Source organism: Hyperoodon ampullatus (genome assembly GCF_949752795.1).
Source record: "Hyperoodon ampullatus genome assembly, chromosome: 10".
In the NCBI taxonomy this organism is placed as follows: Eukaryota; Metazoa; Chordata; class Mammalia; order Artiodactyla; family Ziphiidae; genus Hyperoodon; species Hyperoodon ampullatus.
In genome coordinates this window covers 100532557-100676735 of record NC_136923.1, presented here as the reverse complement: position 1 = coordinate 100676735, position 144179 = coordinate 100532557, and the positions used below count along the sequence as shown (strand labels likewise).

At 43.3% G+C, this 144179-nt stretch overlaps 3 protein-coding genes across 3 annotated transcripts; 1 reads left to right on the top strand and 2 right to left on the bottom strand.

The window, feature by feature from the left end:
• Positions 1-17432: 17432 nt before the first annotated feature.
• Positions 17433-38090, bottom strand: SSR1 (signal sequence receptor subunit 1). The gene is made up of 8 exons (XM_079713533.1): positions 37980-38090; positions 35383-35495; positions 30214-30301; positions 28653-28915; positions 26657-26733; positions 25831-25909; positions 23871-23964; positions 17433-17822 (listed from the first exon to the last, which is right to left on the bottom strand). The coding sequence occupies exons 1-8, from the start codon at positions 38056-38058 to the stop codon at positions 17755-17757; spliced, it is 861 nt and encodes a 286-aa protein (XP_079569659.1). The 5' UTR covers positions 38059-38090; the 3' UTR covers positions 17433-17754.
• A 14141-nt stretch (positions 38091-52231) lies between these two features.
• Positions 52232-77577, bottom strand: CAGE1 (cancer antigen 1; the record flags this gene model as incomplete). Its single annotated transcript, XM_079712699.1, has 6 exons — positions 52232-52304; positions 53455-53525; positions 54126-54230; positions 70441-70548; positions 72975-73085; positions 77146-77577. The coding sequence occupies 6 exons, from the start codon at positions 77575-77577 to the stop codon at positions 52232-52234; spliced, it is 900 nt and encodes a 299-aa protein (XP_079568825.1).
• Positions 77578-97574: 19997 nt separating this feature from the next.
• Positions 97575-121719, top strand: RIOK1 (RIO kinase 1). Its single transcript, XM_079712194.1, has 17 exons — positions 97575-97713; positions 100718-100922; positions 103594-103684; positions 104573-104642; positions 105817-105859; positions 108684-108776; positions 110110-110222; positions 110330-110410; positions 111489-111575; positions 111990-112127; positions 112546-112649; positions 112867-112973; positions 116087-116152; positions 116942-117061; positions 117896-117949; positions 119974-120126; positions 121416-121719. The coding sequence occupies exons 1-17, from the start codon at positions 97643-97645 to the stop codon at positions 121524-121526; spliced, it is 1707 nt and encodes a 568-aa protein (XP_079568320.1). The 5' UTR covers positions 97575-97642; the 3' UTR covers positions 121527-121719.
• Positions 121720-144179: the final 22460 nt, after the last annotated feature.

Here is a 144179-nt window from a genome sequence, read left to right as displayed (position 1 = left end):
GGGCGTGCGGGGAGGGGCGTGCGTGCGGGGCGGGGAGGGCCCGGGAGGCACGTGGTGGGTGGGTCCCTCCTTCCTTCGCTCAGGCATCACCTGCGGGCGTCCGGGGCCTGCGGAGCCATGTAGGAAACCCAGGGTGAAGGAGGCGCAGACTCCGCTGACCCGGGGTCTGGGGGGCGGAGGCGCAGGCCAGTCGCCCTCGGAAGGGACGACGCCGTTGAGTGGCCCGGGCCGGGGCGCTGGCGGGGACAGCGAGAAGCGCACGTGAGCCCGGGGATTAGAGCTGTGGTCGAGAGCTCGGTCCTGGCGGCAGGAGGGGGTCGATGAAGGTCGATTGTCGGATCAGAGCTGGTTCCAGAAACATCCCACGGCGGAGCGCTGGGCGGAGCGGAGCCGGGAGGCCCAGGGAGGAAATGGCTGAAGTCGTCCGGGACCAGGTGAGGGGGTTGGAGGGGGATGGAGGGGGGCGGCGGGGTGCAGCGGGGCGCGGGCGCCGCGGGGGGACGAGGCGCCGGGGTGCGGGTCGGGGCGGCGGACTGGGTGACGCGGGCGGCGCTGCCACCAGGGCAGCCGGGGGGCCGGCCAGGAGCTGGTCGCTGGGCCTGGAGGCCGTGGGCTCATCTTGTTCGAGGAGCCTTTGATGGCAGAAGGACAGAAGCCAGCTCGGACCGGCTTATGCAGACATGGGACAGTGTTAGTGGCTGCACCGGGAGGCCGGGAGGGCGCCTGGCGCTCGGGCGGGTGCAGGCACCGCAGGGCCGGTGCTCGAGCCGCCTTCTCCGCGCTCTGCCTCCCCGGCCGCCCACCCTCCTGTTCCCCAGCTCAGCCACTCCGCTGCTCCTTCTCACCAGGAACCCGGGAGTGACCCGTTCTGGCCGGAGCCTCATGCCCACCTCTGGCTCACATGCCAGTCTTGGAGCAGAGGGCCAGTCGGCTGTCCCTGAGCTGCCCGGATGGAAAGTTCCGCAGAGGAGGACTTGGGGGTGGGGCTGTCGCCAGGAGGAGGGGGAGTTTGCGGGGCCCACTGCGGGCGTCCAGTGGGCAGGCATCCAGGTGGGGCGTCTGCAGCTCAGGGGACGGGTGAGCGCTGCAGCCGGATTTGAGTTGTGTAGGAGCTGAAGCTCTGGGGATCACTGAGGTCATCGGGGATGGGGAGGGGGAGAGAGAGAAGAAAGGGGGTTCCAAGCAGCTTTATGGGGTTACCCCTGGGGCAAAGAAACCACGCTCCCTGTGCCTGCAGAGCCCCCTGTAGCAGCAGGAAACGGCACTCTCTCTGCCCCTGCAGAAAGGTTAACCTACTTTGCGCTGAAGCCCGGGTGTGTGTGTGCACACGTGTGTGCGATCAGGCAGGGCTCACAATCAGCCGTCTCTCGATAGCAAACACCTGTCTCTTCCTCCCTGTGCCTCCCGTCGCTCGGGCCCACACACCCGATGGGGCACCACCCCCAGTTAGGCACTTGCTTGGTTCTTTTCATATGGTGAAATGTATTTGTCCTTTTTCCCCGTTTCTTTTGTTTAGCTGAGCTGTGTCTCCTCAGCTAGACTGGAGGACGCGTGGGGCAGTTATCCTGTGTCCCCTCCAAACCTCAGCCCGGCGCCTGCACGTTGCAGCGACTCGGGGTGTGCGTTTTGCAGATGCGGACAGAGCCCGGGTGGGCAGGCCCTGCGGGCCATGTGGTCTGGGACACAGTTTTGGGTCTCATCCGTCAAGCAGGTCAGCGTCAGGACTGGGGTTTCTGCCCGGGCCACGTGGACATGCGAGTTCTCAGTGAATGAGTCCACCCGCTGGCGGGGGGCAGGGGGCGTATGCTGTGGCTCCGACCTTCGCAGGTGCTGCGCGTGGCAGGCGGGGCTTCTCCCTGGGCGGCTCATTACGGTCACCTGGGGACTGTTCCATCCGGCGATGGGGCCTCACCTGAGGCCCATTAAACGGTCTCTCGGGGTGGGGCTCCACGCGGAGGGTTTTTAAAGCTCCCCGGAGCTTCCTACTGTGCTGAAGGCTGGACCTGCCCAGCCTAGGGTGTCCTGAGGGCGACACAGGAACAGCTGATGGGATTCAGAGCCAGACAGACCTGGGTTCAAATCCCAGCCCCACGGTGACTCGGCTTCTCTGGATTTGATGTCTTTATCTCCAGAATGGGTGTTAGTGCCCATTTCCCAGAACATCAAGTACGTACAGAGCCTCAAGTACATAGAAGCCGCCTAAAATAATAGTCCCCGGGCCTCCCTGAGACCGGAGGCCTTCACCGACTAGACCCTCAGCTTCTGTTCCAGGGACATGTGGGGAGAGGGAGGCCCCTTCAAGGGTGCCATGACCGGGAGGGTGGCAGCCGTAGTCACACGGAACTGGGGACAGAAAAGCCTTCCTTCTCCTTCTGATTATAGAGGAAAGGATTCATAGTCTCCCTGACGTGACCTCTGTGCGTGCTTCTACGTTACACAAAATTGTCATCTATCATCTATTCGTTTGGAGACCTTCCATTTTCTGAAAGGCAGCGGGGACCCTGAGTCGGGGAGGGTGCATTGCAGCTGGCACTGCCGCTGCCAAGCCTGCGCCGCGTCCCTCCCTCTGACGGTGGCTCCCCACCCGAGCGCTGGCCTGGCGGGGCCTGGGCTCCTCTGCGGTCCACGAGGGGCCATCGAGGGAGGCGGGAGACGCCAGAGGCCCAGTGCGTGGGTGAGGGACGCTTGCTGATGAGGGTCCTGGTTTGCCTTTGGAGTCCCAGGGTTGCTGGGCAAGGCCCTCTGCATTATGTCACACTGCAAGGTTGGCGTCGGCTGGGAAGCTCTGGACCCAGGGTTTAATTTTGTGTTGATACTAGAGATAGAGGCTCAGCAAAACGCTGCTTAGAAATCTAAAAGTTTCTGCAAATGTTACATGTTTATCTGAAGATAGAGCTAACTGGACCACGAGGAAAGTAAGGGCAGCTTCAACTTGAGAGATGGTACTTAGACGATCAAAGCCCTTAACCATGTACATTATCAAGGTCATAGCTAAGGAAATACTGCCTGTTATGGGCTGAATTGTGTCCCCCCAGATTCAACCCCCAGCACCTCGGAATGTGACCGTATTTGGAGAGGGGCCTTTCAAAGGGTGATTCAGTTAGGGTGACCCTAATCCGATCTGACTGGTCTTATAAGAAGGGGAAGTTTGGACCCAGACACCAGGGATGTGTGTGCACGGTCCGTGTGAGGATACGGGGAGAAGATGCCCATCTACGCGCCAAGGAGGGGGAGGCCTCGGGAGGAACCAACCCACCAGCGCCTGGATCTCAGACCTCCAGCCTGCCCGGCTGGGAACCCTGGGCAGCGCGGCTCGGGTGCCTCATTTTCAGATCTGGGAGCACCAGGCATTCCGTGATTGTATTAAGCACCGCGCTGCTGGGCCTGAAGCCTAGGATGGGTGTGGAGAGAAGGAAGGTGCCTCTGGTCAGATCCGAGTGCCCCAAAGATCACGACTGCTCCCCAGAGCCTGAGAAGAGCCGCGGGGCTTCCTTCGCTCTGGCTGGAATCTTCCAAACCCGTGTCCCAGCTGCAGCCTCACCCACCTGGGAGCTTATCAGCAAAGCAAACACCTAGACTCCAGGGCGGAGGCGTGGGGTGGGAGAGAGTCGGCAGCCCCTCAGGGGGCCGACGTGCTCTGCAGTGTCTCGGCTCGGGAATGGCCCCGACTCACCCACCCCCGAAAAGCACCGCCTGGCCCCTGTCACCCCCTCCCCTCAGCGAGTCTCAAACTTTGAATCCGCCTGTAGTTGGTTTGAAAATGCAGATTCCTGGGCCAGCTCCCCGAGGCTCTGATGTAGGTCTGGGGGATGTTCCAGGTGGTTCCACACGTGGGGTTCACGGGCCACCCCTGAGATGCGCTTCCTCTGCGCGAGTGTGTCTCTGCATGTCCCCCCTGCTCCGCACCTGCAGGCTCAGCTCAGAACATCTCCCCCCGCAGTCCGCCGCCTCTCGTGCCCCCTCCCAGACCGGGGGACGGTCCTGTGCATCCCTGACCCCCGGGGCCTGGCACTCAGCAACAGGTGGATGCTTGTCGGTAGGCTTTCAGTTGAATTTATTTCCATCCAATTCGATTCAGTGCAGTTCAACTCAATTCACGTCGGCATAAGAGCCTGTCGTGAGCCCAACACACAGGCGCGGGCCTCCGCTTGGGGGAAGGGCCCCGTCACCTGGACGCGCGCCCACACGAAGCATCACTCATCTCGGCACCAAGCCCTCCCTGCCCGGCTCGTCTCTGAACATCCCCTAAGTCGACACTGGCAGCCGCTAAGGTGTGTGTTCCAGCCACCACGTCACGGGCTGGCACCCTGCCCGGGTCACCGTCCGCGTGATGGGGAAGTACAGGCCAGATGGAGGACCCGGCGGCGTGGGTCCCCGGGTTCACGCGTCCTCGCTGGTGGGGACGGTGGCCCATCCTCCCGCGGGCAGAGGACGACACCGCACAGCAGCTGCTCCACGGAGGCCGCTGAGCCCCGCCACGCCGCCAGCCTGGCGGTGGCTCCTCCGCAGATCCCGCCGAGGGTGCAGGACGGTGCAGGAGGGAGGCCGGCGTCTTTCTGCAGCAAGCAGCCTCGGTGGCGGCGCCCTGCCCGCTTGGCGAGGGGTGGCAGCGCTGCAGGAGGGCCGGTGACATCAGTGCGCCTCCCCCCTCCTGCGTCTGAAACAACAAAGGGAGACGGTCAGCTCCTGGGCGGCCTCCGTGCGGGGTCGGGGGCGCGGGGAGGCCGGGGCGGAAGGACACTGCGTGCTGCTCTTTGGGGTCCAGATGCCTCTCAAGACAAAAGCCCCAGAGAATCCCATCCTCCCTCCCCGCCCCCCATGAAGAAACAAATGGAAAAGTCTCGGATTGGGTTCCACTTTCTAAAATTAGTCTATTCTGCGACTCCCAGAAGAAATCTTTATTGGGATTTAGTCAGACTTTCATGCTCTGAGTGAGAATCCGGCATGAAACGAAGCCCAAAGCGTAGCCATGCTCCAGGCGTAAAGCAGAAACGCACCCAGGCCCGTCCGCAGAGATCTGGAGGCTCTGCTCTGTAGCTAGAGCGGCTCCCGGAGAGTCTCACTCACTCTTCCATTCACTCAGCGGACGTTTGTGGAGCACCCGCTCTGTGCCAGGTCTGGACTGGGAGCCTCTGTGCCCGGAGCGTGATGGGCCAGGCCGCCGACCTAGCCCCGGTGCCGGACGTGGGGAAGCTTCCCTTGAGGAGGAGGCGCCGGGAAGGTACGCAGGGCCCCACCTTTGCCCGCGGTCCGCACCCACGTCCCAGGGACAGACCGGAAGGGCCGGGCGCCCTGCCGCGTGGCTTCTGCCGAAAGGGCTTAACTTGAGCCCAGTCACGAGGATGCAGCACACAAGGCCCGGCCGGGGACACGCGGAGCTACCGGCCCGCACTCCCTCAAGGCGCCCGTGTCCCGAAAGGCCAAGGAATCATCCAGACCCAAGGGGACCACGGACACGTGACAAGTGCACGGAACGCGTGAACCCGGACGGGCTCCCGAAGCAGGAGGAGGGGCCCGGGGCGGTGCTGGGCCAGGTGCTGAGCGCTGGCCGTGGCCTGTGGCTTGGCAGTCACTGCAGCAGTGTGGCTCATCCCCTGGTCAAGAGAGCGTGCCTGTTCCCGGGAGGGGTCAGGGACCGTGCGGGTCTCGTGCAGGTGTGTCTGTAGCGAAAGCCAGCAGTTGAGGATGTGGGTGAAGGCGGAGGGTGTGCGGAATTCCTTTGCAGTGTTTCGCAGCTTCTCTCCAAGTTCCAAACTGTATGAAAATTAAAGGCTGCTCCCAGACTCGGTGTGGACGGGCAGGTGAGGGCAAGGCACCGGCGCCCCCGTGTAGGCAGAGGGCGGGCGTGCGAGGCTGGGGGCGGAGACGGACCGAGCAGCTCAGCGGGGGCTGTGCGGGCTTGGGTTCAGAGGTCGCACGGAGACGTGCAACAGAGGTTTTGGTCTGGCTCCTGCAGGCCGTGGGAGGGACCGGGCCATCGCCGAGGGTCCCGGTGGTGCCTCGTGGCCGGGGCTGCGGGGACTGGTCCAGCGGTGGCACTGCAGGCACGGCCACCACGTGGGCGCCACGTGTGTCCCCTGCTCACCGACCGCGGGGAGCCCACCCACTGGGGACCAGGGCCGGGGCAGGGCCGTGTCCCACCACCATTTTCAGTTGGCCTCAGGCATCCAACACGAGAGGAGACAACGGCGGGGGGCAGTGAAGCAGCCCCATTTCTGTACAAGGACGGGGGGCCACTCAGGTCCAGGCTGACACCACTGGCTGTGGCTTGTGTGCTGTCCTGCCACAAGCTAGTCCAGGGCTTCCCGAGGGCAAGCAGGGCAGGCTGGCTCACTGCTCTGCAGCCAGCAGGACCGTCAGGCGAGACCCAGACTCTCCTGGCGACTGTTTTGCAGTGCAGTTGTGGGAGCACCGATGGCGGGCATTAAAATGCAGATTCCTGGGCGCCAGCCCGGAGTGGAAATCGGCAGCTCTGGCCACGGCGCCCTAAGCAAAACCTCCCCTCCGCCACCCCCAATCTTACGGGCAGCAAGGTTGGTGAATGCCGCCTAAGAGCAAGAAATACTTGTTGAAGTGATTCGTTTGGAGGCAGAAGGAATGGCAATTATTTTCCTCCTTTATCTCAAGCAATCACTTTGGACCCTTTAATTTAGGTAAAGATTTAACTGGGCAGACAATTCCCATCATTTTAATAAAGGCACTGTTTCCTTAGGAAAAAATGAGGTAGTTACTATTACTTTTTACTTGAGCCTGGATAAAAGATTTTTGACGAAGGAGTGAACACACACACACACACGCGCGCGCGCGCGCGCGCGCGACAGTTGTAAGGGAGAGAAAGCAGACTTCTTAAAGATGATCTGGAGAGCAGAACCAGCACACGGACCCTAGGGAAGTTGATCTGGGCCCTAGCAAGGACCGTCTACTGGCTGAGCTGTCCAGAGATGGGATAGGCCAGGTGGCCAGAAAGCTGGCCTAGATGACTCTGTGGATTCTTTCCGGCTCTTATATCATATGAGGCTCTATTAAGTACAGGAAAAATATCAGGACCACACCTTTTAAACAGAATTTCACAGTTCTGGGGAAAAAAAGTTGATAATGATGGTTTTCAGTTGGCTGACAAATGAACATTGTTTATGGAATGAGGAAAAAATACATTCCTAGTAGTGAAAATTAGGTTACTCTGGGCCAGGCCCTGGGACCAGCTTTCTTTTCACACGCAGTATCTTTAACAAATCCAACCAAACACTTGGCGTATAGTGAGGGCTTTACATTCATCGAATGTTAATAACTAATAATTTCAGTTACGATTATCCCCATTTTAGAGAAGAAGAAACAGGTGGGACCAATTAGGTGACTTGTGTAAGATTGCTAAGTGGGTGAGCCTGGATTCAAACAAGGGCTGTTAACCATCATACTCATGTCCAATGAGAGAAAGTATTTCACGAGTGCATCCAAAGTAAACACGTGTGTGTGTGTGGACGCGATGCAGGCAGAGCAGACGGGCAGTGGCTTTGTCTGAGACCAAGTTTCTCTTGGGAGACAAGGCTCCAGAGAGCACGTGCTGTGTGTGTTTGGCCAGCTCTCCAGGTGATGTGATCACTCAGCTGAATCCAAGTCACTTCACTGATGTCTTAGCAAAAGCAGTTTTCACTTTAGTCCCACGTTTGGTTTGGGGCGGAGGTGGAGCACAGGATGCCCAGGCCGGTGGGTTGCAGTGTCTGGAGTAGGTGGCTTGCTTTAGGGGAGGACAACTCCTAAGTCTTTCTGGCGATGCCTTGGGGTGGCCCTGGGAATGAACCGTCACGGCTGTACCACCCGTGAGCAGCAGAGGGCAGCAGAACACACCCGTGCAGACAGGCTTCAGGGGGCCTGGGAGTTGGGTTCTGCTTTAAAATGTTTCCCTGTCGTTTGGAGGATTCTTGCAGAGGAGGAATACTACTGATTTAAGGTTATGATGCAAATAGTGAACTATTCCCTCATAAGAAAATTAGCAACTTTTTTTTTTTAAGTCTTAATGTCACAGCTAGCCTCCTGACTTGAAACTCTCCTTTTGGAGCTGTCACCTCTGATAGCTTATCTCATTGTCTCAACTTGATATAATCTGCCAAGCTTGGATTATACATTTAACGAAAACTATTTAAGGTTACAGTTCGGTCATGATTCGGGAACCAACTTGATTGTGTGAAGCTCGGCTGTGACGCCCCTATTGTTTCACTTCCTTCTTCTGGAACTCACCCACGGGATTTCACTTGGGCCACCTTCCCGGCAGCTCCTGGGCACTCGCCTGCCAGTTTCCTTGGCTGTTTGGTAAATGCCTCCTGGTGGAGCTGCAGCTCCGGTCCCTCCCTAGAATCCTCACCGCGCACGTGAGGCCGGCAAGTGGACCTCGTTTCTCCAGGGTTTTCAGTGAATGGGGACCGGGCGGCCACCGGGAGAACCTCCGCATTACGAGGGAGGCAACAGGATTGTGTGAAGGCTCCAGACACAGACCAGCCTGCGTTCCAGCCTCAGCTTTGCCACTTCACAGTCAGCCGCGTCTCAGTACGTCACTGGACTCGTACATTCTGTTTTCTCCTCTGCAAGACGGGGGTGTTACCTACTTCACTGCAGGGCTGTGAGGTTAACTCGTATCTATTACACACCTACCACATGCCAGGTACCATTCCAAGACTTGGGGACCCGGTAACTGGAAATTCTTGCTGTCACGAAGCTTAAGCTTCGAAAAGGGGGTGACGGACGGGCAGCGGAAGGGCCAGGGAGCGGTGAGGGACGAGGCCGACACCCAGGGTGGTCGAGGCGTCGGGAGGCAGGCGCCCTTGACCAGGGAAGGCTGCAGGGGGCGCCGATGCAGGGGGGTGTCTGGGCAGAGGGAGTCACTGCCACGGCGGGGGGTGGGGCCGTGTGGGCACCAGGGCTGGGAGGGCCGGCAGTGCTGAGCACAGGCTGGCACAGGCCCAGATGGAGATGCAGGTGGTTTATTAACGTGAAGGCGTAACAGATGAGGAGCAAGCCTGGGTGCCATCCAAGGAAAAAGCTTTCGAGGCTTTTCTACCAATCTGTCTTGATTTTCTCTGAGTATGTAAAGCGACAGAAACATCTAAGTTTTCGAATGGGCTCACTTTCTTTCTGGGCTACAGCCAAGCTGCCCACAACCATCGCGATTATTATACTCATCGTAGGAGGCTCAAATAAATTTAACACTTATATTTATTTCTTCCATTCTAAAATATAAGTACAATACAAACACTTTGAAAAGGAAAAAGAAATCCACCACTCTGCCACAAAAACTGCTTTAGCATTTTGTGTATTTCTTTTCAGTCTTTGGACTAATCTGGAATTTACTTAGTACTGAGCATTTCAAGCATTGTAGAGAAGAAATTAAAATGCTGGTTCTCACTGCCCTAATATTTGATTCATTTCCTTTCAGCAGAGAAGGCTAAAAATATTACATAGTTACAAAGACTAAATCGCCAGAGTATGCACAGCTTCTAATCAAAAGTTACTTTTTCTATGAAGAATACATTAATTCAGCTCTACCACTTACAGCAAAATCATGAAAAGAAGGAAATTTTCAGTACTGACTCAGTGATATACTGATGAAGTTAAACCAAAGAGGCATCTCTGCTTACTTAAAAACGTTTAAACCGTCAGAGTATGCAGTCTCTAATTACTGGGAACCAAAACTTAATATGCGCACACATGTGTGTGTATATGTGTGTTAGGGGGAGGTGTCTTATGACCATCATTTGAAAAGTCAAAGAGCTCACAGCCAAACAGCACATGTAAAGCTCATCTTAAATCTTCTTCATTCTAGAACAAAACTTGTTACTTGAAATGTCTAAATTTTATATGTTGAAAATATGTAAAGCTTTTTACAAATTCCAGAGGGAAATTAAGATCAAGATCATAGCTTCCTCTCTTTGCTTAATATTTTAGATGCACTTTGTGCTTCTCAAAGATGAAGACCTAGCAGTAAAATGCCCTGGCACTTTACAAGTCATTTTGTATTGAACGCAAATCCTTTCAAGATCAGCTTTAATTAGGGATATGCAAATAAAGAGATGCGTTTAGGGGCTTCCCTGGTAGTGCAGTGGTTAGGAATCTGCCTGCCAATGCAGGGGACACGGGTTTGAGCCCTGGTTCAGGAAGATCCCACGTGCCGTGGAGCAGCTAAGCCCGTGCGCCACAGCTACTGAGCCTGTGCTCTAGAGCCCGCGCACCTAGAGCCGGTGCTCCAAGACGAGAGAGGCCACCGCAGTGAGAGGCCCGCGCACGGCAATGAAGAGTAGCCCCCACTCACCGCAACTAAAAAAGCCCACGCACAGCAACGAAGACCCAATGCAGCCAAAAATAAATTAATTTTTAAAAAGAGATGCGTTTGAAGACGAGTTTAGGCAGTAGCTTGGACCAATGGAAATAACCAAGAAAAAAGGGCGTTCTTGGGTTTACCAAACTGGAAAAACTGTGATTTCCAGATACTCACTGAGCAGGAACTTTTCTCACATGTTTCATTAACTAGTCAGTCCTAAAGGTGGCCAGATAACTTTCTCACAGTTACCAGTGTCATAAATAGCCTGATTAAAATACACTGCCCGCTAGAATTAAAATAGCAAACACACAAGACCTCTTGCAGTGCAGTAGGAAATGTAAAAAGAAGGAAGTGTTTTGAACCAGAGGTATTTTTGCCTATACTGAATAGATTCGGATTTCTTTAAAGTTCTTAAGTTGTTAAGATTTTGAAATGGAGAGAACTGAAATCTAATTTAATTCATAGCAGAGGTAAATTAGTAAGAATGTATCAAATACTTAAGGGCAAATCGCTGTACCTGGTGGGCCTCTTTAAGATTGAATGTTGGATGAACAGGAGTCATGTTACAGAAGAACAACAAGACAGGCCGAGAGGTTTATGGAGGGAAACAAACACCTGGGACCTGTTGGCTGGGGCTACAGTAAGACACTGAAGTGAAAGTGAGTCACAGGCCGTTAGAAGGGCAGGGGGAATCCAAGGGCCGCGTCCAGGGGCTAGACGCACAGGTCAAGGCCGGGGAGCGGACACGTACAGGCTGGCGAGGAGGGAGCGGAGATCCCAGGAGAGGCCTTTGGGGCAGAAGCTGGGTTGAAAAGCAGTTAGAAGACTGAGGCCCATGAAGACGGGGAAGCCCGAAGCCCAGGAGGACCGGAACCGGGACAGCCAGGGGGGCAAGAGAACACGCCAGACTCTGGACGGGAAGGTTGCCGCCCAGGGGCACGGGAGGACGAGGGGACGGAGGCCAGGCCGGGAGAGAAGTCTCCCGAGGATCTGGAGACGGGACTTGGTGCCAGGAACGGAGGCGCCCCGGGCAGCGGGCGCGGGAAAGCCCTCGAGGCACAGACACGGCGGGGCGGCCATGGCCTCTCACCGCTGGTCCCTGAAAGGAGTCTTCAGGCGCCACCAGGTGTGCTGTCCGGGAGGAATGCGACGAAGGCAGGTCCCCCACTGGAGCCACCCTCGCGCCACCGTGCGCCCTGCAGCTTCGGGACAGCAGCCTCAGCTGCTCCGGGTCACGCTTCCGCTCTGTGGGGACAGAGGTCACCCCTCACTGGGGTACATTTTAAAAACACGTAGCGGTGCTTTAACTGTGAGACGGTCACTCGGTCGTGAACAGGATGAGAAAGTCACGCAAGACCGGAAAGTACTGCACCTCTGACACTCACGTGCCCGGCGCCGCAGGGGCCGCAGGCCTGCTGCCCACTCTCCGGGGCGCCGAGGACCCCGCCCCGCGGGCGATGGCGGCGCGTCCTCGGGAGACCGGAGCCGGCGGCCGGGCGTTCCGGTACACTTGACAGGTACCCTGACTTCCACCGAAGGGGCCGACCTGAGAGAGAAACTACCAAGCAAATCCTACGTGGTGCGACCAGAACCCGGCAAGGTATCTTGCGCGTCCCCCGCGGCGCAGCCCACGTGCAGGATCCGGGCCGGAGCCGGTGGGCGGGGCGGATGAGCGAGAAGGCGTGCGGAAGCGCAGCCGCTCCCCACTAACACGCTCGCACACTCCTTCCTAATGCGCTCTTAGAGCTTGAGCACCTATTGTGACACATGTGACTCAGATGGATGATCGGACCAATGTGTTTCTGAAAAAACGTCAAGACCGATGCTCTTTGGGTGGCTCAGTCTGAGGCCGTAAGAAATTGGGAGGCGTTTCAGAAATGTTTTTTGAACGGCGGGCGATGGCATCCCTGCAACATGTGCGGCCTCCCCAAGTGTTCCGAGAGCTGCGTGTGCAGAGGCTCTAACGCCGCGGGCAGCCCCGTAACGCTGTTCATTAGTAGACCCATCGTTAGAGCTGGCCCCCTTACGTGTCCATCTTAAGGCGTTTACTCTTTCATTAAAAACCAATACTGTGGGCTTCCCTGGTGGCGCAGTGGTTCAGAGTCTGCTTGCCGATGCAGGGGACACGGGTTCGTGCCCCGGTCCGGGAAGATCCCACATGCCGCAGAGCGGCTGGGCCCATGAGCCATGGCTGCTGAGCCTGCACGTCCGGAGCCTGTGCTCCGAGGCACGAGAGGCCACAGCAGTGAGAGGCCCGCGTACCGCAAAAAAAAAAAAAAAAAAAAAAAAAAAACCAATACTGTTTCACTTTTCTATTCGGTAGAGTTTAACCATCACTCCACAACGAAGCCCAGAAAGCACTACCCGCACCTGCCCTGCGCGCGCTTCACAGGCTGTTCCTGCAGCACGGCGTTTGTGGCAGCTCTCACCCACGTGCCAGGCCGTGCCCTCGGCACCTCGTAACCCCGGGGGTCAGGCACCCCAGGCTGAAGCCCAGTGCCTCCAATGCAGAAGAGGGAGCTGGGATTTGAACCCAAGCAGACCAACACGAGTCCATTCTACACCTCAGTCCTATTTCTTTTTGCTAAGTAAAGTAGATTTAAGGAGAAAAATCACTTAACGTTGTATTAGGCAAAGGTACGAATCAAACTGGGACTTCCAGGTATTTCTCAATGTAAAAAACACACCGAGACACCAGAGATGAGCTGCCTTCTCACTGTCACCACTGGTTCCTGGCCAGGGCCGACTCCGTCCTAATCCCCAGGCCGGCACACCACACACGACCCCAGCTCTCTGTTCAACCTCACAGAACTGCCAACAGTAGATACTGGGTTATCAGCGGGACTCCTTCTGCACAGTCCTCTGGAAGGCAGCCAGTAAACACTGGCCCACATTTTCTTGTCTTCTTCAAACCCTTGTGTTAGGTTTCCACGTGAGGGCTGTGAACTAGAAGCCAGGGACAAAAGGCCAGCAAGACACAAAGATCACAGCCCAGCAGACAGGCCAATGAGACAGGAGGAGGTGATCAATCGTTCACAGGTACCGTAACAGAAACCTACGTGAGGGACAGCGGGGGATCCAGAAGGGCCTGGCCGAATCATCTCTGGCTGTGATTTCTGAACCTTAAATAAGGGCTGTCCTTCCTGTGTTCTCCAGGTGATGCTAGGTTTCCTTTTTAATGCTCCACTGTGCCCTACTGAGGGAAACCGCTGTCTGAACAGGAAGACACGACAGATGCCTAACCCGCTTCCCAGCTCCATCCCCCCGTGTGTGTGTAGCCCAAGAACAGGGAGATCATCACTCTCACCTCTCACACGAAGGTGAGTCTTTCAGTCCCTGAAAATTCAATCAAACTAGAAAAGCCACCTTGAAGAAAATGCTTTTAACCATGATTTTGAAATAACCATGAGGTTATTTGAACTTGCTAGCTGCTGGATTCTAGAAAACCAAGTGTTTAAGCTGCCCGAATGCCTGGTTTCATAGTCTCCATCTTAAGCCTGGTGCAGGGAGGAGAATGTGTAAGATCCAGAGTAAGACGGGTCTGAATCCAGCCAGCACGAAACCTCACACAAGCTTCTTAAAACTCGGAGGTTTCGGGTTTTCCCATGTGTGTAAAATGAACAGAATCACCTTCTTTCAGTGGGTTGTCGTGAAGGTTTATGAGATGATAAATGGAAAGGCCCAAAGGAACGCAGTACATGGCTGACGTTTAATAAATGAGTTCCTTTCCTACTGCCTTAAAAAAAAAAAAAAAGCAGCTAAATGGTACCCAAACCCTAATCATATTCCTATATGATTCCAAAATCTATAAGAAAAAAGACTCTAAAACTTCAGATTATGTAATTCACTACTGTCTAAGTCCAGCCTTTTGTGGAAATGAAAAAGGAGTAAGAGTCCTGAAGGAATTCTTTAGATGGTCACAAGTCAGTCCCCAAGGTTTGGTCTTCCCTCCTGTTCTCTTCTAAGGATGATGATCTTACGAACACAGACCAGCCTGACAACAGAGCCTACATCCCAGTCACTTGGATAACCAGGGGCTTGTTTATGTGTCAGGTTGCTCTTCACTAAGCTGGAGATAGTAGTTAAAAGAAAAGTAAGATTTTATTTAATAAAATTAGAGCAAATTTATTCATTTTACAGCTATAAATGATGCCATCCAAAACTGTGGTAAATTACTTCAAGTATATCTGGAAATGTCTTTAAATGCAAGGGTGTAATTCATCAAAATCTGGCAGAAATGTTGTGTACTACCAAGTTCATTGGTTAAAAAAAAACATTACGTTATTTAAATGCTCTAGCCAAATAAATTTTCCTTCATACCAAGGGTACGGATATCATTGTACCACAAAAGATGAATGCTATATAAGAGCCTCACATACTGTTGCATTTATCTACTCCTGTACCTCCAAAATAGCACCAGTCATTAAGGAAAGGCTTCAATATCACATCACCACCGTCTGCTTCTTCCCAACAAAGCCAAAACACAATTCCAGGCTCATGAACTGCAAATACACCTTTAAGGCAGTGGCTTTTTAATTTTTTTTTTTTTTAAGATCTAAATTTGCCTTTTCCTCCTATCAAAGTCACTGTATTTTCTGAAGCTTATTTAAAATGAAAAACTTCACTAGAGTCAAGTCAGTGATCCTTTCCTTCTGATTTCTATTCTCAGGCTTCTACCTTGGAGGTACCATTTCCCTCTTCAAGGGGGCAGGAACAGTCTTACAAGTCACTTACTACGTAAGACCATGAAATGAATGATGCAGCTGCACAACCAAGGTGAGATCCATGCTTTATGAACACATTATTCTCACACGTCCCAATGACAGGCTTAATACACAAGATTCTCAGTTCATTTTACAGACTCTGGAACCAAGTTGTTCAAAAGATGAATTCTGAAACCATAGTTGGTGTAGCAAATTAATATATCAAAACAAATAAAAACTTCAAATATTTACATTTAAAAAAGACATTTAAAAAACAGGCTACTTATTAAGTAAGTGTGCTTGAACAAACCATGTGTGGAATTGAATTCCATTCATTATGGAGTTAGTTTCTGTTAAACACTGACACTACAGAGAGACCCCTGGCGTCTGAGGACTCAAGAATTTAAGTGTTCCCAATCTATGCTAAAAAATACAACATGACAGATAATTTCCGTGCGCTAATTTGAACCTCAGATATGGAAGGTCTAGTGCATATAAGGCAGATTACTCAGGAGTCAGAGGCCTGGCACTTGTAACTCAGCGTGGCTTTGCCATTGCCTAAGTATCACCAGGAATTCAATAAAATGCTCTGTAGAGGTCATTTAAATTTCTTGATTACACCTTACTTCATTATGTCCTAGTAATTTCACAAATTTGGACAGTCACAAAAATGTTTTGAAATATATCAGTATTCCTTGAGAAGGTGGAGGGTCTCCTATATTACATCAAATAAAAACCATGCAGTTTCTTAGAGCTCACAGAGCTTTCCAAAATAAACTACTGATCATACAGCCCAATTAAAAACTCAAACACTTTATATTACAGGTATAGAAAGCTTTATAGCTCAGCAGTGCCAATATAGTTAATTTGACACCTTAGCCCTACTTGCAAAGCAGTTAACAGCTTTACAGTAACTTTTTTTTTTTTTTTTTTTTTGTACGCGGGCCTCTCACTATTGTGGCCTCTCCCGTTGCGGAGCACAGGCTCCGGACGTGCAGGCTCAGCGGCCATGGCTCACGGGCCCAGCCGCTCCGCGGCATGTGGGATCTTCCCGGACCGGGGCATGAACCCGTGTCCCCTGCATCGGCAGGCGGGCTCTCAACCACTGCGCCACCAGGTAAGCCCTACAGTAACTTGTTTTATTGTCATTGTCTTTGGCTCAGATGTTTAAGGACTTAAGCAACTTGGAAAGGTTTTTCACTTGTGTTGTTTCGTTGTTTTTTGTGTGGGCATGGGTGCAGGTGGGGATTATAGCAAAGAGGGATCAGTTCATTCTAATGAAGACAGATCAGGAATTAAGCAGCTACTAAAATTTCATTTACCATTCCCTTACAAGATGTATACGGGAGAATACGACTTGAAGACAGAGGGAAAAGCCTTGGATGTGTTCGTACTGTTTTACTCTGCTGCTTATCCAGCCTGACAATAACGCCAAACTTAATTTACTACCTAGGGCAAGGGCAACTAAGGGATTTTTATGAAGCCCAATTAATTTTGGTTCTGATATCTTAAGTGCCTAAAATCTTGGAGTTCTTCAGATTTAACTTGAAAAAAAAAAACAACAACCAAAATACCCCAAAGATTAGATCAAAAACAATTGGTTAACCATTAAAAATTATCCAACTCTTTAACAGGTTAGGATGAGTTGGAATTTTGCTTAGTCTGTAGACCAAGGCAACTTTTCTAAAGCAAGATGCTTCTATTTTTTTTTTTTGGCTTTACGCGGGCCCCTCACTGTTGTGGCCTCTCCCGTTGCGGAGCACAGGCTCCGGACGCACAGGCTCAGCGGCCATGGCTCACGGGCCCAGACGCTCCGCGGCATGTGGGATCTTCCCGGATTGGGGCACGAACCCGTGTCCCCTGCATCGGCAGGCGGACTCTCAACCACTGCGCCACCAGGGGAGCCCAAAGATGCTTCTATTAAGGAGAGAAGAATGCTCTCTTAAAAAAACAAAACAGAGTGGTCTAAAAATCATCCCAGAGCTATCTCTTGGGCCAGAAATAGAACAGTGGACAACTCAGTTTCCACATATGTACCTTTTTTCTTTTAAAAACAGAGAGTGAAGTTGGTTTTATATATCAAAACCAGAATTTTCATGTTTCACAATTTTGGTGCTAGAGCTCCCCAAATTCCTTGAACTTACTTGGGAAGGTCTGGGAAGGTCTCGGAAGGTATGCATTATAGTAAACAGCAGCAAAATACCAAAACAGTTCTGCTAAAAAGCAGCTACGCCTGCTCCTGCCTTTAGAATACTAGTTGTAAAACAGCAACAACATGCAAATTTGTGCCATCAAGCGGGATTTGTGCTATTCTAAAGAAGAAACATTGTTTTTTTAAAAAACAGTCCAAGGCAGGACATCTACAGTCATACCGGGCAAATGCTGAGTTTTGGGGGAAAATGCCAGAAAATGTCCAAAAGGAAGAGACAACAGCATTATATTTAGTATTCTAAAGGCATGCTTCAGATAGTTCAACAATGATTCTGGTAAGACCAACTGCTCACATACATACACACACACTCACATAGATTTTAATGGTTTTAAAAAAACCAAATTTGTTACTTTAGAAAAATAAATGCAGTGCATTTTCAGCAATGTTATCGCCACAGACTCTGATTGCTCAGTCCACACATAAGTAGTAGTTGCCTTCTATGGTGATATGGCTTCTCTGCACTAATTCCCATCAGGCCGAAAAACATTAGGGCGGGTTAAGTAAAGACCGAATTGTTGCACAAAGAACATTTACTCATCAGATCCCACCGATCTCTTCTGTGCCCGTTTCCTGGGCAACCTTCTTGGTGAAGCTTTATCTGGAAGAAAAGAGAAAAGTTCTGACTTGCCTGGCTATCATGTATGTGTTCAATTCAAAAGCATTTTCCTTCAACTTTATCATTAAGTTAAGAAAACAATGCACATGCAAGAAGACCATCTAATAATAAATGCCTCTTACCTAGCGTAGGTTTTTTTTAACTAACCTTTAAAATAATCCTTCAAGAGGTAACTCAAAATGAAACTCTACATACTTGTAAGTTGCTAAGTAAATCTTAACAGTTCTCATCACACACACAAAAAATTCTTTGGTAACGTTGTATGGTGACAGATGATGACTTACCATGGTGACCACTTTCCAATGTGTACAAGTTATCTATCATTATGTTGTATACCTGGAACTAATAGGTCATTCATTATATGTCAGTTAAATCTTTTTGCAATTAGGGTGGGAAAAGATCTAATCTTGATCACTGTAATGTTGAAGCTACCATACAAAATCTTCCTGAATTCTACAGCTCAGCATGTTTATACATGATATATGCATAAGTAAACTCTTTACAAATAGCATAAAAGTTTTATATTGGTTACAAATTAAAGACAAGTTTTATATTGGTTACAAATTAAAGACTTAATATTTATAAATGCAGCGCCATGTAGTTTGCATAATTTTTGGTAATTTCATAAATTTACCTGAAATGAGCAGCAGGTTAAAAGAAATTATACAGTACATCAATACTAAAAGCATCCTACACACGTAAGTAGTATCTTTTTACTTTTTTTCTCTTATGTTAGAGTCTTAGTGTGGTCTATTAAGCAAAAAATAAACTGGTGGTGAGTTTCTTCCACTTCTATCCAGTAAGGAGTCATCTAGAAGTTTCTTTAAAGTGAAAGACTGTCTTCTCTCTGACCATTGTCTTTTTCATATTTTCTAGGAGCACCTAACCTATTAGGAACGTAAGTTCCTTGCGGAGTAAGTTACACATTACAATTATTTTTCCAGCTTAAAAAAATATACAGTAAATGTTTACAAAGAATATTTAGAAGCTAAAAATTCTTTTTTAAAAACTGCTTAAGAATTAATGACTGGGGCTTCCCTGGTGGCGCAGTGGTTGAGAGTCCGCCTGCCGATGCAGGGGATACGGGTTCGTGCCCCGGTCTGGGAGGATCCCACGTGCCGCGGAGCGGCTGGGCCCGTGAGCCATGGCCGCTGAGCCTGTGCGTCCGGAGCCTGTGCTCCGCAACGGGAGAGGCCACAGCAGTGAGGGGCCTGCGTACCGCAAAAAAAAAAAAAAAAAAAAAAAAAGAATTAATGACTGAAATATCACGTGAGAGCTGGCCTCAGTGCTTTATTGAGTAGGTTGGTAATGATGTGTTTCGGGGGCTCCAGTGCCTAAAGCTGAGCACAGAAGCACTTTTCTGACAAAGAAAGCCTACAACTTTCATTAAATTTTCAGAAAGGTTAGACTACGAATTACTGCGTCTTCTACTCCTAAATAATTTTTAAATATAAGCAGCAGCTGAATTATCTTTTTTTTTTTTTTCAAAAAATGCTTCAGAATCTAACAAACAGCCACCTGTGTGGACACAGCTGTTACTATGGATGTGAAATGGTCATTACTGACTCCCAACAATGTCAACCCCCTGCAGCAGGGTTTTAAATACAGGAATACACAAAAAAGAGCCTCGGAGAACCTGCAAAGCCTGTTCGTCCAACACACATGAATTTCACTCCATCAGTAAGACAGCCGATCCAACTTACCTTAACAGTGAGTCTAAAACCTTCCCCTCCCACATGTCTAGCGCATCAGAGTTAAGCAGCAGACAAACGAGACAGACAGAGAGCAGCGTGGAGTCATCCAGCTTTGGGGAAAATGGCTCCAAACGCCTCAACAGCCTAGAAAGTGGCATTTCACTTCAGCAAAGAACAACGACATGTGTATAATGGTGCTTCTCAGTCATCAAAGGAGACCACCTCCTGACCCCCCCCAAAACCCTAAAAAACTTAAAAAACAACAACAGAAAACCTTAAACATGATGTCTCATGTTGAATAAATGGGGCCGATCCGAAAATGCCTCTCCTGCCCATTTAAAAAAAGACTAAATTGTAGTAAAATGGCAACTCACTGCAACTTTTTTCATATTAGAAAAGGGAAAGGCAAGATGTCAGAAAGTTACACTGGTCCCTTTCCACTTTCTCGGACTGCATAATCTAATTTCCTCCCTCACCTGTGGGGAAATACTATATAAATAACTTTCAGATGGATTTCTTTTCTTTTTACTTAATGAGATACATGTCACAGTCTTCTAACAGATCCCTGCGTTAAACTCACATTACACAGAAGACTTCATAGTTACAGCTTCTGATGAAGGTTTCCCTAGGTACACATATGAAACAGCATTTAGCAAAGATCTTATAATTTTTCTATTAAAATCAGCTAACCTGTCACTTACAGTTAAAAGACCTCAGGGAAGTTGAAGCACCCTACTCTAAAATGCCAAACATACAAGAAAAAACTTAGTAATGGGCTCAAATTGTTTCAAACCACCTTTCTTCCTTGACACTCTGAATGGGACTCATCACCCGAGACACGTGGTAGTCTCTCCTTCAACAAGAAAGACTTCCTTTGACTCTAAATATGATCCCCCTTTCCTAACTTCTAAGTTGTCCCCATTACTCATTCTAGCACATAATCACATACTATTTCACATATGTGCTTTATTTTCCTCAAGCAGAAATGTAAAGTCTGAAAAACAGTAATACATATATTCCTAGCTTCTTTTTAACACACCACTCAGAACCTAGCATAGTGTTACGACACTGTAGGTAATACTGAATGAAAATACAGTTATACATGATTGGAATTTTGCTCTGTAAGTGTAATGATTCTCAGCTTTTAAGTTCATGAATAACAGGTCAGGGAGAAAGATACTATGAAACCAATCTCCCAGTCTACACAAGCAATCCTGCTGCACTGTAGAGGCCATGGTCTACACTTCCGCCCAATTCCATTTCCCACCGCACGGAATGCCGGATGGTGTGGAAAGTCTGTCCTTGCAGAGACTCTCCTCAGCTGTCGCCTAGGCTCTGTGCGCCAGTGTCTCCACACCCTGGCCCGCCTGCACTCAGAACACGCTTCCACACGCTCAGTGGGGCTGCACGGGCTCCTCGCACCCAGCACATCCAGTGCGCACCCATCTCTCCTTGTGCACAGACACTCCGCCTCCTAGAGTCCCCGCTGTTAATGGGACCATCTTCCATCCAGCTGCCCAAACTCAGAGCACCCTGACTCCTCCCTTCCTGCAACTACCAAAAAGCCACTGAAAGCCCAACCAGCTCCACTTCTGAAATATCTTTCTCTTCCCTTTTATTCCCATTCACTACTGCCTTAGCTTAGGCCCTAATGGTTCCTCGTATGCTTGGCTGAAATCACCTAGCTGGTATCCCTGGGTCCACTAGCTCCCACTTGTTAGCCAGCCTCCATGAAACTATCACATAATTTTTTTAAAAAAAACATGAATTTGTTATTTCTCTGCTTTAAAGTATCTGATGGCTACCATTTGGCTAGAAGGAAAGTCAAGGCCGTAGCAGAGCACATAAAAGACTCCCCCTCACAGAACTCAAGAATCGGCAATGTCAACCCCTTCTGTGAATGATCTCCCTACTCTCCTACCTGGAGAAGGCCCCTCCTATGCTCTTACTAAAGCACCTACCAGACTGCACTTGCATTTCAACATAGAAAGACAAGTCAATTTATAAACCTGGAAAGAACCTGAACAGCCAATTCACAGGAAAAGAAATACTAAGTAGCCAATAAATATGCATAAAGAAGCCAAACCTCATTCTTAACTGTAAATGAAAATGAGATACCATTTTCTAACATACTGGCAGATTAAAACATTTTATTATACTTAACACATGAGAATGATTAGTGAGAGGAGGAGAAACAGGCAATATTATACATTACTGAGAACATAAATTGGCACCACCTTTCGGGAAGGAAATGGAACACTTTCCATAAAAATTAAAATGTGCATAATCTTAGACCTAGCTATTCTACTTTTAAGAAATTATTCTAGGGACTTCCCTGGTGGCGCAGTGGTTAAGAATCCGCCTGCCAGTGCAGGGGACACGGTTTCCAGCCCTGTTCCAGGAAGATCCCACGTGCCGCGGAGCAACTAAGCCCCTGGGCTACAACTACTAAGCCTGCGCTCTAGAGCCCGCGAGCCACAACTACTGAACCCACGCGCCACAACTACTGAAGCCCATACGCCTAGAGCCTGTGCTCCCCAACAAGAGAAGCCACCGCAATGAGAAGCCCACGCACCTCAATGAAGAGTAGCCCCCGCTCGCCACAACTAGAGAAAGCCCGCGCACAGCAACGAAGACCCAACGCAGCCAAAAGTAAATTAATTAATTTAAAAAAATTTATCCTGGGTAGGACAGTGGGCAAAGTAGGAGTAGGGGGTCAAAAGGTACAAACTTCTAGTTATAAGTCACAAATATTTAATATACAACATGGTGATTATAGTTAACAACACTGTATTGTATATCTGAAAGGTGCTAAGAGAACAGATCTTAAGAGTTCTCATCGCAAGAAAAATGAAATTTGTTAACTGTGTGGGATCTAAATTTGTTAGATGATGTGGTGATCATTTCACATTTTATACAAATATCAAATCATTATGTTGTACATGCAAAACTAATGTTATATGTCAATTACATCTTAATTTTTTAAATTAGCCCGTAATTTTATATATTAAGAATATTCATTAGAGTATTAATTTTAAGAGCAAAAAACCGGAAATAACAAACATCCTTCAATATAGAATAGGCTTAAACCTGACACATTTATATAAAAGAACTGTAAAAGAATACTATGTAGTTATTAAAAAGAATAAGGTAAACATATAAGTAATTATCAAAAAAAGACATCCAAGGCACAAGAACTCAGGTTGTAGAACTGTGTGCCACATGATGCCATCTGTGTAAACACACACGGACACAATGACATATGAGCTGGTACACGTATAGAAAACACTTAGACTAACACATAAGTACCAATTATTTATGGAAAATGGGACTAACGGAGCCAGGAGATTACCTCTGAACTTTTTTTCTTCCCCTCACCTCCCCCCCCCCCGCAAAAAAGGGCAGGATCTCCTGGTGGCGCAGTGGTTGAGAATGCATCTGCCAATGCAGGGGACACGGGTTTGAGCCCTGGACCGGGAAGATCCCGCATGCCACGGAGCAACTAAGCCCCTGGGGCACAACTACTGAGCCCATGTGCCACAACTACTGAAGCCCGTGTGCCTAGAGCCCATGCTCCGCAACAAGAGAAGCCACTGCAATGAGAAGCCCAAGCACCGCAACGAAGAGTAGCCCCCGCTCGCCGCAACTAGAGAGAAAGCCCGCGCGCAGCAACGAAGACCCAACGCAGCCAAAAATAAATAAATAAAAAATTTTAAGTTGTTTAAAAAAAAGCAATGAAGCCATACTGCTTTTATGGTAAATGTTAAAAAGTCCAATTACAACTGGAGAAAAAAAATCTATATTCTTCTATAAAGATTAATATTTAACCAACTGCATATATAATAAAAACTGAAATATACGTTAGGTAAACTATCAGGCAGTACTGTGGGTTATTCTTTCAAAAATAGTGGGTAGTTGGCAGTTTTTCTAATAAATATGGTGATAGAAAACTGTTCCCTTATTCCATAAACTTACTGTAAAGTATTCACAAACTATACAACAGCTCCCAATACCACAACAAACACCATTAAAAAGATGAATTGCCTCACCTCTCCTACTCTGCACTGAAGCAACAGGAAAGAAGAGAGACAGGAAAAAGGTTAGGAATATAGAGAATTCACACATTTGTATACAAACTGCAGATGTGGAAGCATTTCTAAATTAAAGCATAAATATAGTGCACAGAGTAAAAATGTGATGCATTCATTGCTCATCATATTAGATTCGTACAAGCCATGAAAAGATGAGTGTTGACCAAGCATTTTTTGCCAAATCTAAGATACTTAATTTCCATTTAAGAGAAAAGATTCCCAGGCAAGTCTGTAAGCATACTTACTGATCTGATTCAAAGTTTCCTGAGGAATCCAGCTCATGTCAACATCGCTCTGACTCGAGGTACCCGTCTCTACCTTCTGTATGGGTCTCTTGCGCTAAGAGAACATAAAAACATTATTGTAAAGGAGTTCCATTATATTATTTACTATAATTTTAGAACCGCCCATCAAGCTCCCCACTTAAATATATTAACAGATAAACATGTTCTCTTCTAGTCCTAAAACATATTCCTCAAATATTTATTTAACGAGACGGGAAAATCATGTCTACACCAATTATAAAGAATAAGGAATAAATCTGCACAATTACTTATTTTCAGTCTTTAACGACCTTTTCCTTTGCTATAAAGCTTCATATGTTATTATATAATTGGTAGACCAAGTAAGAACTTCTACTTTTACAATGATTTTCTTTCATTTTGGGAATCAAATCTTAAAGAATAAACTTATTTCCACATTAAACAAAAGCTGGGATAATTACTGAAATGTTGCATGCAGGCAGATCCCTGCATTATTAGCTAAATACACTTAAACAGCTGGCATAAATAAAACAAAACAAAAACATATAATCCCATTTAAGCTAACAACCTCAAACTTTGTTCCTTGAGTATTTACAGCAAAACTGCTAGAAAGTTAAGAAAGTAATTCAATTCCACTCTTTGGTCCTATTCTTTAAAAAAACAAAACAAAACAAAAAACCCACCTAATTATTTACATAAGAAACAGAATATTGATTTTACAGTCCAAAAATTGGACTCTGAATACAGAGATAACTGAAAAACTGGCTTATACCTAATACATAAACTTACAGCAAAAATGCTGACTATTATGAAAACAAGGTAAAGAAAGTTATGAAAATTAACATTCAAGCACTAAGTATTTTTCTTTTAAAAAGTAAGGATTTATTAATAACATTTACTACTAATTTTACATATATTTGATTGCCTGACTTACTGCTTAATAAATAAAGATTAACCAAAATGTCTAGCAACTGTTTAGGGTCTAGTTCATATCAGTGTATTTGACACAAATCATGTTATATACTGAAAGAAATAGTATGGGTTATTTTGTTTTGGGGTTGGTTTTTTGTTTTTTGGCAGGGTAGAGGAGAAGAGGGACATGAGGATACAGTGGCAGAATTAGTTACCATGTTCAGAGACAGGAAACCATGGTTACACCAGGTGCTTCAATGTTGCCACTCTACTACTCTAACACAAAACAGAATTCTGACTTAAATACAGCCAAATTCATTCGTTCTTTTTCAAATTAAGACTCATTTAATTGCTGATCAGAAGTCAGTCCTATAGTCAAGAGTATTAAAGCAAATATATAAAAGTTGCATTACTTATAGATAAAATACATATCCATGAAAGAGTATGATAAACAAAAGAATGAAATTTAATGTCTGAGTTTTAGGAATAAAAATTCTAGAATATAGAGTTACATAACAGTGAGAAGGTAAATATCATCCTAGAGAATGCAGATAAAGGACACCAACTGCACGTGGCAGTAGAGTCTAAACAAATCCAAATCATACACCCAAGGTCTCCTCTTCAGGCCTTATTTATTTTTATTGTTATCATCGTTTTTTTAAAATAGGTCTTCACTGGAGTGCAACCACTTCACAATAGCGTGCTAGTTTCTGCTGCACAACAAAGCGAATCAGCCACATGCACACACAGCCCCGACTCCCTGGGCCCCCCACCCTCCAGGTCATCGCAAAGCACAGAGCCCATCTCCCTGGGCTATGCTGACACCCCCCACCAGCCAACCACCGTGTGCTCGGTAGTGTATATATGTCCGTGCTACTCTCACTTCATTCAGGCTGTATTTTAAAAAGGTACAACAAACCTGTAATCTACAAACCCACAGTGAGAGCAAGAAGGCACAAATAACTCGACTGTACTCAGTACTGTAACCACTTTTGAAGTATGGCTATAAGAGCTGTTTATCTATATTTACCTTTCTAGATTCTAGGAGTTGATGAAGGCCAACCACCACCAAAAGCCCAAGACCAGCAAGGAACATATACATAAAGATTCTGATATAAAAGGAGAAAATATAAACTGGCTTTAGTTCATAAGAAATACCACAGCTAATTAAAACTATAATTGTGCTTTAACTCCTAAGAGGTATGAGTTAATTACAACAATAATTCTAACAAAATATAATTTTTCCAAATAATTTGTGGGGAAAAGGAACAAAATATTTTAAATTCAACGTAGATCCAGGTAACAGTTTTATAAATTTACCTTTAACAAGTCAGTCCCCACCCCCCAAAAAAGGCATATGATCTACAATGAATTACTTCATAATTTGTTATAGTCAAAGCTCAGTTAAAACAGCTGCATTAGGTGCTGTCTTCCTCAAATATTAGACTTCGCACAATTTTATTTAAAAGTTACTTTTAGTGAATTACGTAAGTATACAGTGAAAAATGATTCATCACTCGCAAAGGACACATTTTTCAAGATAAAATCTTCTGGTTTATGTTTTCAGTAGTAATTTTGGAGGCATGAAACTTAGATGAGGCTGATGACCAACTTAAGAGGACGGGGTGGAAAACAATTTAAAGATGGGAAGAACAAAAAGCAAACTATCTTTCTAAAACAATTTTTTGTTAGTTTTAACTATCTTTCCTAACTTGGTATTAACAGTTGTAAGAATCATCTAAAGTATGAATTTAAGTAGTCAGGATTTCACCCAATCTACACCTCATCTTTCAGCATTAAAAACTACAGTGACAGAAGCAAGCCTCCCAGCCCTACCTTCTGCGACTTTCACTTACGTTTCTCCATCGAGCCCATCTTCTCTCTCAATAACTGTAACTGTTTGATTGAAGACAGCATCTTGGAAAACATTGCCCTGTTAAAAAAAATAAATCACAAAAATCGGAAATGTGTTGAAAGAATGAAAGCTTACAAGATTTCTTAAAACTGTTATCCTACAGATACCCTACCGATACCATACCGCTTTCTCATCGCTTAGAAGGTCAGTAAGACTCAACAGAGTCGAACGTAAGTGCACCAATTCAATGTCAGGGACTCAACGTTATGATGTTACTTTCTCCTCAAAAATAGAAAAGGCCTCCAACTTTGCAAAAGTTGTCCCCACTTTCTTTGACGGGGAGGGGAGATGTGAGAAACCAGGGAAGTAAAGTAAAAACAGGGTAACTTGCAGAAAGAAACAGAGCCCACAGAACACTCTTCAGCTAGAAGCCCTGGCTTCTGTTGTAGGTGACCCTCCAAAGGAGAAAGGAAGAGCATGAACACGCACAGCAGGAGCTCCAGAGAACATCATTCTAAGAACGAGACTTGAACAAAAGTCAAATTCATGTTTTAAATTGACAATGGATTGGAAATCAGTTTATATTAAATGGGTTAATGACTTTCAGTATCAAAACCTTTTTCTGTGGTGGTCTCCAAATAATTGTCAGCTCAACACAATTTCAGTTTTCAAATACATGAGAATCACTGGGACAACACACAGCTGTGTTCAGTGTTTCATGTGAAACATAGAGGTGGTACTTTTTCAAAACAGCCACTGCTTATTGCTGAACTGTGACGATTTAAGTCTTATTCCAAGATCTTTCAATTAGCATTCCTCTAGTGACAATTCCAAGATGAAACAAACATTCAAAATGGAACTGAAGCTACATATATGCTTGTTGGATTAAGTTTAATTCCGCTTGAAAACTTGATGAAATACACAATCCTTCAAGCTACTAAACTATGAAGCTGAGGAGGCTTAATACATTGTTTTGAAAATAAGGATGGGGAATTCCCTGGTGGTCCAGTGGTTAGGACTCGGGGCTCTCAGTGCAGGGGCCTGGGTTCAACCCCTGGTCGGGGAACTAAGATCCCGCAAGCAGTGCAGTATGCACCGCCCCCCCAAAAAAGAGAAGAGATGAAAACTCTTTCCCACTTTCCACTAAGTAGTTTTAAAAAAAGACACAAAAGGAAAACTTAACTGCAGCATGAGAAATTTAACTCAGATGTAAATATGTTGATACTGGGGTGATGAAAAGGTTGAATAAGCTTCCAAGAGAGGATGACATTTCCTTCTCAGAAAACTTTTTCAAAAGGGAATGGTTTACATGTGCTTTCTATCTGAAGGACGACGTGACAGTTGGCATCTAGCGGTCGGCTCCCAGCAGGAACGTTCTAGCGGGCTTCTCTCATTCATTCACTGGATACATCTACACTATAGAAATATGGTAACATACCCTAAGAAAGACGGCGGAGCTTATATTAGGCTACTTGGTTCTCATAAACCATAAACCTTACTAGCATCCTAAAAATAATTTGGTTACATTCTCTATGAGTGTATAAAATGACAGAATAGTCACAGAAAGTCCTTAAAACTTACCAACAGAAGCAGTAAAATGGGCAAAATGCAAGCAACAAAAGGAGGTACAAAAATTACTTAATATATATTAACGTCTGAGGAAGTAGCAGATTCCACTGTGCGGCTTACTGTTCCTTTTCCTTCTAAGATCCAGCTGGAGTCACTTTCACTTTCCTACCGCTACACTTACTTGTCTCTAGTATGTATCACTTATCATGCTGTGATGTTGTCTGTCCAACCATCTGCCCCACTGGATTATAGACTTGAAGACAGAGGTGTACAATTTATCTTTGCCTCCCTGCTGCCTATTTTCAACCACAAAATAGGCACCTGAATGAATAAATATAAGAATATTCATTAGACAATGTCAACTGTCCTCATCCATTCTTAACTTAAAAAAAAAAAGAAGAGAAGAAGAAGGGTTTAGAGGGCCTTACGTTCAAATCTTTGTAGTTCAGATTGATGACTAGACCAAAGGGCCGGCCACCCATGGGCTCTGCGGGAATGAAGGAGTACTCAAAAGTTGCCTGCCTCTGGGGCGGCACTACAGTGTTGAGAGGAAGAGCCGTGAAATTCTGGATGTAAAACTGGTAGTCCTGAGGATAACGGAATGAGGCATCTAGAGATTCAACGACAAAATCTTCTGTACCCTTGTTTGTAAAGCCTACCAGGAACTTCACAATGTTATTTGCTGGAAAATCTAAGAAACAAAAAAAGAGACAGGAAGATTAGAAAACATTCAAAGGGTACAAAATAAGTAGACATTACAAATGGATTCTGGCACCCTTTCCTGCTATGTATGGGTTTGGTTTCAGAACCCTTTTCAGTAGAGCACAACAGCCATCCACTAACTAGCAACTTGGAGCTCGTGTGTAAGCTGAAACCCTTGTCCCCGTGGTAGCATTCCAACTGAAGAGCTGAACTCAGCACCTCACTTTCAGAGCAGATCACTTCCCAGTTGTATGTCTAAGAAGGAGCTGTACACTTTCAGGAGTAAGATTATCTTGCAGTGGGGCTACATGTCTTGGTGAAGTCACCTTCACCTCCAACTCTGCAATCTGCAATCTGTGCAGATAACGGAGAGAAAAATGACAGAAAGGTAAAGTCTAAGAGGTTCACCTGAAAACTGTAATATCTATTAAAACATAAAAAAGAAAAAATCAATCAGGCAATCCTTATTTGCAGTTAGTCAAAATGCAAACAAACGTGACCCAAGGAGGCAGCTACAAAAATAAATGGGAAAAACCACCAACAACAACAAAAACCTCTCAAATCATACTTTCTGTAGGCACAGAGCCAGAATGTACGTGGGAATAAAATAGAAAGCTTGAGAAGACCAAGAGAATGAATAACCTCAAATAATAAGTCTTCGATAATTATCCTGTGGTCTACAGAGCTGCTTCATCCAGTAAGCACAGGTTCTGGGGTCGGACACATCTGGGTCTGAATCCTGTCTTCAGAATCTGTTTACTGAGTAGCCCTGTTCAAGTCGTAACCTCTCTAAGCCTCAGTTCAACAACAATAACTCTCCTCTTAGGGTTCCTATTAGGATTGAATAATACATGCAAAATACTGAAAACGGTGCCGGCCACAGAGTCTCAATAAATAGAAGCCATTAGCTAATCTTCTTCTAATGCAACACAGGCTCTAATCAAGGCCTAACTGTAAAGATTTAATATTTCACTAATGTTTACACTCAAAATATGAATGTTATTTTACTGTGGCAGTTTGAAAAAAGTTTAAAAACAGTGTCTTTCAAAGGGACATTTGATTTCTAGTTAAAATGGACAGTATTTATTTCTTCCCTGTAGTTTAAATGCCAGAAATGCTACCTTACAGATATGGGTATTCATACATGTAAGTGGGTTTTTCCCCAAAATGTGTCTACACTATACTTGTAAAATAAAGACCTTAATCATTATTAATGCTTCCCCAAAAAGTGAGCTGGCCCTTTAAAAAACTCCTGTATCTGAATTACAACCAACATTCCCCTCTCACCTTCTCCTTTCACAAACAGGATGGTTGTATCTGCACTTGGTGAAGCTTCAGGTTCACCAGATACATCTTCTTCCTCTTTATCTTCAGCCTAAGAAAAATGTTAAAAGCAGATTACTATGGGGGAAAAACAACATCATTTAAGAATAATGACTTCACTAGATCTGGGACAATATATACATTGCTTCTCCAAGGCTGTGTTGGGATTAGTAGTGGAATGAATTTCGTTGTAACTCATCAGTGAAAATAGAACTTCAAGAGCAGTGCATCTCAAAGAATAATGTGCATGCGGATCCCCTGGGGATTCTGCAGCTATGACTCAGGTATAGGGTGAAGCCTGAGATTCTGTATGTATCTGAAATGCCCATGCCAGGAAATGCCCATGAAGCTGGTACTTAGATCACACGCTGAACTGCGAGGTCCTAGAGTGCGGGTTGGTAAATTTTCTGTAAAGTTTGAAAGAAGTTTAAAAACTGTTTTTCAAAGGGACATTTAGTTTCTAGTTAAAATGGGTAGTACTTACTTTTCCCTTTAGTTTAAATGCCAGGAATACGACCTTCCGGGAAAAGAAGACGTCTCATACCACCCCTCCCCGACAAAGGGCGAAGGGAAGGAGACTCCAAAGGAGGTGCTGGCCTGAGGACGCAGGTAGCAAGTGTCTTCCGCTTTGGGGACCATGAGGTCCCTGCTGCAACTATGCAGCTGTGGGGGCAGCACAAAAGCAGCCAGGGACAACACGGGGCAGGGCAGAGCTGGCTCTGTCCCGCATCCACATTCTGCCGAGCCGTGCTAGGGCCTGGTTATTGGTCTTTCCATCCCAATTAAGAATTGCCCCATGGGCTTCCCTGGTGGCGCCGTGGTTGAGAGTCCGCCTGCCGATGCAGGGGACGCGGGTTCGTGCCCCGGTCCGGGAAGATCCCACGTGCCGCGGAGTGGCTGGGCCCATGAGCCATGGCCGCTGAGCCTGCGCGTCCGGAGCCTGTGCTCCGCAACGGGAGAGGCCACAGCAGTGAGAGGCTCGCGTACCGCAAAAAAGAATTGCCCTGTAAGAAGTCATCACAAAACTGGGAAGAAATGTTTTTTTAAAAAAATGTGACCAGGGAAATACTGGGGTGGAGATGTCCTGAAACTCAAACCTGCACGACTTTGTACATTTACTATTAATCATTGAACTGTATACTTTAAATGAGCAAGTATCATGATATGTACATTATATTTCAATAAAATTGTTTAAAAATGTCAACAAATTTTAACTGAAAATTTTAAACCCCAGTGCAGCATTTCTCCAGGCATCAATGAGAATTACAGATACTTATATATTTGAAGTGTCCAGGCCCTTAATAAATCGAGATGCTTAAGGGCACCACTGTTTACTGGCATTTAACTTTTCATTTATGAAAATACTCTCTCTCCCCCAATACAGACCTCTCAAGAGCAAAGCCTGTCTTACATTTTAAAAATTCTCCACACCCACCTCATATGCTTAAGGTGCTCAAAATATTTCTTCAGTGACTGTTGTACAATTCGTTCAATTGTATTATAAGTTATATTTTAAGTATCTTTAATGATACCTTCGTTTACTAAGACTTAGTGAATTTCTACTTTTGGGAAAAGAGACCCACAAGCAGGAAAAGAGACCAGAAACAGGAAGGTAGGAACCATAAGCTGTCAAATAAGGAGAAAAGGATATACTTGAGAAACAAGAGAAATCATCCCTAAGATTTGATTAACAGGTTGTCTAATAAAAAGAAATGAGGGTTGGAAGAATCAACATTGTGAAAATGACTCTACTACCCAAAGCAATCTACAGATTCAATGCAATCCCTATCAAACTACCACTGGCATTTTTCACAGAACTAGAGCAAAAAATTTCACAATTTGTATGGAAACACAAAAGACCCCGAATAGCCAAAGCAATCTTGAGAACGAAAAATGGAGCTGGAGGAATCAGGCTCCCTGACTTCAGACTATACTACAAAGCTACAGTAATCAAGACAGTATGGTACTGGCACAAAAACAGAAAGATAGATCAATGGAACAGGATAGAAAGCCCAGAGATAAACCCACGGACATATGGTCACCTTATCTTTGATAAAGGAGGCAGGAATGTACAGTGGAGAAAGGACAGTCTCTTCAATAAGTGGTGCTGGGAAAACTGGATAGGGACATGTAAAAGGATGAGATTAGATCACTCCCTAACACCATACACAAAAATAAGCTCAAAATGGATTAAAGACCTAAATGTAAGGCCAGACACTATCAAACTCTTAGAGGAAAACATAGGCAGAACACTCTATGACATAAATCACAGCAAGATCCTTTTTGACCCACCTCCTAGAGAAATGGAAATAAAGACAAAAATAAACACATGGGACCTAATGAAACTTAAAAGCTTTTGCACAGCAAAGGAAACCATAAACAAGAACAAAAGACAACCCTCAGAATGGGAGAAAATATTTGCAAATGAAGCAACTGACAAAGGATTAATCTCCAAAATTTATAAGCAGCTCATGCAGCTCAATAACAAAAAAACAAACAGCCCAATCCAAAAATGGGCAGAAGACTTAAATAGGCATTTCTCCAAAGAAGATATACAGACTGCCAACAAACACATGAAAGAATGCTCAACATCATTAATCATTAGAGAAATGCAAGTCAAAACTACAATGAGATATCATCTCACACCAGTCAGAATGGCCATCATCAAGAAATCTAGAAAGAATAAATGCTGGAGAGGGTGTGGAGAAAAGGGAACACTCTTGCACTGCTGGTGGGAATGTGAATTGGTACAGCCACTATGGAGAACAGTATGGAGGTTCCTTAAAAAACTAAAGATAGAACTACCATATGACCCAGCGATCCCACTACTGGGCATCTACCCTGAGAAAACCATAATTCAAAAAGAGACATGTACCAAAATGTTCATTGCAGCTCTATTCACAATAGCCCGGAGATGGAAACAACCTAAGTGTCCATCATCGGATGAATGGGTAAAGATGTGGCACATATATACAATGGAATATTACTCAGCCATAAAAAGAAATGAAATTGAGCTATTTGTAATGAGGTGGATGGACCTAGAGTCTGTCATACAGAGTGAAGTAAGTCAGAAAGAGAAAGACAAATACTGTATGCTGACACATATATATGGAATTTAAGAAAAAAAAATGTCATGAAGAACATAGGGGTAAGACAGGAATAAAGACACAGACCTACTAGAGAATGGACTTGAGGATATGGGGAGGGGGAAGGGTAAGCTGTGACAAAGTGAAAGAGCGGCATGGACATATATACACTACCAAACGTAAGGTAGATAGCTAGTGGGAAGCAGCCGCATAGCACAGGGAGATCAGCTCGGTGCTTTGTGACCGCCTGGAAGGGTGGGATAGGGAGGGTGGGAGGGAGACGCAAGGGGGAGGGGATATGGGAACATATGTATATGTATAACTGATTAAATTTGTTATAAAGCAAAATAAATAAATTAATTAATTAATTAATTTAAAAAAAAAAAGAAATGAAAGCAACAAGGTAAAAGCTGGAAGCACCGGAGCCTTATCAAAACAGAATTAATTTATGGAAGTAAGATGGATGGTAAATGCTGAATTCCATTTTGGACATAAAATGTGAGGTACTTATGGAACATCCAGATGTGCTATCCCACAAAGAGCTGGAAGCAGAGGAATGGAGCTCGGTAAGGTAGGCGGCTAGAAACGAGATCTGGAAGTCATCAATGTAAGGCGGTGGTTGTTAAAACCACAGGTGTCATCAACAATAAGGGAGTGAGCAGGGGGAGAGAAGGTAGCGGAGACCAGGCAGCAGCCGCTGAACAGAGAAAACCGATGGGGGTGCCACAGAGGTCAACGAGGGGACTCAAGGAAGGGGTACTCAGGAAATGCTAAAGAGGTCAAACAGGGGAGGAATGGAAAACAGGCCAGGAATTTGGCAGTTAGGTCACTGGTGACTTAGCAGGACCTACATGGGACCAGACCAACCACTGTTAGAGAACAAATGTGAAATGAGCAGAAGAGAAAGTGGTACAATTTCCTCTTTCAAGAACTGTGCTGGTAAAAAGAAATGAAAACGTGTAGCAACTTCAGGTGGAGGAACACAAAGTGGAGGATGTGAGCACATCTGTAGCTTAACAGAATTAAGTCACCAAGAAGGATCAATGCTTAAAGTTACAGAAAGAAAGAGGATAATAAACAAGATCTCACAAGACCAGATGGGGAGAAGGTGGTAGGGCCGGCCTTAGAAGAGAGTAAAGACAACTCACTGTTAAAGGAGAGATGTAGAAAAGATGAGTGAATAATATATTCAGAAGTAGAATGTAGAAAATTTGACAGAGTCCACACTTGATGGCCTTCACCTTCTGACATCAAAGACAATATTGTTGCTAAGATTTCACAGAGGACTGATTTTGGAGTTTAAAAGTGGTTAAAAACCAATTCTATGTAGGATAAATTACAGTAGTCTAAGAGAGAAAATAAAATTAGCTAGAAGCATGCCACAATGATCTTGATCCTAGCCCAATATTCTTACTGTCATACTATAATTTTGTAGTAGAAGTTTCAGCGTTAGACAGCTTCTAAGAGATCTCCTCTAAGCCCTCCTTCTAAGCGGAATCTCCACAGAACATATTTTATATATTGTTTATTGTCTGCTCCCCACCCCCTGCCACCAAAATGCATACACACTATCCCAAGAACATAAACTCCATGAGAGCAGAGAGAATCTCTGGTTTGTTCACCAGGGGAATCCAAAACAGTGCCTGGCACATAGTAGGAACTCAATAAATACTTGCTTATTGAGTGAAGGAAAAAAAGAAGAGGAAATTGACCCAGAAAAATAAGTTGCCCAAGACCAGAAAGCTAAGTAGTATGTATCCCAAACCCAACAACAAGTGGTCCAGTGGTCCTACTATAATGTTACCCTCATAGACTCATGTTCATATCACCTTGAACTGTTCTTTGTTTCACGACTCCCTCCTTGTGCCAGAAAATACTTACGGATCATCCTCAATGACTGGCCCCATTCTCCCAAATTCAATCCACTTTGATCCCAGCAACAAACCTCTAAAAGCAAGAATTTTAATACCAAATTTGTCTATATAAGGGGTAAATACATATATATAGACACACTATATATATGTATTAAATCAAATACAGCACTAACCAAATCTGTGGGTTCATCTTCTTCCACTTCTGCTTCATCATCTTCATCTTCAATTACAGAATCTTCCACCGTTTCTTCATCTTCTGTAAGATCTTGAGCCGCTGCCAATGAGCCTAACAATAAAATAAAGAACAAGCAGTTAACCTTTACCCTGGAATACCAATGTTTCTAAATCTCAGGTATTTAGGCAACGAAAATTTTCCCTCGGAATAACTCAATCTCCCAGCTCACTCGAGTGATGCCAAATTACAACGTGTCTAAGAATATTCATATGATTTTATCTTACTGCTAGTCTTATCAACTGCACATTAATTTTAGTGGGAAATGCTATTTTAAAAAGCAGCTGGAAAAATGAACTGCTAAAACTAAAGATGCCTTAAAGCCCAAATAAAGAGATTCAAGCAACTCTGTTAAGCATATTAAAGAAAGTAAGTTTGTTTTAAAAGTAAGAAACTCCAGAATTTAATCTATCATTAACCACATAAAACAAACCCAAAAAATCCAGGTCTAAAGGAAAATAGCAATCTAAATATCTAGGCAAGAAATCCTGTTATTAGAGTTGACTACAGCTCAAAACTCTTAGTACTCGAGAGCATGTAATTCCAAGGAACAAATATCTGTATGACATCCATAGTAAAAACTAGCTCTCATGAAACACATTTGGTTTAGTAAAAACTATATTGGTAATTTCAAGTTTGAGAGCTGAGAAAGCATGCATTTATTTTTGCATACAACTTCAAACATGTTTTAAGATACTTTTTATTTCCCCTACACTTAACATCATAGTGAAAGTAAGCATAACTATAACGCCAAGAAACTATACATCATAATTTTATAGGCAAAAGTACATGTCACATTAAATCTATTTCAGGCAAGACCCTCAAAAGAAATTTCAAAGTTCTAGTGACTCTTCCAACACTTCTCAGAAAGAATGATGATGTGGCAGTTAAGTAGAGGGGAAAAAAATATGGGAAAGGAAGCACGTGCACATGCTGTAATACCCAGGAGAAACAGTATATACTAAGGGGACTGCATTTTAAGTCTTTCCCACTTCCTCGAGTTCTTACTGCCCGTTAAGACTTATGCCAAATATTAAAGAACACTGAACCACACTTTATGAACTGAAAATCAGCTTCTACTGCTTGCTGAACAGACTAAACAGTGCATTCATAATTTACAAATCATTTTGTAAAACTGCTAAGAATACCTACAACTGACATAATAAAGTTGTACTCAGTTAAATTTCAAGACTTCTCAATATATACAATGGCTTTCACGCTACATTTATAAAACAATGTTTTAATGCTAACCAGTAACAATTTTGTGCCTAAAAAAAACTAACACTTTTACATTGGAAAAATTAAAACATCTTTTGAAAGACAGGCCATTCTGCACAAAAAGTGTTCAAAGATACCCAGTTAGATACTGATGTTTCCTAAGAAAAGAAAGCCTGAAAAAATATACTTTAGATTCTAGACAAGTACGATTGCCAAATTTTCTTAAAGAAAATGAAAACATCGACCAGCAAGCAACTCCTAAAGGAAAAGCATTCCTATTTAAACCTGCAAATGAATTAACGGTTTTGGTTAATTCTCCCACTTGGTTTTCTATCCGTTAAATAGAAGCCAGTCAGTTCACTTTTCTTTGCAAAAGAACTCGTGGATACCTGTCACTATCTTTCATTTTGCCACACAGCTTGCTTAAAGTTACAGAGTAAAAGGAACTCTAGCAATCATTTAGTCAGACTGAATTCCACAGAGGAGAAAATGGAAGTTCACGATAAAACCAGGGTAAGAAGCCAAGTTTCCACATTTCTGACGTCCTGCTACCTATTCTCACACCACGTTAACTGCTGGAATAAACCTAGATAAAACACGTACAGCTCGAAGGAGACTACATTTTTTTCAGTACAATGCGATGCTTCCACAAAACAAAACGGGAAAAATAATTACAAAAAAAGGAGGGCAAAAGGAGGGCTCAAGTACCGGACATGCCCAGGGATCCTTCAGCCCGCCTGGACAGGCCGGTGAGGATGGGGAGTTCTGGGGAAATGAAGACACCTGGGAGCACAGAGGGATGTGCTGATAATCGAGGAGAGGACCAGCAGCACGGCTCAGAGTTCAGGCTAGCAGAAAACAAGGCTTTCAGCAAATGAATGGAGGACTCCTGGCGTGGACGCTAAAGACACGTCAGCCCAGCGCCGAGGGGCGGGGACGGGGTGGAGCGGCGGCCGCTGGAGCGCCAAGGGCCGCCGCGCGCTCGGGCACAGCCTGCCTGCCGCCCCTCGTCCCTCGCTCCGGACGAGGCCGCGGCTGCAGGCGCGAGCCCGAGCCGCCCGCCGCCCCCCAGCAAGCTCGCCGGCAGCGTCCAGCGCTCGCGTGCAGGAGGCGGGGTCCAGGCAGGCTCTGGCGCGCGGGGGGCCGCCCTGCGAGCCGGGGGTCGGGGGCCGCGGAGAAAGGCCGGCGAGGCGGACGCCGGACCCAGGAGCAGCAGCAGCCGCCGCCGCAGCCGCCGCCGCCGCCTCCAGCTTCAAACCTGCGGTCGCGGCGTCTCCCACCCACCAGCCCGAGCCCCGCCACCCACTCCCCTCGCCTCACCTCCTGGGCGGCCTCGAAGCAAGAGAGTGGCGGGTAACACCAGCAGGAGAAGCAGCAGCAGGCGGGGGAGGGGCTTCATGGCGCGGTCGCTCCGGCGTCCGGTCCCCCTCCGCGGCGGCTCCGGCGGTAATGGCGTTACTCTTCATCCGGGCTCCGGGCGGGGAGGGGTGGGGCACGTACCACGCACGGCCTTCGCCACGCCCCCTCCCCTGGCCGAGAAACGCCGCCAACGTGGCTGCTGGGCTCGGAGCCTGGGGAAGCGCGGGCGGCCCCGGGAGTCACGTGGCCGGCCCCGGGAGTCACGTGGCCGGTTGCTAGGGCCTCTGAGATTCCCGCGAGAGTCCGCCTCCGTTACAGTCTCGGGCTGGTGACCTGCGGTTTGCCGCTCGCCCCGCCCTCCATCCCTCCCTTCCAATTAATTAGCGTCGTTAGTGGTTACTTTTATTTGAATGACGATCCGCCGGGTGACCAGCGCAATAAAGTCTTCGTGTAATTTTAAATAGTGGCCTTATAAGCAGCATGAACTGCCCGTGTGTGGCACTGAAAAGCAAGCATATGTTTTGGAATATATGTAACAGTTAAAGAAAAAAAACCCAAAGCATAAAAAATATACAGTGGAAACTCATGTCCCCCCTCTGCAGACACCCTCACCCACAGTTAAACAGTGACAGTTCTTAACTTCTTACATGACATTCCAGAGCTATAAGTCACCTAGAACAGGGCCTGGAATAGAGTAAGCATTTAGGCAACACATAATGGGGCGGCAATGGCTGGACACTTTCCTTCTCATCTAGTGTGCACTTCGGGTTGCTGCCAGTAATCTGGTATGTCATGCAATCAAACAATGTGAATTCCAGGTACTGTTGCGCTAGAGCAGCGTGAGATGTCATACGAATGATGAAACAAATAAGCTAACACATGATGTGCTTACTATTGCCAATTCCTGTCATTTAATCTCTGAAAATCTTTATGAGCTGGGTATTATTTACTGGGAAGAAAACTGAGACACAGGAAGTTTTGTAACTTCCCCAAGGCTTAAAACTAGTGTCTATGACAGATGCAAGATCTGAACCTGGCAGTCTGATTCCAGACCGCGTGCTCCACTGGCCTAGGACCTCTGCTGCTCTACTCCTGCACTGGCTCTGCTCAAGGCCTCCTTGCCCTGGGGCCCCTGGAAAGGCAGCTTGTGGCTGCTGCAGCACCATCTAATTCTGTCTGCTAAACCTGCCAGTGCTGGGCTGAACCAACTCAGCTCCGCTCCACCAGTGCCGGCACCGCTGCTGCTCCTAAGGCGCCTGGCAAAAGGGGAGGGGCTCCCTGAGAAGGCTCCTCCCACTTAGCTGCCGCCTCCACGCTTGCGCATGGCTACCAAAGCTGCCACTTTGTGCGAAAAGACATCACGACTGCGCACACCACTTTGATGTGGCTGAACCTGGCTGAGTTCTCTACAGGCGTGGGAAGACTCTCCCTCCCCAACTTTGAGGCACTTTCTTTTCCATGAGTTTCAAATCAGACCTGCTCTGAGCTCCTGATGCCTGACAGGTTTTTTTTTGAAAACCACGTCCTACTATTTAACTTGCTGCTGTCTCCCAGCACCGGGAAGAATCTGCTGTGGACTGCAGTAGGAGATATATACATGTAATCATGCTGTATACTCAGAATCACCTCTTCTCTCTTTCACTGGACCAGGGCTGTCTCCCTCTCTTTTCCCTTCAGAGGGCTGGTTTCTGGCAGAGAAGATTCTCATTCCTTATGTTAAAGAGATTCCTAGTAGCCTGTCTCTTCAGTTCTCAGAACATGTTTAGATAGAGCCTCAACATATGAGGATAATCCAGTTTAGGCTTAAACTGGGACTTTCACTCCAGTTTTATTATTAAATGATTACTAATAGATTTTATTTGGGACTTGAATTTTAGACAGCCAGCCACTAAAGGGGCAACAGGAACAAAGTGTGCCTGCTCAGGACGGGACTGATGTGAAAATGAAAACGTACAAACAGAAAACAGAGAGAGACCTGTGTGACTGTCCCATTAGTACAAAAATCAAAAGCAGTAGCCCAGGGAAGTAAAATCCTCGCCCTGATCTTGGTGCCCACAAACTCTGCACTACTGTGATCCCCATTCTCCCTGTAATGCACAGCGTTCTCTGGGTGCCCACCCAGAGCTCTCCCACTTGCTGGGTGCCCCTCTCCATGTTTTTTCTCTCTCACCTCTGCACTTATCTCCTTGAAGATCTGTGTTTTCCAGAAATATACTACATCCTGGTTATTCTCATTCTTACAGCTCAGGCAAACCCTCACTTGATTCTCCACTTCTGTCATTTTACTTCCTTGGAATTTGTAAGAGCTTTCTTTTCCTTTAATTTCTTAAGATTTCCCTCAGCACCATTAGCAAATGTGTCTATTAAGCCCCAGTTTTTGTTCTGGGTGTTCCCCCAGGTAACCCAGTAGCTAAGGAACTTCCTCATGTCCTTAAACCTTTGCTCAACAGTCACCTCCTCAATGAGGCTCACCCTCACTCCCAGTTTAATATTACAATCCCCAGCCCCTCCCTTGTACTCTCAATTTCTTCTGTTCTTTTTTATAGCACTTTTTATCTTCTAACACAGTACATAGTTTATTACGTCTCTTGTCTGTCACACTTCAGGGATCTTTGTGCCTTTAGTCAATGTTATAGAACAGCGCCTGACACCAGTGGTGACTCAGAAAATACCTGTTGAATTTGTTATAAGTGACATCTTTCCCCACAAATTTGCAATCTAACTTCATTTGTAGACCTAATAAGAAATGAAAAACTGTCAAGCAAAAAAAAAAGTTGTGTTTATTATATGCCAGCAAAGACTTCTGTGTTCTTTCACCTAGCAAGGGCTAAGAAAAGAGTTATGGTTTTTGTACTTTACTTCTGAAAGAAAAAAATTCTTTTGTGATCTTTATGTAAAAGGAATACTATGGGGGGGTTGGAGGGGAGACTGTCCCCAACCTGGTCCTCTTCCTTCACAACTCACAGACTCCCCTGCCCACCCTTGCTCAGCTCGTATTTCCCGGAAAAGAACAGACAAAATCACATTCACCGCTTTCCTCCAACTGTACACGCATGCTCTGCCCTACTTTCTGTTCCAAGAAAAAACTTATATGGGCCTATCAAAGGTCGGCCATCATTTGTGGTTTGGATCTCATCTTCTGCTCAAAACCGTGTGATTTTGAAAACAGCCATCTCTCCTCTACCTCATATGAATTTCTACTTCTCCAATTCATCGCTCCCGTCCACATACAAATATACTATAATACTGCCCATCTTAAAAAACAAAATTCTGGGACTTCCCTGGCAGTCCAGTGGTTAAGACTCAGCGCTCCCACTGCAGGGGGCATGGGTTCAATTTCTGGTTGGGGAACTAAGATCCCACATGCTTCGCGGTGCGGCCAAAAAGTAAAAAAAAAAAAAAAAAAAAAAAAATTCTCCCGTGACCGCTGGTACCCTCAGCAACAGCCTCGCTTCTCTGCCTCAGACACAATAAAACTTCCCTATCTCACTTCTCGATTTTCTTCTCCGCTTATTCCACTGGGCTGTTATTTTTACCACTGCACTAACATATCTCATCTTGCTGAATCCGAAAGTCCTCATCTGAGCGTCCCTCCCCGCTTTTAAGTTTTTTTTTTTAATATTTATTTATTTTGGCTGCATTGGGTCTTAGTTGCAGCATGCAGGATTTTAGTTCCGGTGTGCATGCAGGATCAATCTTAGTTGCGGTATGCATGCGGGATCTAATTTCCCGACCAGAGATCGAACCTGGGTCCCCTGAATTGGGAGTGCGGAGTCTTATCCCCTGGACCACCAGGGAAGTCCCTCCACCCCCTTTTTAAACACCTGTTTCTCGAGGCTGGAGGACAACATACTCTCCTGGTTTTCCTTCCACCTCCCTGCTGGCTTAGAATTTTCATCCCCACCCTGCATTCTCCAGAGAGGGTAGAGAGGCTGGAAATAAAGTTAATGCTTAATCATGATGATATCAGGAAGCCTCCGTAGAAATTCTCAAAGTACAGAATTCAGGGAGCTTCTAGGTTGGTGAACAGAATCCAAGTATTGGAAAGGGGACACACCCCAACTCCAGGGGGACAGAAGATCCTGTCCTCAGGACCCTCCCAGACCTTGCCTTATGTCTCTCTTTATCTGGCTGTTCATCTGTATCCTTTAATAAACTGCTAAATGTGTGTGTTTCCCTGAGCTCTGTGAGCTGCTCTAGCAAATTAATGGACTCGGAGGAAAGGGTCATGGGAACTGATTTACAGCCGATCTATTAGAGGCACAGGTGACAACCAGGACTTTCCACTGGCACGTGAAGTGGAAGGAAGCAGTCTTGTGGGATCTGATGCTACCTTCAGGTAGTGTCCGGATTTAGTTAAATTGTGGGACCCCCCAGCTGGTGTCGCAGAGAATAGCTTGTGGGGGAAAACCCAGCACGCACCAGCGTCAGAGGTGTTGTGAATGTGGTCGGGGAGTGAGAGTAGGGAGGAACACAGGAGGGAGAAAACGGAGTTTCCCAAAACACTATTCTTCCAGCGCCAAGGTCTTCGATTAGGGATGTTCAATTCCTCTAGCCCAAACTGAAGTGGAACCCATCAGTGGGGTAGCCGTGCTGTGAAATCTTGAAAATTCTCTTCTCGTAGCATATTTGACCTTGGCCCTACAGGAATACCCAACTGTGCTACAGAACTGTCGAGTTTTCACCATAGGGTGCTCACTAGGATTTCTTAAACGTGTATTCTAGTTGCTGTTGCAAGCTTGGGCTTCCGAAATACGGGAAGACCCCTGTCCAGTTTCACAGCTTACCTCTCACTCACTCGTCCCAAGAGTTATATTTGCACAGGCAAATGTTACAATCTTTTAACTGTAGACATAATGTACAAAATACTTACATTTTGACATTGATATAAGCGCAGTCTTGTAATTCTTCTTAAAATGCTGTGACAATGAACTCAGTTCTCACAGCAGATAGCACGGAGGAGCCTGGAAAGTAAGTCATTTTTAAAAAAATTTTATTTTTGGCTGTGTTGGGTCTTCGTTGCTGTGCGTGGGCTTTCTCTAGTTGCGGCGAGTGGGGGCTACTCTTCGTTGCGGTGCGCGGGCTTCTCATTGCAGTCGCTTCTGTTGCAGAGCACGGGCTCTAGGCACACGGGCTTCAGTAGTTGTAGCACGCAGACTCAGTAGTTGTGGCGCACGGGCTCTACAGCGCAGGCCCAGTTGTTGTGGTGCACAGGCCCAGTTGCTCCAAGGCATGTGGGATCTTCCTGGACCAGGGCTCACACCCGTGTCCCCTGCATTGGCAGGTGGACTCAACCACTGAACCACCAGGGAAGCCCTGGAACCTAAGTCTTATGATTCCATATCGAGTACTCTTTGTGCTGCAGCCTGCTATCACCCACGAGCTATAATTAAGGGAAGAACGTGCTAAGAACCCTTAGAAGGTCATAGATAGAGGAGATACGTATTACTTTCAGATAAGGATGAAGGTGACATTTCGATTAAGCCTTGAAAGATGCACGTTTCAAATATGAGGAGCTCGGTGGTGGAGGTGGAGAAGAGAGTTTAGTTGGGGCAGGAAAGGGCATTCTAGGACAAGGAAATCATGCGGGCAAAGGCAAATGCACGTAATTTGGGGCCAAAGCAGTAAGGCAGTGACTTCTGGACTATCAGCAAGAACTGGAAACCCTGTCCACAAAATATAATTCAATAAGTTATTTCAATTATATATAATGAAATATCATGCAGCCTTTAAAAATGAGAGCATCAAGTTGAGACCAGCAATATTGAAAAATATTTATCAGAAACACTATGAATCACAGGACTTCCCTGGCGGTCCAGTGGTTGGGACTCACCTTCCAATGCAGTGGGTGCCAGTTGGATCCCTGGTCGGGGAGCTAAGATCCCACAAGACTCCGGGCCATAAAACCAAAACTTAAAACAGAAGCGATATTGTAACAAATTCAATGAAGACTTGGTTAAGACAAGACATGATAGCTTTAGAGGAAAAGAGGGTTGCAGGAAGGATTTTTTTAAGGCTAGGGTAAGAATTCAACAAAGAGTTGTAAATTAAAGGTGTGAGGGAGTAAGAATGATCGGTGGAGCAAGTCCTCAAGAAGATGCAATGGGTCACAGTCAGGAAAACACGGAACAAGGGGGGAGAAGAAAGTGGATAAAGATAGAGGAACGGTGAGGTGGAGAGGAAACTGCACCTCCTCCTAGTATGCCGTGGCAAGAGCCCACGCTCTGCACCCTGAGAGCAGGGGCTGCAGCTACTTCAGACCCTCGTCTCTCCTGCCACGCCAGCCTCCTCCTGCAGGAAGAGGGCCAAGCTTTCTGCCAGGGTCTCCAACACCGTGCACAGCTCAGAGCTGCCTTCCTAACCTCCAGTCTCAGAGGGAGGGGTGTCTGAGCCTATGCTGTTCTGGGGACCCGAGGCCCTCTTTCTGCCTCTGAGACCTCGGTCATCAATGACCCTTCTCTCCTCCTTGTCTTCAGAACCTCCCTGACCACTGGATCCTTCTCAGCGTATCTTTAACTGCTTATTAAATATTCCCAGGTGTTTCACAGCAACCTCACCCTCATCCTATCTTTCCCGCAAACTAGCGGTCCCTCCTGTGTTCTCTATCTCTGTGAAGACGACCACCCAGACCCGTGCCAGGCTGCCTAGACCCCTCCCCCTTCACTCCCATAGCTAACAGTTACCGATCCTTTTCACGTTGCCTTTGAAATCACCGTGCATCCATAACTTCCTCATTATTTCCTCTGTCAGTATTTTAGTTTCTGGCCTCGGTTTTTCTTGCATGGAGCACTGTAGCAGTATCTTATGTGGTACTTTTGATTCTACCATCACCCACCATCAACCTACCCTTTATATCACTGTTAGGGTGATCTTTCAAGACGCATAATTTTTTTAAATTAATTAATTTATTTATTTTGGCTGCGTTGGGTCTTCATTGCTGCATGCGGGCTTTCTCTAGTTGCGGCGAGCGGGGGCTACTCTTCGTTGTGGTGTGTGGGCTTCTCATTGCGGTGGCTTCTCCTTGTGGAGCACGGGCTCTAGGTGCATGGGCTTCAGTAGTTGTGGCACATGGGCTCAGTAGTTGTGGCGCACAGGCTTAATTGCTCCGCAGCATTTAAATTTTTTATATTTATTTTATGTATTTATTTTTGGCTGCATTGGGTCTTCATTGCTGTGTGCGGCCTTTTCTCTAGTTGCGGCGAGCCGGGGCTTCTCTTGTTGCAGCACACAGGCTCTAGGCGCGCTTCAGTAGTTGTAGCACACGGGCTTAGTTGCTCCACGGCATGTGGGATCTTCCCGGACCAGGGCTCGAACCCATGTCCCCTGCATTGGCAGGCAGATTCTCAACCATTGCGCCACCAGGGAAGTCCCATAATTTTTTTTTTTTTTGCCACGTGGCTTGCAGGATCTCAGTTCTCTGACCAGGGATGGAACCCAGACCACCGGCAGTGAAAACTTGGAATCCTAACCACTGGACTGCCAGGGAATTCCCTCAAAATGCATAATGGACCCCATCATTCCTCCACTTAAAAGCCTTCAGAGTTTCTCAGGACAAAGTTCGCACTTCTTCACAAAGCACATGAGACAATTCACGATCACCTTCATCTCCTGCCATATGAAGAACATGGGTTTTAGATTTTACTTGTGGTTCAGAGAGTATCACAGGATACCTTAGGCCTCTGTGCTGTGTGGGAAGAGCTTCCTCTTCTAGCTACCTGGGGAATACCTAGTCAGTGATGAAGATCTGGCTCAGGTGTCGTTATTTCTGTAAAATCTGCCCTGAGGTTTTCTCACCTAGTCCAGGGCCATTTCATCTATGCTTCTAGAGCACCTCCGACAGTTAGACCCATGCACCAGTCTAGGAAAGAGTCATTTATCTACCTCCCCCACTAGATTACCTGGTCCTTGGTGATCTCTGCCTGGTTTTTCGTTGTACCTTTGGCCTCTAACACAGAGGCTGTCACATGGCTTATTGAACGTCGCTAAATGTTTATTGCAAGAAGCACTGGCTTAGATGCTGCATCCTTGAGCCGTGCACCAAAGGAGGTACGTTCACTGTGAGACAACTTGTAGGTAAAAGATCATAAATGTCTAATAGCGCACATGGCAAATGTAGCACTTATGCACACAGCCCTGCTTGTGGACAAACTGTGTTAATCCTTCCAGTCCAACGATTTCACCATGTTCGTGTGCAGATTCCAGACGCTGCATTATCCATCTTTTTTGTTTGTTTGTTTTTGGCGTGGGGGCTGTGTCAGGTCTTAGATGCGGCACGCAGGATCTTCATTGCGGTATGTGGGATCCTTCGTTGCGGGACACGGGCTCTTCGTGTGGTACGCGGGCTTCTCTCTAGTTGTGGCGTGTAGGCTTAGTTGCCCCGCGGCATGTAGGATCTTAGTTCCCCAACCAGGGATCGAACCCGCGTCCCCTGCATTGGATGGTGGATTTTTTTTTTTTTTTTTGTGCGGTACGCAGGCCTCTCACTGTTGTGGCCTCTCCCGTTACGGAGCACAGGCTCCGGACATGCAGGCTCAGCGGCCATGGCTCACGGGCCCAGCCGCTTCGCGGCATGTGGGATCTTCCCGGACCGGGTCACGAACCCGTGTCCCCTGCATCGGCAGGCGGACTCTCAACCACTGCGCCACCAGGGAAGCCCGGATGGTGGATTTTTAATAACTGGAACACCAGGGAATTCCCCCTGCATTAACCATCTTAATGTTTGTCTTTCTCCTATCATATCTTAACTTTCCCTAGAGAATTCCATGAAACTAATAATGTCTCTTTTTAAAACCTTAATCACTTCCAAAGCTCTCAGGGCTTAATTTTTCAAATGAAACACTATTATAGCTGCAACTTACTGTGCATTTCTCATGGTTTGTCTTAAACTGTATCGCAACTTTTTGAATTTGAGAAATTAACAAATTTTGCTTCAAAATTCATAATAAAATGTATCTTATAGAATTCCTCACAACAAAAATAACATCAATAGTAATAGCTTTTATTTATTCAGCACTTCCTTTGGGGCCAGATACAGATTCTCCAATATTTCCCTCTTGCACTTACCTGACTAATTTAAGTGCAAAACTAATTTCGGTGAGATAAAACAATTTCTTCCCTTCCATTCAAGGTGTATCTTGATTCAATAATTATACTTTCATCCTGGCTCTGGGATTTATCAGAAGGATAATATGTTATGTACATTCATTTTTCTGATACATCTTACAAAATTAGCTATCTCTGGTTCCTTTGTTTAAACTCAGAACTAATTCCTCAAAACTATGTTAAGGTGGAGGTTATAAGGGTGAAACCTTCTTTCACCTGGGTTTTAATTCCAAGGGATTTCAGTGTTAGTGCCTTTTTAAATTTGGTTGATAGTAGGAAGAGCCTGCCTGCCCAGAGAGGAAAAAAGAGTTGGGGTGAGATACAGGAAATTTTCATATGTTACTAATAAAGGCCTGGCAATACAGGAGTGGTGTTCTGTGAGAATGAAAATTGACAGATATTTGGAAAAGAAGCCACTGCATTCACTTGTTTATGTTATGTTAGAATGTTTGATTGTTCACAGGAAGAAATTAGAAGAATAGTAATCACCTTTTTTGGAATGTAAAGTTTCATCACTTATACAGATTTTAACGTATCACTTGTATGGATGGATCTGGGTGGTATACTTAGTAATGACTCTGCTCCTGGAGTGGTTAACAAAAATGATTAATTGTTAATCTTCAGTCCTGTTTAATCTAAATCATTTCTATTTCCTTCTAATATATCTGGCATATAAACATGAAAGGAGGGCTTCCCTGGTGGTGCAGTGGTTGAGAGTCCGCCTGCCGATGCAGGGGACACGGGCTCATGCCCCGGTCCAGGAAGATCCCACATGCCACGGAGTGGCTGGGCCTGTGAGCCGTGGCCGCTGAGCCTGCGCGTCCGGAGCCTGTGCTCCGCAACGGGAGAGACCACAGCAGTGAGAGGCCCGCATACTGCAAAAAAAAAGAAAAAGAAAAAAAGAAAAAAAAAAGAAAGAAAGGAAAAAATTGTTTCTGCAGTTTTCAGGAAAGACATTCAGGGACAGAAGAGCTGACTCTTGATTACATATGGAATTCCTATTCCAAAAGCAGCAAGTTCTCGACTACATATGGAAAAGGGGCACAAGGAAAACCTACAGATAAACTCCACAGATAATACCAATACTATATTTTAATCAATATTTTTGTTTGTTTCAACCTTTTTCCTATTAAGGAATATGACAAGGAGCAAGGTTGGTTGAGTTTCATCTTCCTTAGTTTGGTTGCCAGCTGGCAGAATGAAGAAAAAGGAACAGAAGCAAGGATCTGAACAATTCATGAAGTGACTCACCAGCACAGCATAACTAAGAATTGGTAATATTAAGATGTCCTCATAACTCAACTATTACAACAGCTGGGTCTCAGTGGGACAGATAGAGACAGGCCCTTTGACTGTACCCCCTCTTCTGCAAAGCTGTGTCACAAATGGGCCATGGTATTCATGAACCCATACCCATGGCCTGGCGTGGGACAGGGCAGCAGCAGGTGTATCTTCTACTAGGAATTACTCCAGCAAGGATAGCATTGGGCCTGGGTCCCGAGTCTGTCTAATATTTGACTGCTATTTAGTACCGATTATGGGATAGGTGCTTGGGGCATGCCAAAATGAATATGAGAATTCCTGCACTAGCAGAGTTCTGGTGAGGTGAGGGAATGTGCAAGCAGAGGACTGTAATGACATATCATAGGTGCTATTTTATCAGAGGGTACAATGAGGGCACATGGGAGGAAGCAAGTCAGCTCCACCTGGGTGGGAAAGGCTTCGTGGAGCAGACGGAGCTCCAGCTGGCAGGTGTCTGTGAGGCGGGAACTGAAGTAACGGGGAGAAAAGGACTTGGGAGAGAGCATTCAAGCTGGGGGAGCTACCCAGGCAGTAGCCAGAAGGCACAAAGGTAACACGGCATGTGCAAAATATTGCAAGTGTTAGATATGGCTGGAGTGTATGATGAGAAGGAGGAAGCAGTGAACGAGAAGCCTGGATAGGAAGGCAAGGGCTAGACCACAGAGGACCTTCATGCCAGCTAAGGAGTTGGATTTGATTCTGAATGCAACTGGGAAGCACTGAAGGGTCTCATGTAGGGGAGGAGCATAATCAGATTTTGTTTCTGAACAGTCACTCTGTCTACTCTGTGGAGTGGGGAGCAGAACTGGAGGCAGAGCCACGAGCAAGGAGATGACTGTGACAGGCCAGATGAAAGCGATGAGGGCTTGACATGAAGCAGGAGCTGTGGGGATGAAATTAAGGCTTCCGAATACAGAACCAACTACAATCAGAGGCAAAAGAGGCCCTCATCTGAGGGCAGAGGGGAAAGCTAAGCTGAACATTACTGAAACATAACTTTAGGAACTCATACTTAATTCTGTGTAATTTGACAATTACATGGGAATATAGCATTCTTTATAATGATCATCAGTATGATCTACCACAGTCATGGACTTCAGATGACTTCTCGGTCTGCAGGAAACAGAAAGAGAATAATGTAAAACAAACAAACAAACAAACAAGTGGGGGTGGTGGTGAGGAGGACTAAAATAGAAACATAGTGAACAGGGATGCCATTATTTAAAATTTTCTTTTCTTCACTTTTCAAAGAGAAATTGTCATTTGGGATAGAACTAAGAGACCCTAAAAGATTAAGATAAAGCTTTTCAGTATGTAAAATATGGATCATTCTCAACTGCAATTAAATAAAAATATTGAGCCTCAGTTTTGTTATGTTTTAACATTCTCCTAGATTTACTTAGGATAAGATTCTGGCTATGACTTGAAAACCTAATGAATCTCCTTGAAGTGATAAAGAACTAGAGGACAAAAAAAAGGAACTAGAGGCCAAAACAAGACATCTGAGACTATTAAAGTGCTCACTTTTCTCTCCCTATTTCTCACTGTTTCCACTTCTGAAGACAACTGGCAAAAGCAGCACCAGAATTTTGAGACGATGCAGAGGTGGTCTAAGGAGTGTTTGCACGCTGAATTGACTGAGGCCCATCTGTCAATGGGAGGCTCATGGATGGTGCGGGGCTGAAGGCTGATGCAAGTCTGAAGTTCTCTAAGAAACGGTCTTCTCAGCTAGAAAGGGCCTGAGAGCTCTTCCACTCCACCTCAAATCTTTGCTTCAAGGCCACTCTAAATCTATATAAATGGGCCTCAAATCTACTGTGAAGATAGGCCAAGTATAAGTAAACAAATATCTGAACTAGTAAAATGTGTGAATTTAGAAGCAAATTTTCTTATTGTAAAATAATTCCAGAAAAAATATTCCACAGTTTCTTTCAGCAACTCAGAGAAGATTCACATTCAGTTTAAACTAGCGATTACTGAGTATCTGTACTATGCCAGGCATCAGATCGTACTCTTTCATATTAGGGAGAAAATCATAGTTAAACTATCACTTTGCAAATAATAGTGTAAACCTGCTAAAGGCTTTTGATTTTCAAAACATAGTTATATTTGCAAGTGGTATTCAGAACAAACATGACCCACAATATAATGAAAATGCAACTTTCATGTCTGCTCCCCACTTTAGCCTTTTTTTGATATTTTGTCTTTTGGGGTTTTTTTTGGCCACACCACATGGCACGTGGGATCCCTGGCATGCGGGATCTTAGTTCCCCAACCAGGGACCAAATCCACACGCCCTGCAGTGGGAGCTCAGAGTCTTAACCACTGGACCACCAGGGAAGTCCCTACTTTAGCCTTTTTTCCCTCAGGGGAGCTCTTCCCTTTGCTGTTGGCTGAATATGCAGCAGGCCCAGTGATTTTTTTTGCTCTACGGTAACAATCAGCCCTCACTGTGAAGAATTAAGCACAGCTCAGTTTGATGCCCAGTCTTAAATATTAATCGATCCTTTAATCTTCACTCAGGAGAACTCATCCCTCTCCCTAAGCTACTGCTTGTAGTTGGTGGACACCACCTGCCCCTGAAGGTCAATTTCTGTGCCCTCTTCACTCCCCACCTCCTCCCTTTGCAGAAGGAGGGAGAAGTAAAGCAATAAGACATTTTTACTTGGCTGGGTGGCTTCACAGTCTCTGGGATTGGCTGATTCTTTCTCTTGGAGTTTGCCACTGCCAGGGACCCCTGCCCTACAGTGCCCTGGGCCCAGGCTGAGGCACCTCTCTTCCGGTGGTCATCTGATACTGCTGCACAAGCCCCTAAGAATGTGCTGCTCCCTTTCCACTTCTTGCTGCTGGCATCCCACAAGGCAGCCTTCAGCCAAGCCCAAGATGACTCAGATCTCACCTGCATGGTTCTTAAGAAACTGTCACATACATTCTTTGTCCTGATGACAAGCTCAGGGAGAACAGGCCACCCAACTCAGCCCCTCTGTCGTGCTGCCTGCCACACCTTGCTTTAATTTTCTCCGTCACTGATCCTCCCTTTCCTAAATATGTTTAGGAAACACATTTCAAAGTTCTTTAGGTGATGTGCCAGAGACCCCCTAACAAGGCTTTAGGTAAAAGAGGTAGAATGACTTGGGGGTGACGGGAGCTCATGACATGACAGAGTCAAAGAAATCTCTTCTGCAATTTTCCCCACACTCCAGACGTTTCATGTACTGGATCTGGTCAAGGGATATGAGTCATGAAAAAGGTTCTTTGAAATTTCCCTCAGAACCTCTGCCACATTGGGCAAACTCACTCTCGTTTTGGGAATCGGTAAATATTTGATTAGCATCTTAAGAAGTAGGTCAGGAAGAGTCCCATTTTAACATCCTACTATGGTCTGAATCAACCCCATAGGGTTTGTGCATATATCTTGTAGCATCAAATACTGAGAGTTGAGAGTCTTCTAAAATAACAGATTATAAGATTTCACATTAGTGTAAGAAAATCTGATCATAAGATCTGGTCTGCTATATATTTACATCAGGGTAAGCTGTTTTATTGTAGACAAAATCTTAGCTCATAATCTGTATAGTATTTTTCTTAGAGATAATCATAAGTTCCATGAGAGCAGGTAACCAGGCTTTCCAATTCAGGTCCTACAAAAAACATCTATCAAAGAAACTATTTTATGCTAGGCAAAATACCAAGCACTTTTATATAATTTATCTTAAACTGAGATAAGGAAAAGGTTTTTTTTTAATGTATAACATTATTATGCATATATTCTAAAGTTAAAGACATTATTATTTAGAAAAAGAAACAACTTACCTTGGTTTTCTGGCTCTCTCTCTGGGCCTTCTAATTAAATCTTCCAAATGTTTATTTCTCTCTTCTAAACTGAAAGAAAAAACAACTGAATTTTATGACGAAAATGGACTTTTCTAGGCTAACATTTTGCTAGTTTCATTGGAGGATTTGAGTAGATAAATTTCATGGTGGTCTAGTTCTCTATACATCATCCATCCATCTTGCTTTATGGGAATCTGGAATTCTTTCCAAGCAACTCAAATTATTATTATTATTGTTATTATTATTATTTTTTTTGTCTGCATTGGGTCTTTGCTGCTGTGCGCGGGCTTTCTCTAGTTGCGGTGAGCGGGGTCTACTCTTCGTTGTGGTGCACAGGCTTCTCATTGTGGTGGCTTCTCTTGTTGTGGAGCATGGGCTCTAAGCGCATGAGCTTCAGTAGTTGCAGTACGCGGGCTCAGTAGTTGTGGCTCACGGGCTCTAGAGCGTAGGCTCAGTAGTTGTGGCACATGGGCTTAGTTGCTCTGCGGCATATGGGATCTTCCCAGACCAGTGATGGAACCCGTGTCCCCTGCATTGGCAGGCAGATCCTTAACCACTGCGTCACCAGAGCAGTTCCTGAATCTCATTCTAATGAGAAAGTTTATTTGATACTTGATATGTTTCATTTGGGGTGCATTCAAAAACTTTTGTGAATAAATTCTAAGCATAGCAATGTTACTTTACTTGAATACCATGGTAATATCCTCTAAAATTCTTGGATGTTTCTCTGTAATTTCTTTTTTTTTTTTTTTGCGGTACGTGAGCCTCTCACTGTTGTGGCCTCTCCCATTGCAGAGCACAGGCTCCGGACGCGCAGGCTCAGCGGCCATGGCTCACGGGCCCAGCCGCTCCGCGTCATGTGGGATCTTCCCGGACCGGGGCACGAACCCGTGTCCCCTGCATCGGCAGGCAGACTCTCAACCACTGTGCCACCAGGGAAGCCCTCTGTAATTTCTTAACCTCGCTCCCTCGACCCCCAAGTCAAAGGGAGTTCTGAGAAAGGAAGATGAAATTCTGGTTGTTCAAGCAGTCCAGACATTAGGCACACTAAATATATCATTGAAGAATGAATGGTCTTGACTTACAAAACAGCACATTTTCCTCTTTCTAGGAGTCTAAAAAATGAACTTAGCAAGCCAGAGAGCAAAATATCAGCAAACGTTTACAAAGTTAAAAAAATTAAATTTTTTCAACTTACTGTGCAATCTGGGAGTTCAATATCATGAGCCTTCGGTCAGCACATTCGATAATTTCTTCGTATGATGTAACCTTGACAAACATTAGCTAAAACAATTATTCTGTGATAAATTCTAGGATATTTATTTAATTTTGCTTTTTAAGAATCTGTACAAGTTTAAGTTCAATTATATGATTCCCATGAATGAAAGTTTTACAATAGGCAGAACATCTTCCTTACATTTTGAAATCAGGAATATGAATACAAATAGAATTGTAATGTGCCTGTTCATCATGCAGAAAAAGTGAAGTGTCAAAAAACGGACAACTGTAGCAAGTCAACTATGATCCATACATGTAGTGTATGTATCAACCCAGGGTTACAGTCTACTTGGTTAAAGTTAATGCAGTTTTTAAAAGGTAAACTAGAACACTATGTTGGCAAGATTTAGAGTGACCCTCAAAATGAAGTAGCAATACTAAGACCTGAAAATGCTGACAGCACAAGGACAGATACACACAATGTTCTTTGCTAGCTTTCAGCTAAAAGGCTAATGGAAGGTCATTATGAAGTGAAAGGAATCAATACAAATATATTACATCATCCCTCAGATCCTTTTTAGCACCAAAATTCTATTGTTTTAATATTTCACAGTTTTAAAAAGACAAATATTTATGTAAGAAAATTTGTACCTTATTTATTAAGTTGCCTAAATGTCTTGGATACTTGTCATTTTCTTCAATGAGTCTGTTGCAGCGGTCTTCTTTTAACTCTAGAAGATTTCCCAATTTTGCAATCTATGGAGAAACACCGGTAAAAATACTAACCTGGAAACTTCCATGAAAACCATGTGTGGATGCTAAGAACGAATCAGAACAGTGAACTACACTTTATTCCAATATTCTCTTAAACTAATTTGTACCATAGGTGAATCAAGAGATGCTATGAACCAGGTCCTAGTTTGATTGCACTTAGAACTGATGAGCAGAAATTAAAACGATGTTTCAGCTTTTCTACAATTTAATACTATGAAGCACCTTTGCAAATAATTAAACACCTGTTAGTGAATACAAATATTTACTAGCCCCAAATCTTCATTACCTTCTTTCCATATATAAACAATGGGTAGACATATTTGATTCTCTCTGAAGTAAAGCACTGGTGTTGGGCTTGATGATGCATTTTCAGGATTGATAAATATTTTCAAATATGCATAAATGAGAGGTTTTTTTTTTAAGCTTCTGCTCAATGTATGTCACATCTGACTTATGGTCCAATTTTTATTTGCAAAAAAATTTTTAACAATTTAAAATTTGTATTTCTAAAAGTGACATCTAGGATTATCAGGAAAAGGTATTCACAAGTCCCTAAACAGTTACCTTAATTTTCAAAGCAATTATAGAAAAGGACAGAAATGTTCCCATTAAATAACAATGATAATAATGGCCATCAATCTTCTACTGCTTATTTAAATATTCTTATTTACATATGCTTACATGTCTGTAGTGAGATACCCTGGAGGAAGCAATGGCAAAACAAATTTGCTGCAGACACAGCAGCTTTCTTGTTCTTTCTCTTTACATAAACATATTAATGGGGACAATATCAAATCAGGGGTCCCAGTCCTCTGACAACACACATTATTTAAGGTAGGGAGTATAGATGTCACCTCAGTTTAACAGACCCAAGGTGAAGAGAATTTAAAAGATTTTTTAAAGGACGTGTCTAGAAGTAGAAAAGACTAAAATCTCTACTTATCAACTATTGGCATTGGGCTTTTCCCATTCCATTCCTTTGCATCTCCTCACGGCATCCTGGAGGGTGGGGCTCCTCTCTTAGCTTTACATACATACCTCATGACAGTTTACTGAAGCAACATGGAATTCCTTCTCACTTCTGTTGTTTTTGTTTGTTTGTTTGTTTGTTTTAATTACAGACTTAATGGCACATCTTGAATTTCTTTTTTTTTATTTATTTATTTATATTAGTTTCTGCTTTATAACAAAGTGAATCAGTCATACATATACATCTGTTCCCACATCCCCTCCCTCATGCATCTCCCTCCCTCCCACCCTCCCCATCCCACCCCTCCAGGCGGTCACAAAGCACCGAGCTGATCTCCCTGTGCTATGCGGCTGCTTCCCACTATCTATCTACCTTACGTTTGGTAGTGTATATATGTCCATGCCTCTCTTTCCCTTTGTCACAGCTTCCCCTTCCCCTTCCCCATATCCTCAAGTCCATTCTCAAGTAGGTCTGTGTCTTTATTCCCGTTTTACCCCTAGGTTCTTCATGACATTTTTTTTTTTTAATTCCATATATATGTGTTAGCATACGGTATTTGTCTTTCTCTTTCTGACTTACTTCACTCTGTATGACAGACTCTAGGTCTATCCACCTCATTACAAATAGCTCAGTTTCGTTTCTTTTTATGGCTGAGTAATATTCCATTGTATATATGTGCCACATCTTCTTTATCCATTCATCCGATGATGGACACTTAGGTTGTTTCCAGCTCCGGGCTATTGTGAATAGAGCTGCAATGAACATTTTGGTACATGTCTCTTTTTGAATTATGGTTTTCTCAGGGTTTGAATTTCTTTACTGGCTTTCATGATCAAAGTAATAACCCTTTTAAGTCCTCAGATTGATTTGTAAAAATTTGCTAGCCTCAGATTAAAGAAAGAAGGGCAAAGGAGTTCTTAAAGATTGTTTATGTTAGCAATAAAAGAATTGCTCCGTAAAAGCCAGTTTTGGGGATTACAATGAAAAGTAATCCAAAATTTTAAGTTTCTGCTAAAGAGTATAGGGTTTAACCATTTTAAGAGCATAACTGTCATACAATAAACTGCATATATTTATAAAGTGTACAGTTTGATATGTTTTTATCTATGAATACAAGTGTGAAACCATCACACAATCAACATAATAAACATATCCACCCGCCCCCCCAATCAGAGTTTCCTCTTGCCTCTTGAAAACCCCTCCCTCCTGCCTGTCTGTCCTTCCTTCACTCCCATACTCTATGCCAGCCCCAGGCAAACACCCATCTGCTTTCTGTCATGAATGATTAGTTTGTATTTTCTAAAATTTTATGTAACTGGACCAAGGGGTATTTACTCTTATCTGGCTCTTTTCAGTCAGCATAATTATTTTGAGATTCATCTAGTTGCACGTGTATCAGTAACTCACGCCTCTTTCTCTTTTTTAATCATTTAAATTTTATTTATTTTTTATACAGATTATTAGTTTTCTATTTTATACATATTAGTGTATACATGTCAATCCCAAACTCCCAGTTCATCCCACCACCACACCCACCCCGCGCCACTTTCCCCCCTTGCTGTCCCTATGTTTGTTCTCTACATGTGTGTTTCTATTTCTGCCCTGCAAACCGGTTCATCTGTACCATTTTTCTAGGTTCCACATACATGCATTAATATATGATATTTGTTTTTCTCTTTCTGACTTACTTCACTCTGTATGACAGTCTCTAGATCCATCCACGTCTCTACAAATGACCCAATTTCGTTCCTTTTTATGGCTGAGTAATATTCCATTGTATATATGTACCACTACTTCTTTATCCATTCCTCTGTTGTTGGGCATTTAGGTTGCTTCCATGACCTGGCTGTTGTAAACAGTGCTGCAATGAACATTGGGGTGCATGTGTCTTTTTGAATTATGGTTTTCTCTGGGTATATGCCCCGTAGTGGGATTGCTGGGTCATATGGCAATTCTATTTTGAGTTTTTTAAGGAACCTCCATACTGTTCTCCAAAGTGGCTGCATCAATTTACATTCCCACCAACAGTGCAAGAAGGTCCCCTTTTCTCCACACCCTCTCCAGCATTTGTTGTTTGTAGATTTTCTGATGATTCCTATTCTCACTGTTGTAAGGTGATACCTCATTGTAGTTTTGATTTGCATTTCTCTAATAATTAGTGATGTTGAGCAGCTTTTCATGTGCTTCTTGGCCATCTGTATGTTTTCTTTGGAGAAATGTCTATTCAGGTCTTCTGCCCATTTTCTGATTCTTTTTTTTTTTTTTAATATTGAGCTGCATGAGCTGTTTATATATTTTGGAGATTAATCCTTTGTCCATTGATTCATTTGCAAATATTTTCTCCCATTCTGAGGGTTGTCTTTTCGTCTTGTTTCCAGTTTCCTTTGCTTTGCAAAAGCTTTTAAGTTTCATTAGGTACCACTTGTTTATTTTTGTTTTTATTTTCATTACCCTGGGAAGTGGATCAAAAAAATCTTGCTGTGATTTATGTCAAAGAGTGTTCTTCCTATGTTTTCCTCTAAGAGTTTGATAGTGTCCAGTCTTACATTTAGGTCTCTAATCCATTTTGAGTTAAGTTTTGTGCATGGTGTTAGGGAGTGTTCTAATTTCATTCTTTTACATGTGGCTGTCCAGTTTTCCCAGCACCACTTATTGAAGAGACTGTCTTTTCTCCATTGTATATCCTTGACTCCTTTATCATAGATTAGTTGACCATAGGTGCGTGCGTTTATCTCTGGGCTTTCGAGCCTGTTCCATTGATACTTCTGTTTTTGTGCCAGTACCATATTGTCTTGATTACTGTAGCTTTGTGGTATAGTCTGAAGTCAGGGAGTCTGATTCCTCCAGCTCCATTTTTTTCCCCCTCAAGACTGCTTTGGCTATTCAGGGTCTTTTGTGTCTCCATACACATTCTAAGATTTTTTGTTCTAGTTTTGTAAAAAATGCCACTGGTGATTTGATAGGGATTGCATTGAATCTGTAGATTGCCTTGGGTAGTATAGTCATCTTCACAATATGATTCTTCCAACCCAAGAATATGGTATATTTCTCCATCTGTTTGTGTCATCTTTGATTTCTTTCATCAGTGTCTTATAGTTTTCTGAGTACAGGTCTTTTACCTCCTTAGGTAGGTTTATTCTTAGGTATTTTATTCTTTTTGTTGCAATGGTGAATGGGATTCTTTCCTTAATTTCTCTTTCTGATCTTTTGTTGTTAGTGTACAGGAATGCAAGAGATTTTTGTGCATTAATTTTGTATCCTGCTACTTTACCAAATTCATTGATTAGCTCTAGTAGTTTTCTGGTGACATCTTTAGGATTCTCTATGTATAGTATCATGTCACCTGCTAACAGTGACAGTTAGCTTCTTCTTTTCTAATCTGTATTCCTTTTATTTCTTTTTCTTCTCTGATTGCCATGGCTAGGACTTCCAAAATTATGCTGAATAAGAGTGGTGAGAGTGGGCAACCTTGTCTTGTTCCTGATCTTAGAGGAAATGGTTTCAGTTTTTCACCATTGAGAACGATGTTGGCTGTAGGTTGTCATGGCCTTTATTATGTTGATGTAAGTTCCCTTTATGCTTACTTTCTGGAGAGTTTTTTATCATAAATTAGTGTTGAATTTTGTCAAAAGCTTTTCCTGCATCTACTGAGATGTTCATATGGTTTTTCTTCTTCAATTTGTTAATACGGTGTATCACATTGATTGATTTGCATATATTGAAGAATCCTTGCATTCCTGGGATAAACCCCACTTGATCGTGGTGTATGATCCTCTTAATGTGTTGTTGGATTCTGTTTGCTAGTATTTTGTTGAGGCTTTTTGCATCTATATTCATCAGTGATATTGGTCTGTAATTTTTTTTTTTGTAGTACCTTTGTGTGGTTTTGGTATCAGGGGGATGGTGGCCTCATAGAATGAGTTTGGGAGTGTTCCTTCCTCTGCAATTTTCTGGAAGAGTTTGAGAAGGATGGGTGTTAGCTCTTCTCTAAATGTTTGATAGAATTCACCTGTGAGGCCCTCTGGTCCTCAACTTTTGTTTGTTGGAAGATTTTTAATCACAGTTTCAATTTCATTACTTGTCATTGGTCTGTTCATATTTTCTATTTCTTCCGGGTTCATTCTTGGAAGGTTATACCTTTCTAAGAATTTGTCCATTTCTTCCAGGTTGTCCATTTTATTGGCATAGAGTTGCTTGTAGTAGTGTATGATGCTTTGTATTTCTGCGGTGTCCATTGTAACTTCTCCTTTTTCATTTCTAATTTTACAGACTTGGGTCCTCTCCCTCTTTTTCTTGAGTCTGGCTAAAGGTTTATCAATTTTGTTTATCTTCTCAAAGAACCAGCTTTTAGTTTTATTGATATTTGCTATTGTTTTCTTTGTTTCTTTTTCATTTATTTCTGTTCTCTTTATTATTTCTTTCCTTCTACTAACTTTGGGTTTTGTTTGTTCTTCTTTCTCTAGTTCCTTTAGGTGTCAGGTTTGATTCTTTGAGATTTTTCTTGTTTCTTGAGGTAGGCTTGTATTGCTATAAACTTCCCTCTTAGAACTGCTTTTGCTGCATCCCATAGGTTTTGGATAGTCATGTTTTCATTGTAATTTTTCTCTAGGTATTTTTTGATTTCCTCTTTGATTTCTTCAGTGATCTCTTGGTTATTTCATAATGTATTGTTTACCCTTCACGTGTTTGTGTTTTTTACATTTTTTTCCCTTTGATTTCAAGTCTCATAGTGTTGTGGTCGGAAAAGATGCTTGATATGATTTCAATTTTCTTAAATTTATCAAGGCTTGATTTATGACCCAAGATGTGATCTATCCTGGAGAATGTTCCATGAACACTTGAGAAGAAAGTGTAATCTGCTGTTTTTGGATGGAATGTCCTATAAATATCAATTAAATCTATGTGGTCTATTGTGTCATTTAAAGCTTGTGTTTCCTTATTAATTTTCTGTTTGGATGATCTGTCCATTGGTGTAAGTGAGGTGTTAAAGTCCCCCACTATTATTGTGTTACTGTCGATTTCCTCTTTTATAGCTATTAGCAGCTGCCTTATGTATTGAGGTGCTCCTATGTTGGATGCATATATACTTATAATTGTTATATCTTCTTCTTGGATTGATCCCTTGACCATTATGTAGTGTCCTTCCTTGTCTCTTGTAATATTTTTTATTTTAAAGTCTATTTTATCTGATATGAGTATTGCTACTCCAGCTTTCCTTTGATTTCCATTTGCATGGAATATCTTTTTCCATCGCCTCACTTTCAGTCTGTATGTGTCCCTAGGTCTGAAGTGGGTCTCTTGTAGACAGCACATACATAGGTCTTGTTTTTGTATCCATTCAGCGCACCTGTGTCTTTTGGTTGGAGCATTTAATCCATTCATGTTTAAGGTAATTATTGATATGTATGTTCCTATTACCATTTTCTTAATTGTTACGGGGGGGTTTTTTGTAGCTGTTTTTCTTCTCTTGTGTTTCCCACTTAGAGAAGTTCCTTTAGCATTTGTTGTAGAGCTGGTTTGGTGCTGCTGAATTCTCCTAGCTTTTGCTTGTCTGTAAAGCTTTTTATTTCTCCATCGAATCTGAATGAGATCCTTGACTGGTAGAGTAATCTTGGTTGTAGGTTCTTCCCTTTCATCACTTTAAAATCGTGCCACTTCCTTCTGGCCTGTAGAGTTTCTGCTGAGAAATCAGCTGTTAATCTTATGGGAGTTCCCTTGTATATGATTTGTCCTTTTTCCCTTGTTGCTTTCAGTAATTTTTCTTTGTCTTTAATTTTTGTCAATTTGATTACTATGTGTCTCAGTGTGATTCTCCTTGGGTTTATCCTGCCTGGGACTCTCTGCACTTCCTGGACTTGGGTGGATATTTCCTTTCCCATGTTAGGGAAGTTTTTGACTATAATCTCTTCAAATATTTTCTTGGGTCCTTTCTATCTCTCCTCTCCTTCCGGGATCCCTATAATGCAAATGTTGTTGTTGTTCATTCTTTTTTCTTTATTCTGTTTCACGGCTGTGAATTCCACCGTTCTGTCTTCCAGGTCACTTATCCATTCTTCTGCCTCAGTTATTCTGCTACTGATTCCTGCTAGTGCATTTTTCATTTCAGTTATTGTATTGTCCATCTCTGTTTGTTTGTTCTTTAATTCTTCTAGGTATTTGTTCTTTAATTCTTCTAGGTCTTTGTTAAACATTTCTTGCATCTTCTCGACCTTTGCCTCCATTCTTTTTCCAAGGTCCTGGATCATCTTCACTATCATTATTCTGAATTCTTTTTCTGGAAGGTTGCCTATCTCCACTTCATTTAGTTGTTTTTCTGGGGTTTTATCTTGTTCCTTCATCTGATACAAAGTCCTCTGTGTTTTCATTTTGTCTATCTTTCTGTGTATGTGGTTTTCATTCCACAAGCTGCAGAACTGTAGTTCTTCTTGCTTCTGCTGTCTGCCCTCTGGTGTGTGAGGCTATCTAAGAGGTTTGTGCAAGCTTCCTGATGGGAGGGACTGGTGATGAGTAGAGCTGGGTGTTGCTCTGGTGGGCAGAGCTCAGTAAAACTTTAATCTGCTTGTCTGCTGATGGGTGGGGCTGGGTTCCCTCCCTGTTGGTTGTTTGGCCTGAGGTGACCCAGCACTGGAAACTACCCTCCTCTTTGGCTGGGCTAGTGGCGGACTCTGGGAGGGCTCACGCCAAGGAGTACTTCCCAGAATTTCTGTTGCCAGTGTCCTTGTCCCCACAGTGAGCCACAGCCACCCCCCACCTCTGCAGGAGACCCTCCAACACTAGCAGGTAGGTCTGGTTCAGTCTCCCCCGGGGTCACTGCTCCTTCCCCTGGGTCCCGATGCACACACTACTTTGTGTGTGCCCTCCAAGTGTGGACTGTTTCCCCCAGTCCTGTCAAAGTCCTGCAATCAAATCCCTCTAGCCTTCAACGTCTGATTCTCTAGGAATTCCTCCTCCCGTTGCTGGACCCCCAGGTTTGGAAGCTTGATGTAGGGCTCAGAACCTTCCCTCCAGTGGATAGACTTCTGTGGTATATAAGTGTTCTCCAGTTTGTGAGTCATCCACCCAGCAGTCATAGGATTTGATTTTCTTGTGATTGCGCCCCTCATACCATCTCATTGAAGCTTCTCTTTTGTCTTTGGATGTCGCGTATCTTTTTTGGTGAGTTCCAGTGTCTTCCTGTCGATGAGTGTTCAGCAGTTAGTTGTGATTCTGCTGCTCTCGCAAGAGAGAGTGAGGGCACGTCCTTCTACTCCGCCATGTTGAACCAATCTCCAACTCACCACTTTTTCATTACTGAGTAGTATTTCAGTGTATGGATGTACCACAATTTGTTTATCCATTTATCTGTTGATAGACATTTGAGTTGCCTTCAGTTTTTGGCTATTATAAATAAAGCAGCTAGGAACCTTTGTAAAAACATAGGTTTTCATTTCTCTTGGGTAAATAAAACACCTAGGAGTAGAATGATGGTAAGTACATGTTTAACTTTTTAAGAAACCACCAAAACGTTTTCCGAAGTGGCTGTACCATTTTACATTCCCACCAGAAGTGGATGAGACCTTCAGTTGCTCTGTAGTCTCACCAATCCTTGGTATGGCCAGTCTTTTTAACAGACATTCTAACAGGTGTGTAGTAGTATTCACTGTGGTTTTAATTTGCCTCTTAATGATGCTGAGTATCTTTTCATGGGCTCATTTGCCATCCATGTATCTTCTTAGTGAAGTGTCTGTTAAAACCTTTTTGCCCATTCAAAAAATTTGGTTATTTGTTTTCAAGGAGTCTTTATATATTCTAGATACAAGTCCTCTATCAGATCTGTGATTTGCAAATATTCTCCCAGTCCATAACTTGTCTTTTCATTAAGAGCTCATTACTTTAAAGTTAAAAAAAAGTATTTCAAAATAGAAAAGTTTTGGAAGACAGTCTATTAAACTCAAATCACTGGAAAAGTCTAAAACATATTTCTGAAAGCATATCAAAAGGCACTTTTTAATGTAGACATAGAGAATGGACTTGAATACACAGGGTGGGAGGGGGAAGCTGGGGCAAAGTGAGAGTAGCATTGACATATATACACTACCGAATGTAAAATAGCTAGTGGGAAGCAGCCGCATAGCACAGGGAGATCAGCTGAGTGCTTTGCAATTGCCTACAGGGGTAGGATAGGGACGGTGGGAGGGAGGTTCAAGAGAATATAGGGACATACGTATGCATATGGCTGATTCACTTCGGTGTACAACAGAAACTAACACAGTATTGTGAAGCAATTGTACTCCAATAAAGATCTATTAACAAAAAAGGGCACTTTTTAATAAACAAGGTCTAACAAGACCTCCTCCAACCCCCGGGTGCCTGAGGGCTGAGAGCAGGTGTGGCAGCACTCTCTCCCAGCCCCCCTGGTCCCCTTTCCTGAGGGGTCTGCCCGTGAGTGCCGGGGCCGTGGTGCAGATGCAGACCCATGGAAGTTGGGATGGGCCTTGTCAGTCGTCTAGGAGAAGCGGGTTCCAAGGGCAGGGTGGAGGAAGAGCATCGTGCCTGGCCCTGCCCAAAGCAACATGCACTTGACCATAGTGGAGGAGGAAGTCCTCTTGGAAAGCTGCCCCCCTGCACTGTGAGAACAGCAGGCACTGAGAGGCAGCAGAGCAGTGGCTGCTGGTTTGGGAGGAGGTCTGCTGGGTCCAGGCGGGCTGCTCAGACGTGAATTCCTGTAGAGGAGGAGTTCCTGGGTTGGGTCCCCTCTGTGGTCCCCCATATTCTAGATTTGTGGATATAGTTCCATGTTGATAATATATGGACTTGCCCCAATATATTATGGGACACTGAAATCCAAATCACTAAAGAAAATGAGGTCAGCATATCATGTATTAGTTTCCTGTTGCTGCTATAACAAATGATCACAAACTCAGTAGCTTAAAAAAATGCACATTACCTTATAGTTCTGTTGCTTAGAGGTCTGACAGTTGTCTCACTCACTAAAGTCAAAGTGTCAGCAGGGCTGGTTCCTTGCTGAGGCTTTAGGGGAGACTTTCCAGCTTCCAAAGGCTGCCCACATTTCCTCAGCTTGGGTCCCTCCCTGTCTTCAAAGCCAGCAATGCTACGTCTCTCTACGACATTGCTGGGAAGATTTCTCCACTTTTAAGGATAGTTGTGATTAGACTGGGCACATCCTGATAATCCAGGATAGTCTATCTTCACACCTAAAAGTCCTTGATTTCATCATGCCTGCAACGTCCCTTTAGCCATAATTGCTAGCTTCCTTGTTTCATTAAGGGATGCAAAGTCCCTTTTGCATGTTCCCAGAATAGGGCATGGACATCTTGGGAGGCCATCATTGCACCTGTCACACCCCTGAGAGGGGCACTGAGGGCTGCTGTGACCTGAGGTACAACAGCCTGGCCTATACAGTCAGGGTATCTGGCTCTACCTAGTTCATGATTCTACGTTTCCTAAGAGGCTTTTGCTTGTCTTACACTCTGCTAGTGTCAACTCACAGAAAAAGTGTGTCAAGGTAGCTAGGGGGAACCTACTGTATAGCACAGGGAGCTCAGCTTGGTGCTCCGTGATGACCTAGATGGGTGGGATGAGGTGGGGAGAGAATTCCAAGAGGAAGGGGATATATGTATACATATAGCTGATTCGCTTCACTGTACAGCAGAAACTAACACAACATTGTAAAGCAATTTTACTCTAATTAAAAGAAAAGAAAAGAAAAGAAAAAGTGTGTCAAGGTAGAAATACCATGACAGTGATGCATCAGTCATCATTATGAACAGTCCTGGAGACTGGGATATCTGAAGGCTGGCTGATTGATTTGATTCTCCAATTCTTTACACAAAGGTTTTGAGATTGAATATATGCAATAAAATATAAATTAAAAATAAACAATTGGGGCTTCCCTGGTGGCGCAGTGGTTGGGAGTCCGCGTGCCGATGCAGGGGACACGGGTTCGTGCCCCGGTCCAGGAAGATCCCACATGCCGTGGAGCGGCTGGGCCCGTGAGCCATGGCCGCTGAGCCTGCGCTCCGCAATGGGAGAGGCCACAAAAGTGAGAGGCCCGCATACCGTAAGTAAGTAAGTAAGTGAGTGAGTAAGTAAGTGAGTGAGTAAGTAAGTAAGTGAGTGAGTAAGTGAGTAAGTAAGCAAGCAAGCAAGCAAGCAAATAAATAAATAAATAAATAAATAAATAAATAAATAAACCAGAATGTACAGAACAGATAAAGAACAACAGGCGGATATGAAGCCAGTTAAGCCCTGAGCTACAGCACCATGCTTTCGTAACTAAACTTCCTGGTAGCCAAAGCAAACAGGAACCTGGTCAGTTACATGATTTTCATTATTCATGCGATGAAAACACACCTGTTTCTAAGAAAAGCTTTTCCTAGTAGGCCTGAAGTCTCAAAGGACGTTCTCATCCAAGTGGCACTAAGGGAAGCAGCAATCTTTTTACAACAAATGGAAAAAGATGTTTCCTAGGATTGTTGAGGGCATAAAACACCAAAACACAACTCAGTAAAAGCAATTCTGTGAGGGCCAAGATAGCGTGTTCCAAGCAGCAGCTTTCTGGTAACAAACATGATCCAGGTTGTGACTCAGTAAATATTGAAATGAATATATGAACAACACGCACACAAAAAATGGAATAGAACAGGATAGGATATGAAACTGGTGTTTCTTCTGTGTGTGGGCATATAGGTATCTGATCAAGATGTAAAATGTGTTTTTACTGCAGGTTACTGCTAGAGGAATGACAGGATGGCACACATAACCCTTCAGAGATACAGGAGTCCTTACACACGCTCCTCCTAAGAGCTGGTCGGCAGATAGATTGAGGTTATATCCTCTGAAAAGTGTCTGCAGCACAAATTTTGTTTCTTGCACTGGCTTTAGAATAGGATTTAGGGAAATCAGAACCAGGAAGGTGAGGAATAGGGTCAGAGCATCAGAGGAATGCCCAGGGAGCTTGGGAAAACAAGGAAATAGGTGGTAAGGTTGACATCTTCTCTGGAAACCGAGGAGCTGGGGTTCCACCTGGTGGGACAGCCCTCCCACCTGTATGACCTGAATCCTAGTGAACCCAGACCCTTCCTCAGGAGACTGGTCAGTAACACCAATGTGAAGTATACTCAAGGTGATACTGTGCCCAAATCCAGGAGCTGGCAGGTATGGTTTATAGTTCAGAGGGATCATGAGACAAGGGCCTACGGTTATTTTCTTTTGGAATACTTGGAAAAATTTTCCTATAGTAGTAATCTTCTGCTTTACATATCTGATCTTTTCTTATTTTTATGGCTATAGGACATAACATGAACATAAAAATAATTATATATATGTATATATATATATATGATGCTTCCTTCTGAGTATTTCTTTATAAGTTAACAACCTTCTAATTTTAAAGGCTACCAAAATAATAAATTAGGTAAATGGGTTTTTTGTTTTTTGTTTTTGGCTGTGCTGGGTCTTCGTTGCTGCGTGTGGGCTTTCTCTAGTTGCGGCGAGCAGAGGCTACTCTTTGCTGCGGTGCACAGGCTCTAGGTGTGTGGGCTTCAGTAGTTGTGGCACACAGGCTCAGCAGCTGCAGCTCACGGGCTATAGAGCACAAGCTTGGTAGTTTTGACACCCAGGCTTAGTTGCTCTGTGGCATGTGGGATCTTCTCGGACCAGGGCTTGAACCCGTGTCCTTTGCATTGGCAGGCGGATTCTTAACCACTGCACCACCAGGGAAGCCCAAATTAGGTAAATGTTTTATGTAATATATAGAGTTTTATAGTGAAGTGGTATATTTTAGGATAGTATTTTAGTTTTTAATCTTCAACTATTCTACAATAATGGTTAAAAGATATCTTCTATAATACTGGTTAAAGAATATCTTATTTTTTACATGTATATGTATAACTGAATCACTTTGCTGTTCACCTGAAACTAACACATTGTTAATCAACTACAGTCCAATATAAAATAAAAAATTTTTTTAAAATCTTATTTTTATAAAAAGGTTCCTATTTTAGAGAAGATGGGATCTAGGAGGAAATTGAGGGGTCAATCTTATTAGCCCCCCTTGAACCCGGAATGTCAGCAGTGTTAACTGGACTCTTGCCTCTTCCCTCTGACCAAACCCCTGACTTTGGTGTACCTTATCAAGGCCTTATAGGACCAGGAGACAGTTTGCACTTGAAATTTAAACATCCAGCTGGCTAGAGCCAGCAGGAAGGCAAAGCTGGGGTCCTGTCTCAGGATGGAGGAGGTCAGGAGGTTCCTGGAACAGCCAACAAGATCAGAATTGTGAAGAAGAACCAAAGGCAAGGGGTCAGAAGGACCACAAGAGCAGTACATGAGAAAGCATGAGAGGAGGTGCAAGCCACCAAATTTAACTCTGGCAGACCTAGTCTTCCTGGCCTAGAGTTCCTTGGAGAATGAGGAGTGAGCCTTCTAGAGCATACTTCTGCATTTCAAAACCAAAGAACAAAACTAAAGCCCTTTTTACTTTGGAAAATTGCAAAACACATACAAAAGTAGAGAGAGAAGTATAATGAACCTCCATATACCCATCACTTAACTTCAACAATTGTCAACATTTTTCCAGTATTTTTTCATCTGTCTCCAACTTCCCACCCCCCACTCTCACTCTGCCACCTTTTAAATTTCTTGGAGTATTTTAAAGCAAAGCTAGCCATCATGTTAGTTCACTCATAAACACTTCTCAGTATGTATCACTAACAGACAAGGGCTTTTAAAAACACAATGATACCACTATCACATCTATTAAAATTAACAATAAATTCTCAATAGCATCTAACACCCAGACTGTGTTCGGGTTTTCTGCTGCTATCTCACGAGTATCTTTGTGAAGTGGGTGTGTTCAAGCCAGGATCTACACAGGATGCGTCTGCTTGATTTGTCTCAAGTCTCTAATCTCTGAGTCTAGAACAGCTCTTCCTCTCCTCTCCCTCCCCTTCCTTGTGCCAACTGTTATGGATTAGAATTTCTCACGTTCTGGATTTTTATCATGGTCAACTTAATATGGTTCTTTATCCTGTCAGCTGGTCGTGTGGTCTAGAAGCTTGCTTTAAGAACAGGTGGTTCAGGTGAGAACACCTCACGCACACTGGCCCGTTCCCTCCTGCATCCCGTCAGGGGCATGTCTCACCTCTCGTGTGGTTGAGGCAGACGAGGGGGCTCTGGTGTTGGTCATTAACAGGTTCCTATGAGCCTTGAACTTACAGGTTTTGACAGCCATTGTAATTGCCTGGATTCCTTATTTTATTCAGGGATGCAAAATGTAATTTTCTGCAGGTGTGTCTTCTCTTGCTTTTAATAGCTTACATTCTTCCATGAAGACCTCTCCCTCATCAATTATTTGGTTTCTCTGAGATGCGGTTTGTACAAGAAAGTCTGCAGCACATGTTAAAAGCAACACAGTGTGTCTGAGTGCTTCCATTTGTGTCCTTTTCCTCACTCCAGCTTCCCACCCGTGGAAGATCAAGGTCCACTCCCATCCTTTTTATGCCTGAAGCACTGAAGCTGGTGATGGACCCAGAGCTTACCGCGTGCCCTCCTCTCATCCGCCCACTAACAGTCCGGTCACCGTCCTCTGTGCTTCTCCCACCAGGACGCCATTGGTTCCTCCTCTGATCTCCTCTGTCAGATGCTTGTCACTGTATATCTCTTTTAAAAAAATGTTCCCTTTAGTCCTCGTAAATAATTACCTATGTATTGCATCTACTTTTCTAGATTCCTTGGAAGCAGGACTCATTTTTTTAATAAATTTATTTATTTTTGGCTGTGTTGGGTCTTCGCATGGGCTTTCTCTAGTTGTGGTGAGTGGGGGCTACTCTTCATTGAGGGGGCTACTCTTCATTGAGGTGGCTTCTCTTGTTGCGGAGCACGGGCTCTAGGTGCGTGGGCTTCAGTAGTTGTGGCTCACAGGCTCTAGAGCGCAGGCTCAGCAGTTGTGGCTCACGGGCTCTAGAGCGCAGGCTCAGCAGTTGTGGCGCAAGGGCTTAGTTGCTCCACGGCATGTGGGATCTTCCCAGACCAGGGTTCAAACCCATGTCCCCTGCACTGGCAGGTGGATTCCCAACCACTGCGCCACCAGGGAAGCCTAGAGCTCATGCTTGATTTATCTATCTTCATAGCGACTAGCCCTGCTTAACTTTTTGTGGGTAGTCAACAATTACTTATTTAATGGAAAAAATGAACAAATTAGAAAAGAAGAAACCTTTAAGCCCTCACCACGTTGGACTTTTTTTCCTCTCTTAAAGATGAATGGGTATGTAATGAATTTAGTACAGAATGCCGATTTTAATTAATCATTAATTATTAATTTATCATTAATTATTCATTAATTTTATTTATTTATTTATTTAGCTAGCTAGCTAGCTAGCCAGCCAGACTGCTCGGCTTGCAGGATCTTAGTTCCCTGACCAGGGATTGAACCTGAGTCCTTGGCAGTGAAAGCACTGAGTCCCAACCACTGGTCTGCCAGGGAATTCCCTGATTTTTAATAATTTAGAAATATGATGATAGACTCCTCTAGCTATTAAAAAATAAATGTTAACCACTTTTTAATTAAGGTGGGATCCAAATGGGCTGTAACTCTCTAGATACCAAGATATTTTTATGTTCTTCCCACGTATTTTTCCTGTTTTATCTGCCTTTATCTTAAATTTTCCAGCTTTATTGAGATATAATTGATATAACACTGTGTAAGTTTAAGGTATACAACGTGTTGATTTGATACACATATATTGCAAAATGATTACCACTATAGCTTAGCTAACACCTCCATCCCTTCACATAATTACCATTTTCCTTGTGATGCCTTTATCTTTAGATGCCATCTAAAGTATGAGTGCCATTTTCCAAAGCACATCCCTTAATCATGATTGCTGTAGACACCTGCTGCTATAAGAATAGTGGTAGCATATGCAACAATATAAATGTGCTCCATCCACTATGAAAAACTGCACATATTTGAAATTTTCTGCATTTTGAAAGAAAAAAAATCTGATTAAACAGAAATCAGGTGGGACAATATTTAAAATTTCAAAACCTGAAAATGCAAACTTCAATTGTATATTTTTGTGGGTGAATAATGCCGCTACTATGCCAGTGTGTGACCATTTCAATGAGCAAAATTTTTGAAGGTTGATAATTTCCTGAACTTGTTAATAAAATGGTGTTGTATATAAAAATGCTAGCAAAGCAACAAAAGGTGTTTCTTACCAAGAAATCAAGCTCTTCATTTAGGTTGTGGTACTGATCCAGTTTGGCTCCCAGTGAGACAGGTACCTCTCCGACATTCTTGGCTTCATTTGAATCAAAGTTTGTAGCCTGAGATGAAACATATTTGTACTCACTTCCAGCATGTTCACACTCCTTGGAACATTTGACAATGAATATGTTATTAGTTTAACCATCAGAGAGATCTCCAGTGGTTTCAATAACAGATGTGTAGAACTTGGAGTCAGAATGACTTCAATGTTAAGTATCTAAAATTGTATTTTTGTATGTTAAAGACAGTACATAGTGAATGTTTTGTTTGTTTGTTTTTGCGGTACGCGGGCCTCTCACTGTTGTGGCCTCTCCCGTTGCGGAGCACAGACTCCGGACATGCAGGCTCAGAGGCCATGGCTCACGGGCCCAGCCGCTCCGTGGCATGTGGGATCTTCCCGGACCGGGGCACAAACCCGTGTCCCCTGCATCGGCAGGTGGACTCTCAACCACTGCGCCACCAGGGAAGCCTCACAGTGAATGTTTAACTCATCTCAGTAACCTCATGTTGAAATGATTTTTCATTAGCAATTAACTCTCTGAAAGCTGTGATTCTGTCTTTATGTTTCAGTAGCTAAGGAAAAAAGCATTTTCTATTTCAGAAAAGGAGAGGAAATAAAACTACATTCCATAACATTAATAAGTCACCAAACCACGCACAGTCCAATCCCTGGTCTCCAAAGGTGTCTTGTTTTTAAAGCTCTTGTGTAGCAGAGAGTTCACACAGCAGGCCTGAGACTTCTGTCCTTAGAAAGGCCTGCTTGCCAGACTGCCCTCTGACTGGCATCTAGGAACCTAGATTGTGGGAGGGTTTCCATCATTTCCTGATATGAAGGCTCACTGTGCCTAACCTATTTCTACAAAGAACATTTATGCTGAATACCCCTTTCCTTCAGAAGGGTCTGGAATTTTGGTACGTGGCAGGCAGAGGGCACGTACCCAACCAGCCTCCAATCAAAACCCTGGACACTCAGTCTCCAATAAGCATCCCTGGGAAAATTTCACGCATGCTGCACAGGTCACTGCTGGTGAAAGCAAGTGCACCATGTGTCACTCACTGGGAAAGGACTCTTGGAAGCCTGGATCTGGTTTCCTCTGGACTGCCCTACGTGCTTTTTCCCTTTACTGATTTTGCTCTGTATCCTCTCACGGTAATAATACATCAGAGCTGTGAGAACAACTATGTGCTGAGTCCTGTGAGTCCAGTAAATCATTAAACCTGAGCGTGGGCTTGGGATGTCCAGAGAGCTTATCCTAATATTCAATTGTTTTTACATCCAGGCTATTAAAATTCTTCTTCAAAGAAAAAAAATTAGCCAACTTTTTCTAGATGCAATTTATAGTCATTTCTTCTTTATTTGTTTGTTCCATGTAATAACAATAAATTGTAACATTCAATATTCTAACTCCTCCAAATATTAGTGAGGGCTGCACAGAATATTTTTTTCTTTACTATGAACACTTTCCAAAAAAGAGGAAAAACTTTAATGGACGCCCACGTAACTATTACTCAGTTTCAACTACTAACAGTTAACAGTCAGCCTTGTATCATTAATACCCCAGCCACTTCCTCCTCCCTGCAACTCCCTTCACTGAATCAAATTACACACATCATATTATTTCATCTGCCAGTATTACAGGAATGACACAAATTTACCAAGAGAACATAAATATCTGAAATGGTACTTTTGTAACATCCTGCTCGAATCCTCAACTGGGCTTATTTCTGAAGACTGGTTTAAGAAGTGGAGGCCAGCAGTTTCTCTGCATGTCTGTTTATTCCTTAGTCCTTTTCTCTAGAGGTTAGCTAAGGGACAAAGAGATTCCGCAGAATACCTGCAACAAATTTTCTAGCCACCTCAGTTCAGAGAAGTCATTTCCTGATAATGCAGCACTGAAATTGAATCCCAGATTTAAATACGTTTTTATTCCTTTAGCCAGATAAATCAGTCACTTCTGTATTCCTTTCAGATTAAAAGCACACATCTTCACGTCCTGTTATCACTTTCTCTATATAACTGACTCTCTTCATTCTCTCTCCATCTCTGCACCACTACACCAAGAAAAGAATGATTGAAGAAATTCCAAGAGCCTCTTCCCTTACCCTTGTCCCACTTGAGAAATAAAATTTGTTTTCAATGTATTCATTATTCCAAGTGACAAAGTTTGTAATCACTATAGAAATGTCAAAATACTCTCTTCTTCAGGAGTCAGTAGTACCATACACAAGTGAAAAAATAATCATACCAATTTTCTGGTAGACGAATGAGATTTTCTAATACATACTTACGTTATAAAACAAGTCAAATGTTGAACAGTGTATCTCCTTAGTGAGGGCCAAAGTAAAGCTAATCTTGTCCCCCAAAATAATTATTTTAAAAAATCCAAAATTTTAGGAGCCTCTTTATACTTTTACATGACCTTTTTCTTTATCTTTTTTTCACTAAAAATGACACAATTTTTAGAATGAAGAATACATACAGTACCTCTTTATCTAACTTTTTCTTTTTAAGATGAAAACTCTTCAATTTTTGTAGCATGATATCATTAACTTTCTCATTCTCTTTGAAATGTTCGGCATCGGGATTGGTGATGTCCTAAGGGTAACATTTTGAGAAGCTATATTAAAAAGTTATCAGTAAAGCTAAAAGGAGGAAGGAAAGAACACAAATGAAATAAATCTCCCTTCCAAAATAAGTGGCTAAACAAAAGGAGATAAAATCATATTGAACTCAATTCTTCAATTACTCATCATAAGCCATCTAATAAAGGGTTATGTGGAAAGAATTCATATAGATTCACACTTGTATATAAATTGTTATTGGGACAAATTAGCATAATCACTGGGACATTAATAACTACACATGCTTATATACTTATACATACATCTGCTCTTAGCCTAGTCAGTTTACAAATCCAAATTTTAGACAAATTGTTATACCTGGCACCAGAACAATCAGACATCCTCAACAATATTGAAACTCTAGATATTTCAGTGGCACCCACATTCCACAAGAATGAAGATACTTGTACCAATATAACCTAAGGGTCAAAAGTGCATGCATTACAGTCAGACTACTTGGGTTTGTATCTGAGCTCTGTCACTTAACCATTTGAGTTCTGTCACTTAACCACTTGACTTTGGACAAGAAACTCAATAATTCTAAGCCTCAGTCTGTTTTTCCATGTTAAAAAAAAAAAGTCTGATAATGTAAAAGATGGTGTAAGAATTGAATGAGATAACCCATGAAAAGCAGGGTCAACTTAAATGCCTCCAAGGACAGGTTGGGAAGTCAGCAAATAGTTTTTGAGTGCCTGTTAAGGGCTTACCCTACATTAGGCAGAGGGCATCTGACATATCAAGTCTCTGATCTTGAAGGCTTAAGCAAACAGATATTTGTTTGGCCTGGGATGAGATCTACTAAGAAGAGGGCTGATGACTCACTCCCTGACTGAGAGGTCTTGTAGAGAAGAAGCAGCCAGCAAATAAGACAGAGAAAGAACAGCATCCTCCAGTGAGACAGGAGAAAGCCAAGCAAATATGGTAAGAAAGCAGATGTCTGAAGGGGCAAGGTGGGGTGGAAAAGGTTACAGCAAAGAAGAGTTTGTGCCATATTCAAATTCAAATATTAAAGACAAAACTTCAGGTGGATACAGTCTATGGGCCATCACTTTGTGATCACTGCTAAAAATGCTTAGCTTGGTTTCCAGCATTCAATAAATGCTAGTGTGCAACAAATTTTAGCTAAAAGGAAGTAGGAATAAAGGTTGTGTTGGATCAGGAACATCGCAAACTCATGTCCCCAAATTTTGGCTCAGAGGAGTGCACTGAAGCTCAAAGAAATGTACAATGATCAGAGGGAAGAGGAAGAAAGAGAGCTCAATAACTGAGAAGCTATCAAATGTCATGCCCTTAAAATATTCTCTCATTAAAATGTCGTGTTTGTAACCTCCCAGGGCAGCAGCAAGTATCATTTCAGCTAAGGCTGAGAAAGGAAAATTTACTTGGCCAGGTCACACAACAGTGAGGTGGTGACGCCGTGCCTTGAATTCACCAGACACTAACTTCATTTTTCATTCTACTAATTAACGTACACAGCTCTGCACTGCCCGACCCCTGCCCCAAAGCTGTATTTTTAGATCGGGTAAACAGCTCATTTGTGTTAACAATCTCTCATCACAGGCTGCCCTGAAGCACAAGACTATTACTCTGAGGGAGTTTTCCTGAAATGTGGAAAGCACTGAGGGAAGGGTTCTGCCTGAAGTTTTAATTTTTTTAATCTTATTATATTATCTTACTATAGATTTGTGGGAATTAGGTGTTGAAGAAAGAAAGAAGCAGTGGGAAGAAGGAAGGGCTGATTGGTTGGTTTAAGGATCTGTATTTTTACTTCCATTTTTTTTCTTTCAAAACTTAATTGTCCAACCTTGATATTTCTTCTCCCAGTAAAAAATATGATTTTTTATAATTAGCTGGCACATGAGAAGTCGTACCATCAGAGCCAGAAGATTGCGAATTTTGGAGGTCAGCTGCGAAGCTCTTTTCACTTCTGGGGGATTCGGGCTCTCTCCTTCACAAGGTGAGTGATTCAGGAACAAATTAGAATGTATCATCTTTGCATCCTACATGTACACAATTCAGATTTGTCACAATAAAGACAAAGAATCTGGATTACTTTTTAGGTAAAATGCTGAATAAAATACCACTCTTAAAACCTCAGAGCAGTGGCTCTCAAACTTTTTGATTCTCAGGATGCCTTCATACTCTTAAAAATTATTGAGGATCCCAAAAACTTTTTGTTTACTAGGTTATACCTATCAATATTTATTGTATTAGAAATTACAATATTTATATTTATCAGTTATATCAATATTTATTGCATTGAAATTACAACTGAGAACATTCAAAAATATTTACTAATTCAAATAGCAATAAATCTATTATGTGTCAATGTAAGTAACAATTTAATACAAAGTTAGCACATTTTCCAAAATGAAAAATTAGTGAAAAGAGTGGCAGTGTTTACACTTTTTGCAAATATTTTTAAGGCTGGCTTAATAGAAGATAGCTGGATTCTCATATGTGCTTCCCACATTCCATCAGCCATGAAAAGCAATTACACCACCACATGTCACATAGCTTCTGGAAAACTCCACTGTACACTTGTGAAAGAATGAGAGTGAAAAAGGCATTAATGTCTTCATATTTATTACCATGAAAATGCTTCTGACCTCAAAGATACTCCCGGAACACACTTTGGGAAAATGGACCTAAAGGTAATGAAAAGCAAAACTAAAAGCAGAGTAGAGAAATTGAATTAGTCAAGATAGAACAAGAAACTTCATTGCTTTTTAAAGAAGAAAGCTCAAGAAAAAAATTGTATAGTGGATAAACTTCTGCACAGTTACACTAATTTACTCAGTGTTTGCTAATTCAAAACTTGCCATGATTTGGCTAACAGCTAAACTTAAGGTCATCTTTGTTTAGGCTAGTGGTTCTCAAAGTGTGATCCCTAGACCAGAAGCATCAGTGAGATCCAGGATCTTCTTAGAAATGTACATTCTCAGGCCCTGCTGCACACCTACTGAATCAGAAAATCTGGGTGGGCCCCAGCAATCTGCATTTTCACAGCTGATGCTGATGAATGTTAAAGTTTGAGAACCACACTGGCTTAGATAGTCCTTCCTTCTTTCTGGAGAAAAGATCACAGAGAGAATTTTTTAATAAGAGAACAATATTTTTCTCAGTCATTAAAAATAACAGAATTATTTACTTGCAAGCAATACTTATACTGATTACAGATTCATGAAGGAGAGTCCTCTAAGGACATCTTCAAGCAACAGATCAGCTCAGCCTAAGTTATTACGACAAATATAAACATATATTTTTGTAGTTTAGATTAGCCTTCTTTCTAAGTAGTCAGAGTTAATAAGATTGTATACTATAAATACTTTAAGGCAGGCCTACAAAACTGAAATAGAACAGATATGCTCTGGCTTGTGAAGATTATCACTACCAGGACATGCTCACAGGTTGTCTGCCAAAGAAGCCATTTGAACTGCAAATACAAAATTACAGCCCTTCCGAACACATTGATATGAGGCTCTCATGTTGTTTTTAATGAATGTTAAGTAGATATATTATGATGATCATTTTGCAATATATACAAATATCAAATCTTTATGTTGTATACCTGAAATATGTTATATGTCAACTACATCTCAATAAAAATGTTTATAACTTTACAAAATTACTATGTGATACAATATAGGTTTTACCTTGTAAACCAAATACACAATTGTATTATTTAGTTTGTTGAATGGGTAGATGTGGTATGAAAAGATTGCGATCCCCACTTAGAAAATCCTTTCTCTAAGGATGCTCCGGATGATTGGTCATAGGAACCCACAAAATTCCCACATTAATTTTCACCACTACCAAAATAATCACAAGAGGCTAGGAACGGCTGTTCTTTAATGTGAGTACCCAAGAACCAAAGAAACTTCTCCAAACCTGTAGTGCATTTTCCTTTCTCTCTTTTTTGTTAATGACTCTCTGCCAACAAATTTGTGTATGGGCCATGCCCAAATATGCATCAGAAGACTACTAGAAACTCCTGAAATTCTGCATTAGAGATTCTGAATTTGTGATAATACCTTTGCCGCATCTGGCTCTGTTCCTTCCTCTAAGTTCTCCTTGAGGTGAGCTGTCTCACATTGAGGGGCATAATTTTGCTCCTCACTCCTTGCAACCTGCTGCTGAAGTTTTGAGTTTTCATTTTTTACTTTGTTGATCTGCTGCTGGAGTTCTGTATTCTTAGCCTGTTCGTTGTCGGATATGAGCTGCAAATTTTGAACTTGAGTGACCAATTTCTCAAGTCTAGATTTCAGTTTCTGTCTTTCACCCAGGTTTTCCTTTTCACGTTTCTGAAATTCCTCCTGTAAAGACAGGAACTCTTGTTCTCGGGTCTCTTTTTCCTTTTTCAACAAGTCCAGAGCAGAAGTGGTGGCCTTTTCCAGTTCTCCTTTGAGTTGCTGCAGCCTCTCTACCTCTTCTTCTTTCTTGCTTAAGGCTCTGTCCATCTCCATGCACTGATTTGCAGCTTTATTTTTTTGTTGCATTTCAGTCATGTACCTTTCCTGTAGACTAACATAATTGCCCTTGATCTTCTTAAACTCTAGCTGTAAGGTTTCCTTTTCATTCCTGGATTCCTGAAGATGTTTTTGGGTGTTAACTAAAATCTCATGCAAATCCTGCAATGTCTTCTGTGTATCATTCTTCTCTAGCATTACTCTGTATTTGTCTTCAATTAATTCTTCAACATTCTCCTTTAGCTTATTGATCATGTCCACGAACACGTGCTGTTTAGTTGTCTTCACCTGCAGTTCTTCAACCTTCTTCTCTAAATACATGTTACGACGCTGTAGGTCTTGGATCAGAGTTTGCTGTTCTTTGTTAGTATGTTTTAATTTTCGTAGGACTTCGTTTAAAGCCATGTCCTCTTCCAGAGGTTGTGCGCTTTCCAAGCTCTGCTCTCTGTCGGGTGTCATGCAGTCCTCCCAAGATGCTCCACCACTCCAAGAAATGCCTGTCGGCAACCAAGTTGAGATAATCTCTGGACTCTCCCTCCCCTCCACTGCGACTTCCTTTTGGCGTCTGACTGACATCTCAGGAATATCTGTAGAATTCTGTATTCCTTTTGAAGAACCTGCAATCTGTAAATTATAGTAAATAAAATAAGTATGAAAGAGTAGAAAGATCATGAGCTTTGAGGTCTGGCCTTGAATCCAAGATCCCTAGTTTGGTATTCTCTGTTCTGAAATAACAATGACAACATCTACTTCCAATACTGATGTCTAATTAACAAAAATACTTAAGTATTAATTGCTGAATGTATGTACAGCACCTAATAGCACAGCAGAGCACAAACACTAGGTATATGATAGAGATATGTATTACACTTACTTTTACAGAGGAAAAATTAAACTTTGATACTCTCACCATTTTCTATGACACAAACTTTTCTGAATACATATAACTTTCTTTGACTTCAAATGAATTAAAACAGATTTGTCCATCACCTTAGTCGCAAAGCCTTTTTTAAAAGTTTATTTTCTATTGAGGTAACACTGGTTTATAACATTATGTAAGTTTCATGTGTAAAACATTATATTTCTACTTCTGTATACCCTACAGCATACCCACCACCAAATATTTAGTTTCCATTCATCACCATACAGTTCATCCCCTTTACCCACTTCACTTATTCTGTTCATTTGAGTTTTTTCCATGTATGAGTGAAATCATATATTTGTCTTTCCCCATCTTACTTCACTTAGCATAACACCCTCAAGATCCACCCATCCATGTTGCTGCACATGGCAAGATTTCATCTTGTTTATATGACAGTAGTATTCTATTGTAAACATATAAAACATTCTCTTTATCCATTCATCCATTCACAGGCATTTAGGTTGCTTCCATATCTTGGTTATTGTAAATAATGCTGTGATGAACATAGGGGTGCATATATCTTTTCGAATTAGTGTTTTCGTATTCTTTGGGTAAATACCCAGAAGTGGAACAGCTGGACAATATGGTAGTTTTATTCTTTATTTTTGAGGAGTCTTCATACAGTTTTCCGTAGTGGCTGCACCAATTTACATTCCCACCAACAGTATAAGAGGGTTACCTTTTCTCCACATCCTCTCCAGCATTTTTTTTTGAATTTTTGAACTTTATTTTTTTATACAGCATGTTCTTATTAGTCATCCATTTTATGCACATCAGTGTATACATGTCAATCCCAAATGCCCAGTTCATCCCACCACCCCCACTCCCACTGCTTTCCCCCTTGGTGTCCATATGTTTGCTCTCTACATCTTTGTCTCTATTTCTGCCCTGCAAACCGGTTCATCTGTACCATTTTTCTAGGTTCCACGTGTGTTAATATACGATATTTGTTTTTCTCTGACTTACTTCACTCTGTATGACAGTCTCTAGATCCATCCACGTCTCTACAAATGACCCAGTTTCATTCCTTTTTATGGCTGAGTAATATTCCATTGTATATATGTACCACATCTTCTTTATCCATTCGTCTGTCAATGGGCATTTAGGTTGCTTCCATGACCTTGCTATTGTAAATAGTGCTGCAATAACCATTGGGGTGCATGTGTCTTTTTGAATTATGGTTTTCTCTGGGTATATGCCCAGTAGTGGGATTGCTGGGCCATATCTCTCTAGCATTTATTATTTGTAGACTTTTTGATGATGGCCATTCTGACCGGTGTGAGGTGATAACCTTGTGGTTTTGATTTGCATTTCTCTAACAATTAGCAATGTTGAGCATCTTTTCATGTGCCTGTTGGCCACCTGTACATCTTCTTTGGAAAAATGTCTATTCAGCTTCTCTGCCCATTTTTTAATTGGATTTTTTTGTTGTTGAGTTGTATGAGCTCTGTATATATTTTGCATATTAACCGCTTATTGGATATATGATTTGCAAATATCTTCTCCCATTCATCAGGTTGTCTTTGTCTTTTTTTTTTTTTTTTTTTTTGCAGTACGTGGGCCTCTTACGGCTGTGGCCTCTCCCGCCACGGAGCACAGGCTCCGGACGCACAGGCTCAGTGGCCATGGCTCACGGGCCCAGCCACTCTGCGGCATGTGGGATCTTCTCGGACCGGGGCACGAACCCGTGTCCCCTGCATCGGCAGGCGGACTCTCAACCACTGCGTCACCAGGGAAGCCCTGTCTTTGTATTTTGTGGATAGTTTCCTTCACCGTGCAAAAGCTTTTTAGTTTGATGAGGTCCCATTTGTTTGTTTTTGCTTTTGTTTCCCTTGCCTGAGGACACGTATCCAGAAAGATATTGCTAAGGCCAATGTCAAGGAGTATACTGCCTATGATTTGTTCTACAAGTTTTATGGTTTCAGGTCTAACATTCAAGTCTTTAATCCATTTTGAGTTTTGTGAATGGTGTGACATAGTCTTTTTTTTTTTTTTTTTTTTTTTTGCATGTGGCTGTTCAATTTTTCCACCGTTTATTGAGGAGACTATTGTTTCTCTATTGTACATTCTTTGCTCCTGTGTTATAAATTAATTGTCCATATATGTGTGGGTTTATTTCTGGGCTCTGGACTCTGTTCCATTGATCTACGTAACTGTTTTTCTGCCAATATCATGCTGTTTTGATTACTATAGCTTTGTAATATAGTTTGAAATCTGGGAGTGTGATACCTCTACCTTTGTTTTTTCTTAGGATTGCTTTGGTTCTTTGGTGTCTTTTGTGATTCCATATAAATTTTAGAATTGTTTGATCTATTTCTGTAAAAATATCCTTGGGATTTAATAGGGACTGAATATTTGATAGAGACTGAATAATATGCATTGAGTATGTAGATTGTTTTAGGTAAATGTTAATTTTTCTAATCTATTAGCATGGAGTATCTTTCCATTTGTGTCTTCTTCAGTCTCTTTCAACAATGTCATAGTTTTCAGTGTACAGATCTTTCACCTCCTTGGTTAAATTTATTCCTAGGTAGTTAATCTTTTTGTTGCAATTGTAAATGAGATTTTCTTAATTTCCCTTTCTGCTAGCTCATTGTTAGCATATATAGGAACACCACAGATTTTTGTATGTTGGTTTTGTACCCTGCAACTGTATTCATTTATTATTTCTGACAGTTTTTTTTGTGAAGTCTTTAGAATTTTCTATCTATAAAATCATGTAACCTGCAAATAGTGAGAGTTTTACTTCTTCCTTTCCAATTTGAATGCTTTTCGTTTCTTTTTCTTGCCTAATTGCTCTGGCTAGGATTTCCAATACTATGTTGAATAAGAGTGGCAAGAGTGGGCATTCTCGTCTTGTTCCTGATTTTAGGGGGATAGCTTTCAGGTTTTCAAATTTGAGTATGATGTTAGCTGTGGGTTTATATAGCTTTTATTATGTTGAGGTATGTTCCTTCTATAGTAATTTTATTGAGAGTTTTTGTCATAAATGGGGGTTGAATCTTGTTAAATGCTTTTCTGCATCTATTGAGATGATCATACAGTTTTTATCCTCCATTTTGCTAATGTGATGTATCATGTTGATTGATTTGCAGATGTTGAACCATCCTTGCATCCCTGGAATAAATCCCACTTGATCATGGTGTATGATTCTTTTCCTGTATTGTTGTATTTGGTTTGCTAATATTTTGTTGAGGATTTTTGTATCTATGTTCATCAAAAATATTGGCTTGCAATTTCTTTTTCTGTGTGTTGTCTTTGTCTGACTTTGTTATCAGAGTAATGTTGGCCTCATAGATTGAGTTAGGAAATGTTCTCTCCTCTTCAAGTTTTTCAAAGAGTTTGAGAATAGGTATTAAATCTTCTTTGAATGTTTAATAGAATATATCAATGAAGCCACCTGGTTCTGAACTTTTTTTTTTTTTTGAGGTTTTTGATTACTGTTTCAATCTCTTTACTGGTGATTTGTCTATTCAGATTTTCTAGTTCCTTTTTAAAAATTTATTTATTAGTTTATTTTTTGGCTGCATTGGGTCTTTGTTGCTGCACACAGGCTTTCTCTAGGGGCGGCGAGCAGGGGACACTCTTCGCTGCGGTGTGCGGGCCCTTCACTGCAGTGGCTTCTCCTGTTGCAAAGCTTGGGCTCTAGGTGTGCGGGCTTCAGTAGTTGTGGCATGCGGGCTCAGCAGTTGTGGCTCGTGGGCTCCAGAGTGCAGGCTCAGCACTTGTGGCTCATAGGCTTAGATGCTCCACAGCATGTGGGACCCTCCCAGACCAGGGATCAAACCCATGTCCCCTGCATTGACAAGTGGACTCCCAACCACTGCACCACCAGGGAAGTCCATTTCTTCTTGATTCATCTTCAAAGGTTGTATGATTCTAAGAATTTTTCCATGTCTCCTAGGTTGTTGATATATAGCTGTTCTTAGTATTCTCTTATAATCATTTGTATTTCTGTGATATCTGCTATTAATAGTCTCTTTTGTTTCTGATTTTATTTAGCCGAGCGCTCTCTTTTTTTCTTAGTGAGTCTAGCTAAAGGTTTGTCGATTTTGTTTATCTTTTCAAAGAACCAGCTCGTAGTTTCATTGACCTTTTCCATTGTCTTTTTAGTCTATTTCATTTATTTCCACTCTGATCTTTATTATTTTTTTCCTTCTACTGACTTTGGGCTTTGTTTGTTCTTCTTTTTCTTGTTCCTTTACGTGTAAGTTTGGATTGTTTGAGGGGTTTTTATTTCTTTCTTTTTTTGGCTGCACCATGCAGCTTGTGGGATCTTAGTTCCCGAACCAGAGATCGAACCCGAGATCGAACCCATGCCCTCTGCAGTGAAAGCACGGAGTCCTAAACACTGGACTGCCAGGGAATTCCTTGAGATCTTCCCTTTGTCTTGAAGTATGCCTGCATTGCTATAAACTTCTTTTAAGAGCTGCATCCCTATATGTAGTATTTTTATCTTCATTTGTCTTCAGGTAACTTTTTATTTCTCCATTGATTTCTTCATTGACCCAATGGGTGTTCAGTAGCATGTTGTTCAGTCATGAACATTATTTGTGATTTTTCCAGCTTTCTTCTCCTAGTTGATTCCTAGTTTTATACCATTGTGCTCGATATGATTTCAATCTTCTTCCATTTATTGAGACTTTGTTTGTCCCAACATATGGTGTATCCTTGAGAAAATTGCATGTGCACTTGAGAATGTGTACTTTGTTGCATTTGGATAGCATGTTCTGTACAAATTTAACAAATACATCTGGTCTAATGTTTCATTTAAGGCTGATGTTTCTTTGTTGACTTTCTGTCTGTATGATCTATCCATTGGTGTAAGTGGGTGTTAAATTCCCCTACTATTATTGTGTTGCTGTCAATTTCTCCCTTAGGTCCATTAATAATTGCTTTGTTAGGTGCTATGTTAGGTGCATACCTATTAATAAATGTTACTTCTTCATGAATTGTCCCCTTTATTATTTTTATATGTCCATCTTTGTCTCTTGTTACCTTTTTTGGCTTGGAGTCTATTTTGTCAGATATGAATATAGACACACTTTCTTTTAGCCCCCATTTGCTTGGGGTATCATCTTCCATCCCTTCATTTTGAGCCTATGTTTATCTTTAAAGCTGAGGTGAGTCTCCTGGAGAGAGGATATAGTTGGGTCTTGTTTTTCATATATATTTTTGGTGGGGGGAGGGTCTTGTCTTTTAATCCATCCAACCACTCTGTGTCTTTTGATTGGTGAATTAAATCCATTTACTTTTAGGATGATTATTGACAGATGAGGACTTGGTAGTGCCATTTAATCTTTTGTTTTCTGATTGCTCTCTATCTCCACTGTTTCTTTTTTGTGTTTCTGTCTGCTATTTTTTTGGGGGGGTGGTTTTCTATGATGTTTCTCTTTTTTATGTTTCACGTATTTGCTCTAGATTTATGTTTTGTGGTTACCATGAGGTTTGTATAAAACATCTCATAGATAAGACAGTCTTTTTTCTGCTGATAGCATCTTATCTTCATTTGCCTATACAGGTTCTGTCCTTTTCCTCTTCCCCTCTTGTTTTTGTTGTCTCAAATTATCCCTATTTATGCTGTGAGTCTGTTACCAAATTGAAGTAGATATCGTTATTTTTTTCTGTTTTTCTCCCTTGATATTTCTGCTATATTACAGTGTTAACAATCTATTCTGACATAGAGTTGCAATTTTCTGATTCTATTTATCACCTTACTTGAAGTTTTGTGTATTTTGCCTTTTTGTTTTTGGCATAAGAGCTCCTTTCAACATCTCTTGTAAAGCACGTCTAGCGTTGATGAACTCCTTCAGCTTTCGTCTTGAGAAAGCCTTCATTTCTCCTTCATATGTGAATAATTTTGCTGGATAAAGTATTTTTGGCTGACAGTTTTTAATCTTTCAGTATTTTGAGAATGTTATTCCACTCCCTCCTGGCCTATAGAGTTTCAGCTAAAAAAATCTGCTGATAGCCTAATGGGGGTCCCTTTGTAGGTAACCATCCTTTTTTCCCTAGTTGCCTTTAAAATTCTTTGCCATTGACTTTTTTTTGTATTTTTAATAAAATTTTTATTAGTTTTCCTTAATGTTAACATCTTATATACCATGGCACATTTGTTAAAATTAAAACAAAACAACACAAATGCATTGCTATTAACTAAACTCTAGATTTTACCAGTTTTCCCACTAATGTCCTTCTTCTGTTCCAAGATCCAATCCAGGGTATCACATTGTATTTAGTACCTCTTTGTCACTGACTTTTGACAGTTTTAATATAATGTCTTAGAGAAGACCTTTTTGTGATGAGGTGATTAGATGTTCTCTTGGCTTCATGGATTTGTATGTACAGTTCCTTCCTCAGGCTTGGAAAATTCTCAGCTATTATTATTATTTTTTAAACCTTAATCTTTTTACATCCCTGATATGCTGTTGGTTTCAGTAATCTTTATTTTTATTTTTTTCTGAAAAAACCTTTATTCCAACAGGGCTCTTTCTAGCAGTTAATTTCAGGATTAAAATGAGCAAAAATTCAAAGAGTCACGCTCCAATTATAAATCTCTGTTGTCATCACAATTCGGCCATGATTAATATTTTGAAAACTGAAAAATCTTAATTTTATCTCCAAGAAAATTAAGCCAGGTAAAGAAAATTAACCTGAAGTGTTCTATGAACTTCCTATTCACTTGAAGACATAATCTTATTTTTTTTCCACTTAAATATTTTTGTTTTATTGTGACATATACCTTATATACAGAAGCAGGCACAAAACACTGGAGTTTACTTTAAAGAACAGTAATAAAGTAAGCACCCGTGTAGCCACCATCCAGGATAAGAAGTAAAACATTTCTCCCCCTGTGCCTTTTCCCAAAAGGAAAAGGCCCACGGGTATACATTTTTTTTAAATTTATTTTTTGACTGCCCTGCACGGCATGTGGGATCTTAGTTCCCTGAGCAGGGATCAAACCTGTGCCCCCTGCAGTGGAAGGTCGGAGTCTTAACCACTGAGCCATCAGGGAAGTCCCTCAGCTATTATTTCTTTAGATAAACTCTCTGCTCCCTTCTTCATCTCTTCTTCTTCTGGGGTAACCCATTACCCTACTGTTGTTCCTCCTAAAAGAGTTGTATAGCTCTCATAGAATTCCCTTATTTTTTAAAGACTCTCTTTTTCTACCTGTATCATTTCTAGATTTCTATCCTCAAGCTCGCTAATCCTCTCTTCCATAGGGTCTGCTCTATTTCCAAGGCTTTCTAATGCATTCTTCATCTTGTTTATTGAGTCCTTCAGCTCCAGAATTTGTTTGGTTCTTTTTTAGAGTTTCAATATTTCGGTAAAATATTCCTTCTGTTAATTAATGTGATTCCTTAGCTCACTGAACTGCCTGATTTTCTCATAGCTCCTTGGGTTTCTTTATGACAGTTATTTTGAATTCTCTATCAGTTAGATCTCAATATTCCATGACTTTAAGTTTGGTTTCTGGAGAATTATCATTTTCTTTTTGTGATAGTGTTACTGTGGCTCTTCTCTTCCTTGGTGCTTGATGAGTTGTTCCTCTGCCAGTGCATTTGAAGTAGCAAACACCTTTCTTCTTTAGATAAAGATTTTTTTTCCCTCTCTTGATTCTAATGATTCAATAGGTTAGAAATTAGAGGTCTTTCTTCTGTTTTCCAGCAGGTGGCATACATAGCACAAGTTTTTGGTTTCTCTTACCTGTGCTACCTCTGGTTACATTTGAGAGCTGGCACTTTCCACCCTCCATGGCCTCTGAAAGGTGCCCTTGCTATTGCTGCTTGTGCCCCTAGGGTGGTTGGTGCCTTGTTGCTGCTGGTGCTGCTGGGGCACTGGGATGGTGGTGGGCACTTCTGCCACGTCCAAGATCCCCTGAGTCGCAGGCTCTGCCAACATGGGGGAAGGGGAAGAGAGTGGGGATCATGCGCACCCTGTTGTGCCTCGTGGTGTCAAGTTCGTGGATGCTGCCACTGTGGGCTGGATTTGGGGGGGGCAGAGTTATGGGTTCCTCTGCAGCTGGAGAGATGAGGTAGTGGGCCCCACTGCCACTGCTGCCTAGTCACCTATGGTTGGCTAGTGCTACTGTGGCCAGGAGGCCTGAGTCACGTGTACCGCCTCTCCTGCTGCTACTGGGTAGCAGTAGGCCGTGGGCTCAGCCGCCATGGCTGGGGGACCAGGATTGCAGGCACCACCTCCACTGTTCCCCCAGTTCTGCCTCCTCTATGCATTCCAGTCCACCCTCCTTTAGATGTACAGCTGCATGGAATTCTCCAGCACCCTGGTATGTTCAGCAGATGCACGTTTGTTGAGTTGTGGATGCTTTACTAGTTGTAGATTGAAGGGCTCAATCCACCATGATGTGGACGACACTCTCTTGTGAGGCCTCTTTTGAATAAAGACTTTTTTATTCCTCATTAAACCATTACCTTACTATGCTATGACTCCTGTGAACATTAGAAAGTCAGACGAACATACCTCATGATTGACTTTCTGCCTACAATACAGTTTGGGGGGGGGCGGTTAAAAAAGGACAGTAAGTTGTAGTAAGAAAACACTAAAATGAACATGACATAACAACCCAGTAAAAGGTCTCTTAAGGGGTGGGCTAAATAACTTTCTAGAATTTAGGGATACTGGATCCTTATATTTAGTGTTTTTTTCATTGTTCTGAGATAAAGACAACTATCCTTACTGAGGCCTACAAAGTCCTGATATTGACCTTGATATCTAATCCATGCTACCTTTCCATCCTCATCAACAACATCCCTCTTCTCCCTCCAACCTAGCAACATTAAGCTTCCTTCAGATCCATGAACGAAGGTACCATGCTCCCTGCAGCCACAGGGTTTTTGCACTTGTTGTTACTTCTGCATGGAATGCTCTCCCACCCACTGTTATCTAACTACTCCCACTCATCCTTCAGAGCTGAGCTCAACTACTACTACACTTCAGGGAAGCCTTACCCAAACTCCCCGACCAGGACAGGAAGACTCCCATCTTACTTTTAGTCACAGCACCTGTCATAGTTGCAAGTTTATATGTAATTTTATATAACATTATATACAATTTATATGTAACTTTTATTCACAGCACTTACCACAGTTGAAAGTTTACATTTACTTATGTGATTATTTAAGTCTATCTCCTCTACTAGGGTGTTCTTTTCATGAGGACAAAACCCACATCTTTTTGGTTTTGGTTTTCTTTTTCAGCCATTTTATAACCAACACTTATCACAGGGCCTAGGACATGATAGATGCCTGAAAGTTTTTATTGACTGACTGAATGGCTAAATGCAATGGGAAATAGGAAGGAACAATCTTGAGAAACCCTAATTAAACAGCTTTTTAAAATGTTCTTTTCCAGAACTCAAAACAGGTAAATAAAGTTCTCTTGTAAATGCTCCTTCCAAATAAATGAACAAAAAACCTTATACTTGTAAATGATACATAACAGCCATAGCTTTCTCACCAAACTCACAATGATAAGGCATTGTTTATGCTATTCTTGGATTGTTATCTATTTGCCCACACAAATTCTTAAATTTTTTATTTTTTTATTCAGAGAGGACATAGACTTTATACTGTTGGCATCTTCAGTGCTCTGAGGATACTACATACGCAGAATCAACAATTCAAAGACAAATTAATGTTTTCACTTTGGTAGAAAGATAAATATTTTTTGCTTGTCAGCAGTAATCCCACATGATAGAAAAACCATAAACTTTTCTTGTCAAATAATTAATACCTCTGTACTTCTTCCTCTTCTAACCTTTTCCTACTGTAAACTCTGAGTTCCAATCAATATGATTCACCAAATATAAAAGCTTAGTATATTCAAGGCATCATGCAGATGCTAGGGTGCATAAAAGAATAAGTAAGACAGAGCCCTGACCCTCAAAGCAATTATCATTTGGTAGAACTAATCCCCAAGTATGGACTTGATTTTATGAGAAAAAAATTGTTTCTAAATTGAGTAAGATCTCAGAAGGCATTTTCCCCGGAGAAGCAATGTCCCTCATGCTGATCAGATGATTTAGCACTACTTACAAAAGTCTCAGATTACATACAGTGTTTTTTGTTTGTTTTTTAAAAACACATTCTTTAATACCCTACAGGCTGTACTAACCATTAAAAATCTTACCTTCTCTGTTTTATAATTAGCTCTCAGATGAAGCAGGTTAAAGCTATTCTCCTTATAAAGTGCTTGTTCAACATCACTGGGTAAATTTTCCTCACACAAGAAGCCTTGAGGTTGACTACGGTTGAGGGCAGATTCCATGGCAGTACTATTAGCCGGTGACATTTCCATGAATTTCAGCATCTCTCCACTACAGTGGATTAGAGGTGGCCTTCTAGGAGGTTGTCTGACACACTTAAGAACAAGTTGATCTTTATTTGTGGAAGTGCTAGTTCCCTTTGGATTTTCTTCCTTAAATGAATCTTCCTGTATATTGGTGTCTTCTGCATAATTAAATACATGACATTGCAATTCTGGCTCCTCTGTATAAGATAAGCCTTCTGTCAGATTTTGAAATGTTTCCATTTCATTATTAAATGCTTCTGTCTGATGAAATTTGCAAAGGGGTTCAAATTGTCTGAAGGAAGAAATGCTGGTGTCAACTGGCTGAGTTAGTACATTCTATGAGTAATTTCCAATGTTGACATCTCATTAGAAAGAGAAAGATGGAAATAAGAATTAGCTGACCTGAAGTTTATGACCTAACAGTTATATTTACATTTATGAAATCAACTGTAGGAGGCTTTTATGAATTACATATATTTCAACCTTTTTCATTGAGTGTATTTGTACTAGCAGACACAACAAAACTTTTTTACGTGGAGGAAAAAGTCATCAAGGGACTGCTACAAAAAAGCTTGTTATCTATCATTCTTGTCAAATACCATTGCAACAAATTCCAAGACATCTTCAAAATTCTTTCATTGTACTGTAATTTTAAAATGTTTCAAAACAATACAAACACACAGCACATAGTACAATAGCAAACACACATAAACTCATTTAATCGCACAACAATCTCATGAGCTAGGTACTGTTATTACCCCTGTTTTACAGATAAGAAAACTGAAACATAAGAGATGTTAAGTCACTTGCCTAAGGTCACAGAGCTGGTAAGCAGTGCATCTGGGATTCCAGAATACTATTTCTAAATGCTATGCTATACTGTTTCTCAATATGACAAATTACCCAGATTTAATACATTTTAAAAAATCAGAAGCAAATAAAGACAAAATGGAAAGAAGTAAAGTGTTACAAAATTAATAAATGACCCTTCCTCTCTACCTAAATTCCCTTCTTTTCCCCTCCCCAGAGAGAACTACTATACTGAAGCTGATAAGTATTAATTCTCCCCATCCATATTTTTCCAATTTTACTACTCATTTAAGTACCCTAAATAACACATATCAAGTTCTCAGACTTTCTCATTTTGTGACACCTTAAAGTCTGTCATTTTTTCACAGCACCCCTAGACCAAAAGAAAAACTTAACAGTTCCATTTATTAAGTAGTTAAGCTCAAACAACTATTTTTCCTAACAACTTAGTAGCTGTTTAAAAATACACATAAACTGAAAGAGAAAAATATTTTATTTCATTCTTAAAGAACCAAACTTGCCTGCTAGTTGGGTACATGACTAAGCACAGCACAATGTCTCAAACCTTGGAATCAAGCTGGAAGCCAACTCTCACTTCCGACTTCACACTGATTTTCAGGAAGTACTTGTTTTTTATCACAGCAACCTCCAAAAACCCATCTATGCAAACAAGGCAGTATAGAAAGGATTATAGTATGGTTTTTATACTGAAATAGTGAACTATCTTAAGCTAGTAGCTTGTGGGGTCCAACAGATGTCCAGTATCACTGTTTTCTTCAAATTTCAAAATATCCTGCAGCACCCTGGGCAAACTGTGGGTATACACTATTATTTTGTTTTAAAATTTTATATAAATAACATATTTTATATATATCCATATAAATGTCTATTTCACTTAAATTTTTGCTTTTCAGACTTCGCCATGTAAACACATGTAGATATAGTTCATTCTAAAGGATTACCCTTTATTCCCTTTCTGTTAGATATTTGTTTCTAATTTTGTTATTAAAAACAGCACTGCAGTAAACATCTGTATACACATTTCCTTGTACACTAATTTAAGAATTTTGGGGGATTCCCTGGTGGCGCAGCGGTTAAGAATCCTCCTGCCAATGCAGGAGACACAGGTTCAAGCCCTGGTCCAGAAGATCCCACATGCTGCGGAGCAACTAAGCCCATGCATCACAACTACTGAGACTGCACTCTAGAGTCCGTGGGCCACAACTACTGAGCCCGCGTGCCACAACTACTGAAGCCCGCCTGCCTAGAGCCCATGCTCCGCAACGAGAAGCCACCGCAACAAGAAAGCCCGTGCACAGCAACGAAGGCCCAATGCAGCCAAAAATAAATAAATTAAATTTTTTAAAAAAAGAATTTTTGTCTAGGCTCTGGGTATATACCTAGAAGTGGAATTGCTGGATTATAGGAAATATATATCTTCAACTTTACTAGGTATTGCAAAGTTACTCTCCAAAATGGTTGTACCAATTTACACTTCTACCTTTGCTTTACATCTCTCCAACCCATGTCAGACTGACACATATGAAATGGTATTTCGTGGTGTTTTTAATGTACATCCTTTCAGGTATTTAATGGTCTTGCAGGTTTCCTTTTCATGACCTATTAGATACTATGTCTCCCCAAAACTCTTATGTTGAAGGCTTAACCCCCAGTAGCTTAGAATGTGATTGTATTGAGATAAGGCCTTCAAAGAGGTAATTAAGGTTAAATGAGGTCATAAGTGTGGGGCCCTGGTGCAATATGACTGTTGTTCTCATCAGAAAAGACACCAGGGAGGCACAGAGAAAATGCCACATGAGGCTATAAGAAGACAACTGTCTGAGAAGCCTGAGGAGAAAACTCCGCTGGCACCTTGATCTTGGACTTCCAGCCTCCAGAACTGTGAGAAAATAAATTTCTGTTGAGGCACCCAGTTTGTGGCATATTTTGTTATGGCAGCTCTACCAAACTAATAATACAGTTTGCCTGATTTTCTATTGATTATATGCGTCTTTTTCTTATTGGAGTTCTTTATTTTGTATACTAATCCTCTGTGAATTGTATACATTGCATGTATTTTCTCTTAGTCTGAGGCTTGTTATTTTACTTTCCTGATTATAATTTGGTCATACAGAAATTTTTTTCATTTTAAAGTAGTCAAATGTGTTGATTATGGTTTATATTTCTTGTGTAACTTTCTGAGCCTCACTTTTCTCATCTGTAAAATGAAAGTAAAAACATCCCTACTTAAAAAGAAAAAAAAAGCCCTATTTCATAGGATTGTGGATTAAACGTGATAATGGGGCTTCCCTGGTGGCGCAGTGGTTGAGAGTCCACCCGCCGATGCAGGGGACGCAGGTTCGTGCCCCAGTCCTGGAAGATCCCACATGCCGCGGAGCGGCTAGGCCCGTGAGCCATGGCCGCTGAGCCTGTGCGTCTGGAGCCTGTGCTCCGCAACGGGAGAGGCCGCAGCAGTGAGAGGCCCACGTAACGCAAAAAAAAAAAAAAAACGTGATAATGTACATTAAGTGCTTAGCATAGCACCTATTATTATAACAGGACACACACACAAAATTTTAGTTTCTCTGGTTGCATATTGCCGACAAAGAGATACTCACCACCTAACAAATTGCCTAGCGTGCTACAGATTTCTTCGGAAAGTGTGAGTTTAGACTCATTTTTCCTTTTTATATACTTTATTTCATTCTGTATTAATAACAAAAAGGCATTAATATTAATACTTCTAACTTCATAAGCTTCTTCTAAAGGTGTATGTACATTGCTATATAATTTTTCTTTTAGTATTTTTTGTTGCAAGGGTAGAATGTGCTTTCTGGTATTTTTCCCCACTGTATATCTGAACTCCCTTCGAATTAAACCATACTAATAGAGTTACAATATTAAATCGCAATTAAGGAAGTATCTTGCTATTTCAATCTTTTGGGTTTTTCTGGTAAATCAAATCATGTTACTATAAACATTCAAATATATGATAACATATATATCCCTTACTGATAATTCTTTGATGTTTATTAAATCTGGTCTAAACAACTTTAAGGTAGTTTTTATTCGAGTCATTTAACATTGCAGATACCCAAAAAACGGATTCCAGTATAAGGTGAAATCTGATTTCACTAAACAGCAATCCCTAACAATTCATGTAGCTTATTCTCAAAGTTATGTTACTTCTACATAAGATGAAAGGGTTTATTAAGTAAATTAAATATTAAGAGAAATATTTTAAACGTTTGAAGAAAACATTGGTTTAATCATGAATAGTGTATCAAGTATGGGGACCTAAATCATGCTCTTAAAAAATTCTTATCTCTTATTAAAGTCAGCTGGTTACAAACCTCTATTCAAAAATGCTTTTTTATAGCATTTTTCTACTTATTGAATGCATTTGAAGTACAAAAAAACCAAATTTTATATATATATTTTTTTTTCGGTACGCGGGCCTCTCACTGTTGTGGCCTCTCCCGTTGCGGAGCACAGGCTCCAGATGCGCAGGCTCAGTGGCCATGGCTCACGGGCCCAGCCGCTCCGCAGCATGTGGGATCTTCCCGGACCAGGGCACGAACCCGCATCCCCTGCATCGGCAGGCAGACTCTCAACCACTGCGCCACCAGGGAAGCCCCCAAATTATATTTTATAACAATCTGTTTTTTAGACGTGTTGCTGAGACCGTTCCTTCTAATTAGATTTTAAAAGTATCAAGAATAACATACTTTAAAAATAAAATATAGCACTATTGACATGTACTGATGTTATATTTATACAAACTTTTTGGAACTCCTACACATTGAATTTTCGAGATCACTTCTAACACTAGTATTCTATATTTAACTAAAACACACCTTTCTTTTGTTCCTTTGGTCTATGCATTTTTTTTATAAAGAATAAAATGCTCAGTGAAACCCATGAGGAACGACCTCCTCATATAATTTAAGACATTCATTCTTTATAATTCAATATATAGTATCTTGGTCCCCGATTAACCCTGTAATACTATGACAAAAATTTTTTTCAAAATGAAAATAGTTCTTTATAGTTATAAAAAATAATTTTGAACGCTGTCTAAAAAGAGAAAGTAAAAAACACTCAAAAGCCCACCACCCAGTGAGAAGCAGTGTGACCATTTTTCCATGTCAAGTATATATCTATACTATCAAATTTTAGGGTTGCATATCTGCTATACATCTGTACAATAACTAGGCCCCTACTGATGAAAATTTAGGTTGTTTCCAATGTTTAGTTATTATGGAGAATTATGCAAATATCTCATTTGTATACTTGTCTAGAGGTAGAATTAAAAGTAAAACGTGCAGTTAAACTCTTCATTTCCTACCACTAAACAGCCCTTTAGAAAGTTATGCCAATTTATGGACTGAATCACATGAAATTGTCACTATTTGTCCATTTTCGAACTATAGAAAGGCAATTTCATATGGCACAACCTAATACATTGCTACTATTTCCCCACACTCAAGCTAACAATTATCGAACGTTTAGAACATTAATGAAGACCTTGAGGTATTACAACCTTTTATTTTGTGAGAAAGGGCACTAGGAATGTTCATATAGATACAAAGGAAGTCATTTACGTACAGGGCACAGTCAATGTCATTATGAATCATTTGCAAGCTGACATAGTGGAAAATGCTCTAGACCAGATGATGTGATCTGAGTCGTGGTGCCCAGGTCCCCTGGCTGCACTCATGGGACTACATCAGGATGCTAGAAAGGACTGGTTTCAACACTCTATTTGTAAGACTCTACCTTTCTTTGTACACTAATGGAACTGGGAAAACCAAACCCTATATTCCCCTCCTCTACACCTCCACTGGAGATTCTTTTATTATTCCTCATATTTTTTTATGAAATTTAATACAGAAGACAATGGGAAGGATGAAGACATCTAAACCTCCCAGAATTTATAAGCAATGCACACCTGAGGCAAGTCTGAAGTTGTACTGCTGGTTTCCATAAAGAAGGGAGAATCTAAGTGAGTTAAGTCTCAGAAAAGACTGCTGAAATTCATAGCATCTGCTTCTGACATGCTTTCTAATTTTTCATGAGAAGCATCCACTTTAAAAGGTACAGGATCTGAAGGTGATGACCAAACTTTCTGATAGTCCTTGTTCCTAACTGTTGAATGATGAAAGGCCTCTTTAAAAAAAACATAAGTTTAGGGGCTTCCCTGGTGGCGCAGTGGTTAAGAATCCACCTGCCAATGCAGGGGACACAGGTTTGAGCCCTGGTCCGGGAAGGTCCCACATGCCGCAGAGCAACTAAGCCCATGCGCCACAACTACTGAGCCTGCACTCTATAGCCCGCGAGCCACAACTACTGAGCCCATGTGCCACAACTACTAAGCCCGTGCCTAAAGCCCATGCTCCTCAACAAGAGAAGCCACTGCAATGAGAAGCGTGCGCACCGCAACGAAGAGTAGCCCCCGCTCGCCACAACTAGAGAAAGCCCGCACACAGCAACAAAGACCCAACGCAGCCAAAAAAAAAAAAAAAAAACAGAAAAGAAAAACATAATTTTAATGTCTATTCGTATATACAAACAAAAAGCTGTTTTCCACTTCCCTCCTCATATTAAGAAGGCAACAAAGTTCACTACCCTAAATTTTAAAATATCATTTGTGAAGTCATTGGAAAAATATAAAATTAGTCTGAGTATGTTACAAAGTCACAGTAGCTTTGTATGGTAGTAAATACTAATTTGGACAAAAACAAGTCAGTATGTGTGGCTACCATCCAGTGATTCCCTAAAAGGTTTGGGACCCAGAAGGTGAAGGGATCTCTCAATTACTTAATCAAAAGATATTTACAAAATATTATCAGAGACCTATTAGGGTCCACAAAACACTGTATTTCTACTTACCTGATACTTTCTATTCTAATACCTCATTATGAAGTCAAATCCAACACTGAACATCAGTTTTTCCTCCCTTCCCTATGCCACACTTATTCTCTCAGGCACTTGGGTTTGAAAACCAGGAGACACCTTTGGCATCCTTCTACCTCATCACCCATGGGCTACTCAGTTACCAAGTCCTTTAAAAATGTTCTTCATAACCCATGCTTTCTTTCCCTCCCTACGGCATCATACTGGTCCGTATTCTCATGACCTCCTCAGGTCCGTCAGGGGATGGGAGTAGAAAACAGGTCCAAACACAGAGTCCAAATTCTTCTGCTTGACTTCCTAGGTCTTCCATAGCCTGAACCCACATTACCTACCCAGTCCTCCTCTGCTCAAGTCAGATCAGGCTTCCTTCCCTGCAAATCGATCACGCTCCTTACCATCTCAGTAGTCTGCCCTGTTAAGTGCTTCTCCCTCCTAAAATTTTCCTATCTACCCATTCACCCAGTTTTTAAATTCCTACAACGTCTTTAGTCTAAACTTCCATCTCACAAGTCAGCACTTATTCATTGACTGTTTTAGTCTTCACCATTCTTTCAAGGGTGTTAGTGTCTGCACTCACATACTATACAGACCTCAGGAGGAGCCCATTTACGTTTTTTCAATATCCCCTACAGCAAACCAACCAGTGTTGTTCAGAGAATATAATCAATCCTGCACTTAAATGATTTATTTCTATTAAAACTTTTCAATCTGCAGCCACTTAACCACTCCCCTGGGGTATTTTATTGAATTATCAAATTAATAAGTAATTCGCCGAGGTTTAATTTTTTTTTCAAACCTGTCATCATTTGGTTAAGGATCAATATAAAAAAAAGCCAGGGAGCCAAGCCGGCTGGGCAGGATTGGTGAGAGGCCAGACTTTATAATCGCCTTTTCCTCTGTCTTCCAAATACATAAATACTGCCTGGGCTGTGGTGAAGGGGGTCTGAAACATCCTTCTTTTGTTTTCCAAATGCAAAAAACCGCCAGGGCCTTATTCCTTCAAAATTTTTTGTTCGCGAACCTAGAACTCCCAATTATAACACTTTTACAACTTTGTTCGTATGGCATAATCTACCAATTTCTTTTTTTTTTTAAGTTAGGCTTCCTTTTTTCATCTTTCATTCTGTCCTTACCCGATTTATGCTAGACTTAAAAACAACAACAACAAAAAAATTTGTTCAAATGACAGATATTCCAGAGACACTCCTAAGCTGTTTTAGGATGGGTGTTAAAAGAGGTGTCACTGGGGCTACTGGCAAAAATTCTCAAGTGGTTTTTTTTCCTTAAATTTTCAGTCGTATGTCAAATTTTAAACTTCTGAAAAGCAATTGTGTAATTTTCACCTCAAAACAACGCAACAAACTTTTCAGGTCGCACAAGTGTGCTCACTTCCAGGGTCCATAGTTGCTCGGCTCCACAGTAAGGATTTCGGGCTGCCTCCCTCCCTCCGCACTGGGTAACGCGGGAGGGGGAAGAACGCTTTCAACCTTGCCCACGCATGGCTCTTCACACCTCGTATTGGGGATGCGGCAGCGCTGGAACGTCCCAGTGTGACGTCGGCCCGGCCGGGCCCGCCCCTCGCGGCCGCAACGGCGCCCGCCCCGCTCCCGCGCCCTCTGACCCTCTCGAAGTTTCCATACGCAGAGTTGGGAGGTTACCCGGTGTGAGACCCCACGTCCAGCAGCCCCGGGCTAGGTGACGAGAAAGCGTATAGCCGACTCGAAAAGCTCCGGAAGGAACAGTCGGCCCAGCCTCGGCGGGGAACGACGGGAACACGAACGGCCCACACGCCTCGGATCCCTCTCGCGCCCTGCGGCACGCGAGCTTCCGGCGCTCAGCCCGGCGCGGGGGCGGGGCTTCCGGTGGGAAGACGAATTCCGTTCTGGGCGGGGCTTCCTGTCCGGGTGGCTCGGGTGGTAGGTTTGGAGCCCCATCCCCCGCACGTGGCGCGCGCTTTGGGCGCGGGGGCTTCTGAGCGGTTTGTTAGGCGGACGTCACGCGCAGAGGCCGTTGGATCGGCGGGTAGAACCGTCCCTGTGCCGCTTCTGCCCCGGCGCAGGGCGAGCGGCCGCCGGTGGCGCTGAGGCTCGGCGCGCTTCCGTCATGGACTACCGGCGGCTGCTGATGAGTCGGGTGGTCCCGGGGCAGTTTGACGACGCCGACTCCTCGGACAGGTAGGCAGCCGTGAGTACACCGACGCGGTGCGCACGGTGCTCTCTCTTCCGCCGCCACAGTCCCTTTGGGGAGTTGACGCTTGTTTGTGGTTTGGAGGGAGACTGATAATTCATCACTCGGGGCCTCTTTTCACAGCCTTTTGCTGCTTTCTTCATCCCAGCCAGGTCTTTCTGTTCAGTTGCCGGCAGAGTTAATGAAAGCCGCTTGTCTGTCCGGAGAGTCCGGGGTTCCCACATTGTTAGCATAGCTGAGAGGCAGAGTTGGAGAGAGCGATTGGGTAACAGGTGTTTGAGCTTTAACTACATTTAGCGTTCAAAAAATATTGGAGCACCTATCTATCGTGTGCCTGTTTATGTCCTCGGCGCTAAAGATAGTGATGATCAAGACAAACCAAGGCTCTGCTGCCATTGAGTTCTGCCTTCTGCTTGGGAAGGAGGGCACAACATTAGGTACATAGAGATATATTTTTTTTAAACCCAGATGACATATTTACTATGTAAACAATTAAAATCAGTTGATAGACCTAAGTAGTGGCTTAGTTGTAAGGGAAGGGTTAAGTCCAAATCTGGGGACTTCCTTGGTGGTCCAGCGGTTAAGACTCCGAGCTCGCAATGCAGGGGACCTGGGTTGGATCCGTGGTCAGGGAACTAGATCCCGCATGCTGCAACTAACGATCCTGCGCGCAGCAACAAAGATCCCTTGTGCAGCAACCGAGACCCGGCGCAGCCAAAATGAATGAATGAATAAATAAATAGTCCAGATGTAAAGGACTCAGGAAGAGCAGCGGGAACAGCGATTCAGGACAGGGGACAGCAGGTGCAGAGGCCCTACGGTGGGATCCCTTTTGGATGTGAAAGGAAGATCTAGAAGCCATTGTGCCTAGAGCACAGTGCAGGTAGTTGAGGAGATTGGTTGGTAATGATACAGAAGTGAGAAGGGGCCAGAGCATGAAGAGCGTTACAAGTGATGGTGAGGTTTTGAGATATTATTCTAGGTCTTATAGAAAGCCACAGGAGGACTTTTTGCAGGGCAGTGACATCACCTGATGTATGATTTAAAGGAATCATTCTGCTCTAGAGGAGATGGTTTTGGAGGGCAAAGGTGGACACAGTTCAAAAGTACTCAGGTAATTGAGTTCAAAGATGACGGGATCAAGCTAGGGGTGTTTTGGAGGGCGAAGGGACAGGGTGTAACGGTAGGTTAGATGTGAAGTGAGAGGCAAAAGGAATTAAGGATAACTCCTACTTGAAAGCAAAATGAAACATAGAGTTCATTTTGGAATTCCAAGAAAATGGTTTTTACTTTATAGTAAGGATTCACTACACATAGATTTTATTAATTTCAGTAAATACAGGTTGATCACTTTCTGTGCGTCAGATCTCTTGTTAGTTGATCGTGATACATTGGTAAATCCTCCCCTGAATGACACAGAGCTTGCACTCTGCCAGGGGAAGCATATCGAATAATTAGACAAATTATTTGTATTAGATTTGGATAAGTAGTACAAAGGAGAAGTGGGTAAAGAACAGGGCAGACTTTCCTGAGCAAAGATAGTAGGTCAATACTGGAAGGATACGTAGGATTTAGCCAGAGAAATGAGAAGGGCATCCAGAACTACGTTTTCAGATGAGCGTACAGAAGGCCTTAGGGACTAAGTTCAGTGGGAAGAAGAAACACAGCCAGTGTGGCTGGTGAGTAGTTAATGGTCATGAGTGTACACTAGACATTGTGAAGATAGAAACTGGCGGATTTTGCCCACTCCTGGGACTTAGAGCTGGGGGGGGGCGGGTGCGCTGGTGGCATCTGGAAGGCAGGGACCAGAGATGCTGCTGAACATCCTTGAGGCACAGGACAACCGCCCTCAACAAGTGATTGTCCAGCCGAGGTGGGGAAGCCATGGTACAAATGAAGGTATAGCTTTATCATGCTGCTCTAGGTTATTGGCAATTGAAGGATTGACTTATGGATTGTGTTTATGAAATCCTAGTCAACAACAGGGGTTTACTGATTATTTGTTCTCTTCCCACCCATATCCGTGGAGATTTGGAGCCCTCTAAGCCATGGCTAGTTAATGAGTCAAGATCGATCATCTGAATTTACTTAAACCACTGTCTGACTGTGTTTAATCTGGTAGGGCATATCATCATGTGTTTTATGTGGTTTCTGTACTCGTTCTCCACCTGAGGTCTCAAAACTGGTAGTACTGCCTCTGGAATCTGACTTGCAGACATGTTGTGTTTGGTGTGCACAGTGGTTTGTTCAAATTGAATATACCAGGTAAGTGGGAGATTTTACACAAAAACCCAGAGTTCTGGCTTCTCTTGAAAAGCTAAGAAGATACAGTAACACTCTGAATTCTCACGCGGCATAAAAAGACCCTGTTAGTTGTGCTCCCTTTACTCTGGGCCAGTTCTCTGGGTTTGACAGTCTCTGCTTCTCCTCTTTACTTATACCCAGCCTCCTTCTCTCATTTGTGCTGCTTCTCTTCACCGTCCTTCCCTTCATGAGCAAGGGTGATTTGAAGTTCTTTGTGTAACACAAGTCTTGATACGGCTCCTTTTGTTGCAGAATGATAATTGAGTTCAAGGTAAGGCTTGAAATAAGGCTTTAGACTTATTCCCAAGTTTGGTCAGAAAGCTTCCCCCACCCCTTCTTAAAGCAGCTCTGTGAATGGTTTTCCTGAAGTTCAGGTCTGGTGTACTCATCAGAGTTAGTTCATTCAGCAGAGAAGATGATAATATAAATTCCAACTTCATTAAGGCAGGGGTGGATTTAACAACCTTATGTACTTCTTCCATGGTAGAACCTGGAGAATAAGTGAACAGCTGGAACAGAAGCCTGAGAAACAGGAGAACTTGGTGTTAAGTTTGAGGTTATTGGGAGATGTTGTAAGGGAACCTTTTAGATTTATTGGTATAGATGTAGCCTACTATATCATAAATAAATACATATGCAAATCCAATTAGAGTATGTGTAAACATGCCAAAACATTGTTATTTCCAGTGAAAACATTGACTTGAAGACTGTCAAAGAGGAAGGTGATATTCTGTTTGAAGACCTTCAGAATAACGTGAATGAGAAGATGGGTGAAGGTGAGATAGAAAGGGAGGAGGAGGAAGATTATGACGACGATGATGACTGGGACTGGGACGATGGATTTGGAAAACTGACCAGGTGTTCAGCCTCAGGTGGAGGGAGTAACCTGCAGGTACCTGATGACGACCCTGTACATCTTTGCATTGTCTGCTTATGTCTTCTTTTTTTTTTTTTTTTTTTTGGTGGTACGCAGGCCTCTCACTGTTGTGGCCTCTCCCGTTGCGGAGCACAGGCTCCTGGCGCGCAGGCTCAGTGGCCATGGCTCATGGGCCCAGCCGCTCCGCGGCATGTGGGATCTTCCCGGACCGGGGCACGAACCCGTGTCCCCTGCATCGGCAGGCGGACTCTCAACCACTGCGCCACCAGGGAAGCCCATGTCTTCTTTTTGAAAAGGACTTTTTGTGGTTCTAGAATTGAGTAACTGAAAGGTTTTCACCAGGTTATATTGCACCACAGCCCTAGCCTTTACTGGTTTTCATTCTTCATCCTTTCCATATTTCTGATAATGATGTACATTTGTTCCATAATCAGTAAATTTAAAAAGGTATTTAAATTGTCATAACATAATGAACCTAAAAATCTGCCTGGGAAAAGACACAAATAGGCAGATTACTACAAATGGTTAGGAAACAGAGAAAAAGTTCAGCTTAATTAGTAATTAAAGAAAAGCAGAGAATATGTAGAGTTTTTTTTTTCACTTATGAACTGACAGAGACACAAAATATGTAACTGATGGTCAAATAAATAGGTACAGTTATTTGGAGGATAAATTGGTACATGATAAAAGCTTAATAAAATAAGTGCTTTGACTCAGCAGTTCTTCTAGGAGGGCACCAAGACTTAGTCACAAGAATAATCCTGGATTGTTGTTTCTGGCAGAGGAATGTTGGAAACGACCTTGATTAAATCTACAGTGGGACGGGTTCACACAATGAGATATGTAGCCATAAAGTCTGTTGCCATGGAAAACTGTCTTAATGACATGGAGAAATGTTCCCGATCTGCCACCTTCTATCAAGTGCAGAATGCAGGTTACCAAGCCACGTAGAGCCTGCCCCTCAAACTGCAAGGACAAGTGTTGGGAGTGTGCAGAACCAGAGGGTTCAGACGGTGCATCTTCCTGGAACATAAAGGTTCCTAGAGCATGAAGATTGGGAGGGGGGGAAAGCAGCACTATTTCTTTGAAAATTAAAACAGCTATATCGTGGCCTAGAATGCATACATTCTTGAATAACCAAAGAAATTTCACACTTACATGCCGTATTGCTTTGGCAACTCCTTCACTGATTCATTGGTGAGACTGAGCAATTTCAACATAGAGTGGCATTTCTTTTAATAAAGCTAAGGAGGGAAATATATATGCTTAAATGTTAACTGTTAATCTTTGGGCGCTGGGCTTATAGGTAATTAAAATTTTACCTGTGGTTTCTACTGTGAACATGTATTATTTTAAGTTATATTTAATAGAAAACAATTTTTAAGTTCCCTGTAAATAAGAAACTACTCAGCCTCCAAGTTCACACTGAGATACCAGGACTGAATCAGTCCTTGTGACAGGCCCTTTTAATCTCTGTTCTCTTATTTATAGGTTCTGGATATTGTCTCCTCTCTCTTCCCTTTTTTTTCTCATTACTTCAGTTTGTGCATTGCACCAGTCTAAGTGCTAAGCCTTGTACTTAATCTTTCCCTCTCTTGAGACACTAAGCCCAAAATGAAATTCCTGGAACCAGTTTAACGTTGGTCTTAGTTCTTTATTATACACTTGGGGGTACATGAACGTTCTCACATTTTAAATCTAGAAACCAGTCAAATTAGAAAAATGCGTTTAATTTTAATTTGTTATTTATAATAATGAATATGTTAGAGGTATGTAGAGAGGTTAGAAACAAAAGCAAAAATGCAGATTATATAGACTTTATTTTAGCCAGTGACTTTGTCCTATTTCAAATGCCTTTTTTAAAAAAGTAAATTTTTCTTAATTTTATTTATTTTTGGCTGCATTGGGTCTTCGTTGCTGCACGCAGTCTTTTCTCTAGTTGCGGCGAGCGGGGGCTACTCTTCGTTGTGGTGTGCGGGCTTATTTCTGTGGCTTCTCATTGCAGAGCATGGGCTCTAGGTGCACGGACTTCAGTAGTTGTGGCTCGTGGGCTCTAGATCGCAGGCTCAGTAGTTGTGGCACACGGGCTGAGTTGCTCCGCAGCATGTGGGATCTTCCTGGACCAGGGCTCGAACCCTTGTCTCTCCTGCATTGGCAGGTGGATTCTTAACCACTGCGCCACCAGGGAAGCCCACAAATGCCTTTTTAAAAAACTTCTTGGGCAAATTTGATTGATCCTTCCCTTCCCTTAGGGTACTCCCCTAAGTTTTGATACTTTAATAGTTAACTATGGGACTTCCTTGGTGGTGCAGTGGTTAGGAATCCATCTGCCAATGCAGGGGATCTGGGTTCGATCCCTGGTCAGGGAAGATCCCACATGCCTCAGAGCAATCCCACATGCCCATGCACCACAACTACTGAGCCTGCGCTCTAGAGCCCGCAAGCCACAATTACTGAAGCCTGCGTGCCTAGAGCCTGTGCTCCGCAACAAGAGAAGCCACCACAATGAGTCACGCACTACAACGAAGAGTAGCCCTGCTCACTGCAACTAGAGAAAGCCGCCATGCAGCAACAAAGACCCAACGCAGCCATAAATTAATTAATTAATACTAAGGGAGAAAACGTTATGAACCTTAGGCTTGTATTTATAATTAGAGCTTTAGTCTCTGGAACTCATTTCTTCCAGGCAAATCGACAGACTCCCAGCTTCAATTCAGCCAAAATGTCTACTCCATCAGACAAGGTCTTAAGGAAATTTGAGAATAAAATTAATCTAGGTGAGTTTTTAAGATACATTTCCTTACTGGGCTGTGAGAAAATTCTTCAAAAACCACAAAGTGTTATAAAATTTTATTAGATTAAGCAGTGGATATATTCTGTGTTACTGACTAAATACTAATGCTTAGAGAAAATTAAAAACTTAGTCATTTAAAAACATGGCTTCAAGGAAAGACTTTAGCTTATACTTTTTTAGTTGTTTTCTCTCCTTTTGTAGAAATACGAAGTTACAGATACCCATTCAAGTTATTGTCTGTTTTGTATTAAATTTTGTAATAGGATTATCTCGTAGTAGAATGTTGAAAACACTAGGCTATTGAGTATAATTACGTTTTGTTTTACTAGAAACTTTTTGTGTGGCATTAATCATTTAGTGAGCTATTGAAAGCAAGGAATCAGAATGTGGATTTGAAGCCACTTGGGAAATGCAGGGTCATCCTTCTCTCGTAGACGCTGACCGTTACGGACCTGGTACAGCATCTCTCATATCTCATCATTGCCTATCACAGGCCCATAATTTGAAATGAAACTGACATTTTTAGAATTAACTTGGAATACAGGCAGTTATATTATCTATGTTAGTCGTACAAAATATTTTAAAAGTCTGAAATTCAACATACGCAGGTAAAGTAGTTTTGAGAGATTTCTGGATCTAGATTTTTATGGCTCAGAAATGACGGCTGTCGTGATGAAAGTGACAATCCTTGTTAGTAAGGAAGCACAACTTAGCGCTTGCCCTTAAAGACATTAAACACTTTTTTCATTACTACAATAGATACTATGTATAATAAAGTATTTAGAAAATGGAGAAGGCAGAAAGTATGCTAGTCAGAAACTTTTGTCTTACATGTTGTTTATGTTGTGGGGTTTTTTTGTTTTTTTTTTAGAAAAACTGAACGTTACTGATTCTGTCATAAACAAAGTCACGGGAAAGTTTAGACAAAAGGAAGCAGATACGTAAGTAATATTTCAAGTATATAAAATAAATAAATAAAACAAAACCTGGCTGGTAGGAACTAATTCTAGACAAATTAGTAGCATCTTTGTCATAATTCTTTTGCAAAGGATGTTCCTTTGTGTACCTGAACCAATTCTTTTTTTAAAAATTTTTTAAGTTTAAATGAGGGTATCCTATGCCTTTGTAGGTTGAAAATATTAAATGAGTTTTCTTAAGAAATCTGTGCTAAAACTATACTCTTGTGAAATTCACGAATGTGCTCTCAGGAGGGGAACAGTGTTTGTACATTACAGTTTGAACTAGAATGTTAGAGTATAAAAATGTTCCCTTTTTAGAACTTATTAAGAATTGTTCCCTTCCATGGAATATTTTTAAAAATTTAAGGGCAGATTTAAAACTAAATAGTGATACAACAGAGAACAGTTTTCATTTACAACTCTGTTCTCAAAGCCAAATGTTTAAGATCTGGCTAACCTCCTATTGTTAATGGCTCTAAGGCATTAACAATATATTATAGAAAGTGACTCTAAGATCATATAAATGGCAGTGTTAGAACTGAACTTAAAAACCAGTTTTCTTCTAGTTTATTGTTATGCCCAAGGGATACCAGCTTTTTGAGAAACAGCATTTCTTATTTCATTTAAGTGTCTGTTTGTATCTTTGTTAATAGTTAAGGTTAGTCTGTGAATTGAGTCACTTAGTGTGAGCCAAAGCCATCAGAGCCTGCGTTTTAATGCAGTAACTGTCTTGAAATGATAAAAACTTGTGTCTTTGTAGAAAAGGACTCTGAAGAGAAAGCCTTGTATAGGACTTTAATTCTATACTAATATAATCATTAAAGGTCTAAGGACAGTAGTTACAGACTTGATGTTTTCTTTTTTCAGACATAGTTCACTTTATCCCACTGCTCTACTTATTTAATGCTTCTGAAACATGGATGGCATTTTTTTTTTTTCTTACTGCAGATATGCTCCTTTTGCCCTAGGGCACTGAATTGCTTATTAAGGGGAAATGAAGTTTCACAAAGTGATGAAACTATGATGAGGTCGTGAAGCGTGTTATTAAAGGAACTACCTGCTTAGGAATTTCATGGAATGATGTACATTTAGAAACTTTTGATTTTGGCTTCTCTGAATTTTGAATGTCACTTTTGTTTTTTTGGTTCTGCCTTAGGTATCGCATCAAAGATAAGTCGGACCGAGCAACTGTAGAACAGGTACGGGTGAAATGTGTTGCAAGCCCTTATTTTAAAGTAGCATTTCTTCCGTCTTTGAGTTGCAGTTTGCTTTCATCCTTCTTGCTTAATGCTCATGTCACCTAGATCTGCTTCTATGTAAAATTGCTCCTTCTTTGAGTTTAGAGAGCTACCTTTTGCTTTATTGCTAATAGGACTATTAATAGACAAATTGGAATCATGCCCCCCTTCCTGTGGCCCTGTGAAGCCACCACGCAATGCTTTCATCTTCTAGGGGGAAGCAGAATTGACTATAAGACCAGAAATCTTTTCTTTTGTCTTAAACAAGGTCTGCAGGGATTTTGTGAGCCTTCCCAGGTGGTGAGTCAGGTATCACCCACAAAGTGTGTGTGTGTGAGAGAGAGAGAGGGGTAGACAGATAATGCCTTCACATTTTCAATTAGAATCCCTTACTTGGTTTAGAAGTTATGCTTGTTTTATTCTTTATTCAAGAATGGGGAAAAATCAGCCCCTGATTTTCCCACATGGAGAGGGTTGTAATTGGGTATTAGGATTGGCCCAAATTTTTGCCGTGAAGAGAGTGATAAAACAGGTCAGAACGTTGCTTCTGCTGCCTACCACCCTCCCCGACCCGTACATATACACACAAACACGTTTCGAATAGTAGCCTCTTCGCCCTCCAGGTTCTTGGTTTAAGACACAAGCACGCACTCTAGCCACCTCCATCCCAAGGGAGTCACACCCAACCTGAGCTCCAACCCATTTGTGCAAATGAAGAATTCCACCTTCAGTCTGGCAGGAGCAGGTCAGGTCTGGGATCTGTGTCTTTGTCATCCTCTAATTTATTTATTTTGTGTATTCTCTTTTGTGACTGAGAACAAAGTGTGGTCCAACTCAGAGAGATGAGGCAGCTTTCATTTTCAAAGACCTGAAATCCTCTTTCTCTTGGGAAATTAATTTTGAACAAGAGTGTATATCTTGAGACTTAAACTGTCTTTTAAAAATATATATTTGTAAGTTGACTTGCCTCTCCTATTTCTCTTCCCCTATTTTGTTTTCAGCTATTTGGGCCCATTGCTCCTTCCTGGGCCTCTCACTTGGCTCCCCAGCGACCTTGCAGAAGCCTAGGTCTCTACGCAGATTCCTACTCACCCAGCTTACTTGCCCTCTGTTTACCTGCGCGCAGAGAAGGAGCAGCAGTTACTGCCTCTTTACTCACTTTCCTTTCTTTCTGCTCTAGTTGCCGTGGTTGTAGTTTGCTTTTAGTCCTCCAGTCTTACAAGGTTGTTTTGTTTCTGTTAACCTTAGGTTTCTTGTGCGACCACAGCCACCTCGTAGAAGGGTAGGCCCTGAACTATAGTTAGTTCTGGCCACTTTCACTGTCCCCTGCCTGGAGCTGGAGGGCTGCCTGTGCCCAAGGAGTGCTGGCGCTGGCCCTGGGAATTGCATGTAAATGTGCAGCTGCCTCAGTTTCACATGTGAACAGCCTCAGGCTTTAAATTCATTGCCTCCTGTTTGTTAAAGAGAATTTGAGGGTTCTTTGTGCTCAAGATTGACTGCTCTGACTTTGAAGGAACGCCTTTCCCTGATCTACTCATCTCTAGCAGGGGTCTGCGAACTCTTTCTTTAAAGGGCTAAGTAATAAATACTTCAGGCATTGTGGGCTACAATTTTTTTTAATCAATTTTTTTTTTTTTTACTTATTTATTTTTGGCTGCATTGGGTCTTCGTTGCTGCGCGTGGGCTTTCTCTAGTTGTGGCGAGCAGGGGCCACTCTTCATTGCAGGGACTTCTCTTTGTTGTGGAGCACTGGCTCCAGGCACCAGGGCTTCAGTAGCTGTGGCACGCAGGCTCAGTAGTTGTGGCTCCCGGGCTTAGATGTGGGATCTTCCCAGACCAGGGCTTGAACCGTGTCCCCTGCATTGGTAAGCGGATTCTTAACCACTGTGCCACCAGGGAAGTCCCTTTAATAAATATTTTTAAAATTAAAAACCATTTTCAGCTTTCAGGCTATAGAAAAACAGGCTGTGGTTGATATGACTTGTGAACTGTAGGATGCTGGTTGCCGCTTTAAAGCTTCTTATCCAGTGCAGCCACCACGGAGCTTATGTGGTGCGGCTAGCATGACTTGCAACGTGCTAGTAATGCACACGCACACCAGGTTTTGAAGGGTTCGTGTAAAAAACAGAGTGTTAAATCTCTCCCTAATAACTTTTTATATTGATTACATATTGAAATGATAATGTTTCAGATGTATTGGGTTACATAAAATCTATTCAGATTAATTTCACCTGTTGACCGATGACTGGAAAAGACAGTTTCCTCTGGTTTGATTGTATTTCTGTTAGCTAACATTGGCCTAGACTCAGTTGCAGATTCTCTTGGACTTGGTAGCCTTTGATTGCACGACTGAATGAACTTGCTGGTTTCTTGTCTCTTTGGTTCCTTTGGTCTCACCTCACATTTTTTTTTATTTTTTTGCGGTACGCGGGCCTCTCACTGTTGTGGCCTCTCCCGTTGCGGAGCACAGGCTCCGGACACGCAGGCTCAGCGGCCATGGCTCACGGGCCCAGCCGCTCCGCGGCATGTGGGATCTTCCCGGACCGGGGCACGAACCCATGTCCCCTGCATCGGCAGGCGGACTCTCAACCACTGCGCCACCAGGGAAGCCCTCACCTCACATTTTATTCACTAAAAGTGAGAGTGAACAAAAGCACCACAGTAGTGACTCTTCTGTAGTCGAGCAGGATTGCATAGTGCCTTTGCTCTTCAGTTTCTTGTCTAACGCTTCAGTGAGAAATATTTGGTGCTCTCTGAACTTTGTACTTCTTGCATTTCTTTTTAGGTTTTGGATCCCAGAACACGAATGATATTGTTCAAGATGTTGACGAGAGGAATCATATCAGAGATCAATGGCTGCATTAGCACAGGAAAAGAAGTGAGCGATTCTTGGGATGCCTGATGCTTCCATGTTAGTTTTCTGATTTCAGACACCAGATGAAACTAAGGCACTTAGTAAATAAATTGTGCCTTTAAAAAGAAAAGGAAAAACAAAAACCCCATATACAAGCCAGGATAGTTTAATCAGTGCCATTTCTTAAAAATGTCTTTATTACACGCTATATAAAATAGATAACTAATAAGGACCTGCTGTAGAGCACAGGGAACTCTACTCAGTACTCAGTAATGGCCTATATGGGAAAAGAATCTAAAAAAGAGTGGATATGTGTATATGTATAACTAAATCAATTTGCTGTACAGTATAAACTAACACAACATGGTAAATCAACTATACTCTAATAAAAAATTTTTTTAAATGGCTTTATTAATGTTTATGGCCGGGTAGGAAGTTGCGCGTGTAAGGACTTTGGTCCTGGGTCATGGAGTCCATCCAGGTGTGCCCAGCAGTGAGTTCAGGTGGTCAGACGGTTACTGCTGGGACAGGGGGTCATGGTCTAGTTTCTGTTAGCCAACAAATGTCCTTCTCATTGTTTTCTTTATATATGGCATGCTGCTTTTCTATTAGCAACTCATTCTGTGGGAAGCAGTTCTCAGTAAAATTCCCTTTATAAATCATGAGATGTAAGAATGTCTTCAGATATTTTCCACGTACTTGAAATACAAAAATGTTTGAAACCACTTCTCTCGTGTATGTATGTATGTATGTGTATATTTATTTATTTAATTTGAAGACCTATTTTTTCAATTAATTTATTTTTTATTGAAGTATAGTTGATTTTCAATGTTGTCCTAGTTTCAGGTGTACAGCAGAGTGATTCCATTTTATATATACACACACACATATATTTATATATATTTTTATATATATACTTTTTCAATTTCTTTTCCCATATAGGGTATTAAAAATACAGAGTAGAGTTCTCTGTGCCCTACAGTAGGTCCATGTTGGTTATCTGTTTTATATATAGTAGTGTGTATCTGTTAATCCCAAATTCCTAATTTATCCCCCTCTTCCTCACCCTTCCCCTTTGGTAACCATAAGTTTGTTTTCTGTGTCTGTCTCACGTGTGTTTAAATTGGCCTTTACTATACATGTAAGTTGGAGGTATACTTACTGTACCTTTTGGAGTGATGTTTTATATTTTAATTCACATATTCAAAAGAGGATAGTGTTCCTTATGCACAGAATTTCAGTTCACTTGACTTTTTTTTTAACCTTTGAGGATAGACTCAAATAGATTGCAAAAGTAAAATACTACTTATAGTTATTTAACACAAACTTAATTTTCTTTGTTTTTGACTTAAAATAGGCTAATGTATATCATGCTCGCACAGCAAATGGAGAGAACAGAGCAATCAAAATTTATAAAACTTCTATTTTGGTGTTCAAAGACCGGGATAAGTATGTCAGTGGGGAATTCAGGTGAGCTCAGGTTTTTTTTTTTCCCCAGGTGACTTGATTTCTATATCCTAAAAATAAAAACTAGAATAATGGAATGACTGAAATAGCAAATATTTTTCTCATTCAAGGTTTCGTCATGGCTACTGTAAAGGCAACCCCAGAAAAATGGTGAAAACGTGGGCAGAAAAGGAAATGAGGAACTTAATCAGGTGACTGTCTGGGGGGGTGCTGTCTGTGCTGTGTCTGCATGTCAGCCTCAGAACTTTCCTCTCAGTAGGTCCTGGTGTGGTTCTGTCCAAAGATAGGGTCTCGTAGAGCTCCATTAGATCTGCAGAGGTGAGCAGAGGAAACGCATTTCCAAGCAAATAGGAGCTACCTTCTCTCTCCTGTTTTACGAACCCATTACAGGAGAATTTTGCCCCGATTCACATTTATTCTGCAAGGCTGGGTCATGTGAAAAGCTTTGGGAGCCATGTGAAAAGGTTTAGAATTTATACTGAGGATGATAAAGAGCCGTTACGAGATTTGAAGCAGGGAAGTGACACAATCAGGTGGTGAGAATAATGTGTCATTTTTTTTTATAGGTGTTGGGGTTTTAGGCAATTTTGTTAGGCCCTAAGCTCTTTATCGTAGTTTCCTCTTCTTCAGTCCCATTTTGGACACATTTATATATTCTTTGTTTGCATTGGCACCTTTGTATCAAGTAAAGGCATCTGAGATCAAGTTTCCTCAATTGAAGTTTTAAATTGGAAGGTTTTTTCTCCCTTTCAAATATCTTTTAACTTTTTATATGCTATACATAGGTGCTATACGTTGGATACTTTAGTAGTATTCAGCAAAGTTCCCTTGTTTTGAAAGTCCTTCTGAAATCTTCTTATGCTCAGTTAGCCGCTGGCTATGAGTCCACTATTTTTATTCATTATTGTTGACACTGATCAACTCAAAAGATAATTGCAAACATATCTGCTGTATTTCATCGGTTCTAAGGTGCCCATTTCTTCACAGTTTGACATCTCTGGCATTGAACTATGCCATGGAGGCTATGGGATGTCATAGTCGAATTGCTGGCATTTTGCCATTCTTGGTGACGTGTAACGGTGCCGCTTAAAATCACGGGTGCCTCAGAGTTTATGAAATAAAATAATACAGTCGAGAGGCCTGGCTGCTGTTTCCTCACAGCACTGCTAGTCTTGTGCACTGCAGCTATTGTAAGTTATTTTAGATAAGGTGCTTTAGATGATTTGTTTCAGCTTTTCATTTGTCCGTTTATCTGTTTTCATATCACAGGCTAAACACAGCAGCGATCCCGTGCCCAGAACCTATCCTGCTGCGAAGTCATGTTCTCGTCATGAGTTTCATTGGCAAAGATGACATGTGAGTGTGTAGGAGGCCTAATAATTACACGCCCAGAACTGTATTTTTAAGTGCTTTGAATTATCCAACATGTGAATATTTCCCATTTAAATAGCTCCTTGCGTCTTGTAATATTTTTAATGCATCTTTCCCACTGTATTAGTGCATAGAGTTTCTAATTTGTTCAACTGTTTTTAAGTCCCAAAATGCTTCAGAATAACAAAGCTCACCTTGTTTTTGGGGGAATGTCTTATACAATCAGCTGGGAAAACATCTGTTTATGGACAGCTTTTTATTGATAGAACCGTATCTCTGGAGCGAAGCACATTGTTCAGTGATGATTGGTAGAAGAAAAGAACGGGTAACAACGTTAGGAAGCAAGGAGACTTGTTCTGGGTCCGTTTATCTGAGTTGTTCACTTTATTTTTGTTCAAGACCAGCGCCGCTCTTGAAAAATGTCCAGTTATCAGGATCCAAGGCTCGGGAGTTGTATGTGCAGGTGATCGAGTACATGAGGAGAATGTACCAGGACGCCAGGCTCGTGCACGCGGATCTCAGTGAATTCAACATGCTGTGAGTGTGTGGCCCACGCGCACCTCCCAGCCGTCACCTCATGTCCTTTGGGGAAATGAACTAAATCCCCGTCCAAGAAGTCCTGCTAAATTCCCCAGTTGTAGAGTTGGCTTCCACAGGGTCACAGGATAGGATGTGTTCCCTGCCTTTGGTGGCCTTAGTCACAGAATTGACCACTCTGATCATTAGCAGAGCTAAAGGACTTCGGAAATTTTCTCAGTTTTTATCTCTTGTTAGTCAAAGCGGCTCTTCTCCTTACCCACCTCATTCATTTTATTAGTTATTTCCATTGCTACTAAAGTAGAAATGTTTAAACAAGAGTGTGGGCGAGCCGTGGTGTGCCCTAGCCCTGCGTGCCCGGCCCTCATGCCAGCCTGGAGGCAGCGTGCAGCTCACCCCTGGCGCGCCTGGCCCGCAGGTACCAGGGCGGAGGTGTGTGCATCATTGACGTTTCTCAGTCCGTGGAGCACGACCACCCGCATGCCTTGGAGTTCTTGAGGAAGGACTGCGCCAACGTCAACGGTGAGTGGACACTGGGGTTGTCCCCCAACTTGTTTGCGCCGGTGCTTCTCACTCTGTTAAACCGTTGATAGATAATCTTGGGGCTAAATCGTTTGATGCAGTGATACTGACACCAGTGTAGGTCGTGGGGTATTTTTATCTCTTTGTTTCTCTATGAAGGGGTTGGATTAACAACCTCTTCCCTCGCAAAGCTCTCACGAATGTCTTCCTGTGACAGATTTCTTTCTGAAGCACGGGGTCGCCGTGATGACTGTGCGAGAACTCTTTGAATTCGTCACGGATCCGTCAGTTACACACGAGAACATGGACGCATATCTGGCAAAGGTGAGGTGGGGCCAGGACGGGAGTAACAGACAACAGCGGTAGTGATTGCACTTCTGAGGGACTCAGGGCTAGGCATGACTTTTGTTCATTGTGACAGCTTCCAGAGACTGTCTCCTGAATTCAGAGATGGGGAATCAAGCTGTAGTAAAAAGCCGATGGTAAAGCCAGGTTTCTTGACTTTAACCATCAGCAAGATACACTGGCTGTCAAATTTCTGAATGTATAGTAAGAAACCTGTTAGCTTTTGGTCATTAATTCCTTTCTCTTGTTTCTCAGAGGCCTTTCTGCATCACAGAACTTTTAAAATTGTGGTAAAATATACACAGCATAAAATTTACCATTTTAACCATTTTTAAGTGTATGGTTCAGTGGCATTAAGTACGCTGTTGTGTATCCATTACCACCATCCATCCGTGGAACTTTTTGAATCTTGTAAAACGAATTCTGTCCCCATTAAACACTGACTTGCAGTCCCTCCCTTTCCCAAGCCCCTTCTGCTTTATGTGTATGACACCTACTCTAGCTACCTCGTATAAGTGGAATCATACAGTATTTGTCTTTTTTTGGCTGACTTATTTCACTGAGCATAATGCCCTGAAGGTTCATCCATGGTGTAGCCTGACACCGGATTTCCTTCCTTTTGAAGGTTGAATAATCTTCCATTGTGTGTAGAGACCACATTTTGTTTATCTGTTCATCCCTTGATGTGTACTTGGGTTGCGTCCACATTTTGGCTGTTGTGAATGACGCTGCTGTGAACATGGGTGTGCAAATATCTCTTCAAGACCCTGCTTTCAGTTCTTCTGGGTGTACACCTGCAAGTGGGATTGCTGGATCATATGGTCATTCTACTTTTAGTTTTTGAGGAACCGCCATACCATTTTCCCTAGTGGCTGCACCATTTTACACTGTCACCAGCAGGCTGCATGGGTTCCAGTTTCTCCACGTTCTTACATCCTCACCAACACTCGTTATTTTCTGGTTTTATTTTTTGTTTTGTTTTTTGAGTAGCTGATGGGTGGGAGGTGGGGTCTTGCAATTTTGATTGACATTTTCCTAATGATTAGTGATGTTGAGCATCTTTTCATGTGCTTGTTGGCCATTTGTATGTCTTTGGAGAAATGTCTATTCAGGTCTGCCCATTTTTTAATTAGATTATTTTTTTGTTGTTGAATTATAGAAGTTCTTTATATATTTAGGAGATCCTTAACCCCTTGTCAGATATATGATTTGCAAATGTTTTCTCCCGTTCCATGGACTGCCTTTTCACTCTGTGGACCACACCCTTGGATGCACAGAGGTTTTTAGTTTTGATGTCCAGTTTATCTGTTTTTACTTTTGTTGCCTCGCAATCGTAGAATACTGAACACATGGCCCCTGAACAGGTGTTCAGGTTCATCCCACCTTTTCACACTCTCCCCTTTCCCTGGAATGCCTTCCCATTTCTACCTTTGCTCATCTTGCTCTGCCTAGGGAACTTCAAAGCTCAATTCAGAAAGCTCTCGAGGAGAAATCAGGCAGAAATCATTGTTTCCATAGGTATATTTTCTATATTATCTAACTTTGTAACGGAAGTAGTCACACTGTATCCTTCTTATCACATTAAGTTCTTTTTAATTCTGTCACCCTCTGCTAGGCTATGAACTCTTAAGGGACAAGAGTTTTATTCTGTATCACTGGTAGCTAGTCAGTACCTGGCACGGAGGAAATAATCACGTTAATTGAATAAGTAAATATCACATCACTTTTATTCTTAAACTTATTTTTAAACATAATTTTCTTTTTATATAATTTTTTTTAATTAATTTATTTATTTACTATTTTATTTTTGACTGTGTTGGGTCTTTGTTTCTGTGCGAGGGCTTTCTCTAGTTGTGGCAAGCGGGGGCCACTCTTCATTGCAATGCACGGACCTCTCACTATCGCGGCCTCTCCTGTTGCGGAGCACAGGCTCCAGACGCACAGGCTCAGCGGCCATGGCTCACGGGCCCAGCCGCTCCGTGGCATGTGGGATCTTCCCGGACCGGGGCATGAACCCGTGTCCCCTGCATTGGCAGGCAGATTCTCAACCACTGCACCACCAGGGAAGCCCCCTTCTTAAACTCTTTAGCACTAATTTTAGTGTGTGAACTTAAAAAACTCTAGTACCACTGCTGTTTGCTTTCCTCTATGTATTCTAAATAGGTTAGAGAACAAATCTTAAGTTTTACAAGCCCAAAGAATCTATAGAATCTTTGTCACCTTCTTAGTGTCAGTCATCGTTTGCTCAGAGAGCTTTCTTCGGGGGTCTGTCGTGCGGCAGCGTTAGAGCCGTGGGCTCAAGGTGAGAGGCTCTCCTGCTGCTCTGTGATCCCCTTCGTGGACAGCTCAAGAATCGAGGAATGGGGCTTCCCTGGTGGTGCAGTGGTTGAGAGTCCGCCTGTCGACGCAGGGGACACGGGTTTGAGCCCTGGTCAGGGAAGATCCCACATGCTGCGGAGCAGCTAAGTCTATGCACCACAACTACAGAGCCTGTGCTCTAGAGCCCATGAGCCACAACTACTGAGCCTGTGAGCCACAACTACTGAGCCTGTGTCCTAGAGCCCACGAGCCACAACTACTGAGCCCACATGCCACAACTACCTAGAGCCTGTGCTCTGCGACAAGAGAAGCCACCGCACTGCAACGAAGACTAGCTCTTGCTCGACGCAACTAAAGAAAGCCCACATGCAGCAATGAAGACCCAACGCAACCAAAATAAATAAATAAATAAATAAATTTATAAAAAAAAAAAGAATCGAGGAATGGTTCTTTCATTCTTTCGGTGTCAGTTTTCCTTTAATAAATATTTTTGTTAATCGTTTAAAAATTAGTCAAAGCAGTATTGCTCTTGAGGAAGAGTCTAGGGATGCCCTGAGGCTAGACGAGCTTGATTTATACTGTTAACTTCTGGGTTCGATGGCAGCCTTTTTGGTGAGTTCTACCGTGGAGAGCTAACCTGTACCCCTGGAGGACACGGAGGGTGAAGGGGTGGTACCCAGAGAGACGAGAACAGCTTTCCACTGAAATTGGGGAATGGATGTGTCTTCTGTGGGTTGAATGTAAAGGAAAGTGATTTTTGTTTTCTCTCCAAGGCCATGGAAATAGCATCTCAAAGGACCAAGGAGGAAAGGTCCAGCCAAGATCATGTGGATGAAGAGGTAAGATGTATTATCTGTTTACTGACTTAGGAAACACTTGTGTCTTGAGGTCTTTTTTTTTTTATATTGCTGGGGCATGATCTTAATTTTAATAGATAAACAGTTTTTTTTAATGATGATATTTCCTTGAGCCGTAACATGTTAAACGATTCAGCTGCACGAGGCTGTGTAACTTACATCCCATTACATCCTTCCACTCAGTGACCTGTTAGCCCCTTGTCCTGCGTGGAGAACATTTTTACAGAACCCCTTGGAGGACGTGATTCAAGAAGGAAGAGCCTGTTTTAGTTTGCTAATGTGAATTTTTAAGTGATTTAAATGTTGCTTTCAGTAACACTGTAGATTTTAAAGACTCATGTTTGGTAAAAAGGAAGACTTTTTAAAAATCTTAGGAGTCAGTATATTTTTTTGTGAAGGTGATGCATAGTAGGCTTTTAAAAAATAATAATAATTCTCACAGCTATCGTGTGTGGTGTGATGGGTGAATATAAGGTACCCCATATACATCAGCTGTGGCACAGGGTAGATGATGCTCCCATGAAAGAACCTCTTCCTTTGTTAGGCATAGCCAGGCAGTGCTTGCTCACAGCAACTCCTTTCTCTCCCATCAGAAAGGCTTATGGAATACAGGCGAGGGGAGAGAAGTGTTATTCTAAGGGTAACCATATATCAGCACTGAGGGTGACAATGGTGATAAATTCCTCTGTGACTTGATGGGGTGAGGATGCTGAGTGCACGGGAGAAGTATGTGAATAAGTCTCCATTTTACTTTTCCTCTGCGTCTGTTAGGTGTTTAAGCGAGCTTATATTCCTAGAACCTTGAATGAAGTGAAGAATTATGAGAGGGATATGGATATAATGATGAAATTGAAGGAAGAGGACATGGCCATGAATGCCCAGCAGGACAACGTGAGTCGCTGGTTTGTCTTCAGCAAGTAAGCTCACCGCGGAAGCTGCCGGCCCAGACCTGCCGTCTTGAGTGTTGGCCTCTAAGCTAGTGCGACGGCTCATTCCCTTCACATTAGCAAACCCTGTGTGCACATTGCTTGTAAAGGGAATCAATCCTCTGGTCTTTGTGAAAGGAAATGACACACTTGAGTGAGTCCAACAGACTATAATTGCAGGAAAAGGAAGATTTGTATAGAAGTCTAGGCTATAAATGGTTATTATACTAGCTCCACTAACATATATGTTTCAGAGTCTGGAAAATTTTTTTCTGCTTAAGGGCCAGATAGTAAGTATTGAAGGCTTCGCAGGCCAAGAAGCAAAATTGAGGCTATTATGTGGGTTGTTATATAACAAGAGAGAAAAAACTTCCCCCAAATTTTTGATGAAATTAAAAATACTTTAATAATAATTGAAAACACACAACGTTTCATGATACAGGTCTACTAATGAGAGAAGAATGGAGTTATTTGCGGGGGAGGAGAAAACATTACATTTAGTTGAGATTCAGAGTTAGGGCTTTCTATCATCAAATTGATTGCAACTGTTTATCCTTAAAAACCACCAGGCCGCAGGTTAGATTTGGCCTGTGGGCCAGAGTCTGCTGACGCCTGCTGTGCCTGTGGGCGAGAACCACACCCTTGCTACACACTCTCTGTGTCCCATGAGATAAATGTTAGGCACCTTTTTATAATCACACAAGGTATCATTTAGACCACAGTGTTCTTTCTTAGTATTGCAGTGTACTTCCGTGTCCAGTTTTATGTTGATTCTTGTTTTTTTCTTTTTGGTTTCAAGATTCTATACCAAACTGTCACAGGACTGAAGAAGGATTTGTCAGGAGTTCAGAAGGTATGCAGAACATGTGTTACTATTCATTTACTTGAAAACTCTTTAAACGGATATAAAATTTCATGTCAGGTATTATTAAATTAACAGTGGTGTAATGTTACTAGTACAGATGCTTCCAAAGTCCATGGGCATTTTCAGAAATGCCCTTCTTATGTTCATTCTTCTTAACCATGAGACTGAAATGTGGAAATGCGTGGTTTATTCTTCATTCTGCCCCTGAATTGCTCTGTTGTTGTAGCTGAGGCATCGATTCTTTTTGTATCCTGTTCTTCATTTGTGAAGTTATTAACAAATAACCATGTGCTTGTTGATGTTTCTACAACCAACTTAAAGCAACAGTGAGATCTGGTCTCATCCCAGCGCACAGGCTGTTGAAGGGCTAGTCATGCTGTCTCGCAGTGCAGATTCCTGTAGTGTTTTTTTCTTAAAGCAACTTTGTTTTGTCTTACATTTTCAAACGGCAGGGATTGATTCTTATTTAAGCAATAATAAAGGTAGTTCTTACTTCTTTTAATATTCTTTTTTTAAAAAAAATGATTGATTGATTGATTTGGCCGCGTCGGGTCTTAGTTGCAGCATGTGGGATCTTTTGTTGTGGCGTGGGCTCTGTAGTTTGTGGCACGTGGGCTCTCTAGTTGAGGTGCGTGAGCTCAGCAGTTGTGGCGTGCGGGCTTAGTTGCTCCGCGGCATGTGTGATCTTAGTTCCCCGACCAGGGATTGAACCCACGTCCCCTGCATTGGAAGGTGGATTCTTAATCACTGAGCCACCAGAGAAGTCCCACTTCTTTTAATATTCTTAATGAAAGGCTTGAATATGAAGGATCACGGTTTACATTCTGAAAATTGAGTGTGGTTTTTTTTGTGGGAAGAATTGGACTAGGAGAATTCTGGGTTTTATGCAGCAGGTGTGATGGGGTAGGTGTGCTTTGAATTCTAGAGCAGGAAGATTCTGCTATAACTGGCTGGAAAGCCTTTCTGTACAATCGCCTTTTAAAGATCTGTTTTTTTCTCATGAAAAGAAAACCTCGTGGTTTTAAAAATGCTTCCTCCTGCTTTAAAAACTGCTAAATTTGGACTTCTCTGGTGGCGCAGTGGTTAAGAATCCACCTGCCAATGCAGGGGACATGGGTTTGAGCCCTGGTCCGCGAAGATCCCACATGCCGCAGAGCAACTAAGCCCGTGCGCCACAACTACTGAGCCTGCGCTCTAGAGCCCGTGAGCCACAACTACTGAGCCCGTGTGCCACAACTACTGAAGCCTCTGCGCATAGAGCCTGTGCTCTACAACAAGAGAAGCCACCGCAATAAGAAGCCCGTGCACCGCAACAAAGACCCAACGCAGCCAAAAATTTAATTAATTAATTAATTAATTTTAAAACTGCTAAATTTCAGGGAAAAAATGAATGTTTCTCTTGTTTAAATATTGTCTTTCCTCTTGATTGGATTAACAAGTGTTAAATGAAATTTAATTCGTAGGAAATCCACTGTGAAGTTATCCAAATAACTTCACTTTTTTTTTTTTTTTTTTTTTTCCGGTACACGGGCCTCTCACTGTTGTGGCCTCTCCCGTTGCGGAACACAGGCTCCGGACGCGCAGGCTCAGCGGCCATGGCTCACGGGCCCAGCCGCTCCGTGGCATGTAGGATCTTCCCGGACTGGGGAACGAACCCGTGTCCCCTGCATCGGCAGGCGGACTCTCAACCACTGCACCGTATTTTGTATCTTTCCAAATCCCGGCTCAACCCTCCTGATTTCCTGCAGGAGGTAGAACAGTCCTGTTGTTGATCTAGGTCACCCAGTGAAGCCCCAGTCCCTGTGTTTGGGTACGTCCTTGAGCCGTCCTGGAACGGCTACTTCAGGCGTCCTCCCTGACATTGATTCCATTGTTTTGATGTTTCAGTATAGGATGTCATTTTTCAAAGTCTGTCTGTAAGGCTGATGATATCTGATTTTTGGCATTAACACATTTAATACCAATAGATAACTGACTGGTTTAGAATAACATGGTCCTGTGATATTTTCAAGGTCCCTGCACTCCTGGAAAGTCAAGTTAAGGAAAAGACTTGTTCTGATTCAGAAGATGCCAGAAGCTCTCAGTGTTCCGACACAGACTCTGCAGAGCAGGGAGACACCGCCTGGTCCCGGAAGCCCGCCGCTGACCTCGAAGTCGATAAAAAGGTTAGCCGCAAACTTACCTCCCCTTGTTTGTCAGTACGACAGCGCAGCCCCTCAGGGCTCTCTGCTCAGGTGTCTGGATCACAGTTGCTGAACACATTGGTCAGTAAGTCCCTCCACCTGAAGTTTTAGTTCCCAAGCGGGAGCTTTGCTTTTGGTGGTGACATCAGCTAGAGATTGGGCTTCTACTAGGAGCTCCTTGGGCACTGCCTAGAGAGAGGGCACACTAGTTTCAGTGCATTAATGAAAAGTGATTGTCATGCACTTGAAGAACAAGTGATGCTGGGTTGCCCCATGGTGAAATACCAAAGAACCATTTCAGGGGCGTTACAGCCCAGCTCTCTGTTTCCAGAATCTCTGTTTCTTCCACTCCTGGCTGTGGACATAAGAGATGCTCCTGATGAAACAATCCATGATGGCTAACTGTTATTCTTTAGTCTTAGCCTGATCCTTTAAACCTTATAGAGTGAGGGTTCCAAGAATTCTGAGAGATACCCAACTCCCTAGCGCACGTTCTCTTTGGCTATCTTCAAATTTCTATTAAGAAATCTTAAAGATAATTTTCATCCCAAATTCTACCACCAAACCATTATCATTTTCAATTTTTTTTTCTGTGATGCTCACTTTTTATCTTTTTACATATGTTTTAAAATTTAGTTGTGGGGCTTCCCTGGTGGTGCAGTGGTTAAGAATCCACCTGCCGGGCCTCCCTGGTGGCGCAGTGGTTGAGAGTCCGCCTGCTGATGCAGGGGATACGGGTTCGTGCCCCGGTCTGGGAGGATCCCATATGCCGCGGAGCGGCTGGGCCCGTGAGCCATGGCCGCTGAGCCTGCGCATCCAGAGCCTGTGCTCCGCAACGGGAGAGGCCACAACAGTGAGAGGCCCGCGTACCGCAAAAAAAAAAAAAAAAAAAAAAAAGAATCCACCTGCCAATGCAGGGGACACAGCCCTGGTCCGCGAAGATCCCACATGCCGCAGAGCAGCTAAGCCCGTGCACCACAACTACTGAGCCTGCGCTCTAGAGTCCATGTGCCACAACTACTGGAGCCCACGCACCTAGAGCCCGTGCTCTGCAACAAGAGAAGCCACCGCAGTGAGAAGCCCGCACACCTCAATGAAGAGTAGCCCCCGCTCACCACAACTAGAGAAAGCCTGCACGCAGCAACAAAGACCCAGTGCAGCCAAAAATAAATTAATTAATTTGTTTAAAAAATTTAGTTGTAATAATAATATGAATACTCAGAATGAATTAAATTTGCAAATTTTTTTACTTTTTGTTTTTGTTTTTACAGGAAAGAAAAAAGATGGTCAAGGAAGCCCAGAGAGAGAAAAGAAAAAACAAAGTTCCTAAACATGTGAAAAAAAGAAAGGAGAAGACAGCCAAGACGAAAAGGGGCAGATAGAACCAGAACTGTATGATGTACAGTAATTTCCCATCACCTGCTGAGCTGCATCTGGAGGATGGGTTATTGATTTTAACTGAATGGTTATTACTGCAATGTCCATGTGGACGGATTCACGTGTTTTCATGTAATCATGTAAAAAGCTCTAAGCTCTAGTGTTTAGGTCTAGTCCCTAGCTCTTTATGGTATTGATAGAGGATTATTTAAGCTACTTTTTTTTTTTTTTTTTTTTTTTTTTGCGGTACGCGGGCCTCTCACTGTTGTGGCCTCTCCCGTTGCAGAGCACAGGCTCCGGACACACAGGCTCAGTGACCATGGCTTACGGGCCCAGCCACTCTGTGGCATGTGGGATCTTCCCGGACCGGGGCACGAACCCGTGTCCCCTGCATTGGCAGGCGGACTCTCAACCACTGCGCCACCAGGGAAGCCCTAAGCTACTATTTTAATGAAGAACTTTATACAGTTTTACTTTTGTATATATTTTCTCCTGCAGTGTGGTTTTTGAAGCATCGTAACTGTTTAAATGTATTGAGCATTTATGTAAAGGCACTTTGGGCAAACTTGGGCAAATTGTTTTTGCTTTGTACGTGCCAAAGACCCATCTGAAATCATTTGATTATAAGGCCACAGTTTCTATAAAAGGGGGTTTCACTGATTTAGAGAATTCAGTTGTTGATATAATCGTTCATCACAACTTTGTTCTATGTGTATTGATGATTATTTACAATAAGTTAGTCTTCATCTTTCATATTCTTTTTTGAGCTAGGACCTCCTAGTTTATAAGCTATTTCACGTTCAACTATGAGACCTGTTCATTCATTCATCAAATATTTGAGTATTTTAGGTGTGAGGATACAGCAGTAAATCCAAAGCAATTTCCATAGATAAACCTAGTTTCCCTTAAACCGAAGCTTGTACCTGCTTGTTTGAAAGTCAGTGGGTTATTGAGGGAGGGGCGGGTCTACTGGATAAAGCAGACAGAAGTTACTACCTTTAGCTGGTTTGCGTTTTAATAGGAAGACAAGGCATTAAACAAGTACAAAACAGTCTTATCAGCAGGCAGTATATTCCGGGGGAGGGGAAGAAATAATGTAGAGAAGAGAATGCCTGGGGCGGTGGGAGAGTGCAGGTTTAAAACTGGCCACGCTGAGAGGCCATATTTGGGCAAATACTTGAAGGATGTGAGTCATGTGCATGTGGGGAGAGAAGAGCATTCCAGGCAAAGCAAACAGCAAGTGCAAAGGCCCTGAGGCAGAAGTGTGTCTAAAATGTTCCAGAAACAGGGAGCTAGAGCATCATAACCACAGGGGGAAGTAGCAGCTTAGATCAGGTGGTGGTATGTTCCTGGAAGGTTTTGAGCAGAGGAATGGTGTAATCTGACTTCTGTTTTGAAAGGGTCGCAATCCCTGGGGCTTCCAGGGAGAATGGACTAGGAGATGGGTGGGGGTGGACAGGCGGCTGGGTATGTACCGTGGTAACCCACGCTACAGATGACGGAGGCTCGGTCCAGGATGGTAGCAGTGGACATGGAGAGAAGCGGTTGGATTCTAGGTAAAGCAGGCACGGTGAACTGGATGTGCCATGAGAAATGCCGATTTTAGTCCTTGAATCAAAGGCAATTTCCATAGATAAACCTAGTTTCCCTTAAACTGAAGCTTGCACCTACTTGTTTGTTATTGAAGGAGGGGCGGGGTCAATTGAGCTTTTAAAGTTTTAAGTCAAATTTATTACGTTCATAATAGCCTCTCTTCCTGACTTGAACAAAGTTCAACATATGAAGTATAATTTCAGTGAAACACAATTGTATGTCCTCTAAAATATTCTACAGTTAACACAACCAAAGAGAAAACAAAAAAGGAGGCTGAGCAATCCAGTACACCTTGAGGGATTCATCTTCAGGACCCCCCAATTCTCTCTCATGGGTTGGGTCTTACCTCCAGCCAGGCATGTTTGAATCAGGTGGTCGGGCTCCGCAGTGCCATCTTTGGTGAATCGAATGCAATCACTAGGCTTGGATTCAGTTTCACTGGGCAAAAGTGGTGTCGGCAGGATGGACACTCGTGACCTGCTGCCAGGAGGAAGTGGCTTGTGACGTGCCAGGATTTGGGACTGTAGGGGATTCTAATTGGAGGAGCCTTTTTCTGACAGCTTGCTGATGTGGCTGTTTCCGCGTCTGGATTCTGGGCTGTAGCTGTGGCTGAGTGGGAACCACTGGTAGCATTCTTGCCAAACTAGTCTGAAACCGTTTCCCTTGTTTGTTTCTTGCCAGGAGGTCTGGAAGAAGCAGCCTCTTTGTAGGCAAACTTAACAGGGCTGCTTTCTGCCTTTGACTGCAATAGAATTTTGAGCACTTGACAGGTTTTAGTGTCCCTGGATTATTGGTTGTGCAGTGACTTTCCATTGGGAGAGATGAGCTTTGGGGTCTCTTGATCCAAAGGCTGGGACATGATTTTGTCAGTTGTTGATGTATCTGGTTTTCTGTCCCATTTTGTTGATTTTCTAATCCCTTCAAAAATGCAGGTGTTTCTAAAAGTTTACTGTGAGGAATCTGGATGATTTCGTTGAAGCACGAAATCACAGCCATTTCCTCTGTGGCTCTACTTAATCTTCCTTCGATGAAGCAGTTTAGGAACAGAACTTTCCCTGGCCCAGGAGCTCCAGCATTTGAGCCTGGCCTTGGAGTGAAGAGGTGGGCACAGTGGCAGCTGGCTGCCTAGGTCTGATCAAATGCGAATCCACGTTTGGGGCTGACATCACTTTTTCTTCAGCTTTCTCTACTCCTTGATGAAGATGGACTCAATCGGTTGAAGAACTTTGTAGTTTGGTACTAAGACTTGGAGAAGAGCTCTCCTTTTCATGGGTTTCTGCTGAATTCTGTGCAAGCAGCTTGTTCCTTGGTTGCAGGCCTATCCTGTTTTGTGGCTGATTTCATTAACCTTTTGGCTCAAAATGAAGAGATGAAGAAGTTCTTCTAGAAGCTGGTAAAAATTCACTTGAAGGACATCTCAAATGTCATGGGCTCTGAATGTTGACATTTCTAAAAATCCTTTTGGTTTTCAAGAGCTTGACAGATTTTCTAATTTTTAGTTGTTTATACACATATAAGTAAAGACCAGGAACATTCATTCAGAGCTTGACTTTGACTTCTGGGGTTTACTTTTTGATGATGAAAGGGTCGCATGAATCAGCAGGTATGGTCTGCTGGTATGGTCAAGGTATGGTCTCCTGTGAAGATTTCCTGTGACCACATCAAATGGCTAAGATTTTCAACCTTTGGTGATCGTAAACCAAGAGCTCTCCGTGTTCTGTCTCTTGAATAGGATTAGGTTATTACATCCCTAATCCATTTTGGTTGGAGTTTTTTTTTTTTTTTGCAATACGCGGGCCTCTCACTGCTGTGGCCTCTCCCGTTGCGGAGCACAGGCTCCGGATGCGCAGGCTCAGCAGCCATGGCTCACGGGCCCAGCCGCTCCGCGGCATGTGGGATCTTCCCGGACCGGTGCACGAACCCGCGCCCCCTGCATCGGCAGGTGGACTCTCAACCACTGCGCCACCAGGGAAGCCTGGTTGGAGTTTTTAACTTCCATATCCTTTGGGTTTGTGTTACCTCGGACATCAGGGCTTTTATTTTAGTGCTCCAGGGAAATTATAGTGTTGTGTCTGAAATCATTTAAGCTTGTTTCCGAAGGAAAAGATACCTTTCTTGCGTCTGTGTTCTCCAGAGATCTTAGTCGCGGTTGGTAGTGCTGTGGGAACCTCTGGGCTTGAACTTGGAGAATGAAGACTTGAACTCGTGGAATTTTTGGTTTTCGGCTTTCCTTCATTTTCTCTGTCACTCCACATCCTGCTTTGACTGCTGGCAGGCCGTGTTCGTGAGGAGGTGGCCCTTGTACCGCCTGGAATAGCCACACACCCACAAAATCCTTTCTCTCTCCTTCTTTCCCAGAATGGCAAGGGCATCATCCGTGTGTGAGCACAGCTATTTCTAGCTCTCTGAGAGCTTTCCACCCCTCTTATCAATGCACCTGAATAACTTTAAGGCCAAGCAACTTAATCATCTCAGGGTGAAATTTTAACCTTTACACATTTTCTGCATAGCTGTCTTGGAGTCATAAAATTGTCAGTGAAAAAGTGGTGGGTCCTTGGGGTCCAAGTGCAGCAGCTGGAGAGGCGGGCAGGCAGAGGATGGGCTGTTGAAAGTATGCATGGGGGTTGCCCTTGAGGGTAGCCTCTGCGCTACAGCCGTGGGCATGAGTGGCTGCACAGGGGAGCATCAGAGGCTTAGGTCAAGGAACTGAGGCCAGGGTTTTGCAAGGACCATCTGTGTTGGGACAGGGCCTAGTTTTAGAGTGTCAGTGAGTGACATGCCTGAATCTTCAGTGGGCTGGGAGAGGGGTGACGTGGACGCCTGTAATGATGGGGGGAGGTGAGTGGTGTCGGATGACGTCAGTGCCCTCCGGAGAGCCAGGGTTTAAATGGGGCAAGGAGAGGAGAACCCTCAGAGGAGACGCTGAGGATACGAGGCTTTTTGCTGGTGTCTGACCCCACGTGGGTTCCCGACGGCACTGCGGGGAGTGTTTCGGGATGGAGAAGAGTAGGAAAAGCCCCGTTGTGGGGTTGGATGCTTCTGAGTCTGAGGACCTGACCCCATTAAGTAGGCAGATGCCACAAGCACATGGAGATAAAAGAGTAGTGCCTGCCTCGTGGACTTCTTGTGAAGGACACAGGAGAGCCACGGGGAGCTTGGCAAGGGCTGGATCAGGCTGGTGAACCTGGACTCAGTCATTCAAGATGGAGCAGTCCGACCCCTTGGTGTTCCTGCAGTGATGTGAGAAGAGGTTCACAGAACCTAGAAAGTATCTTGCCTCCCCCCAGAAACGGTGAACCTCAACCCATGTAGCCACCAGCTGTAATCAGCTGTTTACAAAGTATACAGCTCACAGGAACAGGATAAATGATGCTGGGAGGATATAGTCAACCGAATTCAGAATAAGGGGGGAAAAAAAGAAGAGGGAGAGCTATGATAAAGAGGTCCAAGAGACATATTTCCCAATGCTGTGGATTTCACTTGGATCCTGATTAGATCAAACGAACTGTAAAAAGATGGACTGTTTGGGGGTTTCTTTTTAGACAAATAAGGAAAACTAAAAATGGAGGAGGTGTTGGATGATAGTAAGGGATTGTTAATTTTACTGTGTGTGATAGTGGTATTGTTTTTAAAAATGGTTCTCTCAGAGTATGGACTGAAGTCTTTATGGGTGAGATGGATAGAATGCCTGCGACTTTCAAAATTCTCCATCCTTGACCGACTCCTAAAGGAAAGTGGTGGATGAAGCAGAAATAGCAGGAGGTCAGTAGTTTCTAAAGCAGAGTAATGGGTATGTAGGGATTTATTTTACTCTTCTCTCTCTGTAACAATTTCTGTAAGAAAAAAGGTGTTTTTTTTTTTACTGAGTCAAAGTAAATATATTAAGTACTTAAAACAGGGCTTGTCACATAGTAGGACTGTATTACGCGAGTATCTATATTTTTATTTTACTCGTTATTCTTTTGTTTGTTTGTTTGTTTGTTTGCAGTACGCGGGCCTCTCACTGTTGTGGCCTCTCCCAATGCGGAGCACAGGCTCCGGATGCGTAGGCTCAGCGGCCATGGCTCACGGGCCCAGCCGCTCCGCGGCATGTGGGATCTTCCCGGACCAGTGCACGAACCCGTGTCCCCTGCATCGGCAGGCGGACTCTCAACCACTGCGCCACCAGGGAAGCCTACTCGTTATTCTTAAGTAACTTTTTTTGCCCAGGCATCAAGGTTTAATCATCTGGGCCAAAGAAGTAGGTCTAGGTAGAACTGTGATGGCTTCTGGTACTGGCCCAGCTCGGCAATGTCACTTGAAATGCCTTTTGTGAAGGTAGTTCGAGAGCTTGTATATTGAACAAATGGTGACAGAAGTTTTAGTGCTGCCAAGCCTGACCCTTGTTTTAACATGTCACCTTCTCAGTGACCTGTCCTAACCACTCTGTCTGGATTTGCAGTCTGCCCCCTTAGCTAAGGCCCCTACACACCTTATTACCTTTGCTCTGCATAGTTTTTCTAAAGCTCCTCTAACTAACTAACAGGTAGACCTCGTTTTATTGCACTTCACAGATAATTGCGGTTTTTACAGATTGAAGGTTTGTGGCAACCCTCTGTTGAGCACGTCTGTCTGTGCCATTTTTCCAACAGCATTTGCTCACTTTGTGACTCTGTGTTACATATTTTGATAGTTCTCAAAATCTTTGAAACCCTCTACCAGCAAAAAGATTACATCTCGCTGACAACTCAGATGATGGTTAACTTTTTTTAGCAATAAAGGATTTTTTGATCACTTTTTTTAGACACAATGCTATTGCACACTTACAGACTACAGTCTAGTGTAAACATCACTTTTTTCTGCACTGGGAAACCAAAAAATCCACGTGACTTGCTTTATTGTGCTACTCGCTTTATTTGGTGGTCTGGAGCCGAGCCCACGGTATGTCCGATCTCTGCCTGTACTTACATGCTGAATTTTCTCATGCGTATTGTGTGTCTTCCCTCACCTCCCAACCTCTTCCTAGAATGTAAGCACCACGGGGGCAGGGATTTTTATCTTTGTTCAGTTTTGTATCCCAGCACCTAGAATTGTGTCTAAAATACCATAAATGCTCAATAAATATTTAAGGGAATAATACGTTGTGTTTCTTAAACAAAGGTGGAGCTGTGACATCAATTGGATACACACCGCACCCCACCCCCATGGTGATAAATATGAAGACTAGGGGTTGATGTGCATTGACTTGTGCCCTCTAGCCCTCCCGTCAGTGACCAGGGGCACCCACTGTAAGGTGACCGACCTACGCCTGGGGGCTACAGCACTGCCCCTACACAGTCTTCTGTCCTCAGACCCTCGGCATCAGCACAGCTCTCCAGCCAATGGAACGGGTGCATTTTAAACTGGATTGTTGTTTTGGCTTTGACCACGTGAGACCATTTGACTGTTATCCAAAGTGCCTGGGCAACAATGGATCGACTAATGAGTTATTCAATCCCAAATCACCATCATGTAGGAGAATGGGAGACCTGATATAAGCCTAGGCTTATAGCCACACATTTTGCCAACTCTTCCCAAATATGGACTGAAAGTTTTGAAAATAAGTTGATCTTAATAGATGTTTCTGGTGGTGGTCTGTGAGAACTGTTCCAGATACAGATGTATTTTTGATGTATTTGTGGGGGGAGGTGGGCTCCACTTCCTACTCGACCATCTTGACCTCCTCCTCAAGGGATGGTTCTGAGTTTGAACTAGGCCTCTGCTTCCTTGAGAAGCTGACCAACTCTCACAGTGAAGCACCATCAACAGGGCATAAAACAGGACCCCAGCCCCAGGGGTGGGCATGATTGTCAGTAGGTGCTTGGTCTGGCCCAACCTGGTTTTTCAGTAAATGATACCAATATTGGCGGTGATGTTGGGAGCCTCCCTCCTGCTGCCGGGCACATGAACATGGTCAAGGCTAGCCGGGGCAAGTTGCAGGAATGGATAAAGCACTTTCTGCTGGGGGAAGATTTCTCGTCTGTGGATTGCGGGAATTGGACCAGATAGCCATCAAATTTCTCCTTTACAATTCTATTATTTTTAAACATGTAGCATGGACTTCCCTGGTGGCTCAGTGGTTAAGAATCCGCCTGCCAATGCAGGAGACACGGGTTCGAGCCCTGATTTGGGAGGATCCCACATGCCACGGAGCAACTAAGCCCGTGCGCCACAACTGCTGAGCCTGTGCTCTGGAGCCTGTGGTCCACAACTACTGAGCCTGTATGCCACAACTACTGAAGCCTGCGTGCCTGGAGCCCATGCTCCGCAACGGGAGAAGCCACTGCAATGAGAAGCCCGCGCGCCGCAACGAAGAGTAGCCCCCACTCACCACAATTAGAGAAAAGCCCGCACGTAGCAACGAAGACCCAATGCAGCCAAAAATAAATATAAAAAATAGTAAATTAAAAAAAAAAGTGTAGCACAGATGACTCTTATTGAAAGGAGTTGCCAATAGGTATTTTTGGGACTTTCCTGGCCATCCTGTGGTTGGGACTTGGCGCTTTCTCTGCCAGGGCCTGGGTTTAATCCCTGGTCGGGGAGCTAACATCCCGCAAGCTGCGAGGCGTGGCATGAAAAAACGAAAAAAAAAACATTTTCAGAGAGAAGGAAAGGGGTCTCAGATGAAGGCTTGAAGAGGAATACAGAATGAAAAATAAAGAAAGCACGTGTGAGGGCAAATAAATAACAGCCATTGATTGTTAAAAAGAAAAGAAAAGAAAAGAAATGGTGTTTTACAGGAGTCCTGGATATTGCTAAACAAAGTGCTGTAGTTTTATGGATGACCAAAGGCCTCAAATTTCGTGCTCAAAGAAGTTTCATGTTTTTCTCATGGATACTGCACACTGTGTGTTATCTATTTCTGATTAAGATTTCTGGCTTTATATAAAATTAATAAAGCAACTGACAGAGTGAAAAAAAAAGTAGCATATCAATGATTTAGAAAAGGCCCTTCAGAGGCCAAAAGACCAGGTTAGAATTACATCTCTTAAAACAGTTTGTTTATTAAAATACAATAAGTGGGTTTAAGGTGCCAATTATATCCCACAGGCCAGGTTTGCTTTTCACCTGTATCATAGTCTCATAAGGCAATTTTATTTTTTTTACCGTGTGCCATTTGAATTTAACGATGGGAATTCTGTTCATTGTCCTGCAATAATTTTTGCTCCTCTGGAGGGAGATATTTGCCTAAGTTCTTATCATTAATGTCCTGCGAGCTGCAGGAATGGCCCGTGGACTATTGATTGTACAGGAGGCATAAGACTAGTCAAGTTCATGTCTTTACCTTCTCCTTAAAGGCTTAAATGAATGGATCCTTATGGCAGCAGGTTCATGTTTGGTGGTTGATGTTTAATCCTTTTCAAGAGCTCCTGAAGAAAAAGCTCCTCAATAACATTTCCTAGAAGTTGTAATTCATTTAATCAAGAGCTGTTCGTTTTACTTTGAAATTAGACACATACTTGAAGCAAAGAATATCAACCACACACAAAAAGACTCCTAAAGAGCCTTAGACTGGAAATCTGACCTGTTATTAACTTGTGACGCTCATTTCATCTTTCTGGGCCTCAGTTTCCTCATCTGTGAAACAATGACATTGGGGAGATGAAGCCTGTGATCGTTCTTGAGCTGCACTTTCCATGTGGTATCCACGGGCCACATGTGACGGTCAAGTTTTTGCAATGGTGCTAGTCTGGACTGAGAGTGTAAAATACACACTGGATTTTGAAGACTTAGTATGAAAATTATATATATATATATATAAAGTAACTGTAATTTTTTGATATTGATTTCTTGTTGGAACAATAATATTCTGCATGTATTGGGTCAAATAAAATAAATTAGAATTAATTTCACCTATGTTTACTTTTCTTGTGGGGTAGAAAAGTTTAAATGACATATGTGAATATGTGGTGTATAGGACAGAGCAACATACAAAGGAAGGAATGAGCAAGATTTCCCCCAGAATCTATCTCAACCCATCTTCTACAAGAGAGTTTTAATACTTCACATTCAAAAATATATTATTTCTGAGGGCAAAATTGCCATTCTAATTGGCTTAAATACAGATCGTATATACGGTGTATGAGGGACAACAGGTCTTTTTAAAAATAAACAAGTAAAAGGAGACATTAGGACTTCCCTGGTGGTGCAGTGGTTAAGAATCCACCTGCCAATGCAGGGGACACGGGTTTGAGCCCTGGTCTGGGAAGATCCCACATGCCACGGAGCAACTAAGCCCGTGCGCCGCAACTACGGAGCCTGAGCTCTAGAGGCTGCGAGCCACAGCTACTGAGCCCGCGTGCCACAACTACTGAAGCCCATGTGCCTAGAGCCCGTGCTCCACAACAAGAGAAGCTACTGCAATGAGAAGCCCACGCACCACATCAAAGAGCAGCCCCCGCTCGCCGCAACTAGAGAAAGCCTGTGTGCAGCAACGAAGACACAACGCAGCCAAAATTTAATTAATTAATTAATTAATTTAAAAAAGGAGACGTTAAATACTTGTTTTTTACCCACAGAATTTTGTGCGCTTGTTGGTTTGCTCCTCAAACTTTCCTACCAAAAGGGATTCACCGAGACAGAAGAACATGGCCCCAGGATGCCTTCCACTCCACTTCCAGGCAGGCCTTTTTTTTTAATGTCTTAAAGCTTAAGAGATTTTAGCTTAAAAGACAAAATCCATGTGAGTTTTGCATTCATAATAAATTTCTGTTAAGAACTTTGGGGAAAAGTTTTAAATTATCATCAAGTAATATCGATGCTCTAAGAAGTGGTGCCTCACGTATAATCCGAGGTTTCCTTGGTCCACATCAGGACCATCATAATCCTATTTTATTTTAAAGTCAGTTGCTAGTGTAGCAGGATTATTGCTTGTAAATTGCAGAATAACAGTGTCCATTATATTGCAGTAGGATTAAATGAGATTTAATGCAGACAAGTCATTTAGCACACACTAAATGTTTCTAAAATATAAGTATTGGCTATTATTCTCATTTGGTTCCTAATAGGTGCCGTTCCACATAAAATGAAGGACAGAGGCTAAAGACTTTTTCTTAGAGAATGCTGACTGTACTGGGATGGCTCACATCAAGTTATAACATTGTATCAGGACTGCCATTATACCAGTGGGATACCGGTTTCATTTACAGTTTTGTTCATATGTATGCAGGTGTTAGTAGGAGCCCGTGTGTCCTAACTGAGAAAGTCCCAGATTTGAATGAAGAAACCCTGAAATTTAGTCCAGGATCTGCTACTCCTTTTTATTTATAACTTATAACCTGTCTATGAAGAACTGTTAAATGGTCTTTAGTAAACAGCATATTCAATACTATTGCTAAAAGGAACAAAGCCGTTTGGAGGAAGGGAGACGTGAATACAGCAACAACCTATAGGCTGATGTACCTGTTGCCTGGCTGAATTTCCTCCTGTGTTGGGCTTGGAAAAGTCATTTGACGTAAGCCCTTGTGTCTCATCTCCTTAACAAGGGTGATTGCTAAGGCCTAAGCACTGAACTTGCCAGACAGCCTGACTTCACATTCCACCTGGTTGGCATTTGAAGTCAGCCTCGTTTCAAATTCCACCTCCACTATTTGCTAGCTGGACAAACTTGGGCAAACCAAACTTTCTGAACTCGCTCCTTCATCTGAAACAAGCCTGGTACTCAATTAATATTGGTTTCCCCTAAGAATTCTAGGAAATGCTAAGGCAAGTTCCCTCGCAGTGTCACTTTCTTGCTCCGTTTCCCTCTTCCAGAAGGAATACGTTTTATTTTACCAACAGGGTAACTGGGAACTTGAAAACGGAGAGTTCCAGAGCGAGTGGTCTAAGTCCATGAACAGCCCTTGGAGAAGTGAGGAGAAAATGACCTTCACCACCAACAGGTTGGAATAGGGTTTTAGGAGCAGATGAGGGGTGGGCATTCCCTGGTGGTCCAGTGGTTAGGACTCCGCCCTTCACTGCAGGGGGCATGGGTTCGATCCCTGGCCAGCCAGAGGGTGGGGGATGCGGGAGGGGAATCTAGTTAGAAGCAAATTACTGGACAAGGAGCACATGAGGACCAAACGTACATGGTGAATTTCCGTGGAAGGAACCTCAACGGGGCGGAGGGCAGGGGACTGCCGGAGGGGTGAGGTGGGAAGTGCAGAGATGGGTAGAAAGGGGAGGGTGGAGGAGTCCGAAAGCCAAACTCCCAGACTGGGCAGTTTCACTTGTGCCAGCCCCGCCCTAGCTTAAAAGGGTGGGCGGAGTCGGCCTCATCCTGGTAGAAAACCGCTCCCTGTTTTGGGGCCTGGGATCTCTGCCTGATGCTTGGGAGGCTCAGGTGGTGCTGGTTTGGCACCCACCCTAGCACCTGAGCAGGAGAGGCCGGCCTTCCCAGCTAGGTGAAGGGCTGCGTGCTCACCCCAGGGGCAGGGCTGGGGCTGAGGCTGTGAGATCAGCTGAGCGCTGGACTCCCCACCCCGCGGGACCCGAGTGTCTCTGGGCGGGCTGGCCATGTTGTAATTAGGATTTTCTGCAGTAGAGCCGTGGGTTGATTTGGAGGATGGTCGTTTTTCTGCTTTTGCTTTTTGGCTGCTTTTTGTTTGGTTTGGTTGGTTTTAGCTTCATGGCAGCCTATGGAGCATCTAGTTACCCGGCTTAGTGGAAAGTGGAAAGCCGGTGGCCCTTGCTTTCACCGGGAAGCCCACTCTGGTTAGGATTTCTCTGTCCCCTCCTGCAGGAGCTCCGCTGCTTCTTCCCCAGTTTATGAACAAGTCTGCTTTGTTTGCTGCTTTTAGCCTGTGCTCGCCAGGGAAGAAAGTGGCCAGAAAAGCAGTGAGCAGTCTTGGCCATTAGCTGGATTCACTCTCCCAGCATCTCTCTGAAATACCTTTGACCTTGGGGCATGGTTCTGAGGCCCTGGGATAGCCCAGAGGGGGCTGAAGTCCTCCTGCCTCTGGAGTCTGGGCTCAGGGAACAGAGAGCAGGTTCTCTGGGGACAGTTCTCCAGGATGAGGCAGTTTCTCAAGGTGTCACAGAGACGGAAATCTAGCTCTCTTGACTTGAATGGGCTTGTTAGGAGTCCAGGAAAAAAAGAAAACAATCCTTCAAAGATCTTAACAATGGGAAAACATTTTTGTAACAAAGAAAGGGCAAGCCCCTACAAGAAGGCAAGTCACAGAAAAGATCACTGAATGGTTGTATTTGGGGTATGAAATTTCAGCTGCTTCTACCTTCAAGCCCAAGGGAGACCCCACCCAGCCTCAGTGGGCTGTCCTGGTCCAACCACCTTATGCTAGGCATGTTGCCAGCCAGTATCAGCATCCCAGCATGCAGAGGAGTCTGTTGTCCAGACCATGAGGATTGAGGGGGAGAAGAATCCGAGTAGACACATTAGGGGTGCTTTGGATACAGCTGTTCGAGGCTGGGTGTGGGTGAGGCTGCCTGAGGCCGCTGGAGCTGGATGCTGGCCGGAGCTGCATCACATTGAGGCAGCGTGAGCGCCGCCTGCACGTGATGGAAACCCATGTGTCCCCAGAAAATACAGGACAATGAAGAAGGTCACCCAGTGCTTGTGGACGGGGGTGGTGCAGGATCCATCTGGCCTTTTAGGAATGTGCGAGGCCAGTGTCTGTGGACGTTCCCAGTAGCAGAACCTGCAGACAGAGGCCAGCCCGACATAGCTAGGGTTGCCCACTAGGTGGATGGAGGTGGGTGAGGATCAGGCCGTCTGGGATTTGGTTGTCTGTCCTCTCCGGCTGCTCTTCGTGGTGGAGCTCCCCTCCTTCAGACCATCTCCTTGAAGCAGACAAGAAAGATGAGGGGGACCAGGCAGTGGGAAGAGCTTTGAGGCCCCTCCTGGCCGAGGCCCATTTTGTCATCCCCAGCTCCGGGCAGCGGGGCTGTCGTAGACTCTATACCCTGGATGTAGAAACAGGATCCACTTTCCCATGGCCCGTAAGGATCTTTCTTGGAGGGGTTTTAGATGCTCTCTGCCACACACAATTCCAAGAAAACCAGAGGAAGGAGGAAAGTTCTAGATGTGACGGTCAGCCCTGCTCTGGTTCTGAGGGTGACAGTCAGGCTGCGGCAGCTTGACTGTCCCTCCCACATGAGTGTCTGGGCTGCTCTGGGGCTACTTCCCGGCCTCCGCAGGCCACGCAGCTGCTCACAGGCCTCTTAGGCATCCGTGAGTCTGTTCTGGGTTGTGTGGTGTTGGGTTTTTGAAGTAGGAAATGTAAACAGCTGAATGAAACACCATCCAGAGCCCTCCTTGCTCTGGTTTACGATCTTTCAAGCTCCATTCTTGGGGAGGCCTTGACCACACAAAGTCCAGTCTGAGGTCCCAACAGAGGTTTGAGAGCGGGCAATAAATTTTTACAATAAACAGATTTGCATACCTTGGATTCTCTTTCTGACATCCATGCCCCCATCGAACGAATCTCCCTGCAAATAAATAGAAAGTCAGTGAAAATCAACACTAACCATGTAGTTCATTCTCTCTCTCCCTCTTTTTTTTTTTCTGAATTGAATATTATTCTAAACCTACTGATGATATGCTATTGAGAGATATACAAGATGTATACTATAGCTACTGCCCTTAATGTTACTGCTTTCTTATGGAATAAAACACACACACACTGGCTGCCAGCATCCGGAAGCCTCGCGCAAGGGGGGAGCTTTGATTGCTTCATCCCTCAGTGTGTGAACGTCCAAGCCATCCTCTGCCCTCAGTACAGTCTCCTGACCCCTAACTGTGCCTGGTGTCCCCCGGTCCAGAGAGCCTCTCCTTCACCTTCCCCTGGCAATAGACCTCCCCGCTGTTGCCCTGGGGGAGGTGCAGTCGTGGAGTGGGGGAGGGGATCCGTGGATCTAACTGCTTCTTAAACAGCTTTCATCCTCCACCTCCCGAGGAGGAAAGTCACACCTCCTTTACTGCTGGCTCCTGGGACCCCTGGTACTGCCATTCCCCGCATCTTTTAAGGATCCTGGGCTGTAAGTCAAGCTGTTCTCAGCTTCCCCCGTTGGTTACTCAGTCTTTTCAGGTCAGCAAAGTCACTTACCACTGTCCATCTGTTTTCCAGCTTCCAAGGTTTTATTTTGTCTCCTCTCTCATTCTCCCTGGCCATGTGCCGGTTTTGTTTCTTTGGTTTTTAGCACTTCAGGAGGAATGAAATGAGTTGTGTGTGCTCATCATGTATCTTTACCCAGAACTGCATCTCAGATTCTAACAGAACTGTTTGCTTAATGAAGGATATACAAACAGCAGAGATGGCCTGGAGATCTTTTTTTTCTTTGGTGTGAGACCCTACGAGAAAAGGAAATAAAAAATTACATTTTGGGCTTCCCTGGTGGCGCAGTGGTTGAGAGTCCGCCTGGCGATGTAGGGGACACGGGTTCGTGCCCCAGTCCGGGAAGATCCCACATGCCGCGGAGCGGCTGGGCCCATGAGCCATGGACGCTGAGCCTGCGCGTCTGGAGCCTGTGCTCCGCAACGGGAGAGGCCACAGCAGTGAGAGGCCCGCGTACCACACACACACACACACACACACACACACACACAATTACATTTCGATGAATGCATAATTCTTTTATCTCTATTTTATCTTAAGGATCTTTTCAAAGCAGGCCAAGGAAGGTCAAGGAGAGGTAGTATTAATTCATTATGGACAGATTTCAGGTCTCTCTCTCTCTCTTTTTAATTGATAAAACTTTAAAGATCATACATATTTTCACTTATGACAATGGAAAAAAAGGATCACAAGAGGACAGGGTTACTTGGTGGGCAAAAGACCAGCAGAATTTTTTCAGTCACATTGCTTAGAATTGACAGCACATGGTGGTAATAAAAAGCAGAGGGAGTTTTAATTGGCTATTGTTGTTAAATTCTTTGCAGGCAAACCCATCCCTTATTGTCTGTACCCTCGATAATGTCTCCCTCTCCTAGGACACCACTGCTTGGAGGTTCTGGTTGAGGATCCTGGGAAAAGAGACTTGTAGTGATGATGTGGAGATTTGAGACTTCAGGCAGAAAATGGCAAGTTTCTGGGCTTTCAGAAATTTTAAAACTTCAGAAACTAAAAATTGTTGGCGGTTCTTCATATTATTTCATCTCTATAAAATTCTGAACGTGGAAGGAATGTGTTTCCTCGTATTCTTCTTCATTTAGTCATGCATTTAATACATATTTATTGAGAACAAATTGTGTGCCAGCCCTGTGCTGGGACTTGAGGGATGCAAGGCTATTTAAGACTTGTCTCGGAGTTAGTCTGGAGTCCAGCTGGAGAGAGAGACGTCTTCTTAAAAAATGCACTAGAGGTACCATGTGAAACGTGATATAGTAGGGGTTTTCCCAACTACACAGTCCATAGGAGGCCCAGAGAAGGATGGTATTGATTTTGCCTGGGGGCACAGGAGGCCTTCGGCTGGAGAGGGTGTCCAGATAGCAAACTAGCTCGGACAGAGAAGGGGTGTCCTGGTGGGAAATGAAATCATTAAGGATGCTGAAGAGTAGGGTGAGTTTTGGGGCCAAGGTGCTTCAAAAGGATTTAAATTGATTTTTTAGGCAAGTGGATTTCAAAATCAGGTCCATGGCAGGGCTACCCTCTTACCACTCATTGGAGATCCTGACTTGGCCTTTCTTGGGTCCTCTGAGTCTCCATTTTTAAAAAAGCTCTCAGGTCTATTAACCAGGTTTAGAAACCATTGCTCTAGGCAGTGCAGTCCCCCTGAAGGAATGTTAAGTAGAAAGAGAACATAACAGATTGGCATTTTAGAAATATCCCTTTGGCCGCAATGTGGAAGTTGGACTGGGCAAGAGACTGGAGACAGAAAAGCCACTTGGGAGGCTAACGAGAAAGTGGGCCTTTCGGAGGCAGTGGTACTCGGGCTGGAGAGGATTCGACTTGACAGCCCGTGAAGAAGCAGCCGTAGGGACGGGAGGAGAGCAACTCACTGACTCCCAGGTTTGCGGCCCTGATGGCGCCAGGGGAGACAGCGGCACAAGCCACTAAGGTGGAGAATCAGGACACGATCAGGTTTGGGGAGACGGAACATGATACTTTGGGGGAATAATGAGTTTGCAAGTGTGTAAGTCGATGTGGTGATGTGGGAGTTGCCACTTGGGGGAGGGGCAAAGAGGAGGGTTTGACATGATAGGAATAAGTGAGTGTGAGGGGTAGACACGGGAAGAGAACATTGCTTTCAACATTGAAGGCAGGCAGGACAGTGCACGTGGGGTGGAAGAAGGTGGAGGACACAGGAACCGTGGCAAACAGGAGCAACCAGAGGGACGGGAGGAAGATGAAGGGTTAAGTGTCCCCCAAACAGATGAGGACAGCCTGGAAGAAGAAGGGTGTGTTCAGCCAAGCCCCACTCTCCCCCAAGGCCCCCTGGGAGCGGGTGGCCATGTGCCCAGAGGGGAAGGGAGGAGAGCAGAGATGGGGATCTCCCTCAATTATTTTTAATCTCCTTGCAGATTCTGTCAGGACTCAGCAGCATTTTCTCCCAGAGACAAAAGCTGGCAGATGCTTGGGGTCTGGGTGGAGCTCCCTCAGCCTTTTGCTGAGTGAGAAGCTCCTGCAAAGCTTTGGTGTCCTGGCTTTGAAGGAACTGGGCTTTCCAGCCTCTGGGAAGAGGCTAGCTCTGAGCAGTGCATTGCCGTATACATTGCTTCTGATTTTGGCAGGATACGCCCAGGGCTCAGTAATCATTCTAGACACTGCGAAAAAGAGAAACGACATTTAAAGGGAAAAAATACATTTTTTCCCCATATCCTATGCTCTCCGCTCTTTGAGCTTTCAGTTTAAATGGGCCTTTATGGTTATTAATGAAGGGTAATCAAGGCCCCCTATTATGAGATAAAATATATTTTATTTTTTAAGCTTTTTTTTAGCCACCAAGATTTAGTGGGGGGGGTGTTTCTTAATCATATATATATATATATATTTATTGAAGTACAGTTGCTGTACAATATTATATAAGTTACAGGTGTAGAATATAGTGATTCACAATTTTTTTAGTGCTTCACAGTTTTAAGGATTTATAGTTATTATAAACTATTGGCTATATTCCCCATGTTGTACAATATATCCTTGTAGCTTATTTTATACCTAATAGTTTGTACCTCTTACACCCCTACCCCTATCTTGCCTCTCCCCCCTTCCTTCTCCCCACTTGTAATCACTAGTTCGTGTTCTATATCTGTGAGTCTGCTAAAGATTTAGTATTTTTGATCTGAAGATTTCAGGCCTCATTAGGGACACAAAGGAATTAATCTATTCAGCACTCCCTGTAAAGTAGGGAAGAGCAATTCTCTCCGTTTTGTGGAGCTATTTTTTTGGACAGATGATTTTGGATAGATAATCAGGTGCTAGGAGTACATTCACTCACTTATTCATTCAGCAGATATTTATTAGCTGCCTACTCTGTACATAATCGTGTATATGAAACTCTGCCCTGCCCACAGGGACACAGCCAGCCGGGGAGACGAGACGTGCCATGCGCACCAAGTTTAAAAACGCTGCCAAGACAAGGCTTAGGCCATTGCTCTCAAAACGAAAGGCAGAAGGTAGGAGCTTCTGTTGTTAGGTCTGTCTGGCCTGGAGAGGCTGCTGGAGAAGACGGCCTGGGAGCGAGATACAGCAGAGTGGCCTCTGCAGTGAGCTAGCCCTCGGCCTCCTCTGCTCTGGAATGGGTGTAACTCTGTCTCCCTAACAGCTGTTGAAAGCACGAAGTTAAGTGTGCCTGATGTTCTTCCCTGTCGCCCCCCCACCAAACCCCGGCTCACACTGCGTTTGCAACAGCCTGCATCCTTGGCTGCCACCCTCACTGGCTGTGTCACCGTGACATCCCACCGTGGCACATCGTGGGGACTTTGTAAATATTTGTTGAATGAGGAAATAAAAAGCATTGTGGACAGAGAGTAGAGTGTGGTCTGAGCAGAGGCTGGAAAGCGCTTGGGGTGCTCAGAGGAGAGAGTGAGTCAACCTGCCTGGCTGGGGTAGAGGGCGCTGGGGGAGAGAACAGTGGTGGGCAGATGCGGACGCCCCTGGGGCACGTCCTACATGTCCGTGCATCAGGCTGAGGATCGGATGTTGTCCTGCTCGTACCAGGGAGACACGGAACGGTTTAGAGTCGGGGGGGCGTGGGGGACGGGGGAGGGGAGCTGACAGGGAGATGTGGGGCAGAGGTCAGCCTGGGTCGCTGTGTGGGATGAGGGGACAGGGCCAGGGGAGTGGGCAGAGAGCAGTGAGCACTGTGACAGGAGTCCGGGGGGTAGGATGCTGGCCGCTGCCACAGGGCGAATACAGAGGCAAGGATACAGTTTAAAGAGATATGTGTCTGTGTTCCCCTAAAGAGCATTTTAGCCACTGAGGGGACAATGACATAATTTAAAAATCCAAACAAGTTTTATCCAGGCTGTACCAGAAGGACCTAAGCTTCTGAGCAAGGATTGACCTGAAGCTCTGATCTTTGACCCCCAAGGACGCCTCTCTGGTAAACAAGGCCTGTCTTCCTAGGAATTCTTTCTGGAGGCCAGAGGGACAGAGATGGTGGCAGAAGAGTCTGAGCCCTTATCTTTGCTGTTTACTCTGACTCCCAGGAGAGACTCCAGGCAAAGAGGTTGCTCTGGAGGGTGTGTGTGTGTGTGTGTGTGTGTGTGTGTGTGTGTGTGTGTGTGACCTCCCTCCTGCTTCTCCAGATCTTATCTGCAGCTAAACACTGTCCAGTTGCCACTGATCCTAATCTCTGTTAAGACAGTCTCTGGGGCTCAGTAAACCTGGGCTTAAAAAGACCACAGTTCACACTTGTGGGATCAGGGTGGGTTTCAGCAAACCTCTTGGCCTGCAGGTAAAGAGCTAATGGCAAATGTGACTATTCAAAGAAAGTTCCCGGGTGCCAGCTTTTAGATTTTTTTTTCCAGGTTGAATTAATTTGGTAAACAATGATTGTACATGTTGGCAAAGAGGGGGAATGAAAAAATGCCCAGTAAAGGAAGAAAGGTTAGTTATTTGGGAGGGAGAACAGTGTGGGACTGGGAATTCGGAGAGAGAGAGTGAGGGTAACAGCAGACAGAGGAGGGAAGGAAAGGACGGAAGAAACAAGGCAGGTGGGTGAGAATGCAAGGGAAGGGAAAGGGAAGATTTGACTTAAATGAAATTTTGACCTTTTCACAGTTGCACCAGAATGTATTTTAAATGTGTATTAAAATGCGTACAGAAAACATCTACTTTGTAGCTGGACACGCTGCCCAGCTTTTATATTGAGTATTAGGAAATCTTGGACTTAGTATGGATCAGATTTTGCATTTCTGCAGCATTATTCATGATAGCCCAAAAGTGGAAACAACCCAGCTGTCCATCAGCGGGTAAACAAAATAGGTATGTCCGTACCATGGAATATTTTTCAGCAATAAAGAGGAATGAAATTCTGACACATGCTACCACATGGATGAACCTTGAAGACATTTTGCTGAGTGAAAGAAGCCAGTCGAAAAGAACCACATATCGAATGATCCCATTTACCTGACATGTCCATAGGTGGCAGATCCAAAGAGACAGAAAGCTGGTTAACGGTTACCAAGGACTCGGGGGAGGGGACATGGGGAGTGACTGCTAACAGATAAGGGGTTTCCCTCTGGAGTGATGAAAAAGTTCCAGAATTAGACAGTGGTGATGGTTGCGCAACTTTCTGTGTGTACTAAAAGTCACTGAATTGTACACTTTAAAATGGTGAATTTCAAGATATGTGAGTTATATCTCAATTAAAAAGATAAAAGAATTTTGCATTTCTGTGACTTCACTTCTCAATTTCGGCCCTACTCATTTTGTTTTGTTTCTATTTAAACTTTTCCCCCCTGGAAATAGTATGATTAGTCACATGTTTCAAGATTCAAAAGATCTGAAAGGATACCTCACTCCCCCTCATGCCGCCAGCTACTCAATTCCTCTCTCCAAACGTAAACTTTAAAAGCAATAGTACCTTCCCGTGTGACTTTCACAGATTTTGTGCACACAGGCAAATATGTATATAAAACCTGACCCTCCCCCCTTTAGACAAATGATGGTATTCCGCAGCTCTGCGCCTGGCTTCTCTCACTAGACAGCGTATCTGGTTGAACGCTTTCCCATATCAAGGGGAAACAGCTGAGCTCCTTTCGACCTGCCAGGGATGACCGGGCCTTGTCAAGGGAGAATGGGAGTGGGGAGGAGTGGCAGGCTGGGCTCAAGCAGAGTCAGGGCAGCGAAACGTTACAAAAAGCTGGTGAGGGCTCCCCTGGTGGCGCCGTGGTTGAGAGTCCGCCTGCCGATGCAGGGGACACGGGTTCGTGCCCCGGTCCGGGAAGATCCCACGTGCCGCAGAGCGGCTGGGCCCGTGAGCCATGGCCGCTGAGCCTGTGCGTCCGGAGCCTGTGCTCCGCAGCGGGGGAGGCCGCGGCAGTGAGAGGCCCGCGTACCGTAAAAAAAAAAAAAAAAGCTAGTGAGAGGGTGAGTCAGTGTAAACACCATTAGGCCAGCTGTGTCCACTAATCGGCATTTCTCAGTGAGGCTTCTGCCCTCCTACAGCGAATGGGAGCCAGTGGCCCTGTCCTTCTTGATGATGACACTTAAAAGGAATGGCTTTGAACCTGCTATATAAAAAAAATAAATAAAATTTTTTAAAAAAGAAAGGAATGGTTTTTAGGTCTTTGAGAAAAATCGTCCTGGGTTGTAGCAGAAACACACACATCTCAAAAGGACAGAGGAAAGATTTACAATTGTAAAGTTTTGGGGTTTTTTTTTCAGCAAATGCTCCAAGAAAGGGAGGTCAGGGGCCTGTCAGTAAGGGGTTGGCTGGAACAAATGGTAAATTTCTTTTGGCAGCTTTGTGTTTTTCCAGAGAAGAACACTGACGTGGGAGGCGTGCGGGCTTTCCAGGGATGGGGGCTGAGGCTGCCAGAAGCCATACTAGAGTTTGGTCGGGTCGCTTAGTGAGGGGTTTGAATGGAGTCTTTCACGTGGAGAGTTTTTGCAGTTCTCACAGGTCAGTGGCATTAAGTGCATTCACGTTGCTGTACAACCATCACCACCATCCGTCTCCCCAAACCGAACCCCTGTCCCCATCAGGCACTAAATCTGCATCCTCCCTCTCCACAATCCCTGACAACCACCATTCTACCTCTGTCTCGATGAATTTGAGACACTTCACTTAAGCGGAATTATATAGTATTTGTCCTTTTGTGACTGGCGTATTTCACTTGGCATACTTTCTTCCAGTTCATCCATTTTGCAAAATATGCCAGATTTTCCTTTTTAAGGCCGAATAATTTCCCGTTGTGTGTATAGGCCACATTTTGTTTATCCATTCATCTATTGATGGACACTTGGCTTACTTCCACCTTTTGGCTTTTGTGAACAGTGCTGCTGTGAACATAGGTGTACAAAGAACCCTTTGAGAACTTGATTTCAATTATTTTGTTTATTTACTTTTGCATCTTCAGGACTGGCCACCTGTTAGTGCCTCAATAAATACTTGTTTAAAATCTTGTTGAAGGAAATTCCCTGGAGGTTCAGTGGTTAGGGCTCCGTGCTTCCACTGCAGCGGGTACGGGTTTGATCCCTGGTCAGGGAACTTAGATCTTATAAGCCGCATGGCCCGGCCAAAACAAAACAACAAAAAAAAACCCTAAAAAAATGTTTCTTGGGCTTCCCTGGTGGTGCGGTGGTTGAGAGTCCGCCTGCCGATGCAGGGGACACGGGTTCGGGACCTGGTCCGGGAAGATCCCACATGCCGCGGAGCGGCTGGGCCCATGAGCCATGGCCGCTGAGCCTGTGCGTCCGGAGCCTGTGCTCCGCAACGGGAGAGGCCACAGCAGTGAGAGGCCCGCGTACCGCAAAAAAAAAAAAAAAAGTTTCTGTTGAGTGAGTTCTTGACAGTGGGAATGGCCACAGCAGCTCTGCCAAGGCGTACAATGGAGAGATTCCAGGAGGTCCATGTGGAGATGAGGGGCTCCTGGACCAGACCACACCGTCAGTGCCCTGGAGGTAACAGAGCTGGACGCTGTAATGAGTGAGGAGCCCTCCATT

What these genes read in the sequence shown, in the direction of transcription:
- SSR1 (XM_079713533.1), bottom strand. Translation starts at nt 38,058, where the DNA reads ATGAAGCCCCTCCCCCGCCTGCTGCTGCTTCTCCTGCTGGTGTTACCC. An exon ending in CCTGTTTGTGAAAGGAGAAG is followed by an intron (nt 28,916 to 30,213) that starts GTGAGAGGGGAA and finishes TTTGTTTCTTAG; the next exon opens with ATTTTCCAGCAAATAACATT. An exon ending in GGAAACTTTGAATCAGATCA is followed by an intron (nt 17,823 to 23,870) that starts GTAAGTATGCTT and finishes CTTTTCTTCCAG; the next exon opens with ATAAAGCTTCACCAAGAAGG.
- RIOK1 (XM_079712194.1), top strand. Translation starts at nt 97,643, where the DNA reads ATGGACTACCGGCGGCTGCTGATGAGTCGGGTGGTCCCGGGGCAGTTT. An exon ending in ATTTGTCAGGAGTTCAGAAG is followed by an intron (nt 117,950 to 119,973) that starts GTATGCAGAACA and finishes GATATTTTCAAG; the next exon opens with GTCCCTGCACTCCTGGAAAG. An exon ending in ACCTCGAAGTCGATAAAAAG is followed by an intron (nt 120,127 to 121,415) that starts GTTAGCCGCAAA and finishes TTGTTTTTACAG; the next exon opens with GAAAGAAAAAAGATGGTCAA.